This window comes from Barbatula barbatula (genome assembly GCF_947034865.1).
Source record: "Barbatula barbatula genome assembly, chromosome: 21".
NCBI classification, from domain to species: domain Eukaryota; kingdom Metazoa; phylum Chordata; class Actinopteri; order Cypriniformes; family Nemacheilidae; genus Barbatula; species Barbatula barbatula.
Genome location: NC_136784.1, coordinates 21,291,138 through 21,435,316, shown reverse-complemented (window position 1 = coordinate 21,435,316; position 144,179 = coordinate 21,291,138). Strand labels below are relative to the sequence as shown.

The window sequence follows — 144,179 nt, the reverse complement described above, 5'->3', positions numbered from 1 at the left end:
GGCTAACCAACTCTACAAGCTCTAAGAAATTTCCTTTGTTTGAACTTGCAAGGCTTTCATTGTCACCTCTGAATGCCATGCCTTGTTTAGCTAAGTACAATATAATATCAATCAGTCGGTAGATAATCTCCCTGTTTTTTTGCCTTTCTCTTTCTTTGGCTGCTTGCATCTCAAAGTCAGCCTTTTCCAATGCCGTATCCAACGCTTTTCTTTTAAAGGCATTCCACCGAATCATGCCTAGCATGTGTGACTCTGTCTTGCTATGCTCCTTTATTTTTCCTTTAGCTTGCTTCCACAGACTTAACCCCACTGACTTCCAACCTGTCCTGCTCTTATACTTTTCATCATTCATGAAAAGCCTGCAGCTGAAACAGTACATTGCATCATTCTCAGGAATACTCCAACCAGGGGTGTTCTTCATACCACTGTCCCTGAAAAGAACGTCCTTGTTCATTTTTTGGGAACTGCATAATTGGACGACAGGGTCCTACCGAATTTGAAAATTTTCTGAAGGCCACATTGTACATTATATTGTATTTCTTTAAATGCGCAGGATCTGATGGATTTTTTAACTGAAGTAAAAATTCACAGTTCCCTTTCTGTCGGTCTCTCGACGTTGTGTCGAACCGACAGATGGGGTTCGCCCCTGAGAACCTATCATCTTCTGACTATTTTGAAAAGGCCAATGAAATTGGCGAATGAAATTTGCATGCCGGGCATGCTCATTCATTCACCTTTTGTTCTTCGGAGCCTTCGCATCTGATGACATTCTTCGAATTACCGAATTCTACGACGCGGTGCAGCGGAGATTCCCCTGGGCGTCCTGGCAGTTCCAGAGGTGTTTTTCTAAAAGAGCAATTTCCTCAGCGTGGCATTGCCCGCTGATCTCTTGGGTGCAGTACACTCATCGAGGACGGGGACGGACACGGTGGTTGCCGAAGGTGTTCGGGGGTCCGACCACTATGGCAGCCTCGTGGATTCGTCCTGCCCGCACTGCGGGCGGATGGCTATTCAGACGTTGCGTCACGTTGGCTATGTTCTGTCAAGATCCAGCCACCACCTCGTTTGTTTCCCGTTCTGTGACCGCAGCGGCTACGGCCCTGCCGTCAGCGGCGGCGAGCAGCGAGGGTGATGTGGGGATTGTCGTGAGCGTTAATCTGTCAGCCGGCCGGCTCGCGGACCCCTCGCGCCCCGTCTCGCTTGTTTAGCAGTTCCCAAAGGATGGTCCTAAGCCGTCTTATTCCTCAGCCACGTGCTCGGACACGAGCCGTGGAGATGAGGTGTCTCTTGCAACATCGGAGCGCGACCTGCTGGCATCAGACTCTGGCAATTCCCTGAAGCTCCCTCCCTCAGGAGGTCGAGCACAGGTGAGAGCAGACGTCAAGATGTCAGCCATGCTCGCTCGGACCGCTGTGAGTGTCGGATTGCGGTGCACCGCAGCCCTGGCACTCAAGGCTGGGTACTTCGCACATTGGGTCCGGACACCTTCTGGGCCCCTCCGGGGGCCTAGTGCCCGCCTTCTCACAAGGAGGGGTCTCTCTCTGGGTCCCACTTGCAGCCGCTCTCACCCTCTGAAAGATGGTGTTCGGCAACTCGACGTTGCGTCGTGGCGGCACGCAATGGCGAGTATAAAGCAGCCCTCAGCACTCTCGCTTCGACGGTGCGTCGAGCTGCGCCATCGCCTGGCAGGTGATTTAGCGGAGCTGTTCCCCCCCGGGTGGGACCAGCACTGCTAGTCATAGAACCAACCCCCACGGGTTGATGAAGCAGATCGTAGCCCCCCTGTGAGGTCCCTGGGTGCTTGGTTAGCATTTCAAACCATCACGGTGGCTGGGAGTGTGGTCCGTCTCGGCATTCGATCCAGTTCGCCAGACCTCCGCCGGACTTCGGGCATCCTCTTACCTCAGCAGAGGCAGGGATGTTCCCGTGCTCCAGGCCGGGGCTGCCACCCCTCTGGGGAAGGCGATCGAACCGTCCCCTCGGCCGAGATGTCCAGTGGCTTCTACAGCCGCACTTCATCATCCCCAAAACCAGGGGTCGCTGCATACCTTGAGCAGCACCTTGCAAGGGTGCCGTTCAGGAGGCGCAGAAGCGCGTCCTGGTGTCTGTCAGACGCCAGGAGTGGTTCATGACAACTGACCGCATACTCTCATGTCCAGTTTCCCTCGGCACTGTCGAGGGGCTGGCATGTCAGTAACGGGTCAGCCGGGAAAAAGAGCAGCTCTCCCTGGCGCAGAGCTCCCCTTTTCCTGTTAGAGAACTCAACACTGTCTCCATGACGGCGTGCTCGCTCACGAGCATGCACAGTCAGTGCTGAGCTGCTTGAACTTTCATGTAGCAGCCAGCGGTCCCCTGAAATCAGTTTCAGAGGCTCCTGGGCATGGTGTCCTCGGGGGTGGGTTGACGCACATGGGACCGCGACAGCACTGACTACAGAGATGAGTTCCCTGGAGAGCGTGGCGCACTGGCAGTAGGCGTATCGTCATTACGCCTGCTGCCGTTGCATCCTAACCCCTGGCAGGTCTTGAGGCCGGTCGTGGTAACAACAGACGCCTCCCTACGGGGTGCGGGTGCGGTGTGCAACGGGCGCGCAGTGTTGGGTCGCTGGACGGGCCCCCGCCTGCATTGGCATATCACTGCCCTCAAGTTGCTAGCTGTCCTGCTTGCACTGATGAGGCTCCGGCCTCTCGTGCAGAGCCAGCATACTGGCCCGGACAGCACGACCGGCGTAGCGTACTAAACCTCAGGGTGGCATTCGCTCGCTGCAGTCATCGCAACTCGCCCAAACGCCTCCTCCCGTGGAGACAGCAGGTGGCAAAGCCCCTGCATGTCACACGCCCACCGGGTGTCCTGAACCAGACAGCCAAGCGCTCTCTCGTCAGTTGACACCTTGTGGGAAGTGACGACTCCACCCCTGCAGGCCGGCTTGGGTGTGGTTTGGGCGGGCACAGGGGGACCTTTTGCCTCCCTGAACACCACCCAGTACAGCTGGGCACTCCCCTCGACACGGAGGCCCTAGCGCGCAGCTGGCCGCGGGACAAGCGGAAGTACGCTTCCCCCCAGTGAGCCTCATTGCGCAGGTCCTGTGCAAGGTCTGGGAAGGGAGTATCAAGTGCTGCTAGTCGCGCCTTACGGGCCCAAGTACACTTGGTCCTCGGAGCTAATACTCCTGACGACAACTCCCCCTGGCCAAATCCCCTGGCGAAGGGCCTACTCGCAGGGGTTGGGCACGTAATGGCATTCGAGTCGGACCTTTGGGTCTGGCTCCTGGATGGGACGAGGAGTTCCTGGATGATCTACCCCCCACAGTGGTGGAGACTATCACTTAGGCAAGGGCCATGCCCACAAGGCTGGATGCCTTTAATGTGGCGCCCCTTCTCGTCCTGGTGCTCTTCTCGAGGAGAAGACCCGCGTAATTGCTCGCTCAGGAACGTGCTGTCTTATTGCAGGAGAGGCTGGGGAGTAATCTCCCCTTCCAAATTGAAGCGTGGGTACCCGCTGTCGCGGTTATCACGTACCAGTTGCTGGTGAGCCTCTGGGGCGGCATGACCTGATCATTAGGTTCCTCTAGGGCGCGCGGGGCTAAGGCCTCGTCCGCGCCCCGTACCTTCTTGGGGCCTTAAGGTGGACATTTCGGTCCCCTTTTTTTCGGGCCATGCAGAGAGCCCCCTTCCTCGTTCTGCGTGGGGGGTTGGCTCTCCTGCTGGGGCTCGAGTCCATCCAGAGGGTGAGGCACCTGCAAGCATTCTGTGTCCACCGATTGCCAAAATTCAGGCCCGGTGACTCTCATGTGATCCTGAGACCCCGGCCGACTTACGTGCCCAAAGTTCCGCCGCCTCCCTTTGGGAACTAGGTGGTGAACTTGCAGGACTTGCTGAGTTATTACATATAGCTCTAACCGGACCTAGTGCCCCACACGTAGTAACCCCCCACTAGGGTGGTTCTGTCTGAGATGTCGTCATGAGGTGGTTCCCCGCGTGGCAACCCATGACCTCCCCCAGGTGGACATCCACCTTGCGGCATTCCGCACATACCTCCCATGAGTTCTCCCCTATTTGGTGAGACCATGTTGGTGTTTCCACTGTATTCCCCCCTATGGTGGGAAGTGGTCTCCGTAGCGCACGTCCACATTGAGGGAACAACGATTACCCAGTAGCCCTACGGTACCGGACGGCTTCTCGTTTAGAGAACAAGGCCTCCGTCTGTGGTGGCCGAGGGCAGGGGCTACTCATCTTTGCCAAAAGCTCTGGGAGCCCCTGCCTGCCCACTGGAAGGTTACAAATTTCGCGATAGCGCTCACGTGTGGCTCGCCCAGGCCGGTCAACGTCGCTTCGCTAGAGATTGTGACGCGGCTTAATGCTGTGGTGTTTTCAGTAGGAACCCCATCTGTCGGTTCGACACAACGTCGAGAGACCGACAGAAAGGGAACGTCTCGGTTACGTATGTAACCTCTGTTCCCTGATGGAGGGAACGAGACGTTGTGTCCCTCATGCCACAACACTAGCCGTCCGCTGCAGCGATCGTGAGATGCTCTCAGGCTCCTCAGCACAAAAGGTAAATGAATCCTTTTATACCTGGATATCCGGGGGAGGAGCCCGGCATGCAAATTTTATTCGCCAATTTCATTGGCCTTTTCAAAATAGTCAGAAGATGATAGGTTCTCAGGGGCGAACCCCATCTGTCGGTTCGACACAACGTCTCGTTCCCTCCATCAGGGAACAGAGGTTACATACGTAACCAAGACATTTTCTGGCTTTTTCTCCCTTGTGTACATGGCTGTGGCTGCCTCACTCTCCATTTCTTCCAGTTCTGCGTCTGTCTCTTCCCTCTCTGTCTCATTGCATTGCCTTTCTTTCTCATTCTGAACTTTCTCTGTCTCTGGCTCAGTTCCAAGACCTTCACTTTTACTCTGTTGAGTTGATTCTGAGCCTGCCTCTGCCTCATCTTCAATGGAGTAATAAGTAATAGACATTTAATTTCATATTAGCATAGCATTAATCTATATAGCCTACTTTGCTAATATACACTAATTTAGAGCCTATGATGTGTTAGTCAGAACTAAGACAAGTGATTACAATGGGTAAACTGACAAACTGTGTCTGCTAACTGTTCTAACTTCTATTTGATTTACCTGCTGGCTTGCTGGAGCTTTGAATCCATGTTTGCAGTGTTGAACTGCCTTTAGCAGCCTCCCTTCGCTCTTTCTCTCTCTGTATCTGTCTTCTTTTTTGTGAAGGCATTGTTGTACATTGTTTTTTGGGGGGGATTGTCTACAAAGTGTGCCAACAACAGGACATTTAGTTATTTGTATTATTTAAATCTGATCGTTGAGTACAATTATTTGATTAGCCAAGAAGCTAACTTTAATTCTAAGAACGTGGATATGTTGTACAAGTTGTTAGCACTAGTACAATACCAAGAGCAAAACATTACCGACATACAAAAAATTTATAATACCAAATGACTAATTTTGCAGATTCAACCACTGTCTCTTGCATAACCGACCTGTTAATGCGACAGCTTTTTCGTGTTCACTCTCAGTTTCAAGAGACAGAGAGCGCGCGCCGTGCAGACACTGTGAATGATGCTGTGGAGCTAGCGGGAAAACGTGGAGCGGAATAGTGGAATCAGTGGAATACTTTGAGCGGAGCGGTGGGGGATGGGAAGGGGCACCTCAGTCGATGAGGGCAGAGGGGCAGTGGCTCTAGCCACCGGGCCACCCCCCTGTGCACGGCCCTGCTCTAGAGTGAGGAAGATAAGATTTTCTTCAACGTTGTGGCCAATAGACTCCCAGGATTTCTGAAGAGTAACAACTTAATCGACACTTCAGTGCAGAAGGCAGGCCGGGTTTCTCTGGATGATTGGTACATGCTAACATTAAAGTTGCAAATTGCAAAAAAGGAGAAGAAAGACCTGCATGTGGTTTGCCACATGAGCTGTTATGGACTTCCTTTGACTTATTCCACATTCCAGAACATGTAACACAGCTGATTAAGGCATATTTTCAGGATCCCCAATTCTGTATTACCACACAGGATAGTACCACCACGTGGCAAACAGCTGGAGGTTGGCATAATAGCAGGTTGCACAATTTCAACACTGACTTTCACAATGGCAATGGAAATAATAATCTTGGCATCGCGTTTGGTGGTTTGAGTAGAGCGTTTGAAAAATGTGTTGCGCCTGCCTCCGATCAGGGGCTACATGGATGACATGACAACCATCACAACAACCAAATCATGTACAAAGCGGCTGCTGGATAAGCTCCAGGAGAACAGTAGTTGGATACAAATGGAGTTTGACTTCAAAAAATCAATAATACAGCTCTTCCTAGGAAGCTAATACTCTGGTGCTTCCAATTTGGCTTGCAATTTCAATGTATGAGTTCACGGTGTCTCACGCCAATAACCTGGAGAGATTGGTGAGTACACAAGTGAGGAAATGTCAAGTCAAGTCAGCTTTATTTATATAGCGCTTTTTACAATTTTCATTGTTACAAAGCAGCTGTACAAGAAAACATTGACTGTAAGTAAAACATAAAAGGTTATGCTAGTCAAAACACAGGTCAAATATCAGACACACAATAAATTCCTATATGCAGTGTTAATTAAATAAGACTATCAAATTCTAGCAGCCCCCCGGCCAGGCAAACAGTGCAAAACAGTATGCAAACGGTGGCGAGGAACCCAAAACTCCATTGGAGGAGAAAAAAACCTCAGAGGGAAACGTCTCGGTTACGTATGTAACCTCCGTTCCCTGATGGAGGGAACGAGACGTTGTGTAGACAGAATGGGGTTTGACTTGAGAATCTACCTTCTCTGACTGACTTGAACAGGCCAATGAAAATTGGCGAATGAAATTTGCATGCCGGACTCCGCCCCCGGATATCCGGGTATAAAAGGGAGCCGGCGTGCCGCATTCATTCACCTTTTGTGCTGAGGAGCCTGAGGATCTTGCCCCGACTGCTGCAGCGGGCGGCCAGTGTTGTGGCATGAAGGACACAACGTCTCGTTCCCTCCATCAGGGAACCGAGGTTACATACGTAACCGAGACGTTCCCTTTCTGTCGGTCTCTCGACGTTGTGTCGACAGAATGGGGTTCCTCGGAAAACGCCACAGCGCTGTGCCGCGTCCCAATTCCTCGCGAAGCGACGTTGACTGGCCTGGGCGTGTCAAACGTGGGCGCTAGCATGAATTGCAACCTTCCAGTGGAAGGGAAGGGGTCCAGAGCTTTCCTAAAGATTGGAGCCCCTTCCACCGGCCGTCACGGACGGCGGCCCTGCGCCAGTGCCCACGAGGAGGCCACACCCCTGGTGGAGTGTGCCCTCACTGCAAGCGGGCACGGGAGAACCTGTGATCGGTAAGCCATAGTGATGGCGTCCACGATCCAGTGCGCCAACCTCTGTTTGGAGACAGCCCTCCCCTTGTGCTGACCTCCAAAACAGACAAAAAGCTGCTCAGAGCTCCTGAAGCTCTGCGTGCGGTCCAGGCAGAGGCGCAGCGCGCGCACTTGACACAACACGGAAGGGGTTGGGTCTTCCTCCCCAGAAGGGAGCGCCTGCAGGTTCACCACCTGGTCCCGAAAGGGAGTGGTGGGAACTTTGGGCACGTAGCCAGGCCGGGGTTTCAGGATAACGTGAGATTGACCAGGCCCGAACTCTAGGCATTCCGTGGCCACAAAAATGCATGTAGGTCCCCTACCCTCTTGGCGAGCGCCACTAGGAGAGCCGTCTTCATCGAGAGATGAGAAAGAGTGGCATCTCCGAGGGGCTCGACGGGGGGCCTCTGGAGGCCCGCCAGGACCACATTGAGGTCCCAAGAGGGAACGGAGCGCGGACGGGCTGACTTCAGCCTCCTCGCGCCCCTCAGGAACCTAATGACCAGGTCGTGCTGTCCCAGAGACTTCCCACTAACTGGTCCGTGATGAGCGGCAATAGCGGCTACATACACCTTCAGCGTGGAAGGGGAGAGATTGCTCTCGAGTCTCGACTGCAGGAAGGACCGCACGCTCCCGATCGAGCATATCCGTGGGTCTTCTCCACGAGAAGAACACCAGGACGAGAAGAGGCGCCACCTCAATGCGTATAACCGCCTCGTGGCCGGGGCCCTAGCCTGAACAATGGTCTCTACCACCGCTGGGGGTAGACCACTCAGGATCTCCTCGTCCCGTCCAGGGGCCAGACATGGAGGTTACAGAGGTCTGGTCTCGGATGCCACAACGTGCCCTTCCCCTGAGAAAGAAGGTCCTTCGTCAGGGGAAGCTGCCAGGGGGGAGTTGTCGTCAGGAGCATTAGCTCCGAGAACCAAGTCCGGTTGGGCCAGTAAGGCGCAACTAGTAGCACTTGATGCTCCTCTTCCCTGACCTTGCACAGCACGTGTGCAATGAGGCTCACTGGGGGGAAGGCGTACTTCCGCTTGTCCCGCGGCCAGCTGTGCGCCAAGGCATCCGTGCCGAGGGGGGCCTCGATCAGGGAGTACCAAAGCGGGCAATGGGTGGTGTCCAGGGAGGCGAACAGGTCCACCTGTGCCTGCCCGAACTGCACCCAAATAAGCTGGACTGCGCGGGGGTGGACTGACGAGAGAGCACATCGGCTGTCTGGTTCAGGTCGCCCGGGATGTGAGTGGCTAACAGGGACTTCGTCACCTGCTGGCTCGACAGGAGGAGGCGTCGGGCGAGTTGCGATAGCTGCCGTGAACGAATACCACCCTGTCGGTTGATATACGCCACAGGAGTCGTGCTGTCCGACCGGACCAGCACGTGCTTGTCCTGCACGAGGGGAAGGAACCTCCTCAGTGCAAGCAGCACCGCCAACAACTCTAGGCGATTGATATGCCAGCGCAGGCGGGGGCCCGTCCAGAGACCCGACACTGCGTGCCCGTTGCACACAGCACCCCAACCCTGCAGGGAGGCGTCGGTCGTCACCACGACGCGCCACAAAACCTGCCCAAGAGGGACCCCTGTCCGCAAAAAGGTCATTGAAGACCATGGGGTTAGGGTGCGCTGGTAGAAGGGCGTGATCGGGACACGCCTGCTGCCGGTGTGCCACGCACTCCAAGGAACTCTGCTCTGTAGCCAGTGCTGTAGCGGTCTCATGTGCATCAACCCGAGGGGGACCACCCCCGCCGAGGACGCCATGTGTCCCAGGAGCCTCTGAAAACGTTTCAGGGGGACCGCTGGCTGCTGCCTGAAGCTCCTCAGGCAGGTCAGCACCGACTGGGCACGCTCGGAAGAAAGACGTGCCATCATGGAGACAGAGTCGAGTTCCATACCGAGGAAAAGGATGCTCTGCACAGGGGAGAGCTTGCTCTTCTCTCGGTTGACCTGTAACCTGGGGCCGGAGTCTGAGTCGAAGAGGGGCGGGGCTGCTGGGAAGCAGATGCCGCGCGGGACCTCGACGGACGATAGGTGGCCGGTCACGGCGGGGCAGGATATGTTTTATCGCCTCCGTCTGCTTCTTTACAGTCGAGAACTGCTGGGAGAAGTCCTCGACCGTATCACCAAACAGCCCACCCTGCGCGATGGGGGCGTCGAGAAAGCGAACCTTCTCAGCGTCCCGCATCTGCGCAAGGTTCAACCATAGGTGTCTCTCCTGGACCACTAATGTGGACATCGTACGACCCAGGGCTCGCGCCGTCACCTTCGTCGCATGAAGAGCGAGGTCAGTGGCAGTGCGGAGTTCCTGCATAATCCCTGGGTCGGACTTTCCCTCGTGCAACTCCTTCAACGCCTTGGCCTGATGGACCTGCAGGATGGCCATAGCGTGAAGAGCCGAGGCAGCTTGACCCGCAGCGTTGTAAGCCTTCGACACCAGCGATGCCGAAAACTTACAAGCCTTGGAAGGGAGCCTTGGTCGATCTCTCCAGGTGGCAGCTGTCTGCGGGCACAGGTGCACCGCGACTGCACGTTCCACCTGAGGGATGTCGACGTAGCCCTTAGCTGTCCCGTCATTGAGGGAAGTCTGGGCGACTGAGCTAGTCTGACGTGCACGCGCCGAGAAGGGGCCGTTCCAGGTCCGACTGAGCTCCTCATGCACCTCCGGGAAGAATGGTACCGGCGCCGACCGTGGCTTAGAGTCACGGCCGGTCCCCAGATACCACGTGTCCAACCGCGAGCGTTGGGGAAGAGGCGGTGCGGTGCACTGCAGCCCAATACTCGCGGCGGCCCGGGAAAGCATGGTTGACATCTGGACGTCCGCTTCATCCTGAGCTCGACCCCCCGGAGGGGGAAGCTCTAAGGACTCGTCGGGGTCGGATGCCAAGAGGTCGCCCTCCGATGCTGCGAGCGACATCTCATCGTCGTCACGCCCCGTGTCCGAGTACGTGACGGAGGAACAAGGCGGCGTACCGCCTTTTCCGGGACGGTCAGACGAGCGAGGCGGGGCGTGAACGGTCCGCGAGCCGATGGCTGACGGATTGAGGCTCACGGTACTTCCCCGATCACCCTCGGTGCTCGCCGAAGCGGACGGCAGGGCTGATGCCACTGCTGCCGCAGAACGGGAAGCACTCAAGGTGGCGGCTGATTCTCGGAAGAACGCAGCTACCCGTGAACGCAACGTCTGAATTACCATCCGCCCGCAGTGCGGGCAAGATGTATCCACAAACGCTGCCTCAGCGTGCTGGAGTCCAAGACACACAAGGCAGACATCGTGTCCGTCCCCTTCCTCGATGAGTGCGCCGCACCCACGAGCACAGCGGGACATGCCGCGCTGGAAAAACTCTAAGCCCTGAAAAGGGCTCGCTCTTTAGAGAGATGCCTTGGAGGTTGCCGAGACGCCCAGGGGAAGTCACAGGAAAAGGGACAGTCCGCTGCACCACGTCGTAAGACCAGCAACACGTAGATATTTTCTGCGGAGTCGTCAACATCAGGATGCGAAGGCTCCGAAGAACAAAAGGTGAATGAATGCGGCACGCCGGCTCCCTTTTATACCCGGATATCCGGGGGCGGAGTCCGGCATGCAAATTTCATTCGCCAATTTTCATTGGCCTGTTCAAGTCAGTCAGAGAAGGTAGGTTCTCAAGTCAAACCCCATTCTGTCGACACATCGTCGAGAGACCGACAGAAAGGGAACCAGGCCTAACCAGGGGATTCCAGTTCCCCTCTGGCAAAAACTGCTGCCTCTGCACAAGCTCAACAGTGCTTGCACAACAAGACAAAATAAAAAAAGTTAGATTTAAAATTATCATTAATAATCTAATAGCGACTGAAGTTTTGTAGAGTCGCCACAAATGCATCAGTTGTTATTTGAAGTGTCCCTGGTTCCGGTTGATCTAACTAGTGCAGCCTAGATCTTTGAAATATATATATTATGATAGTGTAGCGTATGTAAGATTAAAAAGATGCGACAGAGTGTGTTTGCCTCCCGGACAGTGCAGGGTAGACTGTTTCAAAGTTTAGGCGCTAGATAGGAAAAGGATCTGCCGCATGTACTTGATTTTGAAATTCTAGGTATTACCAACTGACCTGACACCTGAGAGCGTAGTGCACGTTAAAAGTTCTCTCAAGTAGTGAGGAGCTAAACCATGCAAGGCTTTACAGGTAATAAGCAAGATTTTAAAGTTTATGCGATGCTTTATAGGTAACCAGTGCAAGGTTGACAGAACCGGGCTAATATGCTCATACTTTTTTGTACGTGTAAGAACTCGAGCTGCCGCATTTTGGACCAGTTGGAGTTTTTGTAATAGGCCTGCAGGGCAACCACCTAATAGTGCATTACAATAATCTAGTCTTGATGTGGGGAGCACGCCCAGTGAGTGTCGTCCCGAGCGCCACAGCCGGTGAAAATTTGCTGAAGCCCTGCTCTAAAGAGTTTTGGAGTTTCACCTCACTGCAGCGGAATCGGTTTGTTGTATCACTGCACTTGTACTTTCTTTCATATTAGTGTATTTTATTCATAGCATACATTGTTACTTATCACTGCTGTTGCTAAACTTATCCTGATATCTCAATGACCATCTCCTGGTTATTTACTTGAAGATCTTAAACCAAAACACTCAGCGCGGTTAGCATAGCACAAGCGTGCTAGCGGGCTTTCTGTTTACACTGCTAAATATCATCTTGCCTTCTAGTTTTCTTGTGTGCTAACGGTTTCTCTCTTAAGCGTATATAATAAGAATCACCGAGCAGCCTTGGTAAGTTGGAATTACTCTTCAAACCCGGTTAGTTATGGCTTCTTCTCTTATTATTGTCACTTGCACCTCATGTCACATGTTTAGCTTAGCCTTCTCTGTCAGTGGCGAGGGCTTTACATGCGATAAATGCAGGGAAATAGCTAGGCTGACAGAGAAGATCTCAGAATAAGAGTCTCGCATCCAATCTTTATCTGAGGATAGTAAGAATGTAAGGATTTTAGAAAACACTTTGGATGTGAGTAATATTATTAGCGCGCACAGTTCGGTTCCGGTTGAACAACCCCCGCAGCTGGGAAGCTTTGTGACTGTGAGACGGTGTAGTCGCAGGTCAAAACACCACTCAACCATTCCGACTACAGTCTCGAACAGGTTTGCCCGCTCAGTGACGCACCGACTGAGAAACCTGCTGAAAGTGCCCTAGTTATCGGTGATTCTATTGTTCGGAACGTTAACATAGAGGCACCAGCCACCATAGTCAAATGTTTACCGGGAGCCAGAGCGCCTGACATCAAGTCAAATTTAAATGTGCTGGCTAAGGCTAATCGTAAATTTAGTAAGATTGTTATTCACGTCGGCACAAATGATGTTCGACTCTGTCAATCGGAGATCACAAAAGATAATATTAAAGAGGTGTGTGAGCTCTCAAGCACGATGTCAGACACTGTAATATTCTCTGGCCCCCTCCCTGCTTATCGTGGTGATGAGATACATAGCAGATTATCATCACTAAATGGCTGGTTGTCTAAGTGGTGCCTGCAGAATAATATTGTTTTTATAAATAACTGGAAGAGTTTTGAGGGCAGACCTGACCTGTTGAAAAGTGATGGTCTCCACCCCTCCTGGGCTGGTGCTTTACTACTGTCTAGAAATATGGCACATAGTCTTCATGCTAAAACTTGACTCACTGGGGCCCAGGTCAGGGAGCAGACAGAATGGCTTAACCAACGGTCTGCTTGCCGTCTCACGTTGCAGAACACACTAAATACACAACATGCGATAATACTTTCTCCCAAACATCATAAAATAGAGACTGTGTTTGTCCCCCGGACTAGCAAACATAAAATAATGCGTAAACCTCTCAAAGGTAATTTAATTAACGTTAAACTAACTAAACATGAACATAATACAGATAATCAACTGTTACGACTCGGATTGCTAAATATTAGATCTCTATCTAATAAAGCACTTTTTGTTAACGATATGATAACAGATCATAAAATAGACATGCTCTGTCTCACAGAAACATGGCTAAAGCCAGATGATTATATTGCTTTAAATGAGTCTGTCCCCCAAGATTATTATTATAAACACGAGCCTCGCCTAAAAGGCAGAGGGGGAGGTGTTGCTACACTTTACCGTAACTCTTTTAGCATTTCCCAGAAGTCTAATCCTAAATACAATTCTTCTGAAGTCATGGTACTTGATGCATCAATACCTAATACTAAGGACAAAACATCTTTAAAATTTATTTTGGCTATTGTATATAGGCCTCCAGGGCACCACACAGATTTTATTAAAGAATTTGGTGGGTTCTTATCAGAACTAGTACTGGCTGCAGACAGAATCCTTGTTGTTGGTGACTTTAACATTCATGTAGATAATGATACAGATGCTTTAGGAATGGCTTTTAAAGACACTCTTAACTCCATGGGCGTTAGTCAACATGTGTCGGGACCTACTCACCTTCGTAATCATACTTTAGATTTAATATTGTCTTACGGTATAAACGTGGGCGACGTAAAAATCCTTCAGCAGAGCGAAGACATTTCGGATCATTATCTGGTATCATGCTTGCTTCACTACCCAATAGTGGCAAATCAAACTCCAAGTTACAAATATTGTAGAACAATAACTTCGACTACAAAAGATTTGTTTCTTGATAATTTGCCTGAATTGTCTCAAATCTCTAGCATGAGTAATAACGTTGAAGATCTTGACTTTACCATTGAAAATATTAATGCCACTTTCTCGGAAACGCTAGACGTAGTTGCTCCTCTGCGCTTAAAGAAGATTAAAAATGACAGACCGACACCGTGGAAAAATGAACACACTCAGGCTCTAAAGAAAGCGGCACGAAAAATGGAGAGCAACTTTACGAAAACTAAATTAGAGGTATTTCGTACTGCCTGGAAGGATAGTATTAAAAAATACAGGAAAGCCCTAAAAACGTCTAGATCTGCCTATCTTTCATCACTAATAGAAGAAAACCAGCATAACCCTAGGTTTTTATTTGATACAGTGGCTAAATTAACCAAAAATAAATCGTCAGCGACTTCTGATTCTGTATACAAGCATAGCAGTGATGATTTTATGAACTATTTGACAAATAAAATCCAAGATATTAGAGAAAAAATTATAACTATGCAACCAGAAGTGAATCCCGCTGAACAAACGACTAACTACAGCACCTCTAAGGAGAAATTACGTTTATTTTCTACTATAGATCACAATGAACTCTCTAAAATCATTGGATCATCTAAATCAACTTCATGCATTTTAGACCCTATACCTACAAATCTACTGAAAGAGATGCTCCCAGAAATTATAGATCCTCTACTTAGCATTATTAACTCATCTCTGACATTAGGACATATGCCTAAAGCATATAAGGTGGCTGTTATAAGGCACCTTGTCAAAAAACCCCATCTGGACCCTGGAGAACTAGTTAACTACAGACCTATTTCGAATCTACCTTTCTTATCTAAAGTTCTGAAAAAAGTAGTCTCAATTCAAATATGCTCCTTCCTCCAAAGGAATGAGATTAATGAAGATTTCCAGTCTGGATTTAAAGCACATCACAGTACAGAGACTGCTCTGATTAGAGTTACAAATGATCTGCTTATGGCGTCTGACCGAGGTTGTATCTCCTTATTGGTGCTGCTAGATCTTAGTGCTGCATTCGACACCATTGACCACAGCACGCTCCTATATAGACTCGAAAATTATGTCGGTATTAAGGGAATAGCTTTGAAATGGCTTAGATCTTATTTATGCGACCGTTTTCAATATGTAGGAATAAACAATGAGGTATCACGCAAATCGAAAGTCCAGTACGGTGTACCACAGGGCTCAGTCTTAGGGCCTATGCTCTTCGCATTATACATGCTACCTCTAGGAGATATAATAAAGCGACACGGAGTAAGCTTTCACTGTTATGCTGATGATACGCAACTTTATATTTCCTCGAAGCCTCATGAAACACTGCAATTCCATCGAATAGTGGAATGCATAGTCGATATAAAAAAGTGGATGAGTAGCAATTTTTTATTATTGAACTCGGACAAAACTGAAGTGTTACTTATCGGACCAAAAACCGCCCTACGTAACAACCAAGAATACTGCTTAACTATTGATGGATGTTCCATAAAACCCTCATCTTCAGCTAAGAATCTTGGCTTTATATTCGATAGTACTCTGTCATTTGAGAACCAGGTCGCCAACACCTGTAAAATTGTGTTTTTCCATCTTAAAAATATATCTAAACTACGTCATATGCTGTCACCATCAGATAAGAGAAGCTTATACATGCCTTTATGACATCAAGACTAGATTATTGTAATGCGCTATTAGGTGGTTGCCCTGCAGGACTATTACAAAAACTCCAACTGGTCCAAAATGCGGCAGCTCGAGTTCTTACGCGTACAAAAAAGTATGAGCATATTAGCCCGGTTCTGTCAACCTTGCACTGGTTACCTGTAAAGCATCGCATAAACTTTAAAATCTTGATTATTACCTGTCACGAAATGGCTTGGACAGAACCCAGATGCAGGCAGACAAGGAGTTAGATAAATCAAATTTTATTTAAATGTGAACAAAACAAGAAAAACAAACACCCGCAATGGGGAAAAACAAGAACAAAAACACACTAGCAAACACACACTAGAAACAAACACAAAACAAGAATCTTTAAATTGAAATAATCTTTTCACAAACTGTAAACTGAAACAGGGTAGTCCAACACGACAAGAAACTGTGATACTACCGTGAGCATTGATAATAGACAAAAGATATAGATAAAGACAATGCACCAACACTGAACAGAAAGAAACTGAGACCATATAAAGGGAGACACTAACGAGGAGTGATTACATGGGGAGAGTGGTGACAGCTGATGGGAATGAAACCCTAACGAGGTGAATTACAAAACAGACGATGGGAATGAAACCCTAATGAAATTACAGGAGATCGGAGGGTGGGGCTGAGAGACAAAACAGGAAGACACGTGGCATTAAGTAACAACATAAAGCCACATGTCTCCACACATAACACAACAGAAACCCGAAAGACGTGGCAATGTCATGACTCTGCCCAGGGAGCTAGAAAGCTCGAGACAGGAAGGACAGAGTCCTAACATTACCCCCGCCCCAGAAACGCCCCATGGCGTCTCAAGGGAGAAACTTCAGCGGGCCAAAACACCAAAGCACAAAGACAAACACCACAAGCACAACACAGAACAAACTAAGGGGAACATAAGGGAGGCTATGAAGGGGTTCGGGTGGGTCAACAAAAACAACAAACATGGGAGGGGGGGTGGGGGAATGGGAGGCCAAACCTTGGGGACACCAGAAAAGGGTGGGACAGGTTGAGGAGACTTGAAGCAACCGGACGAGACCGGCGGGGACTTGAAGCAACCGGACGAGACCGGCGGGGACTTGAAGCAACCGGACGAGACCGGCGGGGACTTGAAGGGGCTAGGGAGAGGTGTGTGTCCAAGGGGGAAAAAAGCTTGAGGTGACGCCTGCTGAATCGCTGGCTGTGAACCCGGCTGGAGAACCGGCAGGAGCGCCGGCTGGGCTGGGTTACGTGCCCCCCTCCGTTGCCTCTTCCTCTTCTGCCGAGCCAATCTCCTGGTAGTCGGCTGGAGGAAGGAGGTGAAGGACGGGGCTGGCTCCGCGTTGGAGGCCTCCGAAGAGGACCCCCAGGACTCTCTCCTTCCACGCTTGCCCTGAAGACTGGTAGGTGGTCAAGAGGTTGCAGGGTCCGAGGCTGATGGTGCGGTGGTGGTCACCACCCCAAGCTCCAGGGTGTGATCCTCGGGGATGGGGCCCAACGGAGAAGACAACCTCGGACAGATGGAGACACTGGGCTCCGGTCGGCTCATGGCGAACTGGAGCACACCCTCGAAGCCAAGCGGTCTCAGCCTCCTCATCTCCGCAGGCGATAGGGGGACCCTCAGTCCGCTGTTGAACGCCGCCGTCACCTCTTCCTCCCCGAAGAGCTCCTCCACTGCGGCTTCCAGGAACCTGTCCAGGTCCTCGTCCCGGTCCAAGTTCCCCTGGCGAATGCTGGAGAGGGGACCAGGCTGGCGAGGCCTTGCAGGGAAAATCGCCGCCTGCTGGGTTCTTATGGGTTGGTGCATTCTGTCACGAAATGGCTTGGACAGAACCCAGATGCAGGCAGACGAGGAGTTAGATAAATCAAATTTTATTTAAATGTGAACAAAACAAGAAAAACAAACACTCGCAATGGGGAAAAACAAGAACAAAAACACACTAGCAAACACACACTAGAAACAAACACAAAACAAGAATCTTTAAATTGAAATAATCTTTTCACAAACTGTAAACTGAAACAGGGTAGTCCAACACGACAAGAAACTGTGATACTACCGTGAGCATTGATAATAGACAAAAGATATAGATAAAGACAATGCACCAACACTGAACAGAAAGAAACTGAGACCATATAAAGGGAGACACTAACGAGGAGTTATTACATGGGGAGAGTGGTGACAGCTGATGGGAATGAAACCCTAACGAGGTGAATTACAAAACAGACGATGGGAATGAAACCCTAATGAAATTACAGGAGATAGTAGGGTGGGGCTGAGAGACAAAACAGGAAGACACGTGGCATTAAGTAACAACATAAAGCCACATGTCTCCACACATAAAACAACAGAAACCCGAAAGACGTGGCAATGTCATGACTCTGCCCAGGGAGCTAGAAAGCTCGAGACAGGAAGGACAGAGTCCTAACAATTACCTATAAAGCGTTGCATGGTTTAGCTCCTCACTACTTGAGAGAACTTCTAACGTATTATAGTCCATCACGTGCAGTACGCTCTCAGGCGTCTAATCAGTTGGTAATACCTAGAATTTCTAAATCAAGTGCAGGCGGCAGATCCTTTTCCTATCTAGCGCCTAAACTTTGGAACAGTCTTCCCTGCACTGTCCGGGAGGCAGACACACTCTGTCAGTTTAAATCTAGACTAAAGACGCATCTTTTTAATCTTGCATACACTACACTATCATAATATATATATTTCAAAGATCTAGGCTGCACTAGTTAGATCAACCGGAACCAGGGACACTTCCAATAACAACTGATGCATTTGATGCATCAAAGAGTGCAGAACAGTACTCTACTCTCAGCCAGTCTTGTCTCATTGTTCCAAGGTTACCAGAGCGGGCATGACGCAGTCCAAGGTTATCGGAGTGGGCAGGGCGCAATCCATTCCCAGACCTAACAAATGCTGGACGAAAGACGTGGCGACTCTACAAAACTTCAGTCACTATTAGATTATTAATGATAATTTTAAATCTAACTTTGTTTTTTATTTTGCCTTGTTCTGCAAGCACTGTCGAGCTTGTGCAGAGGCAGCAGTTTTTGCCAGAGGGGAACTGGAATCCCCTGGTTAGGCCTGGTCTCCCTCTGAGGTTTTTTTTCTCCTCCAATGGAGTTTTGGGTTCCTCGCCACCGTTTGCCTGGCCGGGGGGGCTGCTAGAATTTGATAGTCTTATTTAATTAACTCTGCATATAGGAATGTATTGTGTGTCTGATATTTGACCTGTGATTTGACCTGTGTTTATGCTTTACTTATAGTCAATGTTCCCTTTCTGTCGGTCTCTCGACGTTGTGTCGAAGCCAACAGATGGGGTTCGCCCTTGAGAACCAGTCATCTCTGACTATTTTGAAAAGGCCAATGAAATTTGGCGAATGAAATTTGCATGCCGGGCCCCACCCCCGGAAATCCGGGTATAAAAGGGGAGCCGGCGTGCTCATTCATTCACCTTTTGTTCTTCGGAGCCTATGCATCATTTGACGACAGCTGAATTCCTGACGTGGTGCAGCGGATTGTCCCTTCCGAGCGATCATCCCCCCGGCGTTTCAGCAGTTCCAGAGGTGTTTTCTGAAAGAGATATATTCTTGAAAGAGCAAATTTCTCAGCGTGGCATGTCCCGCTGTTCTCGTGGGTGCGCTTCCCTCATTGAGGAGGGGGACGGACACGATGCTTGCGTCAGGTGTTTGGGGGTCCAACACGCTGAGGCAGCATTCGTGGAGTCATCCTGCCTGCACTGCGGGCAGATGGCGATACAGACGTTGCGGTCACGGGTGGCTGCGCTCTTTCGAGAGCCAGCCAACACCTCGTCTGCTTCCCGCTCTGCGACCGCGGTGGCCACGGCCCCGCCGTCAGCAGCGGCGAGCAGCTTGGGTGGCATGGGGATTTCCGTAAGCGTAAACCCGTCAGCCGATGGCTCGCGGACCGTTCACGCCCCGACTCGCTCGTCTTGCCGTTCCCAGGAAGGCGGTTTCACACCGTCTTACTCCTTCGTCACGCAATCGTACTCGATGCGTGACGACGATGAGATGTCCCTCGCAGCATCGGAGGGCGACCTCCTGGCATCCGACCCTGACGATTCCTTCGAGCCGTCTCCGTCCGGAGATAGAGTTCAGGAAAAGGCAGACGTCGAGATGTCAGCCATGCTCTATTGGGCCGCCGCGAGCATCGGGCTGCAGTGCACCGCACCGCCCACGCCCCAGCGCTCGCGGCTGGATAATTGGTACATCGGGTCCGAGCACGGCTCCAAGCCGCGCACGCCCCCTGTGCCTTTTTTCCCCGAGGTGCATGAGGAGCTCAGCAAGACCTGGAACGCCCCCTTTTCGGCTCGTTCCCGTCATGCTGACTCTGTCGCCCTTTCTTCCCTCGATGGCGGGGCAGCTAGAGGCTACGTTGATGTCCCCCAGGCTGAACGTGCAGTCGCGGTGCACCTGTGCCCGCAGACGGCGGCCACCTAGAGGTCTCGACCTAGACTCCCGTCCAAGCCGTGTAGGGTTTCGGCATCGCTGGTGTCGAAATCCTATAACGCTGCTGGACAAGCTGCCTCAGCTCTTCATGCCATGGCCATCCTGCAGGTCCATCAGGCCAAGGCACTGAAAAAGCTCCACGAGGGTAAGACCGACCCGAAGGTTATGCAGGAGCTCCGCGCTGCCACCGACCTTGCCCTCCGGGCAACGAAGGTGACAGCGCGAGCTTTGGGTCGAGCGATGTCCACACTAGTGGTCCACGAGAGACACCTCTGGCTAAACCTTGCGCAGATGCGTGAAGACGAGAAAGTTCGCTTCCTCGATGCTCCCATCTCGCAAGGAGGGCTGTTTGGTGACACTGTCGAGGACTTCTCCCAGCAGCTCTCTTGGCAGTGCAGAAGCAGGCAGAGGCAATTAAGCACATCCTGCCCCGCCGCGACCCGACCGCCTTTCGGCCGTCGAGGTCCCGACGGCCGAAAGTCTACCTCCCAGCAGCCCCGGCCTTCCTCTTCGTCAGCTCCGGCTACGGTGCCCCCTCCTCAGGCGGCCCCCCGGAAGAGGACGGAGAGGAAGCGACCACCGTCTCGTCAGCAGCCGCCGCGGAAGCAGAAGCGTTCCTGACGAGCCGGACCCGGGGAGATCGAGATCGGGCCCGACCCCAGCCATTCCATCGCTGACGGGTCGGAAACGGACGGTCCCTGCCCCGTCCCAACATCTGCTAGACCCTTTTCAGGGCCTAGCGCCCACTTCCTCACAAAAAGAGCAGTCTCTCTCTCTGGGTCCCCCTTTCAGCCGCACTCACCCTCCGCAGGACGGTGTTCGGCAACTCGACGTTGCGTTGTGGCGACACGCAAGGCCGAGTATAAAATTGCGCAGCCCTCAGCACTCTCACCTCGACGGTGCGTTGAGCTGCGCCGCCGCCAGGCAGGCAAATCAGCGGAGCCGGCCCCCCCACGAGGCGGGGCCGGCACCGCTAGCCAGCGAACCGCCCTCCCCAGGGGCGATGAAGCAGATCGTACCTCTAGTGCCCCTGTCGCAGTCTTTCAGTGCTTGGTTAGCACTCACCAGACCGTCAAGGTGGCTGGAGAACACGATCCGTCTCGGCTACTCGATCCAGTTTGCCAGACCTCCACCCAAGTTTCGGGGCATCCTCTTTACCTCGGTCAGAGGCAGAGATGCTCCCGTGCTGCGGGAGGAGGTGGCAACCCTTCTGGTGAAGGGAGCGATGGAGCCCGTCCCCTCGGCCGAGATGTCCAGCGGGTTCTACAGCCCTTACTTCATCGTCCCCAAGAAGGGTGGAGGGTTGCGCCCCATTCTAGATCTGCGTACCCTGAACAAGCACCTCCAGAAGCTGCCGTTCAGGATGCTCACGCAGAGGCGCATCTTGACGTCCGTCAGGCGTCAAGATTGGTTCGTGGCTATCGACCTGAAGGACGCGTACTTTCATGTCTCGATTCTCCCTCGTCACCGGCCGTACCTACGGTTCGCTTTCGAGGGGCGAGCATATCAGTACAGGGTCCTCCCATTCGGTCTGTCCCTGTCCCCACGTGCCTTTACGAAGGTCGTGGAAGCCGCCCTCACTCCCCTCAGGTAGAGAGGTGTGTGGGTACTCAACTATCTCGACGACTGGCTTATCTTAGCACACTCGCGAGAACTGTTGTGTACACACAGGGATCTGGTGCTCCGGCACCTAGACCGTTTGGGGTTACGGGTCAACCGAGAGAAGAGCCAACTCTCCCCGGCGCAGAGTTCCTTTTTTCTCGGTATGGAACTCGACTCTGTCTCCATGACGGCGCGGCTCACGACAGAGCGCGCACAGTCAGTGCTGAACTGCCTGAAACTCTTCAAGGTCCCCCTGAAACTTTTTCAGAGGCTCCTGGGCCACATGTCGTCCTCGGCGGGGGTAATTCCCCTCGGGTTGATTCACATGAGACCGCTGCAGCACTGGCTACAGAGACGAGTTCCCTGGAGAGCGTGGCACGCAGGCAGGAGGTTGATCGTCATGTCACCTCTCTGCCGTCGTATCCCAACCCCGTGGTCATCAGTGACCTTCCTACGGACTGGCGTCCCCATGGGGCAGGTCCCGAGGCGCGTCGTGGTAACGACCGACGCCTCCTTACGGGGTTGGGGTGCGGTGTGCAAAGGGCACACAGTGGCGGGTCTTTGGACGGAGTCCCAGCTGTGTTGGCATATCAACCGCCTAGAGTTGTTGGCTGTTCTGTTGGCACTCAAGGGACTACGGTCCCTCGCGCAGGGCCAGCACGTTCTGGTCCTATCAGACAGCATGACTGCCGTAGCGTATATCAACCGCCAGGGGGGTATACGCTCACGACAGTTAACGCAACTTGCCCGACGCCTCCTCCTGTGGAGTCAGCAGGTGACGAAGTCTCTGCGTGCCACTCACATACTGGGCGACCTGAACCAGACAGCCGATGAGCTCTCTCGTCAGTCGACGCCCCGTGGAGAGTGGCGACTCCACCCCCGTGCGGTCCAGCTTATTTGGGTGCAGTTCGGGCGGGCACAGGTGGACCTGTTTGCCTCCCTGGACACCACCCATTGCCCGCTTTGGTACTCCCTGACCGAGGGCCCCCTCGGCACGGATGCCCTAGCGCACAGCTGGCCACGGGACAAGTGGAAGTACGCCTTCCCCCCAGTGAGCACCCTTGCACAGGTCCTGTGCAAGGTCAGGGAAGAGGAGCATCAAGTGGTACTAGTTGCGCCTTACTGGCCCAACCGGACTTGGTTCTCGGAGCTAATGCTCCTGACGACAACTCCCCCCTGGCCGATTCCCCTGACGAAGGACCTTCTTTCTCAGGGGAAGGGCATGTTGCGGCACCCGAGACCAGACCTCTGGAACCTCCACGTCTGGCTCCTGGATGGGACGAGGAGATCCTGAGTGGTCTACCCCCCGCGGTGGTGGAGACCATCACTCAGGCTAGGGCACCTGCCACGAGGCGGCTGTACGCCTTTAAGTGGTGCCTCTTCTCGTCTTGGTGTTCTTCTCGCAGAGAAGACCCACGGATTTGCTCGGTCAGGCACGTGCTGTCCTTCCTGCAGGAGAGGTTGGAGAGTAAACTCTCTCCGTCCACACTGAAAGTGTATGTAGCCGCTATCGCCGCTCAACACGAACCAGTTGCTGGAAAACCTCTAGGGGGGAATGACCTGATCATCAGGTTCCTCAGGGGCGCGAGGAGGCTTAACCCACCTCGATCGCGCTCCGTACCCTCTTGGGACCTCAATGTGGTCCTGGCGGGCCTCCAGAGGCCTCCCTTTGAGCCCCTCGGAGAGACCGATCTTTCTCATCTCTCGATGAAGACGGCTCTCCTGACGGCGCTCGCCTCCATCAAGAGGGTGGGGGATCTGCAAGCATTTTCCGTGTCCACAGAGTGCCTAAATTTCGGGCCCGGTGATTCTCACGTGATCCTGAGACCTCGGCCCGGCTACGTGCCCAAGGTTCCCACCACTCCCTTCCGGGACCAGGTGGTGACCTTGCAGGTGCTCCCCACTGGGGAGGAAGACCCAACCCCGTCCGTGTTGTGTCCAGTACGCGCCTTGCGCCTCTATGTGGACCGCACGCAGAGCTTCAGAGGCTCTGAGCAGCTCTTTGTTTGTTTTGGAGGTCAGCAGAAGGGGAAAGCTGTCTCCAAACAGAGACTGGCGCACTGGATCGTGGACGCCGTCATGGCTGCGTACCGATCTCAAGATTGCCCGTGCCCGCTGGCAGTGAGGGCGCACTCCACCAGGGGTGTTGCCTCCTCGTGGGCACTGGCTCGGGGCGCCTCTCTGGCAGACATATGCAGAGCTGCGGGTTGGGCTACGCCCCACACCTTCGCGAGGTTCTACAACCTCCGCGTGGATCCGGTGTCAGCTCGAGTCTTGCAGGATAACACCAGGTAAGACCGGCGGCCGGCAGGGCGTACGCCTGCGACAAGCGCCAGCCCCCCTCTTGGGGGGGGTCAGTGCGCAGTCGTCTGCCTCCCTTCTTTCCCCTCGGGCGAAGAATAGGCATTCCATCCATCACTAAGCACTCAAGGCAGCGGGCTGGGCGGAGCAGCCTGCCACCTTTGGCGGGCACAAGTTGAGTTATCTTCGTGTGACTCTAACCGACCTCAGTGCTCCAGACGTGGTAACCCCCCAGCAGGGTGGTTTGTGATGGAAATTTTCATGACGTGGGTTTCTTCATGCTAATCTCTGTAAAAATTGATTCAAGACTGTCTATCTTGTTGTTCTTAAATTTCTGAGAAATGTTGTGCTACGTGGCAAACCACTCAGCTCCTTTGCCCTTGAGCAAAGACCAAGAGGTTCTGGTGAAGATAAGAAATGGCGACACATTTTTGTTACCAAAGATACGTTCTTGCTCAAGGGAGGGGAGAAGAAGAGGGGGGGGTCATGTATGGATGATATAAAAGCCCCTGTAAATGAACAGGTAGGGGCCTTCTGTCTGCACCATGCTTGTGATGCAGACTGAATGACAATAAAATATAAAATACCTTGCAAGGTAACTCATGCTCTCTGTGTGTTGCATTTGTCTAAAGTGTTTAAAAAACTCACTTTGATTAAGGAATAAGAAAATTCCACAACAATTTGGCGACGAGGATGGGATCACAAGGCTGACGGAGAACGGACTAGAGTTGACTGATCATCCTGGACATAGCAAATCCAGCTCTAACCCCATACAGGGATGAGAGAACTCTACTCCGGACTCCAAGCTGACGTGATCCCAAAAGAACTCAGTGCAAGGCACAAAAGTGAAAAACGGTGAGTTGAAAATATTCTGAACAGTCTAAAGGAAAGGGGAGACTACTTAGCGCTAAACAGTCTGGTTAAAGAGGGGAGACTACTCAGAATCAAGATAGATTCTAAACAGTCTGGAGGACTGCTTAAGACAGTTAAAGAGGGGAGACTACTCAGAATCAAGATAGATTCTAAACAGTCTGGTTAAAGAGGGGAGACTACTCAGAATCGAGATAGATTCTAAACAGTCTGGGAGACTATTCAGAATTATGGATAAACCAACATACAGAGAAATGAGGAAAAGGTGGGGAACGGGAAGTTTACAAGGTGTACCCTATTTAATAGAAAAAGCGAACTTTCCAGAAAACGGTACATTTAGTACCACAAAATTAGAGAAAATAAGAGAACACATGGGGAAAAAAGACATATTTAAAATGTCCAAAAGAGAAAGGGAAAAATATGATGAAGCGTGTAAATGTTTAGAGTTATGGGAGAGGGAAGCTAATAGACGTGACTATGTTTTTAAAGGAATGGCATTGGAAGAACTGCCACCACCGAAAACTCCATTGTACCCTGTTTTGCTTGAATATAATGATTTAACCCCTCTGTCTTCTTTACCCCCATCTATGACTGAGTACAAACACCAACCGGAGGATGATTGTATCCCTCCTCACCGACATCTGAACCCGATTGAGGCAGCTCCAGTGCCCCCACCAGTGTCTCCACCAGCACCAGTGCCACACAGGCCACAGCCCGTGGTAACCCCAAAGCAGGATAAAGACCATCCAGCCCCGCCAGTCGCCAGAGTTCCCGTGACGAGAGGAGCGGTAAAAAGACAGACACAGACGGATACTTCACCCGCATGGCAGAATACGTCAAACGACCTTTATCGCAAAGAATCTTTTGATGAAGATGGACAGCAGTTCCCTATGGTCGAGGTGGCAGGTCCAGAAGGACCCGAACTGGTTTTTAGACCCTAGACCAAAGCCGAAATGAAAGAGGCAGCGGAACATCTAAGTTCAGCAGAGAAAGGGGGAGTTTTGATGGCTGAAGAACTTTTGACATTTTGCAAGGAATTCTCCCCCTAAACGAGAGAATTAGAGAGACTGCTGAAAGTCAAACTAAAACCATCTGACTTAAGAAAGCTACAGGGTAAATGGCCTGTGGAGGATAAGAGAAGGGAACATGTCGATTGGTCGCACGCAAGCAATGCTGAGTACAGGAGGATTCTGGAAGAATTCTTAGAAGGACTAAAATCTACTTTTCCCAAAGCTCTGAATCTGGATAAGATCGCTGCTTGTGTGCAAAAGACTGATGAAAGAGTGGAGGATTTCTTGGCCAGACTGGAGGAAGTATTTAAAGAACATTCTGGACTTCAACCTGATTCAGACGGACCGGACATTGGTCCGTTCGAAGGACATCTCAGATCCGCTTTTCTGCGGAACCTCAGAGAAGAGCTGAGACGAGAAGTGGAAAAATCGTGCATCGAGCGAGAATGAGTGAGATTGTCCGTCATGCTGTACACGCCGAAAGACAAACAGGCAAGAAAGAGCTTCAGAAGAAAAACACACAAGATAAAGAACTCCACATGGCTCAAATGAATATCGGAGGAGAACACGGAAGAATAGGAAGATGGCGAGGAGGTTTTAAACCCTCTAGTAATTATGATCCAGAGAAGTGTTTCAATTGTGGAAAAACGGGGCACTGGCGAAATGATTGTCCTGAGCCTCCAGGAGCACGGAGGTCAAAGAAAAGGTAGATGGAAGTGAGGAGGTGAGGCATCATTCCGAGGGTGGTGAGTATGATTTCCCTTAGCATATGCAATGAAGAAATGCTTTTTCCTACTGTATGCAATGAAGATCTGCTTAGCTCACATTCCATGATGAATGAAACCGCTTTCTGAACTTTGCTAAAATGCACATTGCTTGTGTGCAACAAACCGCTTGAATTTTTGATAGATTCAGGGGCAACAAATAGCCTACTGTGATTCACAAGAAGTGTTTAAATTTACCAGAGTCTAAACTAGCTGTTTATTCCCTAAATGCTAGTGGCTCTAATGTAAAATAATTTATGTCAAAAGGGTGCAATGTGAGTTGGGGAGTGTCAAATTTCAACACAGGTTTCTCATGTCTGACTGCTGCCCGATTTATTGGCTGGGCAGAGTCATAATGTGTATGATGACAGATTGAGCATGATACCAACACGACCCGAGTGCAGCGCTCGTACAGCTGTACGATGTAATATTGAATTACGTAAGTACGATGTAGAAAGTTTTGCCTCACAGAGCCTCATGACGTTGATTACAATGGTGTGGGGAGATGTGGGTGTTTTGCTGACAAATGTGCGCACGCCATAGAATGGGTTAAAAGGGACGACGTGCAATATTCAAATTTGTTGCACGCCCATCGTGAGAATCATGCCTGTCTGTCAGCAACAAGGGGACTTGAAGTGTTTTCACACACAAAAAGATTAATGAAGAGTATTTACATACCAGAAATTTTGGGAAAGGTGCCCGTTCAACTGTTGGTAACAGGAAAATATTATTTGGGGTGATTAGGAACTGTGAGCCTGTTGTGATAACGCCCAAGGGTAATTTTCGTCCACGCAAACAGCAATTCCCCCTCAAAACAGAAGCCTCAAACCAGAAGCCCTCAATGGCATAAGGCCAACATTTAATGAGTTTAAAAAGATTAAAAAAATAAAGGCATAGTTGTGCCATGCCCAAATTCACCTGTGCGCACACCTTTGTTTCCAGTTAAAAAGATCAGAGAAAAGGGAGCACCCGTTGAATGGCGGTTCGTACAAGATTTGCAAGCAGTTAATGCCGCAGTACAGCCACGAGCACCAAACGTACCCAACCCGTATACCATTCTCAGCCAAATTCCGCCTGAGACGAAATGGTATACGGTGATTGATTTGTCAAACGCGTTTTTCAGTGTGCCGGTAAACCAGACTCACAATACTGTTTCGCCTTTTTATTTGATGGCAGGCCATATACATTCACACGTCTATGCCAAGGGTACTGCGAATCACCGACCATTTACAACGAGGCACTGCGACAATCACTGGAGCCATTCCATCTCCCGAAGGGGGTGGCATTGCTTCAGTATGTGGATGACATTCTTTTATGTGCACCCACCAAAGCGCAATGTGAAGAACACGGTACGACTGCTCACTCATTTGGCACACGAAGGACACAAAGTGAATATCTCCAAAGTCCAGCTGGCAAAACAATTTGTTCGTTTTTGGGTCACGAAATTACTGACCGTGGCAGACAGCTGTCCGCAAAGCGTGTCTGCAATTACAGACATCGCAAGTCCAAAAGCAAAGAAGCAATTGATATCATTTTTAGGGACCATTTCTCTGCTCAGACAGCAGAGCTCATTGCACTCACACACGCATGCGAATTAACAAAGAATAAAATGTAGACATTCACACAGATAGAAGATATGCATTTGGTCTAACTCATGATTTTGGCACACTGTGGAAACACAGAAACTTTGTAAAAGATGATGGTAAAAACATTCTTAATCACACACAGGTTGCTGATATGCTATCTGCCATTATTCTCCCATCAGCCATTGTTGTGTGTGACTATGCCACACACACTTTTGTATCTGAAACTATTTTTTGCAGGAAGCCGACAAGCTGACCTTGCAGCAAAGCAAGCAACATCGGAGCCACAGACAGATTTTCTCCAGAAATCACTAACAAAATTCTTTCTCTTGCAGAGATGCAAACATTTTGCAGAACCAGCTGAGCGTGCACTCTGCAAGGAGTGCTCATGTAAATACACAGACAATGTTTGGGGGGCCCAAATGGCCTCACCTGTTTGCCAAAACATTTTTTCCCTGCTTTTGCGATTTTGACGCATGGCCTAGACCACGCGTCAAAAGGGGGGATGTTACAAGCAATGTGTTTTTGTGTTTTTGCTCTCAAAATATTTGTGCAGGTCAAAGGAGCAGTAGCAAACAGAGCTGACAAATCATTACACAGCTTCCAGGAAGTCGTAGGAAAGACATCCTCCCACTGCAAAAAGGTGTCTAAGGAGTGGCAACTCCAACCATAGGCCCATCGCAACTCCAACCGTATGGCTCTTCGCAATGGTCGTGCTGACTGAAGCGACAGGAGGGGCACTATTGGTGCTCTCAAAGGGAATCAACTGTCCGAGAAATTAGAGATTATAGAATTTTGTTTCCGTGCAACACTATATTCCAAGTTTAATAAAATGGTATGGGGAGGGACAGTGTTACCCTAATTCTGCTAGGTACTGGGGAACAAATATGTATTTGTGTAGAGGTACGTGTACCTCAGGTGATGTTGTGGATAAGGCAACAAAATTTAAAATGTGGGCCATTATGTCCCCTGGGACGGCCAAATAAAAAGGCAAAGGAGAAAGTTTTAGACTAGCTCTAACTCAGAAAATTTTAATTATGAGGGAACGGGAGCAATTTCACAAATGAGAGTAAGAATATGGAAAGTGACGAAGGTTGAGCAGGTGATGAAGGTTTAAGCAGGTCAATATTGGTGGATGTGGTGGACGAAGGGGAAAGACACAGGTCAGAAGCTTCAGATATAATTTCAGCCAAGTAATTTTCAGGCCGCAGAGCAGGCAGAAAAAGAGGCAGGAAAAGTCACGAGAAGCAGAGCTAGAAGGTAGATACGAGAATGGCAATATATCAATGCAAAGGCAATAAGGCATGTACATTGGCACTGATAGAAAAGAAAGAGGTTGGAGTGAATGACAGTTGTTGGTGGTGTATGCAACTCGAGCAGGCATGGAAAGTTAGTCTTCTGAAATTAGAGGACCGGAAGAGGCTAAAGGGTCAATTACCCTGCAAAGTCACAACCCTGTTGACAGTTGCAAACAGCACCAACAAGGCCGAAGAAAAGACAGAGTGCAGAGAACCAGGTGGTAAGTAAAGTACAAAATTGAACAGTTTGGAAGTAGGAAAGTAGGATTGCAGAGTAGGTTAGTTTGAGATGTGCTCACCGCAGAGAAAAGCTGTGTGTGTGCAAAATGCTCAGTTGTTGTTTCTACATTCTGGATTATGCTGATAATGTATTAGACATCATAACGCACAGGAAGAATGCTATTAGGGAGCCGGATGATATGACTAAAAGTCTGTTGAAATGGTGGAATAGCCAAGGTTGAGGGGCGTGGGTGAGGCAGGTGGCATTGCCACTTCTAGTGGGATTGTTATTTCTTATAATTATGTTACCATGTTTAATTTACTGTTCTTAGAACTGTTTAAATAGAATGATGATAGGGAGCATAGCTACAGGCCATGAATCTCATGGAAGGAGAATTTATTGAGTACGATGACAACGGCCTATGAAATCTGTAGGAGAAAGGGCAGTGCTCATCTTACAGGTTGAGGCATAAAGATTTTGGTTATCATATATGATAAAAGATGGGATTGTGATGGAAATTTTCATGACGTGGGTTTCTTCATGCTAATCTCTGTAAAAATTGATTCAAGACTGTCTATCTTGTTGTTCTTAAATTTCTGAGAAATGTTGTGCTACGTGGCAAACCACTCAGCTCCTTTGCCCTTGAGCAAAGACCAAGAGGTTCTGGTGAAGATAAGAAATGGCGACACATTTTTGTTACCAAAGATACGTTCTTGCTCAAGGGAGGGGAGAAGAAGGGGGGGGGGTCATATATGGATGATATAAAAGCCCCTGTAAATGAACAGGTAGGGGCCTTCTGTCTGCACCATGCTTGTGATGCAGACTGAATGACAATAAAATATAAAATACCTTGCAAGGTAACTCATGCTCTCTGTGTGTTGCATTTGTCTAAAGTGTTTAAAAAACTCACTTTGATTAAGGAATAAGAAAATTCCACAACAGGTTCCGTCTGAGATTCCGTCATGAGCTGTTCCCCCGGAACTCGTGACCTTCCCCGGGTGAGCATCCACCCTGCGGATTCTCGCACATACCTCCCATGAGTTCTTCCCTGCCGGTAAGACCATGCTGTTTCTCCACTGTATTCCCCCCGAGGGTGGGAAGTGGTCTCCGTAGCGCACCTCCCCCTTGAGGGAATAGTGCTTACCCAGTGGTCCTATGGCCGGACGGCTCTCGCCATTGGGGCCGTCTGAGTTGACAGAGGACAGGGGCTACCCATCTTTTCTTGGAAGCTCTGGGTCCCCCTGTCTACCTACTGGAAGGTTACAATCTCGCGAGAGCGCTTCGTCTGACTCGCCTAGGCTGGCCAACGTCGCTTCGCTGGAGATTGTGACGCGGCTATTGCCGTGGCGTTTTCCATAGGAACCCCATCTGTCGGCTTCGACACAACGTCGAGAGACCGACAGAAAGGGAACGTCTCGGTTACGTATGTAACCTCTGTTCCCTGATGGAGGGAACAAGACGTTGTGTCCTTCTTGCCACGACAATAGCCGTCCGCTGCAGCAGTCACGAGATGCTTTTAGGCTCCTCAGCACAAAAGGTGAATGAATGAGCACGCCGGCTCCCCTTTTATACCCGGATTTCCGGGGGCGGGGCCCGGCATGCAAATTTCATTCGCCAAATTTCATTGGCCTTTTCAAAGTAGTCAGAGATGACTGGTTCTCAAGGGCGAACCCCATCTGTCGGCTTCGACACAACGTCTTGTTCCCTCCATCAGGGAACAGAGGTTACATACGTAACCGAGACGTTTTCTTGTACAGCTGCTTTGTAACAATGAAAATTGTAAAAAGCGCAATATAAATAAAGCTGACTTGACTTGATGTCATAAAGGCATGTATAAGCTTCTCTGCATCTGACGGTGACAGCATATGACGTAGTTTAGACATAAATGGCTTGGGCTACCAAGATGCCTTAGAAGCATAGGCCTGTACGTGAATGGAGATCTTTCTCTTCCCATTTCAAGTCTTGTGGAGGAATAAAAATGTACCAAAACAAGGCTAGAGATGACGTTCAAAGAATCCTGTGATCCCTGTGTAAGAGATGCCGGTCCTACAGTAACGACAGGGAGGAAATGGAACCCAACAACAGTGGTAGGAGATGCAAAAGCAGCCATCAGACATAAGGACATCATGGGACAAGTGCAACATGGCAGGGGTGACTTGGTTTGGCATCAACCACACCCACATGGCAAAAAGCGACACCAAAGGAACAGCGTCACCTCGCAGTGGAGGAGTTTCGGCGTCAAGAGGAAGTAAATAGATGTGCCAGAGTGGTCTCTCAATCCCAGGAAGGCCGTTGGATGAGGTGGGAAGGCATTGAACGACACTAAATCACTTGGAGTGAGCTGTGGAGTATGGAAACAAAAAGGCTAAGTTTTATCATAAGAGTTACATATGATGTGCTGCCCTCACCAACAAATCTGCATGTTTGGTATGGACAGGATCCAGCCTGTGACCAGAGTTGGGTAGAGTTACTAATTTAGAAATTACTTGAGTAAAAGTAAAAAAGTATGCAGTGAAAAAACTACTCAAGTAGCTAGTGTCGTGAACGTGGTGGAAGAACCTAATTGCAGGCAGCGTTGGTGAAGGGGTTAACAAGACTTTAATAATAAAACACAAAACAAACACCCACAATGGGGGAAAACATTAACCAAAACTAAAGTACAAAATTGAAAACAAATACTTCCCACATGGGGGGCAAAAACAAACTACCATCTCAAAACAGTCACACGGAGCATAAGAAACAAAGACAAGGGAACTAGGAACATCAAACACACAGAATCTTGACTGGGAACAAGTACAACGAACAAGCACAATTCAGTCAGGACCACTTACGTTTGAAAACATATTTTATTGAATAGTAAAGCATCTATTTGGTGTTGGGGTTATGGTTCTGTTCTGGGCAGACTCCCCACGCTCGTCTGGCAAGAATTCCTGGACGGGGCGGGGAGATCCGAGAGTCGAAACCCCCCTGAGTATCGAACAGAACCATGAAATACATACATGTGATACACGAACGCGTAATCACTGAACCACAGATTTGATTTAGTAAATGAGGTGAAGTTGGGGATGGAGGGTGGGAGAAACTGTAGTTACTGCCAGGCTGTGATGTGGAATGAATGGGAATTTAAATGCTGCGCTGTGGTGTGTGTCGGATTAGGATTGGTGCATGTCGGAACAACTGACTGTCAGCTGGATCAATCTAAACTGACGTGACCTGCCTGAACTAATGCGATGCTTGATTTCAGTCAGGACCACTTACGTTTGAAAACATATGTTATTGAATAGTAAAGCATCTATTTGGTGTTGGGGTTATGGTTCTGTTCTGAGCAGACTCCGCGCGCTCGTCCGGCACGAATTCCTGGACGGGGCGGGGAGATCCGAGAGTCGAAACCCCAAAAACAAAACCATATGCCAATAACCCCCAACACAATGCTGACAACCTTGATGAATAATTAGGTTATCGGATTGCCATAGTAGTTAATAGTAGACAGGGGAAGCATGCACCCTGAAGCAATTGTCTGTTAAATTTGGGCAGGGGAAGCGTACACCCTAAGCAGTTGCCTGGTAAATAGTGGATGGGGGAAGCATACGCCCCGCCACGCTTGTATGTTGAATATTGGGAAGGGGACGCATACGCCCTAAACGATTATCTGTAAATGGTAGGAAGGGGAAGCGTACACCCTGAGCATAATGGCTGGTGAATGGTTAGTATGTACGCCTGAAGCGAATTTAACTGCAGTGATGGCAGGGGAAGCGTGCACCCTATAGCAATTGCCAGTATTAGTCTCCGGGGAAGCCTACGCCCTTTACACTTGAACTGGACACATGACGAATTACTATGATGCAGTCTGGATTTATTGTAACGTACAGAGAAAAAAAATATATATATAAAACGGGCAGTGCCGTAGGAGAAGCCATATATCATGCAGAAGCCATAGCTCTTTGTGCCTCTATAATATCCTTAATTTCGGAGCGAATGTAACGTTCGTAAGCGTCGGAAGACCATCGTCCCAAAGCTTTCAGTGTGTGGCTCGAGGTTACTGCGGCAGCTGTTGTTGCTCCCCCGATGCGGATTGAGTGCGTAGTGTATTGCTTTGGTGGTAAGCCGCATGACTGACAGACAAACGGAACCGGGCAGCAAACCAGGACCTTGATATGGCTTTTCCCCCTTCTGTGATGAATAGAGGTTCCTCGGGACATGCTTGGGGGCGTGTACTCATATATCGTGACATGGAATCAAAAGGGCAGAAAACAGAATTAGTACGAGAATGTTTGAGAAAGATTTTAAGATACTGTACGTGAAAAGTGATGTCGGAAACTGTGAGGTCGTGTAGAGGGTCGAAATAGTTGCTGTGTGTGGTGAATTCGCCCACCCTGAGAAAACCGAAAAAAGCCCAAAGAAAGACAGCCTCCAGCAGTGAATCCGCATAAGGATCGAAACAACCGTGCCTTAATTTAGTTACCAATCTTTTAACCAAGGAAAAAGTAAGAGGTAGGCGTTTGTCTTTCGTTTTCGGTGCTCCTTTTTTGATGCCGTCGAGAAGCAAACAAATGGATGGGTGTCCCAAAAGGCTGCAAATGGATAGGTCAATGCATCTTAGGTGGAATTGAATACCTGAAACCTGACTTTTGATCGAGGAAACCTGCATGTTTCGTGATAAAAGACAATGTGTGATATATGCACATACAATTGGTATATTTACAGGCAAAACTGGAAACTGCAAAGACAGAACAAAAAGAGGTAAAGCGAAACCAGGCCGACCCATAAGTTTTTAATGTTGATTTTGCTAGACTTGATCTCATGAGTGCTGCGGCTGCAGAGAGATATGACTGCAAGGCTTTTATTCGAGGACAGTCAGGGCGAAAGGTGGGCAAGGCATGCCTGAAGGAGTAGCATCTGGGCACAGTATTTTTAACAGACAATCAACTACTTTGTACTTCGAGGCCAGGTAGGTGCGCGGCACGGAGCGTAAAGTTACCACTAATACATGTCCACATTAAACCCCTTAGAAATTTGTTGATGAATGGTACTGTGGAGCGCCCTTTATTTATGATGTATACTGTGGCTTCGTTGTCGCAATAAACTAGTATTTGTTTCCTAGACCATTGACTGCCCCAAACAATACAAGCCATGACTACGGGGTACAGTTCTAATAGTGCTATGGATAGTGTGTTTTTTGGAAGAAACAACAGATCTTTGGGCCAAGCACTAGCAAACCATTGGTTGTTGAAAAACCCTCCGAAACCGATTGACGGAGCGGCGTCTGTAAAAAATTTAAGCGAGACGGAGGTCTCGACCACTACGTTATGGAAAAAAGAGATGCCATTCCAATTATCGCAAAGCCATGACCAATATTGCATTTCGGATTTACAACCCGAATCCAGCTAGATGGGATCGTGCAATTTGGGGACAGTTTTTGAAAGATCTAGAAGCCTGGAAATAAAAAAGCGACCTTGCAGAATGATCCGCATGGCGAATTTAAGATGTCCGAGCAGTGAAAGTAACTCCCTTTTTGTAATACTCTCGTGACGTGTAACTTCCTTCATTGTCTCTCTGATGCGCTGTAGTTTATCGAGGGGCAACGAAGCTTGCATGAGATTGCTATCTAAAGTAATTCCAAGGAAGTCGATGACGTTTACTGGGTCGATAGTTTTCTCTTCTGATAAAGGAACACCTAATTTGCTGAATGTTCTTTTTAAAGTATTGATACATCGCTCTGGCGAGGAGTGGGGATAATCCACGACCAGAAAATCTTCTAGCAAATGAAGCACGAACAGCAATTTACAATTATTCAACAAAATCCAACATAGCGCTTCTGATAATGTATCGAAAATACGTGGGCTGCTGCAGCATCCGAAAGCGAGTCTAACGGAATAGAAGGTTTTCTCAAGCCATTTAACTCCGAACAAATGCCATTGCGACGGATGGAGTGGCATGACTTTAAAGGCATCGACAATATCTGCTTTTCCCAACCAGGCACCCTTCCCGGCCGTTTTAATCAACTGAATTGCGTCATCGATTGTGTTGTAAAACAGAGAAACATATTCGAGAGGTATTAAGCTGTTGATGCTTGGAACATGTTCGTTGTCATGAGGGGCTGACAGATCTATGATTAGACGCTTTTTTCCCGAATATTTTCTTGTGGCTATGCCTATAGGATTAATTCGAAATGTATGGAAGGGAGGGCAGTCGAAAGGTCCAATCATGTAACCCTTTTCGATCTCTTTAGTCAACAAACTATCGACTACTTGTGGTTCCTTGTGAGCTGACTGCAGATTATTACAAACGTGAGAAGATTTGGGGAGACTCGACAAGCCGGCGAGAAAACCGTGAAGAAGTCCATTTAATAGATATGTGACGAAACAGCGGTTGGGATGCTTCGTTAATGCTTTGCCGAGTTCAGGAATGTTGACAGGAGTGGAAGGCTTTATTTGTTCTTTTTTAAAGGACGGGATCTTCGTGGACATAGTGCCTTCGGATGCCCGTCTCCGCAATAACTGAATGCATGAATAAATTTACAATTAGGAAATCTACAAACATTTTCATTGAAATTGAAACACATAGGAGTATAGATGACCTTCTCCTTGGCCACCTCTTTTGGAATGCTGCCTGAATGAGATGGTTTAGCGGACCTCGGGAACAGGGAAGGACTGTGTGTAAATGACCTGCATAATGAGAAGGATAAGGCACGATGGCCAGTAAAATGTCTGCTAATTAAAGCCAAGTCTACCACGGACAAGTCTAGCCTTTGGTTAAACCTTTGAATGTACATGGCGGATTTTGCTGAAAAAGATTTGTGGTACTCATGGAACAAGGTTCCGCCGTAAGACATGGCGAGGTCGGAAATAATGGCTAAATACGTGTCTAGCTCGGCTCTACGCTCTGGATAAATTTCGCAAATCACATCTCTGTAGATTCCAAAGGCAACATAGAATTCTGGCATGGTTAAGCAGTTAGAAAGTCTAGGATCATTGTCTTTCAAAAGCACAGAAATGTCTCCACAGTCTACTAGGCGTTTGTCTTGACTGTCCGAACAAAGCAGAATTTTAACCAAATTAATGTCGATACCTGCGAGGATTTGCGTGCGTAGGTGGGGTGATATTGCAGCGGCTGGAGGAAAGAAATGAGCTCCGATGATGGGGGCTGGAAGTGCCATTGCTAGCGACCTGCGCAGTATCGTGCCTAATGGATCAGCCATGGACGGGTCGAACGCTGCTACCGCCGAGTGAATGGGAGGCATTGAAGAGCAGATAGTTGAGTTTGGTGAAGGCCGACTCTCCAGTACCTGTATCCTGCCGTTAAGGTCGGAAAGAGAGAGCTGAATGCTTTGAAGAACTTTCATCACAGGGTCCTCGGAGGCGTTGCCGACTTTCTCTGAATCACGCTTTTTTGGTGTATGTCTGGGAGAGGAACGGGCACACCGCTTCCTTTTTGTGGTGGATTTTTTGGAGCCGGACGGAGTTTAGGGTATGCATTCCAAAAATAAATCGAATAGTTCCTCGTGTTCGACTCCGAGAGGAGCTTGGATATTAAGGCGGTATAGAGTCGCTAGGATCTTTTTGAGATGAGCTGGGTAGGATTTTTACTAGCTAAACTAGAGCTTCTCCTCCTGACGCGAATCTGGCCGTCATCTGTATCGCATATTTCCCCGGTATCCTCTGGGAGGAGCATATCATCATCGGAATCCTGAGCAGACATGAATGCCAATAAAACGAGAACTGCTGTATAAATTAATGGTGTTCTCATTGCAACGTATTGCTTGATCAGTATCTTACTTAACATGCAACTGAGATTGCTTCGGTGTACTGCAACGAGAAACTGTAGATACTGCCAGGCTGTGATGCGGAATGAATGGGAATTTAAATGCTGTGCTGTGTGTCGGATTAGGATTGGTGCATGTCGGAACAGCTGACTGTCAGCTGGATCAATCTAAACTGACGTGACCTGCCTGAACTAACGCGATGCTTGATGACAATAGACCAGAGGGCATTAAATAGGGAGACTAACAAAGGAGATAACGGTGGGCAGATGTGGGTGATGAGACACAGGAGGAAATCTATACTAGAAACGAGAGGGGCGGGGCCAAATGACGAGACTGGAGAGAATGCATATTAAGTCCAGATTGACAATAAAATGCTTCTCTCCAAATAAAACACGTGGGTCTGACATGATTCTGCCCCTAGACCAGAAAATTAAGACAAGAGAAGGCAGAATCATGACAGAACCGAGACAAGACAACAGGCAACATCCAACAAAACATGGTATGCAAAATCAGAGGCAGACAATAAAACATAACAAAAGGGTTGGGGTGGCATAATAAAAATTACAAACAAGGGAGGGGGAGGGGGAACAGAGTTCATGGGGGGAACACATGAGTCCATGAGGGGAAGTCCGAAATGGTTGGGACAAGCTTAGTCTGGGGCAGCGCTCGAGAGCGCGGAGTCCCAGGGGACATAGCAGGGGGTACCCTGGCTGCAGGAACAACAAAAATGGGACGGGCGGCTCAGGATTGGAGGCCTCGGACGAGGACCCCCAGGATTGCAGAGATTGCAGAGGTTGGAGAGTGGTGCGTGGCGATGCCCACAACCCCGATCTGCAGAGGCCCACTCTCGGGTATCGCAACCAGCCGAGATGAGTAAAAGGAGTTCGATGAGGCCGGTGTTGAACAGCACCGCCAGCTCCTCCTCCACGAAGACGCCATGTTCTGAGATGTCCAGGAACCTCTCCACATACTCATCCACAGTCTCACTTCCCTGGCTAAGGCTGCAGAGGCGGCGGGCCAAGCTAGACCGGCCAGTGTCCATGCTGCCACTGGGTTCTGTTGTGGCTCGTTCGTTCTGTAAGGAACAGGTAAGGGAAGATCCCAAGCGCAGGCAGCAATACGGGGTAAAACAGAAAGTCTTTTAATGAATAAACAAAAACCCACAATGGGGGAAAAACAGGGACCACAACTAACTAAAAACAAGAAACAAACATTACTCACGTGGGAGCAAAAACTGGAGAACACAGACTAACTAAATTAACATGAGGGACTAAACTAAAACACAGCAAGTATACAGGGAAGTTCAGGAAAAATCCAACACGTGTGGTTTGCAGGCAAGGCAAACAATCTACACAACGTACACGAAATGCAACGAACGAGCACAGGACAATGAACACGAGGATGTTTTAAAGGAGGATGTCGAATGCAGCACTAATATCTAGCAACACCAATAAGAAGATAAGTAAAGTGAACAAAAATGTAAGCCTTACATAAAACAACATCAGTGTAACAAGGAGTCGGAGACGTTCGGATCCATATGCAGTATTTTATTAATAAGAATGGTTTACAAAGAACCTGCAGAGTTTACAATGCCTTTAACTAAACTCAGAGTATTTCCAAAGATGATGTAAAACATCTGCAGTGCTCTCTTACTGTATATGAAATACAAACTGATTTTTGTCTAAATTAATATTTTCTCATGTTGTGTAACATGTGTGTATTGTGAAAAGCTCTTACTTACAGTACATACAGTAAACAGGGAACCACACCCCATCAACAATTTTTCTTCCTTCTGTTCTTTAAATGTATATTTCTGCGAGCCCACCTGTCTGTGTCTAACAGGTCGCGCACAAGTCGCGATGTCTAACGAACAGGTCGTGCAGGTGCGCGCATACAGCAGGCATTTATTATTGCTGGCAAACACATTTGCAGTTTTGATTGGATAGATATAGATTCATAGATATAGAGAACAGCATCAGGTGTGTCAGGGTATATCCAAAATCAGAAACAGTAACAAGCAGAGGCCGGGGAAGGCAGCAGAGAATCACAGCCAATATAAAAAATCCAAGATAATTCACGTAAGGAACAAACACAGGGAAACGATCGGAAATGTCAGACAGGCTAAACAAGCTTTTTCAATCATTGAGAGTCCAAACACAGTATATATAGGGGAGTGGTAATGGGGAACGCCTGGTAGTGATTAGCATGGGATTATGGGAAATGGAGTTGGAAGTGGGAATGGACACAAAGGCCAGAGTCCTGAGTGGAGTGCCCTATACTGGAGTTCATGGGCACTCCAGCTGACAATGGTGACAATCTGACTGCGAAGAAAATGTCGCACGGAACCACAGTAGCCTTGAAGAACGATTTCATGCCTGGATGTTAATTGAATGCCAAGCGCATAAATGTAAATGGAAAGTGTGTTACCATTTTGTTGGGGAAAGGTGGGGCTCGGAACCCTTCCCTACCTCCAAATAAGGAATGGCAGAAAAGGTTGTAGAAACACTGAATTACCGCCAACATTTGTAATGAACCTCACAGAGAAACCACGCTCTGTCTGTTCCTTTACTGTACCGACACCATAAGGCCACTTGGCCCCTGGGGCTTTTCAGCGAGAGTTGGCAGACCGATCAGGAATGTCACAGCCATCCATGAGGCGTGTAATGCCACATTGTCAGGTACAGAAGGCAAGGACTCAAATGCAGATTCAAAATAATAATGGTTTTAATCGAATAATAAGCAAGAACAAAACAAAAAGCTAAGCAGAGCTTCAGACAGTCCAGGGAAAAGCAGATGCAGGGTCAGACAGGCAGGTGGTCGGTTGAGGTGCGAACAGAGTCCAGAGGGAAAAGGCAAAACTCGTAATCCAAACCGGTGCAGACTAACAGAGACAATCCAGATCTAAGCGGCAGCCCAGTCCAAAACAATTCTCCAGTGCATGAAAACTATAACTAGAAGAGAGCAAGGTTAGTTTAAATAATCCGACAAGGCAAGAGGCTAGAGTGAGGTAGTTAATACAACGCAACAGCAACGAAGGAGAGAAACAGAGAGGAATATAAAGGGAGGAAAATAATGAGAGCAATAAGAAACAGCTCCTCTCCTCAGGACCATAACCTTCCCAGTGTACTAAGTACTGGAATCCCCGGCCACGGCGTCTGGAAACCAAAATCCGCTTGACCCTCAAAGCGGGAGGACCTTCAATGATCAGGGGTGGGGGGAGGGAAATAGGGGAGGACACAGGGGGGGGTGGGGGGAGCAACGAACAGTTTTGACTCTTGAGACATGAAAGACAGGATGAACACGACGGAAAGGATTGGACAATCGAAGCTGAACAGTCACCGGGTTAATGACCTTGACGATGGGGAACGGTCCAATGAACCTGGGCGCCAATTTGCTGATCCTGGTTGGCGCGCTCGGACTGCCCATTGGCTTTTGGATGGAATCCGGATGACAGACCGGCAGAAGCGCCAATCTGTCGACAGAATTCCCTCCAGAATTGGGAGGCAAACTGAGGACCTCTGTCCGAAACAACAGCCTCGAGAAGGCCGTGGATGCGGAAAACATGATCCACCAAAACCCGGGCCGTTTCCTTGGCCGAAGGGAGTTTGGGAAGATCCATGAAATGGGCCGCCTTAGAGAAGCGGTCCACTACGGTCAAGATCACAGCATTGCCACTGGACTGAGGGAGACCGACCACAAAGTCCAGGGCAATATGGGACCATGGACGGGAAGGAACCGGTAGAGGCTGTAATAAACCAACGGGAGGCGCATTGGAAGACTTATTCTGCACACAGACCGGACACGCCCCCACGAACTGGTGAACGTCCTCTCTCATGGCTAGCCACCAAAACCGCTGGCGGATGGCAGTTAGGGATCTCCTAACACCCGGATGGCAGGTGAGCCTGGAAGAATGGCCCCACCGAAGGACTGCAGTGCGGGCCGACTCAGGGACAAAGTGCAGACCCGATGGGTACCCTCGGGGCAACTCGATACAGACCATAGCTCTCTTAACGCGTTGCTCAATGCCCTAGGAAATCGCCCCCACCACCCGACCCTCTGGAAGGATGGTGTCAGGAAGAGAGGGCGGATCCCCTACTGGAGCAAGGCAGCGGGAGAGTGCATCCGGTTTACCATTTTTAGAGCCTGGACGGTAAGACAGGGTGAAATCGAAGCGCCCAAAGAATAATGCCCACCGAGCCTGCCTGGCATTCAGTCGCTTGGCGGACCGAATGTACTCTAAGTTCCTGTGTTCGGTCCACACAATAAAAGGAATGGCAGCGCCTTCCAGCCAGTGGCGCCACTCCCCCAGAGCCAATCGCACGGCCAACAGCTCCCAGTTGCCGAAATCATAGCTTCGTTCTGCGGGAGACAAACGGTGAGAAAGGTAGGCACAAGGATGTAATTTTAGATCGTGCGAACCAACCTGGGAAAGAACCGCTCTGACCCCAACCTCAGAAGCATCAACCTCCACCACCAACTGACGAGCAGGGTCAGGAGTGACCAGAATAGGTGCGGTGACAAACCTGTTCTTGAGTTCATCAAACGCAACCTGAGCTGCCGATGACCACTCAAAGCTGTTCCTAGTGGAGGTCAATGCAGAAAGAGGAGCCGCCACCTGTCCAAAGTTCCTGATGAATCGCAGTGTGATGGAAATTTTCATGACGTGGGTTCCTTCATGCTAATCTCTGTAAAAATTGATTCAAGACTGTCTATCTTGTTGTTCTTAAATTCCTGAGAAATGTTTTGCTACGTGGCAGACCACTCAGCTCCTTTGCCCTTGAGCAAAGACCAAGAGGTTCTGGTAAAGATAAGGGATGGCGACACATTTGTGTTACCAAAGATACGTTCTTGCTCAAGGGAGGGGAGAAGAAGGGGTGTCATGTTGGGATCATATAAAAGCCCCTGTAAATGAACAGGAAGGAGCCTACATATGTCTTTTGATGCAGACTGAATGTCAATAAAACTACTTTGCAAAGTAACTCATGTTCTCTGTGTGTTGCATTTGTCTAAAGTGTTTAAAAAACTCACCTTGATTAAGGAATAAGAAAATTCCAGAACAATTTGGCGACGAGGTATGGGATCACAAGGCTGACGGAGAACGGACTTGGGTTGACTGATCATCCTGGACATAGCAAATCCAGCTCTAACCCCATACAGGGACGAGAGAATTCTACTCCGGACCCCAAGCTGACGTGATCCCAAAAGAACTCAGTGCAAGGCACAAAAGTGAAAAACGGTGAGTTCCCTTTCTGTCGGTCTCTCGACGTTGTGTCGAAGCCGACAGATGGGGTTCGCCCTTGAGAACCAATCGTCTCTGACTATTTTGAAAAGGCCAATGAAATTGGCGAATGAAATTTGCATGCCGGGCTCCGCCCCCGGATATCCGGGTATAAAAGGGGAGCCGGCGTGCTCATTCATTCACCTTTTGTTCTTCGGAGCCTTCGCATCTGATGACATTCTTCGAATTGCCGATTTCTACGACGCGGTGCAGCGGAGATTCCCCTGGGCGTCCTGGCAGTTCCTGAGGTATTTTTCTAAAAGAGCAATTTCCTCAGCGTGGCATTGCCCGCTGATCTCTTGGGTGCAGTACACTCATCGAGGACGGGGACGGACACGGTGGTTGCCGCAAGTGTTCGGGGGTCCGATCACTGTGGCAGCCTCGTGGATTCGTCCTGCCCGCACGGCGCGCGGATGGCTATTCAGACGTTGCGTCACTGCGCGCGGATGGCTAGTCAGACGTTGCGTCACTGCGGGCGGACGGCTATTCAGACGTTGCGTCACGTTGGCTACGTTCTGTCAAGAGCAAGCCACCACCTCGTTTGCTTCCCGTTCTGTGACCGCAGCGGCTACGGCCCTGCCGTCAGCGGCGGCGAGCAGCGAGGGTGATGTGGGGATTATCGTGAGCGTTAATCCGTCAGCCGGTCGGCTCGCGGACCGCTCGCGCCCCGTCTCGCTTGTTTAGCAGGTCCCCAAGGATGGTCCTAAGCCATCTTATTCCTCAGCCACGCGCTCGGACACGAGCCGTGGAGATGAGGTGTCTCTTGCAACATCGGAGCGCGACCTGCTGGCATCAGACTCTGGCGATTCCCTGAAGCTCCCTCCCTCGGGAGGTCGAGCACAGGTGAGAGCAGACGTCAAGATGTCAGCCATGCTCGCTCGGACCGCCGTGAGCGTCGGGTTGCGGTGCAGCCCTGGTGCTCGCGGCTGGGTACTCGCACATTGGGCCCGGCTCAAGTGCCAAGTTTTACCGAGCTGCATAAGGAGTTCAGTAAGACCTGGAGCGTCCCTTTCGGCGCGCTTCCGTCTAGCTGACTCTATCGCCCTCTCTTCCCTCGGGGCGGGGAGGCAGCTAGGGACTATGTTAATGCACCCTGGGTGGAGCATGCAGTCGCGGGTATCCGCAGACGGCGGCCACCTGGGGGGCTTGACCTAGACTCACCGTCCAGGGCATGTAAGGTCTCAACATCTCTGGTGTTGAGGCTGGCAGTGCCGTGGACCAAGCTGCCTCCACTCTTACGCATGGCCTTCCTGCAGGCCAGGGCGCTAAAGAGAGCCCCACGGGGTAAGACCGACCCAAGTAGTGCCGCCGCCGACTGGCCCTCCGGGGACCACGGTGGCAGCGCAGGCTGGGTCGGACGATGTCCACATCAGTGGCCCGGAAAGATGCCTCGGACCCAATCTTGCGCAGGGGGGCGATGTCGAGAAAGGCCACTTTCCCGACTCCCCTCTCGCAAGGTCGGCTGATTGGTGGCGCTGTCAAGGACTGCTCCAGCAGCCTTTTGACAGTGTAGAAACAGACCGGCCTGCTGTGACCCGGCCGCCTTTCGGCCGTCGAGGTCTCGCACGTGGTCTGCCCCCAGCAGCCCTGGCCTTCTCCAGCGTCGACTCCGGTTCTGGTGCCCCCGCAGGTGGCCCCCCGGAGGAGGACGTCAAGAGAAGGACCACCTAGAGAGATTGAACCATCGGGCCCGACCCAGCCTGGGTTGCTGGATGGTCGGACTGGGGCGGTCCCTGCCGCGTCCCAAACACCTTCTGGGCCCCTTCGGGGGCCTAGTGCCCGCCTTCTCACAAGGAGAGGTCTCTCTCTGGGTCCCACTTGCAGCCGCTCTCACCCTCTGAAAGATGGTGTTCGGCAACTCGACGTTGCGTCGTGGCGGCACGCAATGACGAGTATAAAGCAGCCCTCAGCACTCTCGCTTCGACGGTGCGTCGAGCTGCGCCATCGCCTGGCAGGTGATTTAGCGGAGCCGTTCCCCCCGGGGAGAACAGCACTGCTAGTCATTGAACCAACCCCCGCGGGTTGATGAAGTAGATCGCAGCCCCCCCTGTGAGGTCTCTGGGTGCTCTTACCTCAGCAGAGGCAGGGATGTTCCTGTGCTCCAGGCCGGGGCTGCCACCCCTCTGGCGAAGGCGATCGAACCGTCCCCTCGGCCGAGATGTCCAGTGGCTTCGACAGCCGCACTTCATCATCCCCAAAACCAGGGGTCGCTGCATACCTTGAGCAGCACCTTGCAAGGGTGCCGTTCGGGAGGCGCAGAAGCGCGTCCTGGTGTCTGTCAGACGCCAGGAGTGGTTCATGACAACTGACCGCATACTCTCATGTACAGTTCCCTCGGCACTGTCGAGGGGCTGGCATGTCAGTAAACGGGTCAGCCGGGAAAAAGAGAGCAGCTCTCCCTGGCGCGGAGCTCCCCCTTTTCCTGGTAGAGAACTCAACACTGTCTCCATGACGGCGTGCTCGCTCACGAGCACGCACAGTCAGTGCTGAGCTGCTTGAACTTTCAGGCAGCAGCCAGCGGTCCCCTGAAATCAGTTTCAGAGGCTCCTGGGCATGGTGTCCTCGGGGGTGGCCTGTCCCCCTCGGGTTGACGCACATGGGACCGCGACAGCACTGACTACAGAGATGAGTTCCCTGGAGAGCGTGGCGCACCGGCAGTAGGCGTATCGTCATTACACCTGCTGCCGTCGCATCCTAACCCCGAGCAGGTCTTGAGGCCGGTCGTGGAACGACAGACGCCTCCCTACGGGGTGCGGGTGCGGTGTGCAATGGGCGCGCAGTGTCGGGTCGCTGGACGGGCCCCCGCCTGCGTTGGCAGATCACTGCCTTCAAGTTGCTAGCTGTCCTGCTTGCACTGATGAGGCTCCGGCCTCTCGTGCAGAGCCAGCATACTGGCCCGGACAGCACGACCGGCGTAGCGTACTAAACCTCAGGGTGGCACTCGCTCGCTGCAGTCATCGCAACTCGCCCAAAACGCCTCCTCCCGTGGAGACAGCAGGTGGCAAAGCCCCTGCAGGTCACATGCCCACCGGGCGTCCTGAACCAGACAGCCAAGCGCTCTCTCGTCAGTTGACACCCCGTGGGAAGTGATGACTCCACCCCTGCGGGCTGGCCTGGGTGTGGTTTGGGCGGGCACAGGGGGACCTGTCGCCTCCCTGAACACCACCCAGTACCGCGGGGCATTCCTTGGACGAGGACCCCCTCGACACGGAGGCCCTAGCGCGCAGCCTCCAGTGGAGACAGCAGGTGGCAAGGCCCCTGCAGGTCACACGCCACCGGGTGTCCTGAACCAGACAGCCAAGCGCTCTCTCGTCAGTTGACACCTCGTGCGAAGTGACGACTCCACCACTGCGGCCGGCTTGGGTGTGGTTTGGGCGGGCACAGGTGGACCTGTTGCCTCCCTGAACACCCCCCAGTGCCGCTGGGCACTCCCTGGTCGAGGCTCCCCCCTCGACACGGAGGCCCTAGCGCGCAGCTGGCCGCGGGACAAGCGGAACTACGCTTCCCCCCAGTGAGCTTCATTGCGCAGGTCCTGTGCAAGGTCTGGGAAGGGAGTATCAAGTGCTGCTAGTTGCGCCTTACGGGCCCAACTACACTTGGTCCTCGGAGCTAATACTCCTGACGACAACTCCCCCTGGCCAAATCCCCTGGCGAAGGGCCTACTCGCAGGGGATGGACACGTTGTGGCGTTCGAGCCGGACCACTGGGTCTGGCTCCTGGATGGGACGAGGAGTTCCTGGATGACCTACCCCCCTCAGTGGTGGAGACTGTCACTCAGGCAAGGGCCATGCCCACAAGGCTGGATGCCTTTAAGTGGCGCCCCTTCTCGTCCTGGTGCTCTTCTCGAGGAGAAGACCCGCGGAATTGCTCGCTCAGGAACGTGCTGTCCTATTGCAGGAGAGGCTGGGGAGTAATCTCCCCTTCCACATTGGAACGTGGGTACCCGCTGTCGCGGTTATCACGTACCAGTTGCTGGTGAGCCTCTGGGGCGGCATGACCTGATTATTAGGTTCCTCTAGGGCGCGAGGGGCTAAGGCCTCGTCCGCGCCCCGTACCCTCTTGGGACCTTAAGGTGGACCTTTGGGTCCCCTTTTTTCGGGCCCTGCCGAGAGCCCCTTCCTCGTTCTGCGAGGGGGGTTGGCTCTCCTGCTGGGGCTCGAGTCCATCCAGAGGGTGAGGCACCTGCAAGCATTCCGTGTCCACCGATTGCCAAATTTCAGGCCCGGTGACTCTCACGTGATCCTGAGACCCCGGCCGACTTACGTGCCCAAAGTTCCACCGCCCCCCTTTGGGACTAGGTGGTGAACTTGCAGGCGCTCCCACACCGGGAGAAAGACCCAACCTGTACGTGAGGTGTCCAGTAAGCGCATTGCGCCTCTACTCGAACCACACTGAGGGCTTCAAGGCCCTGAGCAGGTCTTGTCTGTTATGGAGGTCAGCAACGGGAGTGCTGTATCCGAGGAGAGTTGTAGCGCTGGGTCGCACACGCCGTCACTACGGCGTGCCGATCCTAGCCCGTGCCCATTTGAGTGACGGTACACTCCGCTCGGGGTGTGACCTCCTCGTGGGCATCGGCTTAGTGCGCCTCTCTGGCAGACATCTGTAGAGCTGCGGGTTGGGCTACGCTATACCTCGCAGAGGCTTACAACCTCCGTGGGGAGTCGGCAGCTCGAGTCTTGCCAGCAGGTGAGACCAGCAGTCGTGGGGCGTACGCCTGCGCATAGCGCCATTCCCCTTCTGAGGTGGACCAGTGCGCTATGGGCTGCCTCCCTTCTTTCCCCAAGGGTGAAGAATAGGCAGTCCGTCCATTCATCAATAGCACTCAGGGCGGCGGGCTCGGCGGAGCAGCCCTGCCGCCTATGGCCGGGTATCAAGCTGAGTTATTACATATAGCTCTAACCGGACCTAGTGCCCCACACGTAGTAACCCCCCACTAGGGTGGTTCCGTCTGAGATGTCGTCATGAGATGGTTCCCCGCGTGGCAACCCATGACCTCCCCAGGTGGACATCCACCTTGCGGCATTCCGCACATACCTCCCATGAGTTCTCCCCTATTTGGTGAGACCATGTTGGTGTCTCCACTGTATTCCCCCCTAGGGTGGGAAGTGGTCTCCGTAGCGCACGTCCTCATTGAAGGAACAGCGCTTACCCAGTAGCCCTACGACTGGATGGCCCTCGCCAATGGGGCCGTCTGAGTTGGCAGAGGGCAGGGGCTACTCATCTTTGCCAAAAGCTCTGGGAGCCCCTGCCTGCCCACTGGAAGGTTACAAATTTCGCGATAGCGCTCACGTGTGGCTCGCCCAGGCCGGTCAACGTCGCTTCGCTAGAGATTGTGACGCGGCTAGTGCCGTGGCGTTTTCCTTAGGAACCCCATCTGTCGGCTTCGACACAACGTCGAGAGACCGACAGAAAGGGAATGTCCCGGTTACGTATGTAACCTCTGTTCCCTGATGGAGGGAACAAGACGTTGTGTCCTTCTTGCCACGACAATAGCCGTCCGCTGCAGCAGTCACGAGATGCTCTCAGGCTCCTCAGCACAAAAGGTGAATGAATGAGCACGCCGGCTCCCCTTTTATACCCAGATATCCGGGGGCGGAGCCCGGCATGCAAATTTCATTCGCCAATTTCATTGGCCTTTTCAAAATAGTCAGAGACGATTGGTTCTCAAGGGCGAACCCCATCTGTCGGCTTCGACACAACGTCTTGTTCCCTCCATCAGGGAACAGAGGTTACATACGTAACCGGGACGTTAAAAAAAAAAAAGATTCTAAACAACCTGATTAGAGGGGGGACTACTCTGAATCGTGTTAGATTCTAAACAGCCTGATTTAAGAGGGGGGACTATTCTGAATCGTGTTAGATTCTAAACAGCCTGATTAAAGAGGGGGGACTACTCTGAATCGTGTTAGATTCTAAACAGCCTGATTTAAGAGGGGGGGCTCTCAGAATCGTGGAAAATGGGTCAAGGAAGATCCCATATGGAGATGGATAAACCAACATACAGAGAAAGGAGGAAAAGGTGAGGAACGGGAAGTTTACAAGGTGTACCCTATTTAATAGAAAAAGCTAACTTTCCAGAAAACGGTACATTTAGTACCACAAAATTAGGGAAAATAAGAGAACACATGGGGAAAAAAGACATATTTAAAATGTCTACAAAAGAAAGGGAAAAATATGACGAAGCGTGTAAATGTTTAGAATTATGGGAAAAGGAAGCAAATAGACGTGACCATGTTTTTAAAGAAAAGGCTTTGGAAGAACTTCCACCGCCGTGTCATACACCCCCACCGCCGCATGCTCCATTGTACCCTGTTTTGCCTGAGTATATTGATTTAACCCCTCTGTCTCCTTTACCCCCATCTATGACTTGTTACAAAAACCAACCGGAGGATGATTGTGTCCCTCCTCACCGACATCTGAACCCGATCGAGGCAGCTCCAGTGCCCCCACCAGCACCAGTGCCGCACATGCCACAGCCCGTGGTAACCCCAAAGCAGGATAAAGACCATCCAGCCCCTCCGGTCGCCAGAGTTCCCGTGACAAGAGGAGCGGTAAAAAGACAGACACAGACGGATACTTCAACCGCATGGCAGAATACGTCTAACGACCTTTATCGCAAAGAATCTTTCGATGAAGATGGACAGCAGTTCCCTATGGTCGAGGTGGCAGGTCCAGAGGGACCCGAACTGGTTTTTAGACCCTGGACCAAAGCCGAAATGAAAGAGGCAGCGGAACATCTATGTTCAGCAGAGAAAGGGGGAGTTTTGATGGCTGACGAACTGTTGACATTTTGCAAGGAATTCTCCCCCTCAACGAGAGAATTAGAGAGACTGTTGAAAGTCAAACTAAAACCATCTGACTTAAGAAAGCTACAGGGTAAATGGCCTGTGGAGGATAAGAGAAGGGAACATGTCGATTGGTCGCACGCAAGCAATGCTGAGTACAGGAGGATTCTGGAAGAATTCTTAGAAGGACTAAAATCTACTTTTCCCAAAGCTCTGAATCTGGATAAGATCGCTGCTTGTGTGCAAAAGACTGATGAAAGAGTGGAGGATTTCTTGGCTAGACTAGAGGAAGTATTTAAAGAACATTCTGGACTTCAACCTGATTCAGACGGACCGGACATTGGTCCGTTCGAAGGACATCTCAGATCCACTTTTCTGCGAAACCTAAGGGGAGAGCTGAGACGAGAAGTGGAAAAATGATGCATCGAGCCAGATCGCGCGAGAATGAGCGAGATCGTCCGTCACGCGGTGCATGCGGAAAGACAAACAGACAAGAAACAGTTTCAGAAGAAAAACACACAAGATAAAGAACTCCACATGGCTCTAATGAATATCGGGGTAGAGCATGGAGGAAGAGGAAACTGGAGAAGAGGAGGACAATTGCGTGGACGTGGAAGAGGAAAAGGAGGTTTTAAACCCTCTGTTGATTATGATCCAGAAAAATGTTTTAACTGCAAAAGATTGGGGCACTGGCGCAATGATTGTCCTGAGCCTCTGAGACCACTGAGGTCAAAACAAAAGGGGGATTGAAGTAAGGAGGTGAGGCATCATTCCGAGGGCGGTGAGTATGATTTCCCTAGCATATGCAATGAAGAAATGCTTTTTCCTACTGTATGCAACGAAGATCTGCTCAGCTCACATTCTATGATGAATGAAACCGCTTTCCGAACTTTGCCAAAATGCACAATGCTCGTGTGCAACAAACTGCTTGAATTTTTGATAGATTTAGGGCCAACAAATACTGTGATTCACAAGAAATGTTTAAATTTGCCAGAATCAACACTAGCCGTGTACTCCTTAAATGCTAGTGGCTCTACTGTAAAAGAATTTATGTCTGAAAGGGTTCAATGCGAGTTGGGGGGTGTCAAATTTCACCATAGGTTTCTAATGTCTGATTGCTGCCCGATTAATTTGCTGGGTAGAGACATAATGTGTAAAACTAAGATGTCACTAAACTGTGATCCCTCGGGCATTGAAGTGAAATGTTGGACAATGTTTATGACCCAAAAAGATGTTCGCCCCGAACCCCTGTATGTGTATGAGTGGCAGATACAATCTGACGCATTACTCAGAGAAGCAGAGGCTTTAGTGTTCGGAGGCAAGTTTAGGGAACGAGGTCATTTGCATTGTACAACACACGTGTCTGAGGGACCCGACCAAGAGTATGATGACAGATGGAGCATGATACCAACACGACCCGAATGTATCCGCCACACACACATCGTGTGGACAGGCCAATGGTGTGCGGCGATCGTAAAGCTCACCACACATCAGTGTTCTCTCTATGATGTAGATAATATAGAGCCCCACATCTCGCTCACCAAGCCAAGTGCAGCGCTGTGGTCAGATGTGGGTGTGTTTGCTACCAAATGTGTGCATGCCACAGATTGGGTTACAAAGGATGACGTGCAATATTCAAACTCATTGCATGCATATCGTGTTGAGAATCATGCCTGTCTGTCAGCAACAAGGGGACTTGAAGTGTTTTCACACACGGATAGTTTGATGATGCATGTTGACAGAAATTCTGGGAAAGGTGCCCGTACAGCTGTGGGCAACAGGAAAATATGATGTTGGTTTAATAAAGAACTGTGAGCCTGTTGTGATAACGCCCAAGAGTAATTTCCGCCCATGCAAGCAGCACCAGAAGCCCTCAATGGCATAAGGCCAATATTCAACGAGTTTCTCAAAAAAGGCATAGTTGTGCCATGCCCAAATTCACCTGTGCGCACACCTTTGTTTCCAGTTAAAAAGATCAGAGAAAAGGGAGCACCCGTTGAATGGCGGTTCGTACAAGATTTGCAAGCAGTTAATGCCGCAGTACAGCCACGAGCACCAAACGTACCCAATACGGTGATTGATTTGTCAAACGCGTTTTTCAGTGTGCCAGTACACCCAGACTCACAATACTGGTTCGCCTTTTCATTTGATGGCAAGCCATATACATTCACACGTCTATGCCAAGGGTACTGCGAATCACCGACCATTTACAATGAGGCACTGCGACAATCACTGGAGCCATTCCATCTCCCGAAGGGGGTGGCATTGCTTCACTATGTGGATGACATTCTTTTATGTGCACCCACCAAAGCGCAATGTGAAGAACACACTGTACGACTGTTAACTCATTTGGCACACGAAGGACACAAAGTGAATATCTCCAAAGTCCAGCTGGCGAAACAATTTGTTCGGTTTTTGGGTCACGAAATTACTGACCGTGGCAGACAGCTGTCCGCAAAGCGCGTGTCTGCAATTTCAGACATCGCACGCCCAAAAACAAAGAAGCAACTAATGACATTTTTAGGGATGACCTCTTACTGTAGGAATTTCATTTTGAGGTACACAGAGATGGAAAAACATCTCACGGTATTGATTCACGGGAAGCCCATGACTGCAAATGCGCAGATTGAATGGACTGATGCAGTGGTTGAGGCTTTTGGTGATCTCAAGCGAGCTCTGCAATCTGCGCCTGCGCTAGGTATCCCAAACCCAGACAAACCATTCACACAAATGGTAGACGAAAAAGACGGCACAATGCTCTCTGTGCTGCTCCAAAAACACGGAGACCAGCTGCGCGCCGTTGCTTATCTTTCATCCAGATTAGATAGTGTGGCACAAGGTCTCCCACCATGCCTGCACGCAGTAGCAGCGGCAGAGAAAGCAGTGCTGGCCTCTAGGGAGTTTGTTGGTTATTCTCCCCTTACTGTGTTTGTTCCCCATGCAGTGGCTATGATTCTGTTAGAACAACGAGTGTCACATTTATCTACAGCGAGGTGGCTGAGATATAATCTGACGTTGTTGGAATTGCCAAACATCACGGTAAAGAGATGTAACACACTAAACCCACGTTGCTGCCACTTCCTGACCATGGTGACCCACACAACTGTCTTGCCACTTTAGAGCAAGTCTGCTCGCCACGTGTTGATCTCAGAGACGAACCTCTGCTAAATGCAGACTTGACTTTCTATGTAGATGGCATTGCACAAAAAGATGAGGCGGGAAAGAATCACGTGGGGTTTGCTGTTGTGTCTGATTTTGAAACAGTACAGTCAGGCCGCCTGCCTGACCATTTCTCTGCTCAAACAGCAGAGCTCATTGCACTCCCACGTGCATGCGAATTGGCAGAGGGTAAAAGTGTCAACATTCACACAGACAGTAGATATGCATTTGGTGTAGCTCATGATTTTGGCACACTTTGGAAACACAGGAACTTTTTGAAAGCTGATGGTAAAAAGATTCTGAACCATACACAGGTTGCTGACTTACTCTCTGCCATTCTTCTACCATCTGAGATTGCTGTGTGTAAATGCGCTGCACACATTTCTGTTTCTGACCCAATTTCTGCAGGAAACCGACGAGCTGACCTTGCGGCAAAGCAAGCAGCATCAGAGAAACAGACAGACACCAGTCTGTCACACACGCCGTCTCCAGAAAGCACTAACAAAACTCTTTCTCTTGCAGAGATGCAAACATTTGCGGAACCAGCTGAGCGAGCACTTTGGAAAAAATGCTCATGTAACTATAAAGACAACGTGTGGTGGGGGCCGACTGGCCTCCCTTGCTTGCCAAAACATTTTTTTCCTGCTTTTGCAATTTTGACGCATGGTCTCGACCACGCGTCCAAAGGGGGAATGTTACAAGCAGTACAAAAAATATGGTACACAAAAGGGTTTACAGCAGCAGCGGAGAAACATTGCAGCACATGTACAATCTGCATAACCAACAACACAGGCAGAGCCATAACTATGCCAAGGGCTGCACACCCCACTCCAGAAGGGCCATTCACACATGTTATGACTGACTACATTGAGCTCAGCCCGTGTAGGGGACAAAAATACTGCATAGTGTTGGTGGACATGTTCTCCAAATGGGTGGAGGCAATGCCCACCAAACAGGCAGACAGCAGTGGGGTGGTAAAACTCCTGCTGAGAGAAATTTTGCCAAGATGGGGAATTCCACAGAAAATCTCGAGCGATAACGGGAGACATTTTGTGAATGAGGCATTGGCCTCTGTAGGAAAACTCCTAAAAATAAACATTACCCAACACTGTTCCTATCATCCACAATCAGGGGGCGCCGTCGAGCGCGAAAACGGTACGTTTAAAGCAAAATTGAGAAAAATAGGGGAAGAAACAGGCCTAGACTGGGTTCAGGCCTTGCCTATTGCACTCATGTATATGAGGATGCAAGTAAGAACACGATGTAATATGTCTCCTTTTGAAATCCTATATGGAAGGCCAGGGAGAGTGGGGTGGAACCCTGAGGCAATGGCCGGAGTCACCACCCATTCCGAAAACAGTTTGCTCACGTACTGTAAACAAATGTGTGTTCTGCTCTCGCAAATTTCTGTGCAGGTCAAAGGGGCAGTAGCAGACGGAGCGGACAAACCATAACACAGTCTCCAGCCGGGAGACTTCGTGGTGGTTAAGGATTTCAGGAGAAAGTCGTGGAAAAGCCGACATTGGAGAGGACCTTCCCAGGTGTTGTTGATCACACACACCGCGGTGAAAGTAGCGGAGAGGGCTACGTGGATAAACGCCTCCCACTGCAAAAAGGTGTCCAAGGAGTGGCAACCCCAACCATAGGCCCATCACCATGGAATCCAAATGACTCTTCGCAGTAGTCATGCTGACTCAAGCGACAGGAGGAGCGGCGCTGTTGGAGCTCGCAAAGGGGAATCAACTGTTCGAGTCGGGACGCATCGAGCCATTGGAGATTAGATGGGAAGAAGGGAAAAGCATTTGGTTTCTGTGTGATCCTATATACAGGGGGTTTGTAAAATGGTATGGGGAGGGACAGTGGGACCCCAATTCTGCTAATTATTGGGGAACGAATATGTATTTATGTCGAGGTGCTTGTACCTCAGGTGATGTGGTGGCCACAACATGGGAACCGGATGGATCACATGTGGCGGCCGACAAGGCAATAGATTTAGAAAATGAGGGCCATTATGTCCCCCGGGATGGTGAAATACAAAGGGAAAAGAGGGATTTTAACCTTAACTCTAACTCAGACAAATTAAAATATGAAGGTAGGGGAGGAACCCCACAGATGAGAGTAAGAATATGGAATCTGACGATGGAAGATGCAGGGCAATACTGGTGTATGTGGTCAACAAAGGGGAAAGACACAGGTCAGAAGGTTCAAATATCAGTACAGCCAAGGAATTTTCAGGCGGCAGAGCAGGCAGAAAAAGAGGCACAGGAAGTAGAGGCTAGGACATGGATAGATCCAGGAGAATCGAACATAGATATGAGAAAGGCAATATACCAATGCAAAGGCAATAAGGCATGTGCATTGGCTCTGATGCAGAAGAAAGAGGTAGGAGTGAATGACAGTTGTTGGTGGTGTATGCAACTCGAGCAGGCTTGGAAAGTTAGTCCTCTGAGATTAGAGGATGAGAGAAGGCTGAAGGGTCAATTACCCTGCAAAGCCACCACCCTGTTGACAGTTGCAAACAGCACCAACGAAGCAGAGGCGGCACGAAAGACAGACTGCAAAGAACCAGGTGGTAAGTACAGCATCAGTTTTGACACCAGGCCTCTGAATATACACCCCAGGGTAGGGCATGTTTGCCTGTGTAGAGCGAAAGGGGGGCCACTCATAGGAACATCAGAATGCAAAAACATAGTGGAAACCAATGACAACCAACCAAATTGTTCTTTTAATAGTTGGAATTTCACCTGCCCGTTCTCAGAGGACGAGGTAGGCCTAAGTGGCGTAGTATGGGTCTGTGGGGAAAGAGCATTCCACAGACTGCCCATGAAATGGACAGGCTGTTGTTATCCAGCTCTCCTGTCCATAGGAGCAGCTGCCTACGCACCTAGAAAAATCAGAGAAAAAAGGGATTTGCTCGACGTTGACAGCATGCCCAGTACCTATGAAGGAGCATGGCTGATGGACCCCTGGACGTCCCCACAGGGCATTGTCCTGTGGAATATTTTTGGAGGTCTTGGTGGAGCTTTAAGCATGACAAAATTGAACGGATTGGCTTGGCAGGTTTTAGCATTGGCAAACTCGACTGAGAAAGCTTTGGGTCTATTGAGCGAGGAGATGGCACAGATGAGGGAAGTAGTTTTACAGAGTAGATTAGTTTTAGACATGCTTATGGCAGAGAAAGGCGGTGTGTGCAAAATGCTCGGGGTCAGTTGTTGTTTCTATATTCCGGATTATGCTGATAATGTCACAGACATTATAAAACACATGAAGAATGCAATCAGGGAACCGGATGATATGACTAACAGTCTGTTGAAATGGTGGAATAGCCAAGGTTGAGGGGCGTGGCTGATGCAGGTGGCATTACCCATTCTAGTGGGATTATTATTTCTTATAATTATGTTACCATGTTTAATTTACTGTTTTCAAAAGTGTTTAAATAAAATACTATTAAGGAGCATGGCTGCAATTGAACAAAGGTTCATGATGCAGACCATCGATCTCACGGAAGGGGAATTTAGGGAGTACGATGACAATGGCCTATGAAATCTGTTGGAGAAAGGGCAGTGCTCATTTTACAGGTTGAGGCATCATGAGTTTGGTTATCATATATGATAAAAGATGGGAATGTGATGGAAATTTTAATGACGTGGGTTTCTTCATGCTAATCTCTGTAAAAATTGATTCAAGTCTGTCTATCTTGTTGTTCTTAAATTCCTGAGAAATGTTTTGCTACGTGGCAGACCACTCAGCTCCTTTGCCCTTGAGCAAAGACCAAGAGGTTCTGGTAAAGATAAGGGATGGCGACACATTTGTGTTACCAAAGATACGTTCTTGCTCAAGGGAGGGGAGAAGAAGGGGTGTCATGTTGGGATCATATAAAAGCCCCTGTAAATGAACAGGAAGGGGCCTTCACTCTGCATATGTCTTTTGATGCAGACTGAATGTCAATAAAACTACTTTGCAAAGTAACTCATGCTCTCTGTGTGTTGCATTTGTCTAAAGTGTTTAAAAAAACTCACCTTGATTAAGGAATAAGAAAATTCCAGAACAGCAGATAAAAACTTGTGAAACCCAGGAACTGTTGAACCCCCTTGTGGGAGACCGGTGTCGGCCAGTCGGAGACGGCCCTTACCTTTGCAGGGTGCCATGCGAACTCCCTCATCCGAGATGATGTGACCCAAGAACGAAACTGACCGGGCATGGACCTAGCATTTCTCCATCTTGACGTACAGCTGGTTCTCAAGCAGCCGTTGGAGCACTTGTTTGACATGACGGACATGCATCTGGAGGGAAGAAGAAAATATAAGAATGCCATCCAGATACACAAAGGCGAACCTGTCGATCATGTCACGAAGAAAATCGTTAACAAGTGCTTGGAAAACAGCCGGAGCATTAGACAACCCAAAGGGAAGAACCAAATACTCCAAATGCCCCGTGGGGGTGTTAAAGGCTGTCTTCCATTCGTCCCCCTCTCTTATCCGGACCAGATGGTAAGCGTTGCGAAGGTCCAACTTTGTGAAGAACTTCGCCCCCTGCAGGAGTTCAAAGGCTGAAGACATAAGTGGTAACGGATACCGATTCTTAACAGTTATGTCGTTCAGACCTCTGTAGTCAATGCAGGGGCGAAGCGAACCATCCTTCTTCACAAAGAAGAACCCTGCACCGACCGGAGATGAGGAGGGACGAATGATATTGGCTGCAAGAGACTCGCTCAAATATTTCTCCATGGCCACCCGTTCAGGGGCTGACAGGGAGAAAAGCCGTCCGTGAGGTGGAGAGGAACCGGGGAAAAGATCTATGGCACAGTCGTAGGGTCGGTGTGGGGGAAGAGAAGAGGCCCGGGACTTGCTGAGACCCGCTCTCAAATCATGATACTCCACAGGAACCCGGGATAGATCGACCTTTTCCTCCTGAAATGGAGGAAGGGAAGAGAGGGGGAAACAAGCAGAAACAGGACAATGGGCATGACAAAATAAACTCCATCCTGAGAGAAGAACCGGTGGATCAGTTAATGGACGGATTGTGGCGGGAGAGCCAGGGATGACCAAATACTATGGGCGCTGCGGGGGAAATAAAAATAAAATACTCAAACTCCTCCCTATGGTTACCTGATGTGACCACATTCAAGGGAGCGGTGAGAGAGTCTATTGTCTGCAGAACTCTGCCATCAAGAGCACGGACAGTCATGGGTGGGTGAAACTGCCGAATAGGAAGACCCCTCTTAATCATCCACAAAATTGCCCTCTGCCCCAGATTCCAACAGCGCTGACTCGTTAAAGGAAGAGCCGCCACAACTGAGTGTCACCGGAAGAAGAGTTCGAGAGCAGCTGGAGGGGGAGACTGAAGTACCGCTCGCCAGGATCTCCCTATCTACCGGCGAGCGTTGGCTTTTAGCGGGCAAGTAGAAGCCTGATGACCTTGGCCCCCGCAATAGAGACACAGTCCTTCATTTAGCCAACGAAGCTTCTCCTTGGCCGGAAGGCGCAGCCTACCTAGCTGCATGGGCTCCGAAGCATCAGTGTTATCGGTGAAAGCCACCGCAGGGGACTTGAGAGACGGAAATGTGAGTGAAGGTCTGGTTGAGGTCCTAACCTGGCGTCGCAGTTCCATCCTGGCATCGAGCCGAATAGCCAGGGCAATGAGATCATCTGACCGCCCCGGAGGATCACAAGCATAAATCTCGTCTTTAATGTCACTGACCAACCCCTCGAGAAAATGTGCAGAAAGTGCCTCTAGGTTCCACTGACTGGTTTCCACCAGAGTGCGAAATTCGATGGCGTAGTCTGCTACGGATCGATTCCCCTGCCGGAGAGCTGCTAGGAGTCTGGAGGCTTCTTTACCGAACACAGAGCGATCGAACACCTTAATTATTTCCTCCATGAAGTCTTCAAAGTTGACCTGAACACCGGAGTGGGCTATCCACCACTCCGCGCCCCAATCGCGGGCACGACCAGACAGAAGTGAAATGACAAACGCCACCCTAGCTCTCTGTGAGGCGTATGTGATCGGTTGAAGAGAAAAAACAACTTCACAATGAATAATGAAGGCTCTGCATAAGGTGGGCTCACCGTCAAATGGAAGAGGGTTGTTTATGCGGGGTTCGTGGGCTCGCTGCGAGCTGGCGGGGACGACAGGGGGCTCAGAAAGTTGGAAATGTTCCATCCGGGTCGTGAGGTCAGCTACCTGGAGGGACAACGTCTCAAGAGTCTGCCCGGTAGCGACTAAGCCTTCTTGGTGATGGCTCAACAAGACCCCTTGTCTCTCCAGCATCGAACGAAAAGGAGATGAATCCGCTGAATCCATTACTGGCTGTTGCGTTCTGTCAGGTACAGAAGGCAAGGACTCAAATGCAGATTCAAAATAATAATGGTTTTAATCATGACCGTTCACGCCCCGCCTCGCTCGTCTGAACGTCCCGGAAGAGGCGGTACGCCGCCTTGTTCCTCCGTCACGTACTCGGACACGGGGCGTGACGACGATGAAATGTCGCTTGCAGCATCGGAGGGCGACCTCTTGGCATCCGACCCCGACGATTCCTTGGAGCTTCCTCCTCCGGGAGGTCGAGCTCAGGATGAAGCGGACGTCGAGATGTCAACCATGCTTTCCCGGGCCGCCGCGAGTATTGGGCTGCAGTGCACCGCACCGCCTCTTCCCCAACGCTCGCGGTTGGATACGTGGTATCTTGGGGCCGGCCGTGACTCTTAGCCACGGTCGGCACCGGTACCATTCTTCCCGGAAGTGCATGAGGAGCTCAGTCGGACCTGGAACGCCCCCTTCTCGGCGCGTGCACGTCAGACTAGCTCGGTCCCCCTTACTTCCCTCGATGACGGGGCAGCTAAGGGCTGTCGACATCCCTCAGGTGGAACGTGCAGTCGCGGTGCACCTGTGCCCGCAGACAGCTGCCACCTGGAGAGATCGACCAAGGCTCCCTTACAAGGCTTGTAAGTTTTCGACATCGCTGGTGTCGAAGGCTTACAATGCTGCGGGTCAAGCTGCCTCGGCTCTTCACGCCATGGCCATCCTGCAGGTCCATCAGGCCAAGGCGTTGAAAGAGTTGCACGAGGGAAAGTCCGACCCGGGGCTTATGCAGGAACTCCGCACTGCCACTGACCTCGCTCTTCGGGCGACGAAGGTGACGGCGCGAGCCCTGGGTCGTACGATGTCCACACTAGTGGTCCAGGAGAGACACCTTTGGTTGAACCTTGCGCAGATGCGGGACGCTGAGAAGGTTTGCTTTCTCGACGCTCCCATCGCGCAGGGTGGGCTGTTTGGTGATACGGTCGAGGACTTCTCCCAGCAGTTTTCGACTGTAAAGAAGCAGACGGAGGCGATTAAACATATCCTGCCCCGCCGCGACCCGGCTGCCTATCGTCCGTCGAGGTCCCACGCGGCGTCTGCTCCCCGCCCCTCTCCGACTCAGACTCCGGCTCCAGCGCCCCCTGCACAGGCGGCCTCCCGGAGAAGGACGTTGAAGAGGAGAGCACCATCCCGTCACCAACCTCCGCGGAAGCAGACGCGTTCCTGACGGGGTGAACCCAGGGAGATCGAGTTCACCGGGCCCGACCCAAGCAACTACATCGCTAGAGGTTCGGACTGGGACGATGCCTGCCCCGTCCAAGCAACACCAGCCGGGCCCTTTTCAGGGCCTGGTGCCCACATTCTCACAAAAAGAGCTTTCTCTCTCCCTGGGTCTTTCTCACAGCCGCTCTCACCCTCCGCAGGACGGTGCTCGGCAACCCCACGTTGTGTTCCGGCGAGACACACGGTTGGGTGTAACTCTCAGTGGCCACCAGCACCCTCAGTCAGACGGTGCGGTGTGCCGCGATATCGCCCGGCAGGCACCTCGGCAGAGCCGCTCTCCTCCCTGGGGTCCCCCCCACGGCGAGGGAGCCGTACTGCCAGCCATCGAACCACCCCCCACGGGGGCAATGACTCAGATCGAACCTCTGGTCCCCCTGTCTCGGTCCCTGGGAGCCTGGTTGGCTCTTCCTAGACCAGCACGGTGGCTAGAGCGAACGATCCGTCTCGGCTATGCGATTCAGTTCGCCAAGCGCCCACCCAAGTTTCGGGGCATCTTCTTCACCTCAGTGGGAGGGATAGATGCTCCCGTGCTTCGGGCCGAGGTCGCTACCCTTCTGGCGAAGGGGGCGATCGAGCTCCTCCCTCTGGCCGAGATGTACTCCGGGTTTTTACAGCCCATATTTCATTGTGCCCAAGAAAAGTGGCGGGTTGCGCCCCATCTTGGACCTGAACAAGCACCTACACAAGCTGCCGTTCAGGATGCTAACGCAGCAGCGCATCCTGACGTCCGTCAGGTGTCAGGATTGGTTCATGGCATTCGCATTGAAGGACGCGTACTTCCATGTGTCCATTCTCACTCGTCACCGGCCGTTCCTGCGGTTCGCGTTCGAGGGACAGGCATATCAGTACCGCGTCCTCCCATTCGGTTTGTCCCTGTCTCCACGAGTCTTTACGAAGGTCGTGGAGGCCGCCCTCACTCCCCTCAGGGAGCAGGGGGTGCGCATACTCAACTATCTCGACGACTGACTCATCTTGGCACACTCGCAAGATCTGTTGTGTACACACAGGGACCTGGTGCTCCGGCACCTAGACCGTTTGGGGTTACAGGTCAACCGAGAGAAGAGCAAGCTCTCCCCCGTGCAGAGCATCCTCTTTCTCGGTATGGAACTCGACTCTGTCTCTATGACTGCACGCCTTTCTACCGAGTGTGCCCAGTCGGTGCTGAGCTGCCTGAAGAACTTCAAGCAGCAACCAGCAGTCCCACTGAAACTATTTCAGAGGCTCCTAGGACACATGGCGTCCTCGGCGGGGGTGGTCCCCCTCGGGTTGATGCACATGAGACTGCTACAGCACTGGCTACAGAGCCGAGTTCCCTGGATTGCATGGCACACTGGCAGCAGGCATGTCGCCATCACCCTAACCCCGTGGTCTTCAAATACCCTCTTATGGACAGGGGTCCCTCTTGGGCAGGTATCAAGGCGCGTCGTGGTGACGGCGGACGCCTCCCAGCAGGGTTGGGGTGCTGTGTGCAACGGGCGCGTAGTGTCGGGTCTGTGGACGGGCCCCCGCCTGCGCTGGCATATCAATCACCTAGAGTTTTTGGCGGTGCTACTTGCACTGAGGAGGTTTCGATCCCTCGTGCAGGACAAGCACGTGCTGGTCCGGTCGGACCATGTATATCAACCGACAGGGTGGCATCCGTTCGCGGCAGTTAACACAAAACTCGCCCGAACGCCTCCTCCTGTGGAGCCAGCAGGTGACGAAGTCCCTGTTAGCCACTCACATCCCGGGCGACCTGAACCAGACAGCTGACGCGCTCTCTCGTCAGTCTACGCCCCGCGGAGAGTGGGGGCCCCACCCCCGCACAGTTCAGCTCATTTGGGTGCAGTTCGGGTAGGCACAGGTGGACCTGTGGGGCGGCTATACGCATTTAAGTGGCGCCTCTTCTCGTCCTGGTGATCTTCTCGCAGAGAAGACCCACGGGAATGATCGATCGGGAGCGTGCTGTCCTTCCTGCAGACGAGACTCGAGAACAATCTCTCCCCTTCTACGCTGAAAGTGTATGTAGCCGCTATTGCCACTCATCACGAACCAGTTAGTGGGAAGTCTCTGGGACAGCACAACCTGGTCATTAGGTTTCTGACGGGCGCAAGAAGGTTGAATCCACCTCGACCGCGCTCCGTACCCTCTTGGGACCTTAATGTGGTCCTGGCGGGGCTCCAGAGGCCCCCCTTCAAGCCCCTCGGAGACGCTGCTCTTTCTCATCTCTCAATGAAGACGGCTCTCCTAGTGGCGCTCACTTTCATCAAGAGGGTAGGGGACCTACAAGCATTCTCCGTGGCCACGGATTGCCTAGAGTTCGGGCCCGGTCAATATCATGTGATCCCGAGACCCCGGCCCGGCTACGTGCCAAAAAGTTCCCACCACTCCCTTCCGAGACCAGGTGGTGAACTTGCAGGCACTCCCTTCTGGGGAGGAAGACCCAACCCCTTCCGTGTTGTGTCCAGTACGCACTCTGCGCCTCTACTTGGTTCGCACGCAGAGCTTCAGGAGCTCTGAGCAGCTATTTGTCTGTTTTGGAGGTCAGCACAAGGGGAGGGCTGTCTCCAAACAGAGGTCACTACGGCTTACCGATCACAATATTTCCCGTGCCCGCTGGCAGTGAGGGCGCACTCCACCAGGGGTGTGGCCTCCTTGTGGGCACTGGCTCAGGGCGCCTCTCTGGCAGACGTATGTAGATTTGCGGGTTGGGCTACGCCCAGTACCTTCGCTAGGTTCTACAGCCTCCGTGTGGAACCGGTATCAGCCCGAGTCTTACAGGACACCACCAGGTAAGACCAGCAGCCGGTGGGCGTACGCCTGCGATAGCGCCCCTCCCCAGGTGGGACATGGCGCTCTCTAGCCTCTCCTCTTCCCCCCATTTGGGCGAAGAGTAGGCATTCCATCCATCATTAAGCACTCCTCGGGGGCGGGCCGGGCGGAGCAGCCCTGCCTCCCTTGGCCAGTTTTTGAGCTCTAGCAGTGGCTCTAACAAGGCCTAGTGCTCCACACGTAGTAACCACCCCACAGGGCGGTTCTGTCTGATGTCTTCTCATGAATGGCTCTCACACGATGGCCCATGACCTCTCCCAGGTGTACTTTCACCTGCTCGCGACACCCTCTCGTGTCCGCATGTCTCCCACGTGCTCTCCCCTATCCGGCGAGACCGTATGTGGATCTCCACTAAGCTCCTCCCTGCGGTACGAAGTGGTCTCCGTAGCGCGTTCCCTCAGGGGGGAATGGCGCTTCCCAGTGGCCCTTACGGTGCCGGGTGGCTTCTCGCTGTTAAGAGAACTAGGCCTCCGTCTGTGACGGCCGGTGGAAGGGGCTCCCATCTTTTTAAGAAAGCTCTGGACTCCTTCCCTTCCACTGGAAGGTTACAATTCATGATAGCCAGTCAGCGTCGCTTCGCGGGAGATTGTGACGCGGCACAGTGCTGTGGCGTTTTCCGAGGAACCCCATTCTGTCGACACAACGTCGAGAGACCGACAGAAAGGGACCATCCTTCATGCCACAACGCTGGCCGCCCGCTGCAGCAGTCGGGGCACGATCCTCAGGCCTCAGCACAAAAGGTGAATGAATGCAAATTTAATTCGCCAATTTTTTATTGGCCTGTTCAAGTCAGTCAGAGATGATAGGTTCTCAAGTCAAACCCCATTCTGTCGACACAACGTCTCGTTCCCTCCATCTGGGACCGGAGGTTACATACGTAACCGAGACGTTAACACAATGCAACAGCAACGAAGGAGACAAACAGAGAGGAATATAAAGGGAGGAAAATAATGAGAGCAATAAGAAACAGCTGTGCGCTGCTGGGCCACTCAGCTGATTGCCAAGCCGCATCAGCTGTGCACATGGAAAGGCGAGTGAGAAAGTGAAGGGAGATCAAACCCGGGACCTGACACACATGGGATACGGGATGGCACCCCGATATATCCGTTTTCCTTACAGGCAAGCTGATCAGACCAACATCAAAATGCAATTTGCAGCAATCGCCTGTTCCCCAATGTAAATTAAATGTAAGAGGTGCTATTGACTGCACCCATGTTGCAATAAAGGCACCATCTGAGAATGAATTTGCTTTTGTTAACCGCAAACATTTTCACTCATTCAAATCATATGTGATGCGCATATGTCTCTGACAAATTTATTTTTTTGCTATTTTTGGTGCCCCCTCAGCACTTGGTGCCCTACGCAACAGCGCATGATGCACGTGGTGGGAGTGGCGGCACTGGTTACAATAGTCAGTGTAAAGTACCAAGGTTTTCTGTGCCTTATCCTCTGAACTTTATTAAACTTTAGGCCTCAGGCTTCTAGGTCTCACTGACATTACTGGATTTTATATTGCTGCACAGTGTTAAAATGTGCTCTTAAACATGCTTAATATGAAAAAGTGCATTTTTGTGAATAATCATTGACCAGGTATAATGATTGAAACATTAAATCATCAAATCATCTGCATAATTCATTGGCATACAATAATATTTGGATAAATGTGGTTTCAGATCATTTTACTAATACTCCCACATAGGCTACTAATGTTCCTATGAATACTTAATACTTTTCAGGTATTTTGTAGGAATATCATGACTGTGGTAAATATAATGTAAAATCACTCAGAAATTACACAATTGGTCAAACATTAATTTCTTGCCGTGTTATTTGAAGATGTCAAGATGAATTTACTGTTTGTCCGGTATAAAAATCATTACGCCTATGGAAAGTCCCCACAATGTATAGAAACCTAACATGTGTCTGTGTTTGTGTGTGAATGAGGGCGTGTGCAGAATCAGGTCAAACCGGTTACACAGTTGTGCGGTTGACAGGTTGTGATGACAATTTTCTTCATATTCCTTACAGCTAATCCATTGTTCCCACTTTAGAAATAAAGCAGCTGAACTCTCAGTCTGGAGCTCATTTAAGCTCACAGAAGACTAGACTCTTTCATTACAGGTAACTGCCCTCTATTATTTAATGATACACTTGGGTTTTATACAAATATAGACAATAGTTGTGCTTTTATAATGTCATAATTTATTAAAGAAATATATTTCATTGAATATTTAGGAAATGTGTTAAATATGTAAAAACCTCTCTTTCAGAAAAAGACATCAGCATAATGAAGATTATAGACAGAACCATTCGGCATATCATCGTGTCTGCCTTCATCATTGTGTGTGGTTTTATGCTCTACCCAACATTAAGCCGACATTTTCCAGATCTTTGCACCTGTAATTGTGGGATGGATTCTGAGGGGAATCTCTGGTTTTCTCAGCGATACAACAGCTCAGCTCATGTTCTTCTCAACCGAAAAAACAGCGCTGTGGATTTCGACACTTTCTGGTGGTGGCGGGTGAGTGCAAAATGGCAAATGAATTGATCAACGCCTGTCGCAACTCGATTAGCCAGTTGCAAACTTAAAATTAATGATAAACCACACCCTTCACACATGCACCCATGATTAAGTACAAGCAATGTTAGCACAGCATAGCTTTCCTGTAGCTCAGTAAGATCACGCCAAGGTCATGGGTTGGATTGCACTTACTTAGAAACAAAAGTACAGAATAATACAATGGATGTCACTTTGGATAAAAGCATCTGCCAAATGCATAAATATAAATGTAAATGAGAACTCAGTGTAAACAGCACATAATAAGGCATAATAATCTGAAAAGTTCACAAAAAACTAAAATCTTACTATCCCTGTACCAACGGGAGGAAACAAAGAATGTACAGCTACAAACCTCAACCCAAGAGGGCATGAGAATAACACCAAGCAACGTGAGGCAAGAACATAAAGGAAAACAAAAAGAATACCTTATATACCCGCAAGTTCAAGACAACTAATTATAATGAGTGATATCACTTCATCTTAATTTTTTATTGTTATAAATAAGACATTGCTGTAAAATAACACATGTAGCTCTCAAAAAGGTCATTTTCTTTTTGCAGAGTCTGCAAAACGAGTCAAATGTAGCCGACTACACAGAAGTGGTGGAGGTTTTGTTTGCTCATTTCCCAGATAAACTTCATTACTGGGACAGCAGTCCCGATCGCTGTAGGAGCTGTGCTGTCGTGGGGAACTCTGGGAACATGATCAGATCACGTTACGGGGCGCTCATCGATTCAAATGATTTCATTATAAGGTAAACATATTTTTTGTCTGGCTTGTGGTCAGACGGTTGCCGGTTTGAATCTCAGTTCCAGCAGGTCATAACTGAAGTGCCCTTGAGCAAGACACCTTACCCCTGAATGATGTTTTATTAACAAAGTTCGGGAGTGTTCTGGGCTCGAGCCGGTTCCGAGCCCGGAGCACTTGCTCTGAGCAGGGTAGAGTGCTATCCGGGTTCGGATAGATCCGGCGAGCTCGGAGCCCACTCCCTGCACAACACGCCAAATATGCATAACCGTCATTCCCATGCTTTACCATCTATCCCAGCAAGGAGCTGTTTATCAGCGAGGGCAAACTCGTGAATTGCTCTGCAGGAATGTGACACTGTAAAAAACTACTTGTAAGTTGGTTTGGATAAAAGCGTCTGCCAAATGAATACATGTAAATATATTTTTTGCCCCAAACTATTTCCTTATATGTTTTGCTGATAGTCAATACGTTCCTTGTACAACTGCTTTGTAACAATGAAAATTGTCAAAAGCGCTGTATAAATAAATTTGACTTCATATCCGACAGTATAAAGCCCACCACAGAGAGTTTGCAAGATTGCAAAGCCTAATGAGAGCAGACAAAGTGTCAAAACTAAAAAGTGCTCTATCAGCTAAGCAGAATGTGTTTTAAGCCAAACCCAGTTTAACCAGTCTTCCGTTCGATGACTGATTTAGAGTCAGTGGTAGGCCATTCAGCAAGTTTGTCAAGAAAAGAATGAATGCTGTTGCAGAGGAGATTTGCTCTGATAATAAGATGTCTTAAATTCAGTGAGTCTCTCTGCAAGTACAATCTCCAGACGAATGAAAGAAATGGGGAAAAATGTATATGACCAGCTGCTGGAGAAAGTGAAAGAGTTTGCACATTTTGCATTAGCACTAGATGAGAGCAATGATGTGCAGGACACAGCACAGCTGCTAATTTTTCTTTGCGGAGATAGCTCAAACTTTGAAGTGTTCGAGGAATTTGCAGTCCTGCAAAGTCTCAAATGCACTGTGACAGGGGAGGATATTTTTGGTAAAGTGTGCCAAACAGTGGAAGATTTGGGTCTAGACTGGTCTTAGCTGGCCAGGATCATGATTAAAAGGGCTCCTAGCACGACTGGCTCATCAATGGGGCTTATCGGACAAATTAATAGAGAAATGGAGGCTAGAGGTCTCACCCCCCAGTTACCAGTTCACTGCCTGAGACACAAACAAGCACTCAGCTGCAAAGTTCTGAAGTGGGAATCGGTCATCAAGGTGGTGGTGTATGTTTATCATGTATAAACTTAACCGGGGCGTATAATAAAAAGTTATTATGAAAGTAATAATAATGCTCTTGTAATAGGCTGCTACATATTGCAAGTAATGCTCATTTGTCTTTACGGTGCATAACAAAATAATAAACTATTCAAGCATTTGGAGTCATAATAAATACATTTTAAGTCATACTACAATCTCCACAATAATACTTGTAGGTACTCTTGCCCATGTCATTTTCTGTTACAGTCCGACCGTCCCCTGTTAAAGAAAGAAAGAATTTGACCCTCATAGAAAAAGGTTTGGGGACCCCTGCTTTAAACTATGGTTACTGCCCTTAAGCCCCCCAAAACCTTAATTTTCTTTAGGGTTATTTTCAGAGAGACATGCAGTGATGGAACTGTCACATTTTGCACTACTTTTTTACAATGTGTGCTAATATTTTAATGTTTGCTCGATTTGATGTCATTGTTTATTGTGATAATATTTTCCCATATATGACACATAAACAGCAAAGTCTCCTCCTGTGAACCTCTTATTAAACTGTTCCTGAGTAAATTTACTGCAACAACAAAGTCAAATGAGTAGCTTTCAAATATGACGCACAGGGATTCCGGATGTGTAACAAGGATGTGTAAACTGTTAATCATATGTTTACATGGAGCAAAGTCCAGTCACAATTTGTACACAATCAGTAATAAATAACCAGAAGTTAATCCATGCAGAACTGTAGTCTTACGGCTTAAAGAGCTCTTTCAACAACTTTGTAGCTTCATACACTGACTCTCTACTTCCACCATAAGAGCCCTATAACCCACAAACAAACTGAAAAATACTACAAATCGTTAGGTCACACATGCTATTGCTCGAGATTAAACACTACATTATTTAATCTTGACATCGTTATTGTACGTAGAACAGGTATGTTTGAATTTATTCCACACAAGTTCAGTATTCAAAACAGCTTTATGGGAAACTAATTTCATTACAATGTCTAAAGTTTCATATGTCATTACTGAGCAGTACTATATAAACATCCGCTTTCTATGGTTGTCTGTAAAAACCTAGTGGGCAAAATAAATGAAATACGTGCCATCAATTCCACAATTAAACTGTAACAATAACAAGGCTGTTATAGGAATAGTTTGTATGTAATATCACGTTCAAGTCCTACGGTGAAACCCCTGCATCTACGGCATGATGGATGCGCTGGCATTGCTGGAGGACTATGCCAATGGCAGACTTAGGAAGGAAAGGGTGTTTAGAGACCGCAAAGATTTCCTAGGCCAGGATGATGACTGGCTAATAAGCCGATTTAGATTCCCTAGAGCCATGCTTTTGGATCTGTGTGCTGAATTGGGGCCAACATTACAAAGGCAAACTAGACGAAACCGCGCCATCCCGGTACCATCCCAAGTCCTGTCAGTTTTAGGATTTTTGGCAACCGGGAGTTAGCAGCCGGAGTTAGCCGATAGGCAAGTTAACAATATGATGATACCATTTTTTTCCTGCGCAAAGCTTGATGTGGAAACTTATAATTCTGTTAATTTGACATAGGTCTGGGATTTCACAGCCATCACTGAGCTTCTTAATGCCTGCTGTTTTGAAAGGGATTATTAAAATGACAAATCGATACATAAAGTTTCCTTACACTATTGGGGAACAGGCCAATATCAAAAGGCAATTTGCAGCAATGTCCGGATTCCCAAATGTAATCGGCGCAATTGGCTGCACTCATATTGCTATAAGGGCTCCATATGAGAACGAGTACATTTATGTGAATCGAAAACATGTGCATTCCATAAATGTGCAAGTTGTTTGTGAGGCCAACATGAGTTTTACAAACGTTGTGGTTCGATGGCCTGGTTCAACACATGACTCGTTTATTGTAGTGCACAGCAGTGTAGGGAATAGACTTGAGGCAGGTGCTGTGCGCGATGGGTGGCTTCTTGGTAAGTGAAAATTAAATAATGGTCTGTTTTCTAACGGTTAAAGCCTAATGTAAAATTAATCTGTTATACTGGTAGGTGACAGTGGTTACCCCCTGAGACGTTGGCTCCTCACCCTATTTCCAAACCCTCAGAGTGCCGCGCAAATGTGTTACAATGATGCCCTTTTTAACAAGATCTTTTAATGTAGACGCAATGTCGCCCAAAACAACCCTTATTTGTTTTAGCTCATCTGCTATAACCGTACTTGCGTCAATAGTGTCCCTCTGTGTCTGAAGGACAGCCTCCGTTAACACCCGGCCACTTCCAACCGTGCCATGGGGTCTGGACGCGCTCCTGCTTGGGACCTCCGAGTCCGGACTCTCCATAGTTGCTGCAGACTCAGCACTGGGAGTCTCCTCGCCACCCTGTGCTCCCATATCCTCTGGAAAAACAATACCACAATTACTTATTGTGCTATATTTTATTTAATTGTGCTAATGCAATACAATTATTTACCTGTTTCCACCATTTCTGTGTCTCCCTCCGTGTCAGGCAGAAAACCGCACACACTGGTTTCTCCAATTATAGAAGCCAGCCGGGTATCCAAGGGGGACAGATCGGACGTCCCAGGACCCCCACCAGTCCCAGACACACTCTGTCGGTGACTGGCAAGCCTTTTTTTTGCACCCACTTTTAAGTCGGACCACTTCTTTTTTATTTCGGGAACCGTCCGGTTAGCTGAACCAACTGCATTTCACAGCTGCAGTCACATGCTGCCATTCCACCCTTTTTTTTTGTTCGTGACGCCAATACTATGGCTACCATTCATTCATTTTCTTCCGCTTATCCGTGGCCGGGTCGCGGGGGCAGCAGTCTAAGCAGAGATGCCCAGACATGCCTCACCCTAGACACTTCCTCTAGCTCTTCCGGGGGGACACCGAGGCGTTCCCAGGCCAGCCGGGAGACATAGTCCCACCAGCGTGTCCTAGGTCTTCCCCGGGGTCTCCTCCCGGTCGGACGGGCCCGGAACACCTAACCCGGGGAAGGCGTCCAGTAGGCATCCGTAACAGATGCCCAAGCCACCTCAGCTGACCCCTCTCGATGTGGAGGAGCACCGGCTCTACTCCGAGCTCCTCCGGGGTGACCGAGCTTCTCACCCTATCTCTAAGGGATCGCCCAGCCACCCTGCGGAGGAAGCTCATTTCGGCCGCCTGTATCCGGGATCTTGTTCTTTCGATCATGACTCAAAGCTCATGACCATAGGTGAGAGTAGGAACGTAGATTGACCAGTCGAATGCCTTCTCCAAATCCACAAAACACATGTGGATTGGTTGGGCAAACTCCCATGAACCCTCCAGCACCCTGTAGAGGGTGTTGAGCTGCTCCAGCGTTCCACGGCCTGGACGAAAACCACACTGTTCCTCCTGAATCCGAGGTTCTACTATCAACCGTATTCTCCTTTCCAGTACTCTGGCATAGACTTTCCCGGGGAGGCTGAGAAGTGTGATCCCCCTGTAGTTGGAACACACCCTCCGGTCCCCCATCTTAAAAAGAGGGACCACCACCCCAGTTTGCCATCCCAGAGGCACTGTCCCCGACCGCCACGCGATGCTGCAGAGGCGTGTCAGCCAAGACAGCCCCACAACATCCAGAGACTTGAGGTAATCAGGGCAAATCTCATCCACCCCCGGTGCCTTGCCACCGAGGAGTTTCTTGACTACCTCAGTGACTTGGGTGATGGAAGAGTCCACCTCTGAGTCCTCAGCCTCTGCTTCCTCAATGGAAGACGTGACAGAGGGATTAAGGAGATCCTCGAAGTACTCCTTCCACCGTCTGACGATATCCCCAGTTGAGGTCAACAGCTGCCCACCTCCACTGTAAACAGCGTTGGTAGGGCACTGTTTCCCTCTCCTGAGGCGCCGGACGGTTTGCCAGAATCTCTTCGAGGCCAGTCAATAGTCCTTCTCCATGGCCTCACCAAACTCCTCCCAGGCCCGAGTTTTTGCCTCCACAACCACCCGGGCAGCAGTCCGCTTGCCCTGCCGGTACAAGTCAGCTGCCTCAGGAGTCCCACAAGCCAACCAGGCCCGATAGGACTTCTTCTTCAGCTTGATGGTTTCCCTTACTTCCGGTGTCCATCACCGGGTTTGGGGATTGCCACCTCGACAGGCACCGGAGACCTTACGGCCACAGCTCTGAACAGCTGCTTCGACAATGGAGGTGGAGAACATGGTCCACTCGAACTCAATATCTCCAGCCTCCCTCGGGATCCGGTTGAAGCTCTGCTGGAGGTGGGAGTTAAAGATCTCTCTGACAGGAGACTCGGCCAGACATTCCCAGCAGACCCTTACAGTACGTTTGGGTCTGCTGAGTCTGTCCAGCTTCCTCTCTTGCCATCGGATCCAACTCACCACCAGGTGGTGATCAGTTGACAGCTCCGCCCCTCTCTTAACCCGAGTGTCCAAAACATACTGTCGCAGGTCAGATGAAACGACCACAAAGTCGATCACCGACCTGCGGCCTAGGGTGTCCTGGTGCCACGTGTACTGATAAACATCCTTATGCATGAACATGGTGTTCGTTATAGACAAACTGTGACTAGCACAAAAGTCCAATAACTGAACACCACTCGGGTTCAGATCAGGGGGGCCGTTCCTCCCAATCACGCCCCTTCAGGTGTCACTGTCGTTACCCACATGGGCGGTGAAGTCCCCCAGTAGAACGATGGAGTCCCCAGTCGGAGCACTTTCCAGCACCCCTCCCAGAGACTCAAAGAAGGTCGGGTACTCTTCACTGCCGTCCGGCCCGTAAGCACAAACAACAGTGAGAGACCTATCCCCGAGCCATAGGCACAGGGAGATGACCCTCTCGTTCACCGGGGTAAACTCCAACACATGGCGGGAGAGCTGGGGGGCTATAAGCAAACCCACACCAGCCCGCCGCCTCACACCATGGGCAACTCCAGAGTGGTGAAGTGTCCATACTCTCTCGAGGAGTGTGGTTCCAGAGCCCAAGCCATGCGTAGAGGTGATCCCGACTATCTCTAGTCGGAAGCTCTCAACCTCACGCACCATCTCAGGCTCCTTCCCTGCCAGCGAGGTGACATTCCACGTCCCTAGAGTTAGTTTCCGTGTCCAAGGATCGGGTTGTCGAGGCCCTCCCCTCCGACTGCCGCCCGATCCACTATGCACCGACCCCCTATGATCCCTCCCGCACGTGGTGAGCCCACGGGGAAAGGCCCGGCCACCAGGCGCTCGCATACGAGCACCGACCCCGGGCCTGGCTCCAGGGTGGTGCCCTGGTTGCACCATACCGGGCGACGTCACGGTCCTTAAAATCTTACTTATCATATGGGGGTTTTTGAACCACTCTTAGTCTGACTCGTCGCCTAGGACCTGTTTGCCTTGGGAGACCCTGCCAGGGGCATATAGCCCCAGACAACATAGCTCCTAGGGTCACTCAGGTACTAAAACCCCTCCACCACGTTAAGGTGGCAGTTCAAGGAGGGGACTATGGCTACCAAACAAAATAAATTTCCTTTCCTCCACCTCAGTCACAAGAACCTCTATTTCTGTATCTGTGAAATTTCTCTTTTTCCCCTTAGTTTCCATTGCTGCTATTATCACGCATACAGAACCTCTTGCTCATTAAGATGCACGGCCATTCATGAGGTGATTTGCATGGGCTATATATGGTTGAAAAGGGGCGGGTTAAGGGCGGGATGTTGATTTTTTTCACGTGCGCAAATTATCAGGTAGACTGTGATTTATAAATGGACAATTGCGTGCAGGTGTGCGTGCATTTGATGTCTCAATTTTTGTTTGCGTACGCTATTTTTGGCTTTCGGTCGCACGTACACTTTTAGTAAGGATCCTACGCACAGTTTTATAAATGAGACCCCTGGGCAGGTGGACAAAATTTGGGAGAGTTTGGGATCAGTTGGGCGGCTCTGAAACATACATCTGATCAGCAATTATTTAACAAAACCCAAGTGTGCAAGTACTCCATCCAATTAGTAATCGTGACTTTACTTAATTCGCCCACTTGGCTTCTGTTTGTGTTGTCTTGACGCAGCTCGCAGGAAAGCCTGTGGCCCCTGCGCTTTAAGCCAATCATGAGTGATAGCGGCCAGCACTAGTTTGCCAACCGCCAAAGAAAAAGAAGCAGCTAACACTCAGCAGTAAATAAGAAGAATCAATATGCCGAAGTCTAAGTGGGTAAAATACAAAAAAGTTACAGAAAGGAGTGGGAGAGTGATTCAGACCTGAAGCCATGGATAACGCAGAGAGCAAAGCTCTTTACAAATTCTGTAACACGGACATAAGGTCCCACTTAAACGATTTGAAGGACCATGCCAAAACTAAAAAGCACAAGATGCGATCTCTGCCCTCAGTTAAGTCTTTCACTTTGAATAAAGCTAACACATCCATTTGATGTGAACTCCTGATAGCAACATAAATTGCTTGCCACACATCAATTAATGCCGTGGATGAATTATCAGACATACTGAAGGATGAGATCGCAGCATTCAAGAAGCACAGAACCAAATGTTTGGCTTTCATCAAGTCAGATCTGGCGGAATACTTTAGAGATGAACTGCGACAGGACATTGGTAACTCACCTTATTCCCTTTACTAAGACGAAACAACCACCATTTCTGTAAGCAAGTTACTTTGCATCAAAGAAACACAATTGATTTGTGAGCACTTACTTGGGACTGGCCAAACTTTTGGATGCAGATGCTAATGTAATTGTGGATGCCGTAATTTACTTTTTTGCAAGCTAATGCACTGGATATAGCAAATTTGGTTGGCATAGCAAAAGATGGAGCAAGCATCATGGTGGGTGTTACTGTCTCAAGACATGTAATGATGATTGCTGATTACATGAATAAATGTCAAGGAAAAGGCCAATGAACTTGGCCAATGGGATGGCACACCAGACCTTTTATGTTTTACTTATAGTCAATGTTTTCTTGTACAGCTGCTTGGTAACAATGAAAATTGTAAAAAGCGCTATATTAATAAAGCTGACTTGACTTGACTCCGCACCGTACATACGGGTATAAATGGGAAGATGGCGTGCCCATTTGCACATGCAAAAATGCAGTAAATTAGACATGAGTTATGCATATCAACAGATTACCTTAGATGAAACTTTCAAGCAGTATGTAACTGTGAATACCCATAAAGGATTGTTTACGTATACTCGTTTACCTTTTGGAGTTAGTTCCAGTCCAGCAATCCAGAGAACAATGGAAGGGGTTTTAAAAGGTATTTCAAAGGTGACTGTCTATCTGGATGATATCTTGCTGACAGGACGAGACGATCAGGAGTATTTAAGCATATTGTAACGGTTGGAGGAGTGTGGTTTGCGATTAAAACGGGGAAAGTGTAAATTCTTGGAAAAGGAAGTTAATTTCCTGGGACATAAAGTGGATGCCACTGTAAGCATGCTTACATAGCTGTAAGCATATCTGGGACTGGGAACAAGAAAAAGCTTTTAAGAAGTTCAAAGAGTTACTTCAGTCTAACAGAGTGTTAGTACACTATGATGAAAAAAAATACCTAATACTTTCCTGTGATGTTTCAGCCTACGGTGTGGGAGCTTTGTTGGCACATCGTTTGCCTGAAGGAACTGAGAGGCCCATTGGTTTTGTATCACGCAGACTTTCAATGGCAGAAAAACTACTCCCAGCTAGAAAAAGAAGGGTTAGCTGAGTAAAGAAATTTCATAAATATCTTTACGGACGTGAATTTGTGATCTGTACTAACCATAAGCCATTACTCAGTCTATTGAATGAATTGAAAGCGGTGCCCCAGATGACCTCTCCAAGAATTATACAATGGGCAGTGATGTTGGGGGCATATGAGTATGAAATTTCTTACAGAGCAGGCAAGGACAATGCAAATGCTGATGCTCTTTTTTGTTTCCCATGTCCATTGATTTTGGAGAAGGAAATAAAAGAGGATCATGTCTAGATGGTGGACAGCCTTGTAAGTCCTTTGACCAAATCAGAGTAAATCAAACACTGGACTTCCAGAGATCCTGTTCTCGCTAGAGTGCGTTAGTATGTTCTTAAAGGCTGGCCTGATCACAGTAATTCAAATGAATTTGCACCTTATAAAAAAAGACAGTAGGAACTCAGTGTTCAAGACGGGTGTGTGCTGTGGGGAGCCCGTATTGTCATTCCAGAGCAAAGACGTTCTAGATTGCTGGAACAGTTACATCCAGAGCAAGGACGTTCTGGATTGCTGGAACAGTTACATCAGTCTCACCCAGGTGTGTCAAGGATGACAGGACTGGCCAGGAGTTATCTGTGTTGGCCAAATTTTGACATTGAGGGTAGAGTAAAAGACTGTACTGTGTATCAAGAACAAAGAAAAGCCACTGTAGGTGCACCACTTCATCCGTGGGAGTGGCCACGACAGCCTTGGAGAAGAGTCCATATGGATTATGCTGGTCCAGTTTTGGGGAAATTTTTTTAATCTTAGTTGATGCCCATTCAGAGTGGATTGAGGCATATCCTGTACCTTCAGCAACAACAGCTTCGACTCTTGAGTGCCTTAGGAATAGTTTAAGTACACATGGCATTCCTGAAATTATGGTGTCTGATAATGCACAGTGTTTTGTGAGTGACGCGTGTAAAGCATTCATGTCTAGAAATTGAATAACCCATGTAACCTCTGCACCGTATTATCCCTCATCAAATGGTCTAGCTGAGCGGGCTGTGCAAACTTTTAAGGACCTTATGAAGAAAAGTTCAGGACATACTATTGAGACAAAGGTGTCCAGAGCATTGTTTAGTTCCCTTTCTGTCGGTCTCTCGACGTTGTGTCGAACTGACAGATGGGGTTCGCCCTTGAGAACCTATCATCTTCTGACTATTTTGAAAAGGCCAATGAAATTGGCGAATGGAATTTGCATGCCGGGCTCCGCCCCCGGATATCCGGGTATAAAAGGGGAGCCGGCGTGCTCATTCATTCACCTTTTGTTCTTCGGAGCCTTCGCATCTGTCAGAGATTTTGCCTTATGTTTTTATTTTTGGCCACTAGAGGTCCCCCTTGGACTCATGGCTACACAAGTGCCTTTTGGTTAACTGTGTTATTGATTTCACCTGTGTCTCGTTTTGTGCTAAGTATTTAAGCTGGTCTGGTACTCTCCATCCTTGCTTGGTTATTGTTGGTTCTTAGCCTGTGACTGCCAGAAGTCTGCTATTGCTCTAAAGAACTTTATTTTGTGTTTTTGGATTGTTCCAGAATTTTATTTCTTAATGTTATTCAAACCTGTTCCTGAGTTTCTGTTTTTCGTGAGTAACAGGAAGAAAGTCTTTTTGCCCTTTTTTCCCTTTTGTTGTTAATAAACTTATTTTTTGAAAGACCAGTGCAACGTGTGACTATTGGGTTCATACCCCTCCTGTGGTCAAGCGGTGGAATCTAGGACTTTCGCACCAAAGACCCGAGTTCTAATCCCGGCCGTGACAGAATAACCAAGCCACATAATGAACCCGGAGACGCTTAAATCTCAAGAACTCTTTTCCACAGTTGCACAGCATGAGTCTACAGTTCAGCGCCATGAGACAGCCCTAGCACAGCAAGAGACATTGATGGCTAAACACTCACAGGTGCTCGGCGACCTCATGACTTCGATTCGTCAGATCTTTGACCTTCTGCCCTCCACTCCAGCTGCTGCTGCCCCTGTACCCCTTCCTCTCAAATGTTATCTCTGGCTGAACCTTGCTTACCTCCATCTCAACGCTTCTTGGGTGATCCCCGTGCATGTGATGGGTTCCTGACTCAATGCTCTCTCACATTTGAACTACAGCCATCTTCCTTCCCCTCAGATCGGGCCAAGATTGCGTACGTTATCACCCTCCTCTCTGGTAAGGCTCTCTCCTGGGCAACAGCGGTCTGAAAGGTACAGGCGTCCTGCTGTTCTAGTTATGCTATGTTTGAAGAGGAGTTCAAAAGAGTCTTTGACCACCCTATCGGCCCTCGGCAAGCCTCTAAGATACTTCTCACCCTTCGACAAGCTAACGGCAGTGCCGCTGAATATGCCATACAGTTTCGGACAGTGGCGGCTGGGAGTGGTTGGAACGACGAGGCCCTCATGGTGAGTTTCCTGAACGGTCTATCTGAGGCGATCAAGGATGACCTGGCTATCAGAGAACCTGCCAGTGATCTCGAGGCACTCATTGACCAAGCAATCAGGCTAGATAATCGCCTGAGGGAAAGAAACCTGCATCGCCAGTCTGTTTCTACACTGTCTGCCAGCCCAGCTCCCCTCCAAATGCTAACGATACCTCAAGATTCTCCTGAGCCCATGCAGTTGGGCAGGGCTCGACTGTCTCCTTCAGAGCGAGACCGTCGCTTCAGAGAGCGTTGCTGTCTATATTGTGGAATGCGGGGTCATTTTCGCTCAGCCTGTCCCGAGCTCTCGGGAAACGCCAAGTCCCGCACAGGCAAGGAAGGACTGTAACGGGAGTAACACGCGCTGCTTCACCTTCCAACGCCGGGTTGCTACTTCCCATCATACTCACTTGGGGAGACAATAAACATCAACTCCAGGCCTTGATTGATTCCGGAGCAGCCGGGAACTTCCTGGATATTTCCCTTGCCAAGAGTCTTCTTATCCCTACCAATTTCCTCCCTGCTCCTCTGACTGTAACAGCCTTAGATGGAAGACCGTTAGCACCTGGGAGAGTAACCCACATCACCTCTCCCCTTAGTCTTTCCATTTATCAGCACCAGGAGAAAGTGTGCTTTCACATAATTCAGTCTCCAGAGTTTCCTGTTATCCTCGGTCACCCCTGGCTCCTCCAGCATAACCCACACTTTGATTGGCCCACTGGCACAGTTCTCAGTTGGGGTTCCACCTGTCAGGCTACATGCTTAGCTACATGCTCCCCTGATCCTGTTCTCGAGTCTCAGGAACCTTTAGACCTGTCTCAAATACCTACTCAGTATCACCACCTTAAGCCGGTGTTCAGCAAGAGGAAAGCCACTTCCTTACCGCCTCACCGCTCTTATGACTGCACCATTGAGCTACTCCCTGGAACCGTTCCCCCCAGAGGTCGTATATTCTCTTTGTCTCCCCCTGAACGAACTGCTATGGACAAGTACATTGTCGAATCCCTTTCAGCTGGAATCATCCGTCCTTCCACCTCTCCGGCTGGAGCGGGATTCTTCTTTGTTGGGAAAAAGGATGGAGGACTGCGGCCATGTATTGATTACAGGGGCCTTAATAAGATAACTGTTTGAAACCGCTATCCCTTGCCGTTAATGAGCACTGCCTTTGAAATTCTGCAAGAAGCCAACATCTTCACTAAGCTTGACTTGCATAATGCCTACCATCTTGTGCGTATTAAACAAGGAGATGAGTGGAAAACTGCCTTCAACACCTCCACTGGACACTATGAATACTTAGTCATGCCTTTCGGTCTCACTAATGCTCCTGCAGTCTTTCAAGCTCTCATTAATGATGTTCTCAGAGACATGCTCAACCAATTTTTTTTTTCTACTTGGATGATATACTAATCTTCTCGAGTTCCCTCCAAGAGCATGTGAAACATGTCAGTATGGTTCTCAGACGCCTTCTGGATAACCACCTTTATGTCAAACCTGAGAAATGTGCGTTTCATGTGACTAAGGTCCATTTCCTGGGGTTCATCATCCAGCCTGGCCAAATACATATGGACCCTCAAAAGGTTAAAGCAGTTGTGGATTGGCCTACTCCCTCGTCTGTTAAAGAGGTACAGCGTTTTCTTGGCTTTGCCAACTTTTATCGCAAGTTCATCCTGAACTTCAGTATAGTAGTGGCACCTTTAACAGCCCTCACTAAGGGAAAAGCAGCCAGCCTTTGTTGGGGGTCTGAAACTGAGTTGGCCTTCAACAAACTAAAACGCCAGTTCATCACCGCACCGGTCCTTATTCAACCCAACCCAGATATTCCGTTCATTGTGGAGGTTGATGCCTCAGACGTTGGGGTTGGAGCAGTGCTGTCCCAAAGGGGGGAGGACAACAAGCTGCATCCTTGTGCATTCCTTTCTCACCGCCTTACACCGACTGAGAGTAACTATCATGTGGGGGATCGAGAGCTACTGGCAGTTAAGCTAGTGCTTGAGGAGTGGAGGCATTGGCTTGAGGGGGCCAAACACCCATTTCAAGTGCTTACAGACCACAAGAACTTAGAATACATTCAGCAAGCTAAGCGACTCAACCCCCGACAGGCACGTTGGTCCTTATTCTTCAACAGTTTCCAGTTCATCTTGTCTTACCGCCCTGGCTCCAAGAACCTTAAACCTGATGCTTTGTCCCGAGTATATGTAAGCACTCCTCATGAAGATTCAGTTACGCCAATTATCCTGAGTTCCAAGGTAATAGCTCATATCAGGTGGGAGCTAGAAAATACTGTAAAACAAGCTCAGGCCCAAGAACCTGACCCAGGAGGAGGGCCAACCAACTGTTTGTTTGTCCCGAAAGCTGTCCGCTCCCAGGTCCTTCAGTGGGGCCACTCCTCCCGCCTCACCTGTCATCCGGGCACTGCTCGCACCCTTGAGTTCCTCCAGAGACGGTTTTGGTGGCCAACTATCAAGAAGGATGTCACAACATTTGTAAAAGCCTGTCCCACATGCAACCAAGTCCCTCATCGTGCACCCCAGGGGCTACTGCATCCTCTTACCATTCCACACAGACCATGGTCCCATCTTTCCATGGATTTTATTACTGGACTTCCATTATCACAGGGCAACACCACTATCATGGTCATAGTGGATAGGTTCTCCAAGGCGGCACGATTTATTCCCTTGCCCAAACTGCCCACTGCAAAGGAGACTGCTGAATTGGTTGTCAACCATGTCTTTTGCGTCTTTGGCATCCCACAAGACATTGTCTCTGATCGAGGGCCCCAATTTTCCTCCCGGTTCTGGCGGGCATTTTGTCAATCTCTGGGGGCTACAGTAAGTCTATCTTCTGGGTTCCACCCAGAGTCCAATGGGCAAACGGAGAGGCTAAACCAAGATCTGGAAAACTACTCTAAGGTGTATGTCAGCTAACAACCCATCTTCTTGGTCTTCCTTCATCAAATGGGCAGAATATGCGCACAACTCCCTTCGCTCCTCGGCTTCGGGCATGTCTCCTTTTGAGTGCCAGTTCGGGTATACTCCTCCACTATCTCCTGAACAAGAAGTAGAGGTCGCAGTTCCCTCCGTGCAACAGTTCATCAAGCGTTGCCGCCAGACATGGAAGAAGGTCAGACTTAAGCTCCTTAAAGTCTCCCAGCAGTACCAGCAGCAGGCTAATCGAAGACGTCGACCTGCCCCACCTCTGCGCCCTGGCCAAAGAGTCTGGCTGTCCACAAAGAACATTCCCTTGCGGGTGGAGTCCCGTAAACTTTCTCAGAGGTTCATCGGACCCTTCAAGATTGCCAGGAAAGTGAACCCAGTTACTTATAGGTTATACTTACCTAGGTCTTTAAGGATAAATCCCACGTTTCATGTCTCGCTGTTAAAACCAGTCTTGTCTTCTCCATTTCTTGTGACAGGTAAACCTCCCCCTCCTCGTATCATTGGTGGCCAGCCAGCCTACACAGTCCACCGGATACTGGATGTCCGTCAAGTACGTGGGTCCCGGCAGTATCTGGTGGATTGGGAGGGCTATGGCCCTGAGGAGCGCTCCTGGGTCCCTGCCAGGGACATCTTAGACCCGAAACTAATCCGAGAATTTCATGCTTCCAAGCCCAGTCGTCCTGGAGGGAACGTCAGGAGCCGTTCCTAGAGGACGGGGTCCTGTCAGAGATTTTGCCTTATGTTTTTATTTTTGGCCACTAGAGGTCCCCCTAGGACTCATGGCTACACAAGTGCCTTTTGGTTAACTGTGTTATTGATTTCACCTGTGTCTCGTTTTGTGCTAAGTATTTAAGCTGGTCTGGTACTCTCCATCCTTGCTTGGTTATTGTTGGTTCTTAGCCTGTGACTGCCAGAAGTCTGCTATTGCTCTAAAGAACTTTATTTTGTGTTTTTGGATTGTTCCAGAATTTTATTTCTTAATGTTATTCAAACCTGTTCCTGAGTTTCTGTTTTTCGTGAGTAACAGGAAGAAAGTCTTTTTGCCCTTTTGTTGTTAATAAACTTATTTTTTGAAAGACCAGTGCAACGTGTGACTATTGGGTTCATACCCCTCCTGTGGTCAAGCGGTGGAATCTAGGACTTTCGCACCAAAGACCCGAGTTCTAATCCCGGCCGTGACAGCATCAAATGACTTACGAAGCTGATATCTTGACGTGGTGCAGCGGATTGTCCCTTCCAGTGATCATCCCCCCCCGGCGTTTCAGCAGTTCCAGAGGTGTTCGAAAAAGAGATAATTTCTAAAAGAGCAAATTTCTTCAGCGTGGCATGTCCCGCTGCTCTCGTGGTTGCGACTCCCTCATCGAGGAGGGGGACGGACACGATGTCTGCGTCAGGTGTTTGGGCATCTGCGGGCGGATGACTATACAGATGTTGCAGTCACGGGTGGCCCCTGTGCCATTTTTTCCCGAGGTCCATGAGGAGATCAGCAAGACCTGGAGCGCCCCCTTTTCGGCTCGCTCCCGTCAAGCTGACTCTGTCGCCCTCTCTGCCCTCGATGGTGGGGCAGCTAGTGGCTACGTCCATCTACCCCAGGTGGAACGTGCAGTCGCGGTGCACCTGTGCCCGCAGACGGCGGCCACGTGCAGGTCTCGACCTAGACTGCCGTGGTCATCAATCCGATCAGAGAGTACAACTGCCGTAGCGTATATCAACCATCAGGGTGGCATTCGCTCACGGCAGTTAACGCAACTTGCTCGACGCCTCCTCTTGTGGAGTCAGCAGGTGACAAAGTCTCTGCATGCCACTTACATACCGGGCAACCTGAACCAGACAGCCGACGAGCTCTCTCGTGTCCCGTGGAGAGTGGCGACTCCACCCCCGTGTAGTCCAGCTTATTTGGGTGCAGTTCGTGCGAGCAGAGGTGGACCTGTTTGCCTCCCTGGACAACACCCATTGCCCGCTCTTGGGACCTCAATGTGGTCCTGGCGGGCCTTCAGAGGCCTCCCTTCGAGCCCCTTGGAGAAACCGCTCTTTCTCATCTTACGATGAAGACGGCTCTCCTGGTGGCGCTCGCATCCATCAAGAGGGTGGGGGATCTGCAAGCATTTTCCGTGTCCACGGATTGCCTAAAATCCGGGCCCGGTATTTCTCACGTGATCCTGAGGCCCCGGCCCGGCTACGTGCCCAAAGTTCCCACCAGTCCCTTCCGAGACCAGGTGGTGAACTTGCAGGTGCTCCCAACCCCATCCGTGTTGTGTCCAGTACGCGCCTTGCGCCTCTATGTGGACCGCACACAGAGCTTCAGAAGCTCTGAGCAGCTCTTTGTTTGTTTCGGAGGTCAGCAGAGGGGAGAGCTGTCTCCAAACAGAGACTGGCGCACTGGATCGTGGACGCCGTCACGACGGCGTACCGATCTCAGGACTGCCTGTGCCCGCTGGCAGTGAGGGCACACTCCACTAGGGGTGTTGCCTCCTCGTGGGCACTGGCTCAGGGCGCCTCTCTGGCAGACATATGCAGAGCTGCGGGTTGGGCTGCGCCCAACACCTTTGCAAGGTTCTACAACCTCCGCGTGGAACCGGTGTCAGCTCGAGTCTTACAGGATAACACCAGGTGAGACCGGCGGCCAGTAGGGCGTACGCCTGCGAAGAGCACCATCCCCCTCTTTAAGTGGGTCAGTGCGCTATCATCTGCCTCCCTTCTTTCCCCTCGGGCGAAGTATAGGCAGTCCATCCATCACTAAGCACTCAAGGCAACGGCTCTCGCCAATGAGGTCTAAGGTGACCGAGGGCAGGGGCTACCTACCAAGCTCTGGGACCCCTGCCTACCTACTGGAAGGTAACAATCTCGCAACAGTGCTTACATCTGACTTGCCCAGGCCGGTCAACGTCGCTTCGTGATAGATTGTGACGTGGCTAGTGCTGTGGCGTTTTCAATAGGAACCCCATCTGTCTGTTCGACACAATGTCGAGAGACCGACAGAAAGGGAACGTCTCGGTTACGTATGTAACCTCTGTTCCCTGATGGAGGGAACGAGACGTTATGTCCTTCATGCCACAACAATAGCCGTCCGCTGCAGCAGTCTCGAGATGCTCTCAGGCTCCTCAGCACAAAAGGTGAATGAATGAGCACGCCGGCTCCCCTTTTATACCCGGATATCCGGGGGCGGAGCCCGGCATGCAAATTTCATTCGCCAATTTCATTGGCCTTTTCAAAATAGTCAGAAGATTATAGGTTCTCAATGGCGAACCCCATCTGTCGGTTCGACACAACGTCTCGTTCCCTCCATCAGGGAACAGAGGTTACATACGTAACCGAGACGTTATCCTATTACTCCTCAGACTACAACAGGGCTTTCACCTGCAGAAATTATTATTCAATTCAATTCAATTTTATTTATATAACGCTTTTCACAATTTGCATTGTTCCAAAGCAGAAAAACGAAAAACCCAAGAAAGGGTAAAACACACTACATGGTGTTTTGTATAATAAATCCAATGATTCTAGTAAATAATATCTAATGTCAGCATCTCCTGGTGGTTTATTTATCATATTTAGCATAAAGTGAATGCTTGTGTCTTTAATCTAGATTTAAATTGGGCGAGTGTGTCTGATCCTGGAATAATATCAGGAAGGTTATTCCAGAGTTTAGGTGCTACGTATGAGAAAGCTCGACCCCCTTTGGTGGATTTAGTTATTCTAGGTATTATCAAAAGTCCTGCGTTTTGAGATCTTAGAGAGCGTGATGGGTTGTAGTGTGATAGAAGCTCTGTTAGATAGGTAGGGGCTAAACCCTTTAAGGCTTTATAAGTGATTAAAAGAACTTTAAAGTCAATACTTAATGGGTAGCCAGTGAAGGGTTGATAACATTGGGCTTATGTGATGGTATTTTCTGGACCTGGTTAGAACTCTGGCAGCTGCGTTCTGAACTAACTGTAGTTTGTTTAATGATGATGCAGGACAACCACTAAGTAGAGCATTACAGTAGTCAAGTCTTGAGGCCATAAATGCATGAATAAACTTCTCCGCGTCAGCAACACACAGAATATTTCATCATTTGGCAACGTTTCTTAGGTGGAAAAAGGCTGTTTTTGTGACATTTGAGATGTGATTTCTAAATGACAGGTTGCTGTCTAATATAACGTCTAGATCTTTTACTGTATTTGTTGGAGTAACAGTACATCCTTCAACTTGCAGTTTATAATCAGAAATATTCGGTTTGCGTGTCTTTGGTCCGATAAGTAATATTTCTGTATTATTAGAATTTAAAAGAAGGAAATTACAGGTCATCCAATGTTGTATATCTTCAATGCACTCTGACAATTTGGATAGCTGGGAGGAATCATCTGGTCTTGATGAGATATATAGCTGAGTATCATCCGCATAGCAATGGAAGCTAATTCCATGTTTTTTAACAATGTTTCCGAGGGGAAGCATGTATATGGAGAACAGCACGGGTCCTAGAACCGATCCCTGAGGTAATCCATAATTTACTTGCGTTAGATTGGATGATTCCCCATTTACTTTATTATTGTAGTGCCTGTCCCTCAATACAGGTATAATTGTGTAAGCAATCTAGAAGTATGTTATGGTCTACGGTATCGAATGCAGCACTAATGTCAAGCAGGACCAGGAGTGAGATGTTACCTTTATCTGATGCTATAAGCAGATTGTTTGTAATTTTAACGTTCAGTGCTATGATGCGATCTAAAGCCTGACTGAAATTTTTTGTGCATGTTGTTATTTTGTAAGAAAGAGCACAACTAAGTGCACACTACTTTTTTTAGTATTTTAGACAGGTATGGGAGATTTGAAATCGGTCTATAGTTTCCAAGTTCATTTGGATCTAAGTTTGGTTTCTTGATTAGAGGCTTAATGACGGCCATCTTAAAGGGTCCTGGGACATGGCCTAGATTAATTGACGAGTTGATAATGTTATAAATGGGCTCAATTGCAACAGGTAGTAACTCTTTTAATAATTTAGTTGGTATGGGGTCTAGTAAGCAAGTTGTAGGTTTAGAAGTTGCGATAAGTTGAATTAAATCTTCCTGTTTTATAGGTGAAAAACGCTGGAGCCTTTCTTTTGGAGCGATGGTTTGTGCTAATTCATAGGACAGATTTGGAGGTTGAGTTTTTACAATTTCGTCACGAATGTTTTCGATTTTCTCTGTAAAAAATTTCATGAATTCATTGCTACCGAGGTGCGGTGGAATAGCCAGGTCAGGTGGTGTCTGTTTATTTGTTAATTTAGCGACTGTGCTAAATAGAAACCTTGGATTGTTTTTGTTGGTTTCTATGAGGTTACGAAGGTGCTCAGCCTTTGCTGCTTTTAGTGCCTTTTTATAACAATTTGCACTCTCTCTCCACGCCATTTTAAAGACTTCTAATTGCGATTTTATCCAAATGCGCTCTAGTTTGCAAGTTTCTCTTTTAAGGGCGCGAGTGGTGCTATTGTACCATGGTGCAATAATGAAATTATTATGGGAAGGAAATTGCGATGCTCCATCCTGACTTCCCTTGCAAAGTTTGAAAGTTCTGGAGTTTGGGAAACTTCCATAGAGAAGAGAGGCATTTACCACATCTAGGAGATCTGCTTCTAAACAGTTTAACACACTTTTGAATAAAGATGTGGGAAATGCGTCTAGGGCGCAGGTTGATGTTTTAAGGTGTTGAACGGTTTCTTCAAAATTTTTGCCATCAATTTCTTCTAAATCAGACATTGTACCTATTTTTTCAGGTTGTGGTGTGATCTGTCTGACCCCAGCGCAACTCAAGGATGTGCTGATCACCTTTCTAATGTTAGAAGAAAGAAGCAAACTCACTGCACTTGCTGTCTGAGAGCATTTCACTGGGAATCTGGCTTGGGGGGTTTGTCAGTCTGTCTACAGTAGCGAAAAGAGTCCGGGTGTTGTTTAAGTTGCTGTTTATAATATTTGAGAAGAAAGTCTGTCTAGCTTTGCCTAGTTCTATATTGAAAGCATGGATGGTGTCTTTGTAGATGTTATAATGGACTACAAGTTTTGTCTTCCGCCACAAGCGCTCTGCTTTTCTGCATTGTCTTTTCATATTTTGCACTAGTGTTGAGTTTCTCCAAGGTGCTTTTTGTCTACCACTCTTCCTGACTTTCACAGGAGCAATATCATAAATTACACGTTTAACCTTCGAGTTAAAAGAATCAAGGCGAGAATCAACAGAGTCAGCAGGGCTATGTCGGTACCCCAGGTAGAGCATGCTGTCATGGTACACGTGTACCTACAGACGGCCGCCACCTGAAGGCACCAATCAAGGCTCCCTTCCAAAGCTTGGAAGCTCTGTTCATCAAGTTGCTTCCACGCTTCACGCCATGGCCATCCTGCAGTTCCACCAGGCTAGGGCGTTGAAGTAGCTATGCAAGGGAAAGTTTCAACACAGTGGTTATGCAGGAACAGCGCCCTGTGCTGACCACGCTCTCCGGGTGACCAATATGAGGGCACTCTTGTGGTCCAAGAGAGACACCTTTGGCTCAACCTTGCGCAGATGTGAGACGTCAAGAAAGTCAGCTTCGCAACAGTTTTCGACGCGGAAGAGGCAGACGGAGGGCATCCTCCCTGCCGTGACCTGGCTCCTGACAGCTTCCGACGCTCTAAGCGGCTCTTTGTCTGTTTGGGTTAGGGACAGCAGTTACACTGTCTCCAAACAGAGACTGGCGAACTGGATCGTGGACACCACCACTTGGCTTACCAATCTCAGGCCCCTGCCCACTTGCAGTGACGCTCACTCCACCGGGGGTAGCCTCCTTCTGGGCACTGGCTCAGAGCTCCTCTCTGGCAGGCATCCGCAGAGCTGGGGGTTGGAATTTCGCACGGTTGTAGAACCGGTGTCGGACCTGGTCCTGAGTAAGACCACGGGTCGTTTGGGTGTACGCCTGCAAAGGGGCGAGTAAGCACGCTACTCCAGCTTCCCTATTTCCTCCACTGGATGAAGTATAGATATTCCATCAATCACTAAAAACTTCACGTTTAGGAGCCGGCGGAGTGGCTCATATTCCCCTACGAGGTGAACCCGTGTATCTGAACTAGTACTCCCGTGTATCTGAACTAGTACTCCACATGTAGTTACTCCCCTCCTTGGGTAGTCCAGTCTGACGCTCTCTCACTCTTGGTTCCCCTGCCGGTGAACCTGTAACCTCCCCTCTGTGGACTTCACTGCACTGTACACCACTGGCTGGGGGCCCCGCACTAACACTCCCATGAGATCGGTTCACTGATGGAGGGAACGTGACGTTGTGTCCATCATGCTACAGGCACTGCGCCGGCCCACTGCAGCGAATGAGAGTGACTCTAAGTTTCCTCAGCCCAAAAAATGAATGAATTTTTCCTTTTATACCCATATGTACGGGGTGGAGTCTGGCGTGCTGTCCCATTATAACTTGAAACAGATGTTTTTCCTCACCATGCAAAGCTGGTGAGGCCCCCGAACGATAGCAACGACTATCTCGGTACAGCTAGAGATGTGCTTGCACAGTTAAATGTAGAATGAAACTTAAAATGGTCAAATAATGTGTACATGATTCCTTTATATTTTGGTCAATAAAATCTTCCTCGCGTGTCAATGCTACTCATATTATAATACTTTAAATAACTCTGTGACAGTAACTGAGATATTAAAGAATGTTATTACTGATGGCTTGTTGATGCTATAAATATTGAACTATTGTAAACAAACCTGTTCTGATCGACACTTTACATAGTGAGGCTAAAGCACCTGTTTGACATTTAGTTTTTAAGAGGTCACAGTCTCTCTCTAGCTGTACTTTAAGTCTCATTTATTGGCCAGAAAAGGTTTCTGACACTTGTCCACCTTGATGAGAAGGTTAAAATGTGATGTATTTGTTATCCTTCTAGATAGAAACTGGCATTTTGACTTCATCCGTTTCGTCAAAGTGCATCAATACAATCACAATCTATTGGGAATTCAAAACTCATTTACGAGGGATTCAAGGGATGTTATTCATACTCTTTAGTAGGATTTGCTTTTGCACCAGAAACATGAGGTTTAGGGGTTAGATGAGTGGCATCTTTATAGCTTTTTCCCCAATAATAATTGTACATTTAACATTGTACAAATTCATACAAATCAGCCACCTCACAAAATACAGTAGTTACGAATTCCTGATCATGTTGGATGGACATCATAACCATAAAATACACTCTATAAATAAAGGTCCTTGAAAGGTTCTTCACAGTGATAACACAGAAAAAAACATCTCTTTCTTAACGGTTACCTTTTTTTCTACAGAGAACCTATTTAGAAACAGAAAGGTCCTTCAGATTTCTTTCTGGAACCATTCAGACAAAAAGGGTTCTTCTATGGCACCGTGAAAAACCTTTATTTGAGTGTACATTCATGTGCACATATGCTATTATTTGTCTGGTTTCATTTTTCCACAGCGAGTGACGATTGTAGTGATCTGTATGTCCTCAGGTTGAATGAGGGTCCGACAGTGGGATACGAGCAGGACGTGGGCTCTATAACCACTCACCGTATCATCTACCCTGAGAGCGCTGTGGACATGGAGGATCAGACGCATCTTGTACTTTTACCCTTTAAGATTCTGGACCTGCAGTGGCTCATCAGTGTCTTCACCACCAAACACATTGATCAGTGAGAGTCACACGTCATTTCTCTTTTAATTTTGCTGGTGTTTATTTATACATTTGCATTTAATCTATTGTTCTCAGGACATATAGGCATGTGAGACCCTCAATAAAAGCAGACAAGAACAAGGTAGACTTCAAAATACTGCTTTTACATTGACATTTCAAGTCACATTCCACAGAAGGAATACAATATAACAGGGCTGCACAATTAATACAAAAACTAATTGGAATTACAAGTGAAACAATTACATAATTAAACATTCGTCTGTGTGTTTGGGCACCGAATACTGTGGCGAAACAGAGACCTTGAAATTAATACGTTGACGTGTCCTTCGTTTTGGATTTTTAACAATATCATAATTCCATTAATTATCTGTTATTTACAGTATATATTATATTATTTCGCTTTGGATGTTTTAGGACATGGCAAGCAGCTGCTTCACAGAAAGTTCAAAACATTTCAAAGCTTCAATGCAAAATCTATTACTCGAAAATAATAAGCACAATTACAATATCAAGGTGAATAATTGACAATTATAACTTCTGTCAAAATTGTGCAGCCCCAAAATAGTATAATATGAACGATATTTTAAATATGCTCGTTCAGTTAAACAATAAATATATGAAACAGATTAATCTGACCTGATGTTTCTTCCTGTTTTTCACTCTTTAAAGGTCATGATTGTTCATCCTGCATTTATCAAATATGTCTATGAGCGTTGGTTGCAGAGTGAGGGCAGATATCCATCCACTGGATTCATTTCTATTATATTCGCCCTGCACATCTGTGATGAGGTAAAATAAAATTTGCGCGACATGCCATATGAAAGTGTGTTAAAGCATCTCATGCACTAGAAATATATATCTATAGTTTTTATTTTACGTTTAGACCTCACTTGAATAACTAACTCCGTTAATAAGAGTGAAATATTCAGTAAAATGTGTGAATTAAAGAGAAAACCGAGTTTAAAAAGATTCTGCTTGTATTCTTAGGGCTCACTCACACCAGTAACAGAATGCGTATGCACGGTCCCGTAGTGAACAATGTGATGGAGAGACCGTGTTGATGAACTATCTAGATACAATTTTGATTTGAGTTGGATTTTACAAGGTTAGGGTTAGGTTAGGTTTATTAAACAATTATCGCACAGTACAAACACAAATGACTAGATTTTATTTTCTCGTTAAGTGATAAGTGAAATGAAATGTGGATGTGGAATTAATAAACCATAATCGTTCTTCTTGTAAACCTTCGTTACCCTCACGTTACTTTGTGCACAGCACTCCCCTTCTCTGAACATTCTGCAGGCTACAGCTGATTACCAAATAAAGCCACTCATGTACATGTGATGTTTCTGTTGTCATTTCTGTATATGACAGCAACATCGTCTTTCAGACAGCACATGCAAAGCTATAACCTGTAATCGTGTTTATCTAAAGGAAACTTGGTTAGTTGTTATACGCGTCTTGTCAACTAAAGTCGCTAAAGGTTTCGAAAAAATAGCTAAATCTAGTGAAAGAGTTGATAGAGTTGTTTAGCAAGCCGGAGCAGTCACGTCAGGGGATTTTTGGTGTAGCAGAAACACTTAATTCTACATGAATATTTTTTCAAACATTGAATCTTTTCAAAATGCTCCCTTAATGCCCCCCCACAAACTCTTTTAGCACTAAAGTCGTTCAAACGTTTTTGCAATAAAGTCAGCTCCAAACTCTTGAAGTTCACAGTAGTCAAGAGGACTACTTAAACTAAATTTCAACAATCCTAACATAACTGTTACACCCGCAATCTGCCTCAGACATTAAACATTTTACAAACAGCTTTTAGAAAGGTCTTTACGAGCAGCCGTGGTTATTCTAGTCTGATCCGATAATAAATAGCAATATGTTATTTGTACTGTACCAACATCACAGTGGCAACAATGATACGATACTCTGTTCTTGACTGTTAATTCATGTCACAAAACGCTACACATTCAACGGATGCTAATAGTCAATTAGCATCCATTGCATGCAATTAGTTATTGCTAAGCTAAGGTTACTGAAACAGTGGAGAGATGTTTACGTTTATCCAGATGGAGAGCTAACTAAAGAGTAAACACATAAGAACAACAAATTGAATCAAATTAGACCCAAAAAAACCTGTTGAGGTCTGTTCTTACCTTAACTCGGGGCCCTAACCCTAACCCTTTGCACAAAAGTCAGTGACTGGTGAAGTTACAAGTTCATTAGCGCAGCCACAGAGCCACTTCCTTTGTCTTTTTTCCTAAATAAAAGCCTTTATTAGTTCTTAACACAGTCAAGTCACAAGGTTACAGATTTTGCTTCCGTTTTAACATAGAGCGTCGGTAAAGCGCTTTAGCGCAATGATTGACATTAGCCCGAGTCATCCACCATTGGGGGGGCACAAGGGGTGACCAATCAGATTACAGGGGTGACAGATTCCCCCCGTGCCACCATGGAAGCCCCGCCACTGGTCAGTTCACAATGAAAATTTACAAATGCACATTAATAACAGAACAAACAAAGATCGGTTTGTTTCATGTCCTCGCCTTGATTCGGGAGTACTGTGAAAATAAATACAGTAAACAAACAAACAAACAAACGCATGTGTGTTCCAAACACAAAAGATAAAAAAAATTTAGCTACACATTCGTGTCTACTTCCTCCAGCACTCCACAATGTCCAGCACAGCTTCTAGAATGCATTGTGTTGCTGACGCCATGGACCCTAGCTCTATATTATTATTTTGTTCACCACTGTGGTTTTGTTTCGATTGGCTATTGACACATGGTTATGTAAATGTTATGTAGGGAAGATTATAGGATATTCTCTAACACATTGATGCTTTTCTTAGGTGAGTGTTTTTGGGTTTGGTCCTACACATGATGATGCTTGGCATCATTACTTTGATGATTCCATGTTCAGCTCTAAAGACGGCCCTCACCCTGGAGTCTTTGAGAGAAGCTTGATCACTGAACTTCATCAAAAACAAATCATCATGATGTATAAAGGATGGTAATGAGTCAATATTGTCAACAGGTTTATGAGTCTTGGAGAAACAAATATTGTGCTCTTGTAAATACTGTATGCATAATATTTATGTTGTTTTTAGTTTGTTATACCATTGTGTGTTTGAATACTGGATTCTGATTGGCTGAAAGCAGTGGCGGCGCTAAGGGGGGTTGAAGCCCCTAATGTTTTTAGTAAAGCCCCGTTTTAAAACCATTCCGTGTACGAATCACTTAAGGGCCGTTTACATTTTGTGTCTTTTGCATGTCTACCAATGGGCAAATGTGAGAAGTTCCTATTTTTAAAAATATGTGACATTATTTTTACAAATGATTAAACCAATTTGCCTGACCGTGACATTTGAACGTCGTTTTTTTTTTTTAAACCGAAAGTAAACAGCTTTTCCTCACAGAAAGTCCTTCATGTGGCAAGTAGCCTTGTAATATTGTAAAACATTACAGCCGTATTGTACAACATTACTTGTTTACCTTGCTGTGTCGAAATGGAATGAAGTTAGCTCATCAGAATAAATCTAATTTAAGTGGCAAAACAAACAAAAGGTGGCGAGATTTGATATGGACAAACGGTTAAAGGTGGGATAGATGATTTGGTAAGATGCTAACTTTAGCCTGCTAACACTGAAATCATCATCCCACCCTCCATGTGAATCGCCGTCCAAAGCCATGCCTCCTGCAAAACACATTAAAGCGCACAAACCAGAAGCTGTTGGATGAGAATATGTTACAGTACAACGTAAATAACGTTACTACAATAGCGAATACCACTAACGTAACCAACAGCTTTAAAATGGGATTAGATGTAGCATTGTTCCTGTTAGACGCTGGGTAACGATGTAATACATAAAAGTCCACAAGCAACATAATCAAAACCCATCAAAATCTAATCAGAACATGTACCCACCTGTCCAGAAGTGACCATGGCATCATCTTTGAAACCCTTGACTCCCGTAGTTGCTTCACACCCATCAACACTCCCGTTTTGGCAAGGCATTATCCCCCAGTTGAAACCTCCAGAGCAAAATCGCGAACAGACCGAGGGGAAACCTCGGAAATTCACATGTTGCGTGCAAAAACACGTGCAAAACGCTGGATACGTTGCATTTTCCATCTTTCTTTTTTGTTTAAGTTTAACAACTTAACTTTGTTTTTAGTTATATTTTAGGGGCATTTTGCCTTCATTTGATAGTACAGTGGGGAAAAGACAGGAAAGCTTAGGTTAGAGACCGGGGAGTGGGACTGGTAAAATACGCTTGAGACAGGACTGCAAGTGCACTAGGACTATATGTCAGCGCACTAACCACAAGGCTATTGGCGCACAAGCTTCCTCCCTCTTTCTGGCCCTTGGGCTCCCTTGGAGTCTGCTGTTACTATTCCAGCGCGATTGACATGCATTAACGCACAACGTTGTCGCGAACAGTCAGAGGTGCCCCGTTAAAAGCTTTTGCATATGGGCTCTGACCTCCCTTGCTTGCACCACTGTATTCGAACACGTATGTGTAAGTCTCTGGCCGAAACCCCGGATATCCACTCACCTTAGAACCACCCCTGGCTGAAAGGTGTGCATTAAAACCATTAAATGCACCAGTCAGTTTGTGTCCTTTTTAATCAGACAGGTGAAAATGGATTTGAATGCACTTTGCGTCCTTTTAAAAAATCCTTTAATGTACGGCCAGCTCTGGATTATTTCTTACTTATTGGTCTCAATGATAAAACAGTGAAAAGAATATATACTCAGACATTTGGGGAAATAGATGAAAGCCCATAGAATAAGAACATTGGCTTTAAACATGTATTTTTGTATGAAATCCGCTTGATATTTCTACTAAGTTCACAGACAGAATAATTTTCCTACGGTTGCTTATACTCTGTCATGTATCTCTGTTTACTGTACATTATTGCACCATGATATGCAACTGCAGTCTTGCCAACCGTCCATTTAACTGTCAAATTGATGAAATGATTTGCTAATCGATTGTCTATTAACTGTTTAACTGATTGTGAAATGATCTGTTTAGATATTGTAAATTGATTGTACAGCGTGCAGTGACCTTGGGCTGGGAAAGTCGCTATATAAATTAAACGAGGATATTTCACAAGCAACAGTGTTTTTATTTCCATAACAAATGATTGTATTTCCCAGTATTTGTTACACATCGTATTATGAAGTGGAAATAAACCGTCTACATTATTCATTCATTCACCAGGTTCACAAGTTACCTCAGTATCACCTTGATTCCCAAAGGATTTTGGAAAGCTTTCTTAACGTTAACTTTGTTGTGTGATGATGGGATCTGAACATGTGATGTTATGTGTGGTGTTTTATGCCATTAAACGCTGTTTCAGATTGACAAAGAAACGTTCTGACATTATATACATTTATTTTGAGACATGGAATGATTTCTTTCTTTTTAAAGTGTGTGACAGTGGAGCTTCTGCTCTCTCGCTGCATAATTCTCACATGTGAAAGACAAACCAGGGCTGTGCATTTACCGCTCAAACATAAGCACTATGAAACATAAAGCTGTATCAAACAACATTAGGAATGACATTCAAGCCCAAAATCCCTTCAGACATGTTCAGGTTAACGAGTAGCTTTAGAAGTTTGGTTTGTGTTTCTTCACCTCCACCATCAGATGATGAAGGTTGATGAGCTCCGAGCGAGCTGCCACACTGCGAAATGTGGGCTGGGAGAGAACCTTATGGAAACCATGATAATACTGAATCAGCTGTGTCAGCGCCCCCTAGTGAACACAAGACAAAACTGTTGAACATCATGAATGAAGAATTGCGAGGTTTTACACGCACACAGGACGGTTTTACCTGAATGATGCTGGTTCCATTTTTAAAGTTGGTAAAGGAACGCATGACATCCTGACTCATTACCTCCACAGACTGCTTCCATGTGTTTGAAAATCCCCGAACCAACTGAGTGATACGAGCTGACAGACAAGAGACGTTAAAACAACACTGAGGCACCTGCTGAAAACAAACTCCAAAGTTCCATAAAGACTCAAGATAAAGGAGACATGTTGTTTTCCAAACATGAGGAGCGAGTAAAGAATGACTTCTTCGTTGTGCTGGCTCATCTCACAGCTTCACATATCTACATTTACATTTACATTTAGTCATTTAGCAGACGCTTTTATCCAAAGCGACTTACAGAAGAGGAAACATTGGAAGCAATTATAACAACATAGGCAACGAAAATACATAAGTGCATCAAAACTAGTCCATTAAAGCCTAGCACAGTATAAAAGCTAAGAATAGTGAGGTAAGTAATATCTCAACAACAACTGTCATTTCTTCTCGTGTGTCTCTGAACCAATCTGAATCTGTTGAAACACGTGAAGACATAATGTGTGCAGTTTTCTCATATGTACTGTTTGGCTTCAGAAGACAGTTTTGGTATTGTATGGTGTGGCATTGAACTGAAAAGGGTGGGTCCATCAGCCCTACTTGACCTCAGGAAGCACAGCAATCTCTGGGTAGACCACAGGAGAGACCTAACTGGACAATGTTCCGTCAACCATTTTCAAAGGTAAAGAAATGCCAAACTCTTTCAAGATCTAACGACTAACAGAAGCATTTTGAAATCTACTTGCACAAGCAACCAATGCAAACAATGGTCTACCTGGATAAATGGACTGATTGCTACAAATGTTTCACTTTCATCATGTGACGCTCGCTGCTCTGTGCATTGTGCTCTCTACAAGCAAAGCTACTTTGCATAAAACCTCACATATACAGATCATTTAGACTAGCGCGACTTCATACTGCACGAGGTCCCCAGTTATAAAGTATGCACAGACCCACCGGACTTTATACCTGTATCAGGGTTAGACTTTACTTTTCAGTAAAGCCCTTTTCATGCAGAGTAGCCTACAGAGAATATGAGGAAGATGTGTCCCGGGATGACAGGATCGGTTGATTTTGGTTCAAACTGCCAAAGATTTTCTGGAACCTGTGCGTGCGTTCACACACACTCTAAAGACATGTGACGTGTAATGTACTGTAATGTAGTCGTAACGGTAGAGCTGTCACGGTAAAGGAATTTTTCTTGCAGTGATTTAGGCTTTTTTTAATAGTTTTTAGTCACCAAGATTGTACAACCCAGTCCGTGCACGCTTTTATCAAGTTACAATTGCTTCAGTCGTTTGTTACTAACATTTGGACAATACATATAAACACAACCAATCATTACTGAGTAGTATAAAGAAGAGGCCATTCTCAATTCTTAGGTATTCACGCATTTTAGACCGCCACTAGTCGCCATGTTTGCTTCCTGAATCTTAGAGCAGAGCAAAACGTGATTGGCTGAAGTTAGAACGTGCCCTATTGGTCAACGAAAGCAGCTTGTGTAGATAGTGGGCGGAGTCCACTTATTTGTGGATTGTGCGCACGCCTTGACATTAGAAAAGTTTCAAAATCCACAAATGCACAAAGATCCTTCCACAAATGCCTGCTGCGATTCACAAATGTGAAGAAAACAATCTACAAATAAATGCCATTAAAATAAATTTGTACATTTTTTTTGCAAATCTCATTGTACTTATTTGTGAATGTCATTTATTTTCGTCTAACATCACTCTACTCGCTGTGTTTTTACACCTTGTATGTACATAAACTTGTTGTTGGACACACCAAAGTAGGACCTTAAAAATCTGCGACTCGAGCTCTTGTCCCGACTTGTGTGCATGGTCTAATACTTGACATTAACTGGGGTTATAAAACACATCTTCATGGGTGTTCTAATACATCTATTGTTGGTATTTTTCATTAAATGTATTCATAAGCTGTCTTCTTGGATACAGCGCTGCTTATATAGTCCATTTTTGTAATTAAAATATACTTTTGAAAACATTTATTGTACAAACTCACCTTCATCATTCTTTAATTTGTCAAGTTGCATTTTCTCCATGAGTGCCTCGCTCTCCTTCACAAATGCAATCATTCCTCCAAACGGAGGTGACAGAATCTCCTCGATAAACTCCTGTGACACACAAACACATGAGGCATGCGCTGAACATACAATTCATCACATTCTTTCATCAACATTTGAAACCACTGCTGTTTGTGGCAGTGTTATAAAAGCATCGGGTCAACATAAAACTGCTGTGCTAAACTCTTCAAGAATCTTTTAAACTAAAGCAGAATTCATCAGGGTTGGTTTCGATTGTTAGTAAAGGGCATGACCATTTTAAATTATGCGGAGAGGATAAGATTAAGATTAAGTGATTAGATTTATATTGTTATCTTTAAATGTTAAATAAAAGTCAATGTAATGAAGCTTGAATGCAGCGAGTTTCCTGCTCTGTACGTTTTTGGAACGCTCTGGTGGAATGTTAGTAAATCTGAGCAGCGCTGAATGAAGTCTCTGACCGCTCTATCTCCCTCGCACATATTAATCTAAAGCAACTTGATGACAAAAGGTCAGAAATCCATGTTTTTACACGGTGTATTCTGAGAATATTTCAACTGAATTAGCGCTGGGTGAACTTCACTGAAAGACATGTTGCCTTTTCCTCTCTGACAACAGTTCTGCACATGCAGCGGACATAAATCACACTTCGAATAAAGAAATCCTATCCAGTGATGAAGTGTTTTCTGTGTTAACTTCTATCTTTTGTGGTGAATGTCTGATGCGCGTCCTAATGACTTGACCTAACCTTGATCCAAATCATTGTAATGAGCAGTTGAAATAACTGACAAACAATGAACTGAGTTCATGTCACTCAAAAAATACAGGCAGACCTCAAGAACTAAGTTAATATCACAGACAAGTTCTGTTTCTTTTGGAATTTAACTCCAAAAAGCAAACTTCTTTATATTCTAGATTCATTCATAGATGACTCTCTAGCACGGTTGCCAATTGTTTTTCCCAGGAGGTCTCCCATCCAGACACTGACCAAGCTTGGCGCTCATCCTGTGGTCTGTGTGGGTCCTAATGCCCCAAAACAGAAATGTTCAATGTCTCCAAAGGTTGTTTTAATTATGCACGTATGGTTGGTAATCTTTGGCACAAATGAATGCTTCAACGTAGGGCTGCAGGATAAATTGTGATTGACACTAAACATCGTGGAAATCGACCTGTCTAGAGCAACTGTGATATCAGAAAGTCTGCGATTATGTTTCATGTGTAGTTTGTCCAAGAAGCTCAGCCGTGTGATCGGTAAGAAATGCAGCTTGATCTGAAAAAAGAGTGAGTTTGAGTCCCTTAAAGCGTGCAGTAACCCGTCAACTATTATCATTTTTAAGGTTTTTATACAGTGAAAAAAAACAGACCAGCTGTTTATAATGGATGTGGGGGAATGTCCCGTGCTACAGTCAAAACTGTGCATGAAATGCTTTCATTTAACATACATGCTATCATAGCTTTAATGAATATGGGATACAAGTAGAGCACTTTTAACTGTGTGTGGATGACCCCTTTCATCAATCAACACCAAACACCATTTCTGACCCATGAAAACCCTGAAATCATACATTACTGGAGAGCCGCTGTCCTGCAGATTTTTGCTTCAACCCTTGCCGATCCCACCTTCATGTCATTTTCAAGTGATCCTGAAGAATTCGATTTCTGAGTCGGTATTAAAAACTAACACTAACTTTAGTAGGTCACTCCTGCCTAAATGTGTTATCTAGGAATTACAATATTCTACGTACACAAGTGTCTACATTTAAGTCTCAACTGATTTATTTACAAGTTTCCATCGCTGTAATCCTAGTAAACACACACGCAGTACACACGTTCACAGGGAAGAGTGTGTGGAGTACCTGTGTTCTGGCCAACAGCAGCTGCTGAAATCCCTCCACTTCTTTACTGTCATCAGCGGCTCTCTCCTACACAACACAAACATGTCGAAAGGACATTAGCAGTGTGTTCGTGAAGCACGAGCAGATGGGTGGTATTAAACATCACCATGAGGACGCTGAGCATCATGTCATAGTTGTTGATGAGAAAGATCAGCTGGTCTCTTCTGGATGGAAATTCAGCTGCCATCTTTAGCACAAAGTTCTCCACCTCGATCTAAAAATCATGAATCATGTCAGATCTATACTGAAACGTCTCTGTAGAGAAACACATGTGGTGATCTGTTCTGCTCACCTGCAGCTGGCCGAGGAGAGTGTTGGTCCTTTCATTAGGAAACGTTTGATTGATGCTGACAATAGCAGAAGAGAACTCAGCATAGCGCCGCGTGATCTACAACACACAGGAATGAGTTCAGCTCACTGCCGTAACTCATTAGAACAGAGGAGAACTGAACCCCATCATACAGTATCTCAAACAGGGACCCCCACGCGAGCTCACGCCCCATCACATTGTTTTCCCAAGCACAACAACATATTTTCACTAAATTAGGAAATATAAAGATTAATCAAGTCAAAAATGTGAACTTTGAGAAGTCAATATATTTAAGCCTAACTTAAAATGACACGTGAGCATTTCATGGTTTTCAGTTGCATTAGGTTTTTTTTGTAAAGTATGTTTTTAAAAACGACTTCAATATCCTAATTTAACTAAATCCTAGTCCTGGCTCAAACTAATCCCTGTCCCGGAAACTGCCCCATAATGTATAATATGTGTAGAGAATGATTAAAACCAACGTGATCTAGATTTAGAGCACATCACAGTACAGAGACTGCTTTGATCAGAGTTACAAATGATCTTCTTATGGCGTCTGACCGAGGTTGTAGCTCCTTATTGGTGCTGCTAGATCTTAGAGCTGCATTCGACACCATTGACCGCAGCACCCTCCTACATAGACTCGAAAATTATGTTGGTATTAAGGAAATAGCTTTGAAATCTTATTTATGCGACCGTTGTCAATGTGTAGCAATAAACAATGAGGTGTCACGCAAATCGCACGTCCAGTACAGTGTACCACAGGGCTCAGTTTTAGGGCCTATGCTCTTCGCATTATACATGCTACCTCTAGGAGATATAATAAAGTGACACAGAGTTAGCTTTCACTGTTATGCTGATGATACGCAACTTTATATTTCCTCAAAGCCTCATGAAACACAGCAATTCCATGGAATAGTGGAATGCATAGTCGATATAAAAAACTGGATGAGTAACTATTTCTTATTACTGAACTCCGACAAAACTGAAGTGTTACTTATCGGACCGAAAACCGCCCTATGTAACAACCAAGAATACTGCTTAACTATTGATGGATGTTCCATAAAATCCTCATCTTCAGCAAAGAATCTTGGCGTTTTATTCGATAGTACTCTGTCATTTGAGAACCAGGTCGCCAACACCTGTAAGATTGCGTTTTTCCATCTTAAAAATATATCTAAACTACGTCATATGCTGTCACCATCAGATGCAGAGAAGCTTATACATGCCTTTATGACATCAAGACTAGATTACTGTAATGCACTATTAGGTGGTTGCCCTGCAGGCCTATTACAAAAACTCCAACTGGTCCAAAATGCGGCAGCTCGAGTTCTTACACGTACAAAAAAGTATGAGCATATTAGCCCGGTTCTGTCAACCTTGCACTGGTTACCTATAAAGCATCGCATAAACTTTAAAATCTTGCTTTTTGCCTATAAAGCCATACATGGTTTAGCAAGAGTGAACTTCTCTGGAATCCCCTGGTTTCCCTCTGAGGTTTTTTTCTCCTCCAATATTAACCACTCCAGTATTAATTTCACACCCTGAATGCAAGATAATAACTCAAAACATGTTTAAAGGGTTCTACCGACCCCTGCAATGACGACACGGACCACTAGGGATTAGTGCCCCCCGTTGAGAAACACTGCATTGGAACATTTCAGCACAAAATCTAAAGAAAAACAACCTAAATCCAGCAGCATAATCCTGGGAAACAAACTACACATTAATTTAACAATATATTTCAAGGTAAAGAGAGTCATCTGTGTTTCAAGTTTGGTGATTCCCCTGTACTTCAACGCCCCCAAATGTGATGGATGCACAACTTTGTATTTCAGCGTGTGTCATGTGTGTTCATACGTAGTGCGGTCTGGTGTCCAGTACTCCCAGTTTCTGAGGATCAGTGTTTCGGATGCTCTGAATGTTCATCTCCAGAATGAGCTCAAACCTCGGCCACAACAATTCCAGCACGGCCTCCCAGTACCTGCAACACACACAAACTTATTGGGATGCTCAGATTATTTGGCAACCGAAAATATTCGGGAGAGAGAGAGAGAGAGAGATTTTTCACTTTTATTCACAATACTCTTACATCAAAGTTAAACAAAACAAGCACATTCAATGTAAAATGAACAACACAATTCGGTCGTGCACACTATAAAACAGTTCAAATGGTTTCCCTTAAGCCACAGAAAACACACTTATCCGTAACACTGGAATTTATCACAGACACAAATGCATTAACGGCTACAGCACTGTGTAATAGCCTCCACTGTAGATTAAATTCGATTCGATTTTATTTATATAGCGCTTTTCACAATTTGCATTGTTCCAAAGCAGCTTTACAGGAGAAAAAAAAGGGTAAAACACAGAACATGAATAGTTTAACTTGTTATAAAAAAGACCTAGTAAATAATATCTAATGTCTAATCTAATACATTTCCGTGTATTTGGTCCAATAAGTAATATTTCTGTTTTATTAGAATTTAAAAGAAGGAAATTACAGGTCATCCAATGTTGTATATCTTCAATGCACTCTGCCAATTTGGAAAGCTGGCAGGAATCATCTGGTCTTGATGAGATATATAGCTGAGTATCATCTGCATAGCAATGGAAGCGAATTCCATGTTTTTTAATAATGTTTCCGAGGGGAAGCATGTATATGCAGAACAGCACGGGTCCTAGAACCGATCCCTGAGGTAATCCATAATTTACTTGCGTTAGATTTGACGATTCCCCATTTAAATAGACAAATTGATGTCTGTCTGACAAGTAAGATCTAAACCACTGTAGTGCCTGTCCCTCAATACCGGTATAATTGTGTAAGCGATCTAGAAGTATGTTATGGTCTACGGTATGGAACGCAGCACTAAGGTCAAGCAGGACCAGGAGTGAGATGTGACCTTTATCTGATGCTATAAGCAGGTCGTTTGTAATTTTAACGAGCGCAGTTTCAGTGCTATGATGCGTCTAAAGCCTGACTGAAAGTTTTCGTGCATGTTGTTATTTTGTAAGAAAGAGCACAACTGAGTGCACACTACTTTTTCTAGTATTTTAGACAGGTAATGGAGATTTGAAATCAGTCTATAGTTTCCAAGTTCATTTGGATCTAAGTTTGGTTTCTTGATTAGAGGCTTAATGACGGCCATCTTAAAGGGTCCTGGGACATGGCCTAGATTAATTGACGAGTTGATAATGTTATAAATGGGCTCAATTGCAACAGGTAGTAGCTCTTTTAATAATTTAGTTGGTATGGGGTCTAGTAAGCAAGTTGTAGGTTTAAAAGTTGCGATAAGTTGAATTAAATCTTCCTGTTTTATAGGTGAAAAACGCTGGAGCCTTTGTTTTGGAGCGATGGTTGGTGCTAATTCATAGGACAGATTTGGAGGTTGAGTTTTTAAAAATTTTGTCACGAATGTTTTCGATTTTCTCTGTAAAAAATTTCATGAATTCATTGCTACCGAGGTGCGGCGGAATAGGCAGGTCAGGTGGTGTCTGTTTATTTGTTAATTTAGCGACTGTGCTAAATAGAAACCTTGGATTGTTTTTGTTGGTTTCTATGAGGTTACGAAGGTGCTCAGCCTTTGCTGCTTTTAGTGCCTTTTTATAACAATTTGCACTCTCTCTCCACGCCATTTTAAAGACCTCTAATTGCGATTTTATCCATTTGCGCTCTAGTTTGCAAGTTTCTCTTTTAAGGGCGCGAGTGGTGCTATGTTTTTCTCATTAATCTTTTTTGACTTCATAGGAGCAACAGCTTCTAATGTATTAGAGAAAATAGTACCCAATTTCCTGGTCATGTCATCGAGCGATTCTTTATTTATTGGTATGGTTATTAAAGGAGTCAGATCTGGCAAGCTCTTTGCAAAACTATCTTTAGTAGCGGAGGTGATTGTTCTATCCTGTCGATAACGAGATAAAGGGATGATTCCTTCCGTGCGCAAAGTACACGGTTCTAGATCACCTGATCGTTATTCAGAGGTAGTTTGTAAAGCACCCTCCAAACTGGGTTAACATCTTCTGTGTCAACCCTCCCATTCAAAGCAGCTTTATTTAAAGTTTAAAGTCCAGGTTTTGTATTTCATGGAAGTTCAACAGCTTTCCAGAGACATCTTTCAAATCTGGAGTAATCCCATTTACCTGGAAAATGGTCTCTTTCGTCAGGAAACAAGATACCTGACCCATACTCCAAAAGCCGAGAAAGTTCCTCTTGGGCAAGCTTTGTTTCCATAAATCCAGTATTGTCTGAGTATGGCAAATTGATTTCTGTCCCAGTAAAGTGGTCACTGCTTTAAAGTTGTTAAGCTCAGGTCCAGCCATGCTGACTACGTTTTTCAGTTTAAAGGATTTACTGATAGACAGGATTCGCATAAGTCCCGAAACATCATCAGTAATATCTAGATGAGCTCCTTTAATGAGCGGTTTGTAACAAGGTTCAATAAAAGGAAGTAAGGAGAATATGACTTCCTTAATCAAAACCTCTTTTCTCCTACCCTCTTTTGCTAGTGACAAACTGAAAATTTTAATCTCTTAAGATCAGGAACGTAGTTCCTCACATCAGTTTCATCCAAAAAATTATTTATCTCATCTAACGAATAAATCTGATCAAGACCTACTTGGGAGACCTCTGACAGATCTGAAAAGTGAGACAAAACACTTTCTTTATCATCAGCCTTTTTCATTTCATCTACAGTTAATGTTATTTCATTTCCTGACATGCATTTACCATTTTAACACTACTTTGTTGTTGAATGCTATTTAGTTCTTCCACCACTATGCCATCATCACTTTTCCTGATAGCACTGTTTTTTTTTTTTTTTTTAACGTTCTTGACACCCTTGCATGGTTTGAACGATATCCTGTGTAATGCACTTCCATTGTACTCGGTCTATTGCCAAGGTTTGAATATGTTCTAGCCATTCTCGGTCAAATTTCTTTCTACTCAATCCAAAGGGTACCATGATAATCGATTCGTCAGCCTTGTGAAAGTATCTTTTGGTTGTCATACGAACTCCTCCTCTGGGGCGCTTCCAAAGAGGGCCAGGAGTGGCCATAAAAGTTTGTAATGGTAGGTGGTTATTTTGCATACGTAACACATGTCCGATCCACCGCTATGATAGCACTGCTATAAACCATTTGTTCATTCTCAGTAGACAAGTCGTCATGATTCATTACACTCTCAATAGTATACTTTCGTTATCAGTGCTAACCTCTGCTTGATCTTTTTTTTTTATTATCATCATTCACGTTACTTGGGACTGCTTCGGTTCTAAACGGACAAGATCATTTAACATGTCCAACTGCAACTCACCTGTGCTTGCATATGGCATATATGACTTCCCTTCAAATGTGCATCGAAACAACACGTATGTATACTTGTCGCCTAATACTGTATACACAGGTAAAGACGAGCCAAACAAATAAAATTGACTGTGCGAAAGAAGAGAGAGAGAGAGAGAGAGAGAGAGCACATTTTGACCATTTAGCTTATGCAATAGTGAAAAAATTGGCTAATTAAATAGAAGAAATGCGGAAGAAGAGATCCTCCATTAGATCCAGCTGTCACGTTAAACATATCTCAATTGCACAGCACTCTTACGTTCAGGCGTGTCACCGCAGCCAAAACGACTCCAGATATAAGGTTTGTCAAACATGATGTACATGTGTGTATGATAATAAAGTATGTGGGCGATTTGGGCCATAATGGGCCATTTGCTCTCATATCGCTCTCGTATGACATTGATATAATAAGCAGATCGGTCTCTGTTTATGTTTACTTCAAAGCAGTCGCATGGTAATGATGAAAGCATGTTTGGGTGCAGTGCGAGGACAGACCAGCAAGGCCGTGGGGACAATCACACTCGGGCACATTTGAGGGCAACCGATCTTAATGTGAGTGCACCCTAAATCTGTCAAGAACTCCAGCTAAGACACAAGAGACACTGACTTGTCGAGCGCAGGAACGTTTCTCTTGGCTGTGATGGCTCTGAAGCGCAAGATGATGTGAATGCAGAGAAACACCGCAATGCTGTCATAACAATCCGACAGGTAGGTCGCCAGATTCTTCTGCAGACAGAGGAACATACACTTTAATTCTCATACGTATACATTACAGTCTCCTGCGGTTTGCTAATCAATGACACGTCTCTCATGACTGTACCAGAAACATGCTGAGTGTTTTCCCCATGATGCTGTTGAACAGGTCCAGCCCAGAGTTTCCCGCCACCATAAAGAAGTCTGACAGGAAGAGGAACTCCCGACAGCCGTTGTCCAGTAGAGCGTAATGCTGACTGCGGAAGAGAGTTTCATACGGATACTGAAACACCGAGAGAGAGAGACAAGTTAATACAGTAACACCACACAAACATGACAATCTTTTCATTTCCACGTAATGAGTCCTGATGATGCTCGATCTGAAGCCATGTCTTACCCTGCAGTCTCCTCTCTGAGCGGCGTGCGGGATCAGTATTGGCCCTTCCAGCTCCACAGGACTCAGAACGGCCTCTCGCTGACCCAGAGTAAAGATGGTGTTCCTGCTCTTCAAAGACGGCTTGGAGAAGAAACCTTCACCGCTGTTAAAGAAAACATCAAGCGCATCTCACGGAACAAATAATGGCCCTGAACATACACGTCCATCCTGGAAGGTCAGCACAGTTCAGCTCCACAACACACGTCTGTGAGCAATGAAATGCTAATGATCTGTTTCATGTGCTTGTGATGAGGCTCAAAGTTTAACTCATTCACTGGACACTCACTGACCCTCCAGTAGTCACGGGTGCTTTAGAAGGATATCTTTTTTGGCTGTGTCCTCCACCCCCATCAGATCATCTTTGTCTGCTACATCTTCATACTGACAGACAGAAAGAAATGAAGAAAGTGAAATGATCAAAACGCTGACAGTTTACAGTCGAACAGTGTCATAAGGTCAGAAACTAAGGCTTTGTGCAAGAATACACACAAATTAAAAGAGGAAAAATGGAATTTGATAAATAAAACAAACGCCATCCTAGGCCTATAACCTCTGCTCTTAGTGCTTCAGCTGCTGGTGAAGGACTAATGCTTAAGATCAGACATGTTTTTATTTACATTTTATGTTTCAATCTGTACCAATTAAAGAGCATCTATCCCCAGCAATGTTCCCCCTAATTTTTCATGTGTCTGAGCAAACACACAAACTCCCTGAGAATTCCTTGGACCAATGTGAGCAACATCAGACGTGCACACTGTGGCCACACCAGTACTACACCTGTCCAAAACCTAAGATCATAACAAGTTACATGGTTTATTAAAATAATCCAATTACAGCAGTAATTTCCCATTTCTTTTAATATAAGGGATTTGGCCCACTTACAATGAAAAACCATTAGCTGTGTATGTACATCAGAAAAAACACCTAAAGTGACCAGCTTTATAGTAATAGATGCACGTCAAAAATTCTGCAGTAAAGAAGGTCCACTTTAGACAGCTTCTCGGCCTGAATTTGAGTCTGCAGCTGCTCTGGAGCCCAACCTGTCTGAGTCCGAAGCTAGCTGTAGCAGCAGCACGCCGTGGATTTATCAGGTGTCTGATCCGGCGTTGTGGGGGGCAATCACTGAAGATGGACGCGCTGTCCTTATCGATCGTGGTCCTGCTGCCTTTCATAATAGACGGAGTAAATATCCAGCCTCAAACCGTGACGATGGTTTGGGCGGAAAGGTGCGCTCTCTCACTAATGATCTGTTGTGTTGTCAACTCCTAAATGGCGAAAAAGTTTCCCGAGACTGGATCACCTATTCACCATCCACAGGTAATATTTTTTGCTTTGCCTGTATGCTTTTTTCGACAAAAAGAAACCAATTTGTTAGTGGGTTTTCTGACTGGAAACACCCTGAACGTGTGCATGTACATGAGAAAAGCACAGAGCACTGTAATTGCATGTTAGCACTGCTTCGGCGCTCATCTGTCACTGGGACTGTAAATTCAAAACTAGTGCAACAAATGGAGGGAGAGAGGCGTTACTGCGGGACGTGCTCAAACATGTTGTGGCTGTCATTAAATTTCTGAGTGAAAGAGGGCTTCCTTTCCGTGGTAGTGATGAAGTACTTGGTTCATCACAAAATGGTAACTTTCTTGGCATTCTGGAAGTCATTTCTCAGTTTGACCCTTTCCTCACTGAGCACATTAACAAGTATGGATCGAAGGGTAGGGGCAGCACATCTTATCTTTCATCCACTATATGTATAGGAATTGATTCAACAAATGGGCAACAAAGTGAAAACTACCATAGCTGCAGAGATACAGCAGGCAAAATATTTTTCTGTAATAGTGGACTCCTGACCTGTCACATACTGACCAGCTGACATTCATTTTCAGATTTGTGAGTAAAGAGGGTAAAATAATCGAACGATTTGTTAGCTTTGAACCAATTGAAAGTCACACAGGGGAGAGCCTCGCTGACACTGTGATGGCTATGCTTGATAGTTTAGGCTTAGATATTGCAAACTGTGGAGGCCAAGCATATGACAATGCAAGCAATATGTCAGGGCGTTATAACGGGCTGCAGGCTCACTTGAAGAACAAAAATCCTTTAATACATTACATACCCTGCGCAGCACATTCTGTCAATTTGGTGGGTGTCAACAGTATAGATGGCAGCTGTCAAGCTGCAAGTCAGTTTTTTGACCTCATGCAGTCCCTATATGCCTTTTGTGCAGGTTCCACTCATAGATGGAACAGATTATCTAATAATGCAGACATAAAGGTAGACATGACATTAAAATCATTGTCAGTAACACGTTGGAGTTGTCGTGCAGATGCATCTAAAGCCCTTTGTGCAAACTATCTAAATCAGGGATATACTTCAGAGCATATCATCTGATACAGGAGAGAAACGTGAGACACGCAATGAGGCAGGAGCATTGTGCTCAAAATTGGGCACTCTCGACATGGCATTTATGACACAGTTTTGGCACTGTGTCTTAGGCAGATTTAAAGTGACAAGTGAGGCATTACAAAAGCCTGACATGGATCTGACGAGTGCAGTTCGTCTGTTTGAGTCTTTGAGATCATGGGTTGTATCACTTCGAGACCAGTTTGACCATTTGGAAAGATCTGCAAAGAATATTCCTGGGGTGTGCCAGTCATATAAAGATGAACTGCAGCGGGCCAAAAAGTGCAAAGCATTTTCAGATGAATCAACAGAGCATGAAGTAACTCTTAATGGCCGGGAACGATACCAGGTAGAAACATTCAATGTCATTATTGACAAGCTAGTCAGCTGTTTAGACCACAGAGCGGATGCATACCGGAACATTAATAACACGTTTGGGATTCTACTGAACATGGAATCTGACGATTTGCTCACTGTTCGTAAACAGGCTGATGCACTCTGTGCCTTATATTCTTCTGATTTAGATCAGAACTTTGCAGATGAAATTATCCAGTTCAGATGCTTCATGGAGAGTGAGGTGGATAAGTCTCCTCGAAACATGCTGCTGGTGCTCTTAAAACATAGTCTGCAATCAATTTTTCCTAATGTGTTTGTAGCCCTGCGCATTTTTTTGACATTGCCGGTTACAAACTGTGAAGGAGAAAGATCATTTTCACACATGGCAAGAATTAAAAATGAACTCAGAACAACACAAACACAGCAGCGCCTCAGTGCACTGTCACTGATGGCCATTGAATCTCAGCTGGTTAAGGACTTGGACTTTGATGACATTGTAACAGAGTTTGTTAGCAGGAAAGCCAGAAAAAAGTCTTTCTAAGGACAGAGAAAGACAGAAAAACTGCAAAAAATGACTTTCTTTCTTAGTATTTTTGTCTTGTTTTAAGTACAAATATCTAAAAATTCTTAAATTAAGATGCATTTTCTTGATGAGCAAAATTACCTAAGAAAATAAGTCTAGTTTTTAGACATAAAATAAGATTTTTTTGTGAATTTGTGCATAATACAAGCAAAAACAAATCTGCCAAATCTTTTTTTGCAGTAAAGAGGAGAAGAGATACAGCGGAGAAAGCAGCACCTGAAGAGGAGATGAGGAGAGATACAGACAGAGAGAGCCCATGAACAGGAGAGGAGGAGAGATACAGACAGAGAGAGCCCATGAAGAGGAGAGGAGGAGAGATACAGACAGAGAGAGCCCATGAAGAGGAGAGGAGGAGAGATACAGACAGAGAGAGCCCATGAAGAGGAGAGGAGGAGAGATACAGACAGAGAGAGCCCATGAAGAGGAGAGGAGGAGAGATACAGACAGAGAGAGCCCATGAAGAGGAGAGGAGGAGAGATACAGACAGAGAGAGCCCATGAACAGGAGAGGAGGAGAGTTACAGACAGAGAGAGCCCATGAAGAGGAGAGGAGGAGAGATACAGACAGAGAGAGCCCATGAAGAGGAGAGGAGGAGAGATACAGACAGAGAGAGCCCATGAAGAGGAGAGGAGGAGAGATACAGACAGAGAGAGCCCATGAAGAGGAGAGGAGGAGAGATACAGACAGAGAGAGCCCATGAAGAGGAGAGGAGGAGAGATACAGACAGAGAGAGCCCATGAAGAGGAGAGGAGGAGAGATACAGACAGAGAGAGCCCATGAACAGGAGAGGAGGAGAGATACAGACAGAGAGAGCCCATGAAGAAGAGAGGAGGAGAGATACAGACAGAGAGAGCCCATGAACAGGAGAGGAGGAGAGATACAGACAGAAAAACCCCTGAAGCGGAGTGAAGGAGAGATACAGACAGAGCGAGCCCTTGAACAGGAGAGGAGGAGAGATACAGACAGAGAGAGCCCATGAACAGGAGAGGAGGAGAGATACAGACAGAGAGAGCCCATGAACAGGAGAGGAGGAGAGTTACAGACAGAAAAACCCCTGAAGAGGAGTGAAGGAGAGATACAGACAGAGCGAGCCCTTGAACAGGAGAGGAGGAGAGATACAGACAGAGAGAGCCCATGAACATGAGAGGAGGAGAGATACAGACAGAGAGAGCCCATGAAGAAGAGAGGAGGAGAGATACAGACAGAGAGAGCCCATGAAGAGGAGAGGAGGAGAGATACAGACAGAGAGAGCCCATGAACAGGAGAGGAGGAGAGATACAGACAGAGAGAGCCCATGAAGAAGAGAGGAGGAGAGATACAGACAGAGAGAGCCCATGAAGAGGAGAGGAGGAGAGATACAGACAGAAAAAGCCCCTGAAGAGGAGAGGAGGAGAGATACAGACAGAGAGAGCCCATGAAGAGGAGAGGAGGAGAGATACAGACAGAGAGAGCCCATGAAGAGGAGAGGAGGAGAGATACAGACAGAAAAAGCCCCTGAAGAGGAGAGGAGGAGAGATACAGACAGAAAAAGCCCCTGAAGAGGAGAGGAGGAGAGATACAGACAGAGAGAGCCCATGAAGAGGAGAGGAGGAGAGATACAGACAGAGAGAGCCCATGAAGAAGAGAGGAGGAGAGATACAGACAGAGAGAGCCCATGAAGAGGAGAGGAGGAGAGATACAGACAGAGAGAGCCCATGAAGAGGAGAGGAGGAGAGATACAGACAGAGAGAGCCCATGAAGAAGAGAGGAGGAGAGATACAGACAGAGAGAGCCCATGAAGAGGAGAGGAGGAGAGATACAGACAGAAAAAGCCCCTGAAGAGGAGAGGAGGAGAGATACAGACAGAGAGAGCCCATGAACAGCAGCGATACAGACAAAAAAGCCCCTGAAGAGGAGAGGAGGAGAGATACAGACAGAAAAACCCTTGAACAGGAGACGAGGAGAGATACAGACAGAGAAACCCCTAAAGAGGAGTGAAGGAGAGAGAGAGATACAGACAGAGAAAGGGAGCCCTTAAACAGGGGAGGAGGAGAGAGACAGACAGAAAAAGCCCCTGAAGAGGAGGAGAGATACAGACAGAGAAAGCCATTGAACAGGAGAGGAGGAGAGATACAGACAGAGAGAGCCATTGAAAGAGACAAACAGACAGAAAGAGATAGAGTGAGCCCCTGAAGAGGAGAGATAGACAGAGAGAGCCCCTGAGGAGTAGAGGTAAACTGTGTGTGTGTGTGTGTGTGTGGCTCTAACTGCTTTATTGTTCATTTTTTATCTAATACTTTCATGTTTTAGTCAAACTGACCTATGCTGTTTGCCTCCTTTTCATCACTAGAATGGCGAGTAGAGAAAAAAATGGGAAAAGAAGAGAGAGACAGGCAAAAAGAGACAGTCCCTGGATAGCTGAGAAGAAGAGAACAAAAAGAACATCTGGAGATAGGAGACAGAGGATAGACAGAGTAGATGGACAGTGAAGGATTTTTATTGTGTTTTTTATTGTGGTTTAAACGTGCCTTTACAAAATATAACCAGTATGTGCACCAAGAATTTAGGACTCATACTGAGGGCTTTTTCCATAGGAAATGGGTATGTGTGTGTGTTAAGGTCAGGTTACGCACAGAGCGTGTTGGAATGTGTGAGGGTATCATGTAATGTCTTACAGATGGAAGGTGATTTGAAAAACAAGGCAGTGAGCTGATTGGCTGAGACAAGACAAAGAGGAGAGAAGCTGATTGGACCCCAGCTGAAGAAGAGGCACCCCAAGAAATATTATAAATATGCTGTGAAGTTGTTTTTCGGTTGTCGGTCGGGCCGTTGTAAAGATATCAGTTCTTTTTGTAAGACTGAGTCTAAGGCAGCCCACCCACCCATCGGCTGGTGTACACAGCTGATGTATTTTGTTTTAATCTTCTGATCAATAAACTTCAAGATTTTACTTTGACAGGCCTCTCTCCAATTTTGAACATGCAGAACATTGATCGAATGTTCATCAACAGACAGAAAGGAAGCATGAACAGGTGTGTGTTTGTGTGTGAATAATGGAAGAACCTGATTAATAGACTGTATTTATAGAGGTGAGGCAGTAAGTTCTTGCATATGCCAATGAGTTTAACTACACAGGGAAATGTCTTGATATTGTTGCTGCTGGTCCAGGAAAGCAATGTGGTGTAAATCCTGTATGATGGATAATAATTAAAGGTGTTGTTATTGTCCAGGTTGTGATCACATGCTGTAAACTGTCTGTGTAAATCCTGTATAAGCTAGAGGAGTTTCAACAAGTGGTACCCTATAATTAAAAACCTTGTTTGTGGACACGTGTGGGGAATGGGGGCCCTACAAGAAATTGTGCACAGGGGCCTCTGAAGTCTTAATCCGGGCCTGCCTTTCAGAGATCAAATTTTGTTCGACTAAAAACATTCACATTTTGCACAATGAGGCTTGGTGAGTGGATGTGCCACTAAGGCCATAGTTTCGGGTTAGCTAGCTTAATTTTGACCCCTCTCTGTAAACTAAGCGTTAACCTGCTATACAGCGGCACGTATGCATAAAGCGCCGTTCATGACATTGATTGGCTGCGTAAGTAAATAAGTGTGAGACGCATCATGTCATTGGCAGGACAGTGTTAGTCATTGTTTTACTGTAGTTACCACTTGTTGTCACCTGTCACTCACTGACCTGCATTGCAAAATGGTACAGAATACATTTTTATGCATTTATTTACGGATCAGATAGGATTTTATTTTATGTGCTGCATAGATATGCTGTGCGCAGAGATCGCGGGAGCAGTGCGCGATTGCACAAGTGCGCAGCTTAGAGGGAACATTGATCCCCAGTGTTTATCTAGTCCTTAGCACTTTCACCAACTGGACCGTCATGTCGGGGTGTAAATTATAAAATAATATATAAGAGGTGACCACTGCATTCATCCATACAATTGTGCATTACCAGAGTGGAAGTGCTTTCATAAAGATAAATGATATCAACCCAGTGTTTATAATACGATGACAAAACAGGTTTTTCAATTGAATAGATTATGATATAAACATTGGAAATAAAAGATAAACATGTTTCCACCATTTCTAAATGACCCGTTTTAAACCGGTTTCTATTTGCTTCAGCTGAGTAGGCCTAGTTTTGCTTTAAATAGAATGTTATTTGCCGTATAAATCTTTTTCTTTTCTTATTGAGAACAATACAGCATAACAAGAATGCGTAAAATATTGCATATCCATTGGAATAGAGCATAAAAAGATGATAGAAATTCAGCATAACGAGAAGACGCAACAGTACTGATGATCCATAGAGCATAACGAGAATGCGCGCAGCATTAAGGACACGTGCAGACTGCGTGCCTTTAATCTTGCACACAAAGATGATTGTTAAACGTATAAATTGGATTATGAAAAATGATGTGTAGATGTTGTTTCATTAATTCAATTCAATTCAATTCTACTTATATAGCGCTTTTCACAATTTGCATTGTTCCAAAGCAGCTTTACAGGGGAAAATAAGAAAAACACAAAAAAGATCAAACACAGTACATGAATAGTTTAACTTGTTATATAAGCACCTAGTAAATAATATCTAATGTCAGCAGTCTCCCGGTGGATTAATAAATGCCTTTTGCAAATTCATGCTTTTAAAAAGTGCCACCCAGAATTACGCCTATGCAGGGGAGTACCGAATCAATGCATGTATAATGTGGAATGATACGGTTCCATTCGCCAACCCCATTGTTCAGCACATGTCTGTCTCCTGAACGCCATCACAAGCCCCTAGTGGCAACTCTTAACCACTTGAGACCTCTCCAGCTGTCTGGGAGTCAGAGTGATTCTTAGCTTTAAGAAATTTGATGCTTTTATACTTAAATTTAGAATTACGAGTGAATTTCAAGACGACACTAAAATGGCAAATTGAGAAGCTTGATAAATACGAGCCCAGATTAATTATTTAAATTAACGGTTTCATTATCTTTTAATATAGTTTTAACAAAGCAAAAAAGTATACATATTTGTAATAGTTTTGTGAAATTTTTAACTTTTGCACCTTTTTCTTGCATCAATTACTATTATAAGATTCCCATTGAAAATCAGGGAAAGGTAGTTTTTAACAAGGATTTTTATGTACAGCCCAATAACTAAATGTTGGTTTATTTTACCCAAATAAGTTATGGATCGCAGCTGTATATAAATTAATAAAAATATATAATAACAACATACTAATGTAATGTCTGAATTAAGTAATGTCTTAATTCAGCCATGCTGCTGTGATTTCACACTTACAGGCTCCCTAGTGGCATATTCAGAGGTCAAGGGCAGCCATTTCTTTTGTTTAAATCATTGTAATCCTTCAATAAGAATTTAAGAATCAGTCCTAAACTTAACTGAAAGTTGCTTTTAACTTCTTTATAAAAGTATCCTATTCTTAAAAAAGACCTATTTCTTACTACAAATTTTTGAGAAGTTTTATACAAAATCAATGCAAGACTTAATTTTCTTGCAAAACTGCGTAAAAACTCTGTTAAAAGTGCTATGTAAACTGGAAATGCTGTTTGTCATAGTGATACCATCAGAGCAGTCCAAGATATAAACCTATGAACTGCAAAAAAAAAAACTCTCCAAGCATTTGGGACTGTTGTAAAACGTAACACCAACCAAAGTCTCTCACCTGAACTTTCAGCAGTCTACTGATGTACGATTTGAAGTAACTGAAGTAGATCTTGCTCATGGTGTCCACATACTCATCCCGAATCTCCTTAGCAACTGTCCTTTCATTAGCCAACAGAAACTGATAGAAGAACCTGCAAATGCCACAAAACACATATCTACAGTGTAAACATGGGGAGATTTTACAGTTTTGTGCCTCATTAACATGAACAATATGAATAACATTATAACACATGTACTGTAACCTAATACTTACTTGTGCGCGTTCTGCCCCTGCGGTCGACTTGTGCGCGTTCTGCCCCTGCGGTCGACTTGTGCGCGTTCTGCCCCTGCGGTCGACTTGTGCGCGTTCTGCCCCTGCGGTCGACTTGTGCGCGTTCTGCCCCTGCGGTCGACTTGTGCGCGTTCTGCCCCTGCGGTCGACTTGTGCGCGTTCTGCCCCTGCGGTCGACTTGTGCGCGTTCTGCCCCTGCGGTCGACTTGTGCGCGTTCTGCCCCTGCGGTCGACTTGTGCGCGTTCTGCCCCTGCGGTCGACTTGTGCGCGTCCTGCGAGTTGTGACATTCTGCACCTGTAGTCGAGTTGTGCGCGTTCTGGCCCTGTAATCGAGTTTAGGGATGGGCATTTTTGTCAATTTCTTATTTCGATCATTGATAGGTTTCAAAAAACGAGAACTCAAGTACTCGGGGGCGGGGCTTATTCGGGGGAGGTGGTGGGGCGTCCATCATGGAGACAATGATCACAATTTAATATTTTAGCAACAGTTTTTTCATAAATTTTTTCGAAGTGAAGCCAGACATCACGACGTGACTGAAGCCATTTTCTCTGTTTTTCGGTTTGGACTTTGGACCGCTCTCTGGCAATGCTAACCAATCAGGGCTCAAGGTGCCATCCAAAATGCTGCTATAACCAATCAGAAAAAAATTTTCTGGTTTTTTTTAAAACTCAAATCATCGTTTTTATGATCAATCTACGCTGTCACGTTCAAGTACAAGAGTGATCGAGTACTGTGCCCATCCCTAGTCGAGTTGTGCGCGTTCTGCACCTGCAGTCGAGTTGTATGTTCTGTACTTTTAGTCGTGTTGTGTGTTCTATACCTGTTGTGTTCCGTACCTGCAGTCAAATTGTGTACCGCACCTGTAGTCGTGTAATGTGTTATAAACCTGTGCTCGAGTTATGCATTCAGTACCTGTACTTGAGTAAGGTGTTCTGAGGGATCTGATAGTTGGTCATGGGCTTCCTGAATGAGTAGATTTTCTGCAGAATGAACTCACGGATTTTTGAGACAGCCTGTGGGAAGTATTTGTGCATTAATAGAAAAACATTATAATACACTAAAACTGTGTTTTATTACGAGGCTCCACACAATATTAATCACATTAATTTAAAGTATTCTGCTGTTAAACATTTCTATTTAAAGGAACAATACAGGGCTTTTAGGAGGATCTATTGACAGAAATGCAATATGATATACATAACTATTTCTTCAGAGGTGTATAAAGACCTCACTTATGTTTGTAATACCTTAGAATAAGCTATTTCTATCTGCATATAGAGAGGGCCCTCTCCAGTATCTGAACGAGAACAATATTAAAGCGGTTCCAGATAAACAATGACGCTCAAAACTTCTCGGTCACACAGCTAATGTTACAACAACAACATATCTTGGTTCTGACAAACAGAAAACCAATGTTACACATAAACTGATCTGAATCAAAGCAACCTCCTCGGGGGGTTTAGACGATCTTTCTCTCCAACGTCTCTCTGCTGTTTCTCCATAGATATCTATGAGTATCTCTGCTAAAACACTTAGTACCGCGGGTCCGAACGCGTCTAAGCTGTTAAGTCTTTATAACATTAGTGCAGGTCTTAGCTCCGCCTGACTTTGAACCTTCTTGCTATATTACGTTAGTTTTGCCTTTTTACATTGGACCCAAGTTGGATAATAAAACAAGCAGATTGACCAGGAGACATGTGCAAGCAGCTGTGTGGTTATAAGAGATTGTAAACATGTGACTGAGCTGCGTGCTAAACTACTTTCTCTTTCGTCAAACACTACTCCAGCGGCTCTTGCGCTTCTCTAAGGAAGGTCTCGCCCGTTCTTTGGCGTAGTCCTTTGCACGGAGGTTATTAAAAACACTCGGAATAGTGACATCATGTACCCGAGAAGTAGAGGGCTGTTGTCTGATTCCAGCCGTTCTTTGTAGTCCTTGAAAAGTGAATTGGGTTAAAGACAATATCTCGCTTGTCACTGAACTTTTAGCTGGTTCATTTTGCAGGTATTGTTTATGCTCTAACAACAACAACATTACACACTAACTAAAGGATGAAAATTTCCATCACAGGGAATGGCCCGCACTTAAGGCTCTATGGAAGAGATCATACAAGTAAAGGAGAAGACAAACGCCAGTGTCACTCACCAACATAAATAAGAAGCTTCACATGACACATCAATGGTTTCCCTTATCTTTCTGTTCGTTTCAATAGACTTACATCACTGTCACTGTCGCGGCTATCAAGCTGTTAATGCAGCTTTGACTTACTGAGGCTGATTGTGCAATAAACAAAACGCTATTAGTTATTAGGGGGAGAGGCTAGTCGATATGTCTCCGCTCTCAGTTGATATTACATCAACACATCAAATAATGCTGCGCGTTCAGAGGTGATTCAGTGCATCTTTAAGTATCATCCACAAAAGATTTTTCTCACTTTGATTTTGAGACGATCTACAATGTCTTGTATGTCTGAGCAGGCGAGAGTCTCTCTGAAGCTGAGCTCTTTAGCAAAGTTGATCTTGTTATTGAGCTCATGAAGTTGTTCCAGAAATTCTTGCTCTGTGACAGGACTGTCCAAAATCACACTGCAACACAACACACACAACACACACTCTTCTCATCCAAAAGAATAGTATTTATTTTGCTGTTTAAGAACAGAAGACAGACACTGGGTCTCATTCATGTAGTATGCGTATGCACACATTTGTGCGCGAAACCGGCACACAAACGTTTCCAAAATATAAGAATAAAGATATGAACATTGACGTACACGCAAAAATCACCAGTCTCTCTCTCTCTGAGACAAAATGAAAAAATGTATGTTTCATCTTAGGAGTTTCCTTAAGAAGTACAAATGCTTGTATGAATACGAAAAATCTACGCAATTATTAGTGAATGAGACCCAATGTCTAGTTACAACCAACTAATTTCAGTCTTACGAGATCATTGTGCTTGGAACGACCAGTTCATCCACCAGCTGACTCAGCTGACTGCGGACAGCCTGTCTGTTCTTCAGTCTCATGTTCATACTGACAGACTGCTGCTGTAGTGTCTGAATCTCACTGCTGATGGATGACAGGTCGCTCTGAAAACTGCTCAACATGCCCTCCATTCGCTAGAGAGACAGACGTAACAAGCTCATACATTAGTACAACAGTCTCAGATAAATCAAAAACATCAAAGAAATCTAGTCTCCTATGCTTGGTAAACAACAATACTACTACAGCGTCAAATTCTCTATCATTTCGAAGTAGCTTTGGATAAATGAATCAATGTAATCTGTCCCAAAGCACACTCTACACAAGGAAGATTATCAAGACTTCATGGCTCATGTGTTATTATGCTAGTGTACTCCTCCAATTTGACAAATATATGCAGTAAATATTTTAAAGGGTGTATCCAATTTAAAAGAGCATTATTAGCAGGTAGATTAAGGTATAAACTAATGAAAACAAATCTTTGAGATGTCAGACTAACATCAAGTGTCCCTTAACCTTTATCAGGAGATAAGAGTGAAAACTCACCTCCAGGATTGAGTCACAGGCTGTGATCTGGTTGTGTAAAGAGGCAATGTTCTGACTCTCTTTGATATCTACATCAGCCGATGTCAAGGCTTCTCAATAAACAAGACAATGTTTCTTAAGTCCTCATTTCACTACCGGTGACACTGATTTCTTTCAGTATGTAACACAGTAGCGAACCCTCTGTGATGACCTAAACTATCCTAAAAAAATATATTTCAAATCTTTAAATATTATTTTTAATAAAAGTCGGCCGATTTTCCCTATTAGATATGTGTATTTGTCTTTAATTTGTGCTGATATCAGTTTGTATGAAGTAACAGCGCTTCATTTAAAAAATGTTCTTGTGATTGCAAAAGGTTTCACAGTGTGGATACAGTCTTTGATCGATGCTTGTTCAATGCGCTGAAGTTCTGTCTCCACTTGTTTCGAGTACTGTCGCAGGTCAACACCCTGATCCAAGAGAAACGCATTATACACCAGTGAAGACATCACACACACAACATGCTTTACATGCATCTCACCGTCTTCAGAGCCTCCTTCACCAGATCATCCTCAAGATTTGCTTGAATGTGAACTGAGAAAAGAACAAGAAGAGATTGCTCATTACATTGTGATTTGAAATTAATCTGGCCGCTCTTGCATGTCACTGCACTTCTTGTCCAGTATACAACAGCCTTTAGACATTAGGACAGAACACAGCTCATGCTGTACAGATGACACGCCTGACTTTATAACTGCCCAACCACGGGCACGAGGATCCCTAGTGGTCCGTGGCGTCATTGCAGGGGTCGGTAGAACCCTTTAAACATGTCTTGAGTTATTATCTTCCATTCAGGGTGTGAAATTAATAACGCAGATAAAAATCAACCAAGTCATCTATCGCAGTCAGATTATCTGCCAAATTGACCGGTTACTTGTGCTCATAAATGATGTTCATTCACTTTGCAGGGAAGATTCATGTAAACCAAATCATATTTAATATAGCTTCTGCACATTTCTGACTAAAACAAAGCTGTCATGCGGCGTCATTGAGAGCGGTCGGCAGCACTGCAAGAGAGAGTCGGCTGCCCTGTTTCTTTTTGAATTGCTCATGCAGTAGCCTACTTAATGTTGAAGCATATTGGTAGCAAATTTCAATTTGAAATCAATATGCAAAATGTATGTAAAATGACAATGCATTTATGTATTTAAATAACCGTTTAAACCAACATATGTGCAACATTAGGTGCAAAATTAAGGTTATTAACAGGTTGAACATTGGGGAATTTGTTAACTTGAAAATGCATTTAGAGCCAGCATCACTTGTTACGTGGGTTGAATATGAACAGAATTGAAATGATCATCTAGATGGCGGCTTTTAATCTGGAATGTTTGAAAAGTGATCATCTGGGGGAATGTCCTGTCGTGTCATGTCACTTCTGTGCTAAAGCTAAAGTTGATATCCACAGGGATTTTAAGAGTTGGCTCCGACAACATAAATGTCTTTATTCTGATGAACGCAGAGAGACCAGACAGATCTCACCCCATTGTTCTGTTGAACACAACAGAAGACATTTTGAAGAATGTAGGACAGCAAACCGTTGCAGGTGTTGAGATCTGTCTGGTTATAAGCATCCTTCCAAATATCTTTCTCGGTGAAGGGTTGGTGAAGATACTGGAGAACTTACTGTCCACCTCATCCAGAATGAACTCATCTGTTGTGAGATCCAGATCACCCAGATTCAGAGGATCGCATGATTTCTACCAACACATAAACATGAGATAAACATCTGATGAAAGCCATGAGTAAACCACACACACACACACGGCCAAGTATCATTGTACTCCAGAGCTAATAAACTTATTTATTATTTAGAGGTATTTTTGGAGAGATTTTTTGACAAAAAGTGTGTGTGTCTGTGCGCGTGTCTGTCAGTCTGTCTGTTTGTGCGTGCGTGTCTGTCTGTGTGTGTGTGTCTGTCTGTCTGCGTGTGCGTGCGTGTGTGTGTGCGTGTCTGTGTGTGTCTGTCTGTGTGCGTGTGTCTGTCTGTCTGTGTGTGTGCGTGTCTGTGTGCGCGTGTGTCTGTCTGTGTGTGTGTGTCTGTCTGTCTGCGTGTGTGTGTGTGTGTAACCCTAAACATCTGATGAAAGCCATGAGTAAACCACACACACACACGGCCAAGTATCATTGTACTCCAGAGCTTATAAACTTATTTATTATTTAGAGGTATTTTTGGAAAGATTTTTTGACAAAAAGTGTGTGTGTCTGTGTGTGTGTCTGTCTGTCTGTGTGTGTTGTGTGTGTGCGTGTCTGTCTGTCTGTGTGTGTCTGTCTGTCTGTGTGTGTCCGCGTGCGTGCGTGTCTGTCTGTCTGTGCGTGTCTGTCTGTCTGTGTGTGTCCGTGTGTGTCTGTGTGCGTGTCTGTCTGTCTGTGTGTGTGTGTGTGTCCGTGTGTGTCTGTGTGCGTGTCTGTCTGTCTGTGTGTGTGTGTGTCTGTCTGTCTGTGTGTGTGTGTGTGTGTGTGCGTGTCTGTCTGTCTGTGTCTGTCTGTGTGTGCGTGTCTGTCTGTGTGTGCGTGTCTGTCTGTGTGTGCGTGTCTGTCTGTGTGTGCGTGTCTGTCTGTGTGTGCGTGTCTGTCTGTGTGTGCGTGTCTGTCTGTGTGTGCGTGTCTGTCTGTGTGCATGCGTGTCTGTCTGTCTGTGCGTGTCTGTCTGTCTGTGTGTGTCCGTGTGTGTGTCTGTGTGCGTCCGTGTGTCCGTGTGTCTGTGTGTGTGCGTGTCTGTGTGCGCGTGTGTCTGTCTGTGTGTGTGTGTCTGTCTGTCTGCGTGTGTGTGTGTGTGTAACCCTAAACATCTGATGAAAGCCATGAGTAAACCACACACACACACGGCCAAGTATCATTGTACTCCAGAGCTTATAAACTTATTTATTATTTAGAGGTATTTTTGGAAAGATTTTTTGACAAAAAGTGTGTGTGTCTGTGTGTGTGTCTGTCTGTCTGTGTGTGTTGTGTGTGTGCGTGTCTGTCTGTCTGTGTGTGTCTGTCTGTCTGTGTGTGTCCGCGTGCGTGCGTGTCTGTCTGTCTGTGCGTGTCTGTCTGTCTGTGTGTGTCCGTGTGTGTCTGTGTGCGTGTCTGTCTGTCTGCGTGTGTGTGTGTGTGTAACCCTAAACATCTGATGAAAGCCATGAGTAAACCACACACACACACGGCCAAGTATCATTGTACTCCAGAGCTTATAAACTTATTTATTATTTAGAGGTATTTTTGGAAAGATTTTTTGACAAAAAGTGTGTGTGTCTGTGTGTGTGTCTGTCTGTCTGTGTGTGTTGTGTGTGTGCGTGTCTGTCTGTCTGTGTGTGTCTGTCTGTCTGTGTGTGTCCGCGTGCGTGCGTGTCTGTCTGTCTGTGCGTGTCTGTCTGTCTGTGTGTGTCCGTGTGTGTCTGTGTGCGTGTCTGTCTGTCTGTGTGTGTGTGTGTGTCCGTGTGTGTCTGTGTGCGTGTCTGTCTGTCTGTGTGTGTGTGTGTCTGTCTGTCTGTGTGTGTGTGTGTGTGTGTGCGTGTCTGTCTGTCTGTGTCTGTCTGTGTGTGCGTGTCTGTCTGTGTGTGCGTGTCTGTCTGTGTGTGCGTGTCTGTCTGTGTGTGCGTGTCTGTCTGTGTGTGCGTGTCTGTCTGTGTGTGCGTGTCTGTCTGTGTGTGCGTGTCTGTCTGTGTGCATGCGTGTCTGTCTGTCTGTGCGTGTCTGTCTGTCTGTGTGTGTCCGTGTGTGTGTCTGTGTGCGTCCGTGTGTCCGTGTGTCTGTGTGTGTGTGTGTGTCTGTCTGTGTGTGTGTGTGTGTGTGTGCGTGTCTGTCTGTCTGTGTCTGTCTGTGCGTGTCTGTCTGTGTGTGCGTGTCTGTCTGTGTGCGTGTCTGTCTGTGTGTGCGTGCGTGCATGTCTGTGTGTGCGTCTGTGTGTCTGTCTGTCTGTGTGTGTGTGCGTGTCTGTCTGTGTGTGCGTGTCTGTCTGTGTGTGCGTGTCTGTCTGTGTGTGCGTGTCTGTCTGTGTGTGCGTATCTGTCTGTGTGTGCGCGTGTCTGTCTGTGTGTGCGTGTCTGTCTGTGTGTGCGTGTGTCTGTGTGTGTCTGTGTGCGTGCGTGTCTGTGTGTGTGTCTGTCTGTCTGTCTGTGTGCGTGCGTGTCTGTCTGTCTGTCTGTGTGCGTGTCTGTGTGTGTCTGTCTGTCTGTGTGCGTGTGTCTGTCTGTCTGTCTGTCTGTCTGTGTGTCTGTCTGTCTGTCTGTGTGTGCGTCTGTCTGTCTGTGTGTGCGTCTGTCTGTCTGTGTGTGCGTGCGTGTCTGTCTGTCTGTGTGTGCGCGTGTTTGTGTCTGTCTGTCTGTCTGTCTGTGTGCGTGTGTCTGTCTGTCTGTCTGTCTGTGTGTGTGTCTGTCTGTCTGTCTGTGTGTGCGTCTGTCTGTCTGTGTGTGCGTCTGTCTGTCTGTGTGTGCGTCTGTCTGTCTGTGTGTGCGTGCGTGTCTGTCTGTCTGTGTGCGTGTGTTCATTCAGGGGTTGTGTGTGTGATATTATTTGTGATGCTTCATTCAGAAACACAGACAGCCGGAGTGTTTATCAAGATTTAAATGCGTCAAACGTGCACAGTTGAACACGTCACTGATACCGATATATATATATATATATATTAAAAGAAAACTCTTTACCTCATTCTGTAAATAAGCCATCGCACCAGAATCAACAGAAGCAGCACCTTCAGTCAGTGCTTCCGCCATCGATCGCGTCCCTAGTCTATTAAAACTACAAATCCCATCTGCATTTAGTCTTTAAACTACATATCCTGTCCGTATTTACGTCCCATATATATTTAGTTCCGCGGAAATGTGGACCGCTGTAATTTAAATGTTCTGTAATTTAACGCTATAAAACACGAAAGGACGCATTTAAAAAATGAGTAAATTTTCTGCAGTATTTAATGAAGTGTACAAAATAACAATAACTGCATCATAGAAATATATTTTTAAACATCATGCTTCAGTTGGCACAATCGCTTCCGGTAGAGGTTCTCGAGCTGGTGGTAAAAAGTCTCGCGAGAACGTGAAGACTTCCTCTTTGCGCGGAACCAGCGTCCAAGATGGTGAGTGTCAAACGAAATCCTCCATAAACTGACCGATATCTTTCAACATCGGCTCGTTTAGGTCAAGAATGTTTGCAGCGATGTGACGTCTGGCACGTTTAAGTCGTGTTTGATATGTGTCGGGTCATATTAGTGTGATGTGAAGTATAGATTGATCATGCGAGGGATTTAAAGTCCGCGCCGGTGCTGATGAATGTAGCCGCCGCAGCAGCGTGAAATGTCCTTTTCTTGTTGTCGATTATCTGTAGAAACTCGATGTCTTGATCCTTGAAATAGTTCGTCTCACAACCGTTATGTAGAGTCTGTACATCAGCGTGTCTGCTTCTAACACGGCCGCCATTACACCGGTTATTGATTCAACTTGAGTTTGATGTCGTGAAATTAAGTTCTGCTGGGATGTACTTGTAGAAACTCTGGTGAGAATGAAGAGCAGCGTTTGTCTTTTAATTGTATCCAAGAATGAGAACCAACTTTACACATCAAGTCTACGTGAATATAAAAGTCTGTAGTGAATGTAAGTGGTTTGAGATTCATCCAATGTTTCTTCTCGCAGTCGCTTGTCATTCCAGAGAAGTTCCAGCACATTCTGCGTGTTCTGAACACGAACATCGATGGAAGACGGAAAATCGCCTTCGCCATCACCGCCATCAAGGTGAGTAAAGCCGCCGACGGCTCGATGCGACGTCCATCAGACCTCTTGTGCGACGTCCATCAGAGCTCTTGTGCGTGACGTCCGTCAGAGCTCTTGTGCGACGTCCGTCAGACCTCTTGTGCGTGACGTCCATCAGAGCTCTTGTGCGACGTCCATCAGAGCTCTTGTGCGACGTCCATCAGAGCTCTTGTGCGACGTCCATCAGAGCTCTTGTGCGACGTCCATCAGAGCTCTTGTGCGACGTCCGTCAGACCTCTTGTGCGACGTCCGTCAGAGCTCTTGTGCGACGTCCGTCAGAGCTCTTGTGCGACGTCCATCAGAGCTCTTGTGCGACGTCCGTCAGACCTCTTGTGCGTGACGTCCATCAGAGCTCTTGTGCGACGTCCGTCAGACCTCTTGTGCGTGACGTCCATCAGAGCTCTTGTGCGTGACGTCCGTCAGAGCTCTTGTGCGACGTCCGTCAGAGCTCTTGTGCGACGTCCGTCAGAGCTCTTGTGCGACGTCCATCAGACCTCTTGTGCGTGACGTCCATCAGAGCTCTTGTGCGACGTCCGTCAGACCTCTTGTGCGTGACGTCCATCAGAGCTCTTGTGCGTGACGTCCGTCAGAGCTCTTGTGCGACGTCCGTCAGACCTCTTGTGCGTGACGTCCATCAGAGCTCTTGTGCGTGACGTCCATCAGAGCTCTTGTGCGTGACGTCCGTCAGAGCTCTTGTGCGACGTCCGTCAGACCTCTTGTGCGTGACGTCCATCAGAGCTCTTGTGCGACGTCCATCAGAGCTCTTGTGCGACGTCCGTCAGACCTCTTGTGCGTGACGTCCATCAGAGCTCTTGTGCGACGTCCATCAGAGCTCTTGTGCGTGACGTCCATCAGAGCTCTTGTGCGTGACGTCCATCAGAGCTCTTGTGCGACGTCCGTCAGACCTCTTGTGCGTGACGTCCATCAGAGCTCTTGTGCGACGTCCGTCAGAGCTCTTGTGCGACGTCCGTCAGACCTCTTGTGCGACGTCCATCAGAGCTCTTGTGCGTGACGTCCGTCAGAGCTCTTGTGCGACGTCCGTCAGACCTCTTGTGCGTGACGTCCATCAGAGCTCTTGTGCGACGTCCGTCAGACCTCTTGTGCGTGACGTCCATCAGAGCTCTTGTGCGACGTCCGTCAGAGCTCTTGTGCGACGTCCGTCAGAGCTCTTGTGCGTGACGTCCGTCAGAGCTCTTGTGCGTGACGTCCGTCAGAGCTCTTGTGCGTGACGTCCATCAGAGCTCTTGTGCGACGTCCATCAGAGCTCTTGTGCGACGTCCGTCAGACCTCTTGTGCGTGACGTCCATCAGAGCTCTTGTGCGACGTCCGTCAGAGCTCTTGTGCGACGTCCGTCAGACCTCTTGTGCGTGACGTCCATCAGAGCTCTTGTGCGACGTCCTTCAGAGCTCTTGTGCGTGACGTCCGTCAGAGCTCTTGTGCGACGTCCGTCAGAGCTCTTGTGCGTGACGTCCGTCAGAGCTCTTGTGCGTGACGTCCGTCAGAGCTCTTGTGCGACGTCCGTCAGAGCTCTTGTGCGTGACGTCCGTCAGAGCTCTTGTGCGTGACGTCCGTCAGAGCTCTTGTGCGTGACGTCCGTCAGAGCTCTTGTGCGTGACGTCCGTCAGAGCTCTTGTGCGTGACGTCCGTCAGAGCTCTTGTGCGACGTCCATCAGAGCTCTTGTGCGACGTCCATCAGAGCTCTTGTGCGTGACGTCCGTCAGAGCTCTTGTGCGTGACGTCCGTCAGAGCTCTTGTGCGACGTCCATCAGAGCTCTTGTGCGACGCGCCTGTGTTTCTCTCGCAGGGTGTTGGACGGCGATACGCTCACGTGGTGTTGAGGAAGGCTGATATTGATCTGAGTAAGAGGGCTGGAGAACTCACTGATGATGAGGTGGGTGTGAAGCTCCGTCTCTAACACTTGTTGGTCACATCAAACCTGGTTTATTCATGTTTTAATCGCTGCAGGTTGAGAGAGTCGTGACCATTATGCAGAACCCTCGCCAGTACAAAATCCCAGACTGGTTCCTCAACAGACAGAAGGATGTTAAAGATGGAAAGTACAGTCAGGTACGGATGGACAACTGTTTGTTTCTTTGTCTTTCAAAGGTTCTTTTACTGATCATGATCACAACAAGTCACGTGAGTTATGTCACTGTTATTAGTGCTTGTACTTGTTTTCACCTAAACAAGGTTATTTTCCTAAACGAGGAATAAAAAAACATTTACTTAAACTGAAACTTAAATAGTCAAAATAAATGAGAAAGGAAACTACCAGTGCTTATTGAGAAACGAATTCTAACCACATGTTTCTGGTTAATAAATCTTTGTTTTTGTCTGTGTATGAGCTGTGTGGCGATTGAGGGAAATGCCTGTAAAAGGCGCATCGCACACTTGATGGAAACACGCTAGAGTCCTGTGTGATAAACCCACACGGCTTTAAGTGAAAACTAATTCTGTCATCATTCACTCACACTCTTGTCATATTAAACCTCGTGACGTTTTCTTTGGCAGAACACAAGAGATTTAAAAATGTTAACTGGACCCGTTCACTTGCATTGATTTTGTGTCCACAATAGACGTGAGTGTTGTCCGGTGATGTGCTATATGCAAATCAAGTGAATCTACAGCCTTGTTAGGCATTCTAAGTTCCTTCTTTAAAGAAAAATAGACATTCAGCTCAACATGATGAGACCGCGTCCGTTCTGTAAACAATACAAAACATGCACATTAGTGATGCGTGGATGGCGGTTAAATCCGCGGGTGCTGCGGATGATCCTTGGGTCGGGTAATAAAAAATATATTCTGATTAATTGCGGGTGGGTCGCGGGTTGATGATCATTTGTTAATAATTCAATTATTTATAACAACATTTCTTTAAAATACAAATGTGTTTTAATAGCAGTTTCAGTCAGACAACTGGCAATTTTGCACTCATGTAAAAGAAATACGCGGGTGTCGACAGTGGAGGGGGGTTATTTTCTTAATGCAGAAATGGAAGCGAAACAGATCCGGGAGAAACTTTCAGTTAGATGAGTCCTCAGAGGAAAATGTGTTATTCTGGGACAAACAAGATGGCTTATTCCCACGACTGCGGCGCCTTGCACAGCTTGTTGCAGGAATGCACAATATTCTCCTAGCAAGCGAACGCTCATTTAGTGTGGGCTTTAGAGGCGAGGAGGAATCGTCTGGATCCAGGCACAGCAGATGCTATTGTGTTTTTGCACGGTGCAAAAGAAAAGGCCAAGTAGCTAATACTCTTATTGCATTTAAGCTGAATTAGCACAGTTTTGTTATCTGACTTTGTTCTGTTTTCTGGAAAGAAAAAAAGTTATTTTGTTACTTTGAATATCTGTTTTTGGAATGTTCCAGTATAATATTTCAAATTATTTGAGCTGTGTTTGTGTGGTCGAAGCCAAACTTTTTGTTATAAAAATAAATGTTCATTTAAAAGCATTTTACAATTAGCGTATCGTTTTAATATCGGATATTGACAGACTAGTTCTAACGTCACTGAATCTGGTAACATCATGCTTAAAGAAAATAATTAGATGAATTAAAGTGACGATCGGTTGCGGGTCGGGTGCTGATATCTATATCATTGAAAATTATACGTGCGGGTGGATAATTGATTTGAAGCAGCGGATGCGGGTGACATTTTAGCTCATCTGCGCATCTCTAATATCTTGTGAACATTCTATTTTGTTTATTCTGTTAAACATGTAACAATATTAGGGATATGGTGTTAATATAATCATGGTCACATGACTATGAAATTAAAGGTGGTCTTGGTCTAATGTAGAGAATGTAAGAAAAAACAATAGATGTCACCTTTAGCGAGGTCCATCTGGTGCAGTTATTAATGCAATATCGCTCTCATACGAGTGTATAAATGTGCTTGTCTGAAGGATAACCACATGACATTGCTTAATGTCAGGCCCTGGATAATCATCCCTCTGTGTGTTTGTTTGTTTTTTGTTGTTGAAGGTCAATGTTTTCATCATGCTTAATGTGAAATGTTGGTCTTAATTTATAAAAGTGATTTTTTTTTTGCCATTCTATTGAGTCCTCTTGAAGTAAACTATGAAATGGTTAAATGTGAAATGTTGTTTCTCAAGGTCCTTGCCAACGGTCTGGACAACAAACTGAGAGAAGATCTAGAGAGACTGAAGAAGATCAGGGCTCATCGTGGTCTCCGTCACTTCTGGGGGTGAGTGTCACTGCTTGACTACAACGAAAAAAAGCTACTGGACATCATCACTTATAAGTGTGAAGAGATAGTGAGAGAGAGCTATGCTCATGTGCTGGTGACCTGGCAGTCTGGTTCAAAGCTAGGTTTAGTCTGTTCCAGCATGGTCACACTGAGACAGATGTGTTCTTGGGACAGAGGTTCTCCATGCTGTCACGTGAGGTCTTTCCTGCAGAGTTTAGCTCCAGCCCTGATCATTTACCTGTTTGTACCCGTCTAGTAATTAGGGATGCTCCGATCCGATATTCGTATCGGGTATCGGCGTCGATACGTAATAAAATTCTAGATCGGGTATCGGTGACCGATACCCGATCTGACATAAAATTTGTGCTAGACGATGTAAAAGTTCATGGAGACACCGGCGCTTAAACTCTCTCGTGGGCGGCTGCGCATTGCGCAACGTGCGACATCATACGCTAGCAACGTGCGACATCATACGCTAGCAACGTGCTCTGTACGTAGTGCACGTGAACAAGTGAACATATAGCAGCGAACAGCATGGAGCGAGCCAAAATATCTGTCATTTGGAGTTATTTTACAACAGCTACGCCAATAAGTTCCACCGCTTTCATTGTTATGGATGGGCAACCGCTGTCCGTCGTTGCGAAAAATGGCTTCAGACTCCTTATAAACCACCTGGAGCCGCAGTACGACACGCCGAAGCGTAAATATTTAACTCTACCTTGAACTGTACCGAAAAGTCAAAAAGCAAACACATATCCGAAAAACTTAAAGATGTCAATGCGGTGAGTTTTACAACAGATATCTGCAGCTGCGACGTGTCCACCGTGTCGCTTTTAAGTTTAACCGCACACTGGTTGGATAAGAATTTTGTGCCACAAAATGCCACGTTAAATGCAACAAACGTGCAGTTTTACTCAGCTAGGAAAGCTAGCGTTTTATTCATCTGTTTCTGTGTTGGATGTTAAATTTTATTTTCACTAAACTTTAGTTTAGTTAAGTGGACTTTGCTTTAGTGACTAAAGCATTAAAAAGATCTGATTCATGTTATTTTGAATATCTAAAGCAGTAAAGCTATTACTTTTTTGCTCAATTTCAGCAGCTTTTTTTTGCGAATTGATTTTTTAATTATTTTTGCACTTTCTTAAAAATTATTAAGAGATTTTGTTTCCATTTATTTATACCCGTTTATCAAGCTAGTGAAGCTGTTGTTATATTCAGCTGCTTAATTTGCACTTTAATTTTGAATGTCTTTTGTCCAAAGATAGTGAACACTTTTGTTTTATTTTTCATTTGTTTTGCACCGGTGCTGGTTTAATAAACTATTTACTAAATTTGTGAATCATTAGTTTGTTATTTTGTTTTACGGGGTCAGGAAATTTATGTTAAGTCGAGCCTGATGTCTTGCACAGCAATGCACATAGTTTATTAAGTAATTGTGCACTTTAAAATTTTTACCTTAGTATCGGATCGGTACTCGGTATCGGCCGATACTGAATCTCAGGTATTGGAATCGGTATCGGAAGCAAAAAAGGTGGATCGGAGCATCCCTACTAGTAATGGGATTGTTCCACTTGATGCAGACTTCTTAATGTGCTTAAGAATCGCTCTTGTTGTACTTTGTCATGCCCCGATGGATCTGTGCCACCTATTCCTAGAAAGTTACAGACAGGAGAGTTTGATCGGGAAGGCTTTGCGGGTCAGGGTCGAGAACCTCTGGTGTAGAAGGTTTAAAAAAGGCCCTGCATCAGCAGCACAGTCTGGTCTCATTTTCATTGTATTAAAAGCATTTTGTCATTTGTAATGGTCTCTTTATTTTTTCTCTAGTCTGCGTGTGCGTGGTCAGCACACCAAAACCACTGGACGTCGCGGTCGTACTGTGGGTGTGTCCAAGAAGAAGTAAAAGTTCAATAAAAGTCAAGAGTTCAGCCACTCTGTCTCCTTTTGTCTTTTGTGAAATGCTGTCACCTGAGTCACAGAGATCTTGTGATGACGAAGTCTTCTCTGTCCTGTGACGTTAAACATTCAATGGTAAGCAGGCACAATAGCTGCAATTCCACTATCCAGCCAAAAGAGGGTGAGCTAGTGTGGGCCAGTAGCTGCATGGGGTTGAACATTCCTTGCCAGGGCACGGAATTTTACATTCAAAATGAGACTTCTGTCATAATGTTCTCTCATTTCAAACCTGTTTGACTTTCTTGCAACAAAACGACAAAATATATTTTGAAGATGTTTGTAACAGCACGGCCCCCCATTCACTTCTATTGTAACCAATGCAATGTCTGAAATTGTTATGTAGCTTTGTGCCAGCACCAGGGCAGTCCTTTTCTCCAGAGACTCCGCAGTAAAAAATCACTCAAAACTCAAACTAACTTTATTAAAATGTGTTTCATTAAATTTTCAAAAGTTGAGAACTCAAATTAAGTGCATGCATGCTGACTTTACACTGTTAAAGGTGCTGTCTTGTAACGCTGAACATGGTCAACTTGTCAAATCACTAGTTGTCTCGTATGTGTCTGCTCTATAAACTCTCCCACACTTAAATATAAGTTCAGTGATTCACAAGAACGCTAAATCTTAAGCTATTTTTCATTTCATACAGTAAATGTTTGACTTTGTAAAGAAAAATACAGACACTGATAGTTTTATTCACAAATGTGTAATGATTGTGGACATGAATTACAATTAAGGATTTCAACAGACATTGTCTCAGGTTTCTTATGTAGATAAAAAATATACATACAAATCCACAATTACAAAGTAATTTTTTGTGAGGTGGATGGATCATCTTGGCAAAGGAGAAGCGCTCACTCACACAGATTTGATATTTGAGAGATAGGCCTTTTGTGTACAAAGAAAAAGTCTTAGATCTTTGAGATTAGCTCATGAAAAATGGTGGCAAAAACCAAAGTGTTGCGTTTATAATTTTGTTCACTATACAGTATATTGGCCAGAGAAAAAATGAGATCACTACAGCTGATTGCAGAGGCATCTGCTGAGCGTGAGTGCCAGTAAAAGCAACAGCTTAACAGAGAAAGAGACGAGAGAAGAATTTCAAACCTGAGACCTGACCGTGACCGATGAAGTCTACAAGCACCTCTATGGACACAAATTATATGTCCAGACAGATAACAATCTGCTGAAATATATATATAATACGTACAGCAAAATTGTACACTATGGGTCAGCTGTGGGTATCACAACTTGCCATGTATGATTTTGAGTATAGACATGGAAAGAGAAACTCTAATGCTGATGCACTGTCAAGCCAAGAAGTCACAAAAGCCCTTCAGTCCTACTCACAGAGGACCTCTTATTTACAGCAAAGTCTGAACACCAGAGCTCAATCTGGGGAGCATATGCTAGTAAACCTAGAAGATTATTCCTTACAAAAGTAAAAAACCTTTCCTTTCTTTTACATTGGCTACGGTGTAAAGACCCCCTGGTCCCTATACTGATTTTCTGAAAGAGTTTGCGGACTTCCTATCGGACCTATTGGTTAACGTTGATAAAATACTAATTGTCTGAGATTTTAATATCCATGTAGATAGCGCTAACGATGCATTAGCACTGGCGTTTACAGAACTACTACAATCTTTTGGGGTAATACAACACATTAAAGGACCCACTCATCGATTTAATCATACACTAGACCTGATTATATCTCACGTAGCCGATCTAACCAATATAGATATTATCTTTTAACGGGTACTTTGCGCACGTCAGGAATCAGCCCTTTAACTCGTTATCGACAGGATAGAACAATCACCTCCGCTACTAAAGATAGCTTCACAAAGAGCTTGCCAGATCTGACTCCTTTACTAACCATACCAATAAATAAAGAATCGCTCGATAACATGACCAGGAAATTGGGTACTATTTTCTCTAATACATTAGAAGCTGTTGCACCTACGAAGTCAAAAAAGATTAATGAGAAAAATATTGCACCATGGTACAATAGCACCACTCGCGCCCTTAAAAGAGAAACTCGCAAACTAGAGCGCAAATGGATAAAATCGCAATTAGAGGTCTTTAAAATGGCGTGGAGAGAGAGTGCAAACTGTTATAAAAAGGCACTAAAAGCAGCAAAGGCTGAGCACCTTCGTAACCTCATAGAAACCAACAAAAACAATCCAAGGTTTCTATTTAGCACAGTCGCTAAATTAACAAATAAACAGACACCACCTGACCTGCCTATTCCGCCGCACCTCGGTAGCAATGAATTCATGAAATTTTTTACAGAGAAAATCGAAAAGATTCGTGACAAAATTGTAAAAACTCAACCTCCAAATCTGTCCTATGAATTAGCACCAACCATCGCTCCAAAACAAAGGCTCCAGCGTTTTTCACCTATAAAACAGGAAGATTTAATTCAACTTATCGCAACTTTTAAACCTACAACTTGCTTACTAGACCCCATACCAACTAAATTATTAAAAGAGCTACTACCTGTTGCAATTGAGCCCATTTATAACATTATCAACTCGTCAATTAATCTAGGCCATGTCCCAGGACCCTTTAAGATGGCCGTCATTAAGCCTCTAATCAAGAAACCAAACTTAGATCCAAATGAACTTGGAAACTATAGACTGATTTCAAATCTCCCATACCTGTCTAAAATACTAGAAAAAGTAGTGTGCACTCAGTTGTGCTCTTTCTTACAAAATAACAACATGCACGTAAAATTTCAGTCAGGCTTTAGATCTCATCATAGCACTGAAACTGCGCTCGTTAAAATTACAAACGACCTGCTTATAGCATCAGATAAAGGTAACATCTCACTCTTGGTCCTGCTTGACCTGAGTGCTGCGTTCGATATCGTAGACCATAACATACTTCTAGATCGCTTACACAATTATACCGGTATTGAGGGACAGGCACTACAGTGGTTTAGATCTTACTTGTCAGACAGACATCAATTTGTCCATTTAAATGGGGAATCATCAAATCTAACGCAAGTAAATTATGGATTACCTCAGGGATCGGTTCTGAGACCCGTGCTGTTCTGCATATACATGCTGCCCCTCGGAAACATTATTAAAAAACATGGAATTCGCTTCCATTGCTATGCAGATGATACTCAGCTATATATCTCATCAAGACCAGATGACCAAGCTAACTTACATTTATTCATTTGACAGACGCTTTTATCCAAAGCGACTTACAAGTAGTTTTTTACAGTGGCACATTACTGCAGCGCAATCAGGGGTAAGGTGTCTTGCTCAAGGGCCCTTCAGTCATGACCTGCTGGCACTGAGATTCGAACCGGCAACCTTCTGATCACAAGCCCAACGCTCTAACCCCCAGGCCCGTCCCTGCTCTTGTTGTCGTATCCCATTACAAGCCAACACTATTGTTGCAGCCATTAAAGTATTTTTAGTTTTTTTTAATAGCAAAGTAGTTATATACTGTATACATATATTCCTTTTAATAAGTTCATTTAGAAACATTTGTGGAGCATTGTTTTGTTTGGTAAATACTGCCCGTGTATTCTTCCGTTAGTGTTTCATTTGCCTCAACTGCCTTGTGTATACTTCTGTTAGTGTTTCATTCCCTTCACCTGCCCGTCACCCTCCCTTTGTGATCATCCCTCATTAGCGTTTCCCTATATATTGTCTTAGTCCCCTTCGTTCCTAATCGGTCTATTGTTTGTAGTCCTGAGAAGTTCTGTGTTCCTTTTGGATTTTCCATTCTTGTTTTGGACTTATTTTGGATAATTCTTGGATCTTGTTTATTTTTGATTTGTATTTCTATTTAATTTGTCCTGTTCCCATTATTGGGTTTTTGTTTTTATTATTCAAAGTTTTTGTTAACCCTTCCTCTGCATTGCACTTGGGTTCTTCCACACACCGTTCATGACACCCAGAGCAAAAAAAACAGGTCCTCTATTGGAAGAAATTTTTATAATATCCCAACATAAACATTTACTGTGTTTTTATTACATTTCACACACAATGTCTCTAAATGATATATACCATGGTCTGTTTGAATACTGGATTCTGATTGGCTGGAGAGTGTCCATTAAAACCGTGAACCTTTGAAATCCTTTAATGCACGGCTAGATTATCCTTTACATATAGTATGTATTATATTAGATTCGATTTTTAATAAGAGTTATAATAATTATAATAGATTATATTATAACATACTGTATAAAAACCCATACAGTAACATCATGCGTATAAAAGAAAAAATATATAGATACAGCAGTTTTAGCAGAAACAAAGGGAAACATGGACATGCCACCAACAGGCGACGCGATGAGGAACGCCACGCTGCTTAAAACTGTACATTTCTCTAAGCTGAAATCATCTTAGAAATGTTACTTATTTGCTTTGAAGACAAAGATAGCAAGTCTTTTCATGAAGTTATGTAACGTGTGTTCATGTACTTTTGCAGAAGAGAAGCCATTGACAAGATTCTAGAACAACTCAAGTTTATTTGTACATGAAAAGCAGTCTGTTAACATACCTATACAGTAGATAGAGACCAATAGTTGTCACTCTTACAGTATACATGACACAACATATGATTAAATAAACAATACAATATTGTTTACGGCTATCCGTGGCCTATCGAGCTTCCTTCAGGTGGGAGTCCGACTTAGGGGCGTTCAGTCGTAATCTTGCAGACGGTAGCCTCTCACCAGTGGCTCCTCAGCCAAGTGCACAAACCAAATGTCTGAATCTGCGGTTCCTCTCGTACCGAACACGATTACTGTCACAACAACACGGCATTAGTAGGGTAAAACTAACCTGTCTCACTCATGGTTTGAAATCTCAGTTTTTCCTTTAACATCAACACAAGAGAAGAGCTGATAGTGTGTGAGATGTGTGTTTGTGGGGAGGGGGATTATACCTCAGTGTGTGTCCACCAGTCACTGGTCTGGTCAGCAGAGCTGTTGTGTATTCACCTCAGTTATTAGCATATTAATGCCTCTCTTTACTGATTTCTTTCTTTCTGCACAGATACATTGTCACCCTGTTTTGTGTATTGCAGATTTAAACAGTCTGACAATTCCAAGATACTTGTTTCTCTTAAATACAAGACATTTCTCATAAAATTCCCATCTCAGTAAGAAGACACAATAATTCAGCTCCGATCGTTTGCTTAAGAACAATATCTGAAACTTTGGAGAGGACTTTGGTAAGATTACTAGGGTGATTTTCTCAGGATAAATATCATTGCTAGGAGAAACAACTGAGAATAAAGACATATTTATATGGGCTTGTTTGTGTTGATTTTGTTGTAGTCGCAAAGCAAAGATCACTTTGAAAATGCTTATTAATATTCCGAAATGTTACTGGATTCTGAGGGACAGTCAGGAGCGTGATGTCCATCCACAACTCCTGCTTCACACAAGCACAAGAATTGCGTTTGGACAATCAGCTCCAGACAGCCAAGATCAAACCAGACACAAGTCACAGGACAGAGACAGGAACAGAACCATTCATGGTCAGTGTTGAGGGGGTCAGCGGTCCGGACAGCTGTGCACTCACAACAGAATCGTGAAAATACTCGCACTAAAGATCTGACAGTTCAAGAGAACTCTGTTCTCACACGTGACATACACAGACTTTACATGATCTGTCAAAACATCAACATCACTCACAACATGATGTTTAATTAACAAAGTTCGGGAGGAGCCGGAGCAAATAATCCGCCGGCTGGTCTACAATCAGCAATCACCGCACATACACAATCAGCCATAGCGAGCTCGCTCATAAATAGGGAAACCATCTTACCTGCTCGATCTCTTAAGATTAAGCATCCCTCCTCCACCCTGGCTCCTCTCCAAAACTCATTTTCTTGCAAGAACCCTGGGGGATGTGCTCTGGGCTCAAACCGGTACCAAGGTGTAGTGTTTTGGGTTCAGATAGATCTGGCGAGCTTGGAGCCCGCTTCCCGGACAGCACGCCTAATACGCATAACCTTCATTACCAAGCTCTATCTTTATTATCCCTATCAACATCACTGTTATCTGCACAGGTGAACTCGTGAAACATACTACTGAAGAAGAGTGCAGTACTCTAACTTCACATTTGACCAGGTCTCAATCCATTGCATATATAAAGAGCTTCGTATTGGTTTAGACAAAAGCACAATGAAGTCACTCAGAATAAAAACATGTGAACTGTTTCTGCTAACGTATAACTCAAAGAGATCGCGCACAAATCTCTTCGTGAGTTCCGCTGCCTCTCAAATTGTGCTCAATGGAACTAGATATAAAGTTAGAAAAAAAAGTCCTCAACGTTTATTATCAAAAGCAAATGATTCAAATTATTTGAATGTACAGTTACTGTATGTCAACATTGTTCTCTATTGAATGTAAGGAGAAACATCTTGTTACATGAAATAAACACTATAAAGTTTGCTGAGCAATAAAAGAGCCATAAAAATCAAGAGTTGTGTCAGGTGAAAGATATTCTTACATTCCTCCTCCATGTGATGCTCATAGTTTCTTTTCTGGTGTGATCCCAGAGGCTCCTCGACATCTTCTGTCCGATGCTCATGCTGTCCCTCAAATGTTGCTTCTCTCTGCTTGTTCCCCTCCTCCTTCCCCTCCAACCACTCTTTTCTTCTGTGCTCCTCATTTTCTGCAGGACTGGGGTTTCCTAAGAGACTCCAGCTCAATGGAGAAAATCTTTGCTGACACAATGAACTGGGTGAGAGAGAGAGAGAGAGAGAGAAAGAGAGAGACATTGGGATACAGATGCAGGACAGAGGGTTGGAAATCGGCTGCCGGTGTGTTTGGACTCAATTGTCTGGTTTCGAGCAGTAAAATCCTGAAAAGTTTAGCTCGTCTTGTTTAGCAGGACTGACCAGTTCACCTTTAAAAGACGCTGGAATCACTATGAACTGAACTGTCACTGAGTGCATGCATGTGTGTACAGTGTGTGACTGAGTGCGTGTGTGTACAGTGTGTGACTGAGTGCGTGTGTGTACAGTGTGTGACTGAGTGCGTGTGTGTACATAGTGTGACTGAGTGCGTGTGTGTACAGTGTGTGACTGAGTGCGTGTGTGTACAGTGTGTGACTGAGTGCGTGTGTGTACGGTGTGTGAATGAGTGCGTGTGTGTACGGTGTGTGACTGAGTGCGTGTGTGTGTACAGTGTGTGACTGAGTGAGTGTGTGTACAGTGTGACTGAGTGAGTGTGTGTGTACAGTGTGTGACTGAGTGTGTGTGTGTACAGTGTGTGTGTGTGTGTGTGTACAGTGTGTGACTGAGTGCGTGTGTGTACAGTGTGTGACTGAGTGCGTGTGTGTGTACAGTGTGTGACTGAGTGTGTGTGTGTGTACAGTGTGTGACTGCCCACCGGAGGCTTCTAGAGAGGAGAAGGCAGGGATGAAGCACCGGTAGTATCCAGCTAACCCGAGAAAAGCACGTACCTGGGTCTTTGTAGTGGGTCTGGGGGCCTTCTGGACGGCCTCGACCTTTTGGGGCTGTGGTTGGATAATCCCACGTCCCACTCTGAATCCGAGGTAGCGGGCCTCCGCTAGACCCAGGTGGCATTTCCTCGGGTTTGCGGCCAGCCCTGCCTTTCGCAGATCAAGTAAGACCTTCCGGAGCCTCTCCAAATGTTCCTCCCAGCTCCCCGAGTGGACGACCAAGTCATCAAGGTAAGCCGCGGCATACGTTTGGTGAGGCCTCAACAGAATGTCCATCATACGCTGGAAAGTGGCAGGTGCCCCATGTAGGCCGAAAGGCAACACCCTGTATTGCCAATGCCCTGAAGGTGTGCTGATCGCCATTTTCTCCTTGGCCTCTGGGGAAAGGGGCACCTGCCAGTAGCGTTCACATGGTAGAGTTGTTCAGTCTTTCCTCTGCCCGGCTGACGGAGCCGGTAATTGACCGGCCCTTCCTTCTCGAGGACGGTGTAGGGTCCCTTCCAGGCCGCCAGGAACTTCGAGGTGGCCGAAGGAGTCAGGACGAGAACCCTGTCGCGCTGGGCGCGCTGGGCCTCGAGCAGATGTTCCTTCACCAACGGCATCACACGGTCGATTCGTTCTCTCATTTGTTGTACATGTTCGACTATGCTCCTGTGCGGGGCGGGTTGTTGCTCCCAGCCGTCTCGAGCAACGTCTAGGAGGCCGCGAGGTTGCCGGCCAAAGAGAAGTTCGAATGGGGTAAACCCGGTGGATGCCTGGGGTACCTCTCTCACCCCGAAGAGCACGTAGGGGAGCATAAGGTCCCAGTCGCGCCCATCCTCTGCCACCACTCGCCGCAACATCCTCTTCAAGGTCTGGTTGAACCTTTCGACTAAGCCGTCCGTCTGTGGATGGTAGACCGAAGTGCGGAGCTGTTTCACCTTGAGGAGGTGGTAGAGGTCGGTCATCAGCCGGGACATGAACGGGGTACCTTGGTCCGTCAGAATCTCGGAAGGGATTCCCACCCTGCTGAACAACAGGAACATCTCTTTTGGAATCGTCTTGGTTGTGGCCTTTCGGAGAGGGAGGGCTTCCGGATATCGGGTGGCGTAATCGACGATTACTAAGATGTGTTCATGACCACGAGCAGACTTCGGCAGGGGCCCTACCAGGTCCAGGCCAATGCGCGAGAAGGGTATCTCTTTGATGGGAAGTGGAATCAGGGGGCTGGGGGGAGGTCGTTGGGGGGACGTCAGCTGGCATGTCGGATATAGCTGGCATATCGGATATCCCTGACAGAACCGTTTAACCTCAGCTTCTAGTCCTGGCCAGTGAAATCGGTCCCGTATTCGTTGTGCCGTGTTAGCGGCTCCGAGGTGTCCAGCCATTGGGTGTACATGCGCGAGTTTCATGATCACCCCCGTCTTCGCTTTGGGTACCACCAACAAGGTCTTCTCCTCCCCCCGCCTTAGGGCGACACAGTACAGCAGACCATTCCTTACTATGAAGTGCGGCAAGGGTTGAGGGGCTGGATGTCGAACCTCCTCGTCTACCATCCGGACCTGGTTCCAACAATTGCGCAAGCGATCGTCCTCTCGTTGTTCTCTTCCGAACGAACCGCCTTCCGTGACCGTCGCTAAGAGATCAAAACCAACATTATTAGACTGAGAGTTATCCTCACCTCCTTGCTCGCTCTCGGTGGCCAACAGGGCGGGTTGGGGTCTGGGCGTGCGTCGGCGTCGTGGGTGCCGGTTCTTCTTCTTGTAAGCAGGCTGTACTGTCGAGGCCAAGAGCTGGTCAAAGCCGGGCCAGTCCCGCCCGAGGAGAAGCGGTACGGGCAGATCATTCACGATAACCACTTCCACATACCAGGATCCGGCCTCAGCGGCGACTTCCACGCGACGACTCGGGACCTCTCGGGTGTCCCCATGGACACACTTGATGGGAAGCAGGCTCCGTCGGGGTTGAGGAGGGGATAAAATGCCGTCCCGGACCAGGGTAATGGAACTACCAGAGTCGAGGGTGGCGACTACTGCCTTGCCGTCCAAGCGTACCACTCGTTCTGGGGCACCAGGCGGCACCTTCCGGTGGACAATACAGCCTGCTAACCACGCCCGCGGCGTCGGAGAGGCCAGCTCGGTGGGCATCGGCTCATCCTGAAGGGAGGCCACCTAGGGTCTGCTGGCTGGTCGAGAGATACCCTCTCGCGGTCGCCAAGGCGGATTCACCCTCCGGGGCTGGGCACTCGCTCTCTCTCCTCCGTCTCGCGCAAAAGCTGCATCCGCCAGCTCGATCGCTTCTACTAGTTCTCCGAGGGAGGTCGGGTTCCTCATGCTCACTGGATTCCTGAACCGGCGAGGTAGGGCTCGCAGCATGTGGTCCACGACGACCTTTTCGGCGACTTGATTGGCTGTGGCCCCCTCGTTCAAGAGCCAGAGATGGGCGAATCTCGACAGCTGGGCAGCCTGCATTCGAGCTGGGAGTTGCTCGTTGTATACCCATTGGTGGAAGTGCTGAGCGGCGGCTACCGGTGACAGACCGACCCGAGCGAGGATTTCCGCATTCAGTCTGTCATAGTCATCCTGAAATGGGTCTTGGAGGGCGAAGTAGGCCCGCTGTGCCTCGCCGGTCAGGAAAGGAGCCAGTATCCGGGCCCAAACAGCTTTGTCCCAGGTTTCCCTTTTGGCTATCACCTCAAAGGTATGAAGGTAGGCGTCGATGTCGTCCTGCTCCGTAAGTTTGGTGAGATGCTGGTGGGCTGTGGCGCGGCCATCAGGGAGGGGAACTCGCGCTGCTGTGTCTTGCACGGTCTCGAACCGGTGTTCCAGCCACTCTTGCCGGCGAGAGAGCTGTTCGGTGAAGCGTTGTTGTTGGGCAGAGATCTCCGTAAGGCGGCAGATGACTTCGTCCATACTGGTTATCCCTCGAGGAAAGAAGAGAGAATGTGAGAGAGAGAGAGCGATTTCCTGCGGACCAAAAAAAAAAACAGTTTGTATTTAGTATCTGGACCGTCTCAATATGCCCGCATTCTCCACCACTGTGGCAGGCATAAAACGAGACAGACACAGTACTATACAATTTTAGTCCCGGAGGGTGATTTATTGGAGGGGTTTTGTGTGTAGTGACGACTTCTGGAGAGAAGGCCGTGGGGAAGTCGGCGCGTCCTCAATCCTGTGAAGTCCTGGGGGTGCTCGTGCATCAAAAGGGAAGTAGGTTATAGTCCCGTTGAAGAAAACCGAGCTGCTGCAGATCGTCACTCGCTGGTGTCTGTAAAGGGAAGAAAACCAGAGGTTAGTCATCCGAGTCCCTGCTGAGAACAAGCTCACCCTTTCGTCTTCTTCCTCTGCTTATAAAGGGTGAGCTTGATGGGGATCAGGTGGTGACGATCTGCAGGTGTGGCGGCTTGATTGCGCCGTTGCCTTGGTGACGCTGATTTGCCACTGGCCCGTTCGTCACAGCGTGTACAGTGTGTGACTGAGTGCGTGTGCGTGTACGGTGTGTGACTGAGTGCGTGTGTGTGTACAGTGTGTGACTGAGTGCGTGTGTGTACAGTGTGTGACTGAGTGCGTGCGTGTACAGTGTGTGACTGAGTGCGTGTGCGTGTGTGTGTGACTGAGTGCGTGTGTGTGTACAGTGTGTGACTGCGTGCGTGTGTGTACAGTGTGTGACTGAGTTCGTGACTGAGTGCATGTGTGTACAGTGTGTGACTGAGTGCGTGTGTACAGTGTGTGACTGAGTGAGTGTGTGTGTACAGTGTGTGACTGAGTGCGTGTGCGTGTACAGTGTGTGACTGAGTGTGTGTACAGTGTGTGACTGAGTGCGTGTACAGTGTGTGACTGAGTGTGTGTGTGTGTGTGTACAGTGTGTGACTGAGTGCGTGTACAGTGTGTGACTGAGTGAGTGTGTGTGTACAGTGTGTGACTGAGTGCGTGTGTGTGTACAGTGTGTGACTGAGTGCGTGTGTACATTGTGTGACTGAGTGTGTGACTGAGTGCGTGTGTGTACAGTGTGTGACTGAGTGCGTGTGTGTGTACAGTGTGTGACTGAGTGCGTGTGTGTACAGTGTGTGACTGAGTGCGTGTGTGTACAGTGTGTGACTGAGTGCGTGTGTGTACAGTGTGTGACTGAGTGCGTGTGTGTGTACAGTGTGTGACTGAGTGCGTGCGTGTACAGTGTGTGACTGAGTGCGTGCGTGTACAGTGTGTGACTGAGTGCGTGTGTGTACATAGTGTGACTGAGTGCGTGTGTGTACAGTGTGTGACTGAGTGCGTGTGTGTACATAGTGTGACTGAGTGCGTGTGTGTACAGTGTGTGACTGAGTGTGTGTACAGTGTGTGACTGAGTGCGTGCGTGTACAGTGTGTGACTGAGTGCGTGCGTGTGTGTACAGTGTGTGACTGAGTGCGTGCGTGTGTGTACAGTGTGTGACTGAGTGCGTGCGTGTACAGTGTGTGACTGAGTGCGTGCGTGTACATAGTGTGACTGAGTGCGTGTGTGTACAGTGTGTGACTGAGTGTGTGTACAGTGTGTGACTGAGTGCGTGTGTGTACAGTGTGTGACTGAGTGCGTGCGTGTGTGTACAGTGTGTTACTGAGTGCGTGCGTGTGTGTACAGTGTGTGACTGAGTGCGTGCGTGTGTGTACAGTGTGTGACTGAGTGCGTGTGTGTACAGTGTGTGACTGAATGCGTGTGTGTACAGTGTGTGACTGAGTGTGTGTACAGTGTGTGACTGAGTGCGTGCGTGTACAGTGTGTGACTGAGTGCGTGCGTGTGTGTACAGTGTGTGACTGAGTGCGTGCGTGTGTGTACAGTGTGTGACTGAGTGCGTGTGTGTACAGTGTGTGACTGAGTGCGTGCGTGTACAGTGTGTGAGTGAGTGTGTGTACAGTGTGTGTATGAGTGTGTGTGTGTACAGTGTGTGACTGAGTGCGTGCGTGTACAGTGTGTGACTGAGTGTGTGTGTGTACAGTGTGTGACTGAGTGCGTGCGTGTACAGTGTGTGAGTGAGTGTGTGTACAGTGTGTGTATGAGTGCGTGTGTGTACAGTGTGTGACTGAGTGCGTGTGTGTACAGTGTGTGACTGAGTGCGTGCGTGTACAGTGTGTGAGTGAGTGTGTGTACAGTGTGTGTATGAGTGCGTGTGTGTACAGTGTGTGACTGAGTGCGTGCGTGTACAGTGTGTGACTGAGTGTGTGTGTGTACAGTGTGTGTATGAGTGCGTGTGTGTACAGTGTGTGACTGAGTGCGTGCGTGTACAGTGTGTGACTGTGTGTGTGTGTGTACAGTGTGTGACTGAGTGCGTGTGTGTACAGTGTGTGACTGAGTGCGTGTGTGTGTACAGTGTGTGACTGACTGCGTGCGTGTACAGTGTGTGACTGAGTGCGTGTGTGTACAGTGTGTGAGTGAGTGTGTGTACAGTGTGTGAATGAGTACGTGTGTGTACAGTGTGTGAGTGTGTGTGTGTACAGTGTATGACTGAGTGCGTGTGTGTACAGTGTGTGACTGAGTGCGTGTGTGTACAGTGTGTGAGTGAGTGTGTGTACAGTGTGTGAATGAGTACGTGTGTGTACAGTGTGTGAGTGAGTGTGTGTGTGTACAGTGTGTGACTGAGTGCGTGCGTGTACAGTGTGTGAGTGAGTGTGTGTACAGTGTGTGACTGAGTGCGTGTGTGTACAGTGTGTGACTGAGTGTGTGTGTGTACAGTGTGTGACTGAGTGCGTGCGTGTACAGTGTGTGAGTGAGTGTGTGTACAGTGTGTGTATGAGTGCGTGTGTGTACAGTGTGTGACTGAGTGCGTGTGTGTACAGTGTGTGACTGAGTGCGTGCGTGTACAGTGTGTGAGTGAGTGTGTGTACAGTGTGTGTATGAGTGCGTGTGTGTACAGTGTGTGACTGAGTGCGTGCGTGTACAGTGTGTGACTGAGTGTGTGTGTGTACAGTGTGTGTATGAGTGCGTGTGTGTACAGTGTGTGACTGAGTGCGTGCGTGTACAGTGTGTGACTGTGTGTGTGTGTGTACAGTGTGTGACTGAGTGCGTGTGTGTACAGTGTGTGACTGA

The 144,179-nt window shown here is 47.1% G+C and overlaps 3 protein-coding genes across 3 annotated transcripts; 2 read left to right on the top strand and 1 right to left on the bottom strand.

Moving 5' to 3' along the window:
- Positions 1-65,139: 65,139 nt before the first annotated feature.
- On the top strand, positions 65,140-94,772 carry LOC306910328 (CMP-N-acetylneuraminate-beta-galactosamide-alpha-2,3-sialyltransferase 1-like). The gene is made up of 7 exons (XM_079484807.1): positions 65,140-65,301; positions 65,451-65,701; positions 66,301-66,494; positions 89,206-89,385; positions 89,463-89,508; positions 90,057-90,176; positions 92,236-94,772. Exons 2-7 carry the CDS (start codon positions 65,468-65,470, stop codon positions 92,398-92,400), a joined length of 939 nt encoding a protein of 312 aa, XP_079340933.1. The 5' UTR covers positions 65,140-65,301; positions 65,451-65,467; the 3' UTR covers positions 92,401-94,772.
- vps52 (VPS52 subunit of GARP complex) lies at positions 93,540-123,535 on the bottom strand. The gene is made up of 20 exons (XM_079484806.1): positions 123,448-123,535; positions 120,447-120,519; positions 119,301-119,353; positions 119,154-119,229; positions 118,780-118,847; positions 118,195-118,370; positions 117,690-117,840; positions 116,170-116,270; positions 114,983-115,115; positions 106,329-106,383; positions 105,964-106,100; positions 105,694-105,849; positions 105,481-105,599; positions 101,394-101,517; positions 99,516-99,611; positions 99,330-99,437; positions 99,185-99,250; positions 97,289-97,400; positions 95,231-95,349; positions 93,540-95,151 (listed from the first exon to the last, which is right to left on the bottom strand). The coding sequence occupies exons 1-20, from the start codon at positions 123,514-123,516 to the stop codon at positions 95,005-95,007; spliced, it is 2,139 nt and encodes a 712-aa protein (XP_079340932.1). The 5' UTR covers positions 123,517-123,535; the 3' UTR covers positions 93,540-95,004.
- A 27-nt stretch (positions 123,536-123,562) lies between these two features.
- Positions 123,563-130,687, top strand: rps18 (ribosomal protein S18). Its single transcript, XM_079484805.1, has 6 exons — positions 123,563-123,878; positions 124,432-124,530; positions 126,353-126,439; positions 126,514-126,615; positions 128,664-128,755; positions 130,583-130,687. The coding sequence occupies exons 1-6, from the start codon at positions 123,876-123,878 to the stop codon at positions 130,656-130,658; spliced, it is 459 nt and encodes a 152-aa protein (XP_079340931.1). The 5' UTR covers positions 123,563-123,875; the 3' UTR covers positions 130,659-130,687.
- The last annotated feature ends 13,492 nt before the right edge of the window (positions 130,688-144,179 follow it).

Coding starts and splice junctions, on each gene's coding strand:
- LOC306910328 (XM_079484807.1), top strand. CDS start 65,468: ATGAAGATTATAGACAGAACCATTCGGCATATCATCGTGTCTGCCTTC. Junction 65,702..66,300: donor ACACTTTCTGGTGGTGGCGG/GTGAGTGCAAAA, acceptor TTCTTTTTGCAG/AGTCTGCAAAACGAGTCAAA. Junction 90,177..92,235: donor CCCTGCACATCTGTGATGAG/GTAAAATAAAAT, acceptor TGCTTTTCTTAG/GTGAGTGTTTTTGGGTTTGG.
- vps52 (XM_079484806.1), bottom strand. CDS start 123,516: ATGGCGGAAGCACTGACTGAAGGTGCTGCTTCTGTTGATTCTGGTGCG. Junction 106,384..114,982: donor GTAGACTGCTGAAAGTTCAG/GTGAGAGACTTT, acceptor TCTGTCTGTCAG/TATGAAGATGTAGCAGACAA. Junction 99,251..99,329: donor TGATGCTCAGCGTCCTCATG/GTGATGTTTAAT, acceptor TGTGTTGTGTAG/GAGAGAGCCGCTGATGACAG.
- rps18 (XM_079484805.1), top strand. Junction 124,531..126,352: donor TCGCCATCACCGCCATCAAG/GTGAGTAAAGCC, acceptor TTTCTCTCGCAG/GGTGTTGGACGGCGATACGC. Junction 126,616..128,663: donor AAGATGGAAAGTACAGTCAG/GTACGGATGGAC, acceptor TTGTTTCTCAAG/GTCCTTGCCAACGGTCTGGA.